Source organism: Chiloscyllium plagiosum, unplaced genomic scaffold, assembly GCF_037043375.1.
Source record: "Chiloscyllium plagiosum isolate Xiang-an unplaced genomic scaffold, Cpla_swu_hap1 HiC_scaffold_4, whole genome shotgun sequence".
NCBI lineage: Eukaryota > Metazoa > Chordata > Chondrichthyes > Orectolobiformes > Hemiscylliidae > Chiloscyllium > Chiloscyllium plagiosum.
In genome coordinates, this window is record NW_028270142.1 from 67,884,853 (window position 1) to 68,029,031 (window position 144,179).

General features: G+C 41.8%; 2 protein-coding genes across 4 annotated transcripts; one reads left to right on the forward strand and one right to left on the reverse strand.

The window, feature by feature from the left end:
- Window positions 1–9,944: 9,944 nt before the first annotated feature.
- On the reverse strand, window positions 9,945–73,016 carry fbxo15 (F-box protein 15). 3 transcript variants are annotated; one of them, XM_043688452.2, is made up of 10 exons: window positions 72,800–73,016; window positions 72,014–72,115; window positions 65,054–65,158; window positions 63,787–64,029; window positions 39,641–39,847; window positions 29,627–29,756; window positions 24,732–24,814; window positions 21,877–22,022; window positions 20,080–20,204; window positions 9,945–11,898 (listed from the first exon to the last, which is right to left on the reverse strand). In XM_043688452.2, the coding sequence occupies exons 1-10, from the start codon at window positions 72,850–72,852 to the stop codon at window positions 11,629–11,631; spliced, it is 1,464 nt and encodes a 487-aa protein (XP_043544387.1). In that variant the 5' UTR covers window positions 72,853–73,016; the 3' UTR covers window positions 9,945–11,628. The 3 variants fall into 3 exon arrangements, with proteins under 3 accessions (XP_043544387.1, XP_087842424.1, XP_087842425.1); XM_087986298.1 differs by lacking the exon at window positions 72,014–72,115; XM_087986299.1 differs by lacking the exon at window positions 65,054–65,158.
- Window positions 73,017–80,824: 7,808 nt separating this feature from the next.
- On the forward strand, window positions 80,825–125,907 carry timm21 (translocase of inner mitochondrial membrane 21). Its single transcript, XM_043688450.2, has 6 exons — window positions 80,825–81,477; window positions 86,724–86,786; window positions 107,617–107,714; window positions 123,332–123,405; window positions 124,115–124,217; window positions 125,445–125,907. The coding sequence occupies exons 1-6, from the start codon at window positions 81,081–81,083 to the stop codon at window positions 125,535–125,537; spliced, it is 828 nt and encodes a 275-aa protein (XP_043544385.2). The 5' UTR covers window positions 80,825–81,080; the 3' UTR covers window positions 125,538–125,907.
- The last annotated feature ends 18,272 nt before the right edge of the window (window positions 125,908–144,179 follow it).

The window sequence follows — 144,179 nt, forward strand, 5'->3', positions numbered from 1 at the left end:
TCACTGACGATCTTACCTAGTATGATGACGAAACATCTGAAAATGAATGTTCCAGTTCAGTGAGCAAACCTACATCCAGAGGTAACAAATGTTGGTTGTAGCCAACAATTCCCTCGTTCCATGAAAGAATTTTTTAAGAAGTGGTCTGTAAATTAATAATGTGTGTGGTTGTGAATGGGAGCATATGCATTTCTATGGGCATCTCTGCATAAGGGAACGTGTACGTGTGTGTGTGTGCGTGTGTGTGCACATATATCTGTGCATTCATGTGTGTTTTTTTTTAATTTCCAACATGGACATCACTGGTTAGGCCAGGATTTATTGCCCATATCTAATTGGCCTTGAAAAGGGAACTGGCTTCTTGAAACATCACAGTCCCCATGCTATGGATAAGCCCACAATGCCATGAAGGAGGAAATTCCAGGATTTTGATCCAACACACTGAACGAATGGTGATATATTTCCAATTCAGAGTGGTATGTGGTTTAGAGGGGTGGGATTCCCCTGTATCTGCTGTCTTTGTCCTTCTAGATGGTCATGGTCATAGGTCTTGAAGGTACTGTCTAAGGAGTGTTCTTGGGGAGGTTTTGCAGTGCATCTTGTAGATAGTACATGTTGCTGCTACTGATTGTTAGGGTTTGAGAGAGAGCAAATATTTGTGAAAGTAATGCTAATCAAGTGGGCTGTTTTGTTCTGGATGGTGTCAAGTTTCTTGAGTGTTGTCAGAACGCACTCATCAAGGCAACTGAGGACTATCCCATCACACTTTTGACTTGCACCTTGGATGGATTGGTGTGACAGATGGTGAACATTGAAATACTCTATCTACAGTACATTCTGCATCCTTGCCATCCTCAGCGCTTCTTCTACGTGGTGTTCAACACAAAGGAGTACTACTTCATCAACCATATGGGCTGGGAGGCAGTCACCATCAGATTTATTTTCCCATTCTTGACAAGGCTTGTAAACTCCCACTCAACAGTATACCCTGGTGCTGGCACGTCTGGAGGGGTTTGCCTATTAGGTATGACCCAATGTACCAAGAGAAGTTGACAGACGATGCCCAGCTATTGACTAGGTGGTACATTTCAATGAGCATGTCTAGCTCAGACTGTTGCTTAGATAGTCCGTGGGACAGAGCTCACAGTTTTGACACAACTGTCCGGATAGTAGTGAGGAAACATTTGCAGTCTTGACTGAGTAGGGAATGGAAATGCCTAGCTTAATGCTGAGTGGTTTGTGAGTTTTTAGCTCCTTTTTGACTTTTCTGCAGTGCTTAACTGGATGACTTGGTATGGAATTTCAGAGGGCAGTTCAGAGTTGCTGTGCCTCTGGAGACATAGTAAGAATGGATTGTTTCCTTCCCTGAATAACATTACTGAACCAGATAGATTTTTAATGAGTATCTGATAATTTCATCACCACCATTACTCAGACTAGTTTTTAGTTCCAGATTTATTATTAATTGCATTTAAATCCTGAAGAAGGGCCTGTGCCCGAAACGTCGAATCTCCTGTTCCCTGGATGCTGCCTGACCTGCTGTGCTGTTCCAGCAATAAAGTTTCAACTTTAAATTCTCCAGTCTATTAGTCCAGTAGCATTACAACTACAACACAGTCTCTTTGAAATCAAAATGAGGCACTTCAGATTTCTAAATTAATTCAAACAAATTCATAGCCAATCATAGCATCATAGGGATTTACAGTGCTGAAGGAGCCCATTCAGCTCATCATGTCAGTACTGGCTGACAATAAATACATTAACTACAGAAGGTGATACCGTGTGGCTTTGTTATGAAACCTATAGAGATCAAAAAACTTTTAAAAAGAGAATCACAGTGATCAACAGAAAGATTTTGCACAAGATTTCATGTTTTAAGACTTTTATTGTAAGATATAAATTAATGTCAACATAACTAAACAATGTTTGGTAGGCAACTGATGCAACAAAGTGCAGAAAAGGAACATTTCCCTGGAACCCCTGTCCATATTTGTATGTCATGCCACACTCTCAGTAGATATGTAACATTGCAGATAAAGTACCAAGCTATACTCAGCTTTTCAACAGGATACCTTTGCAACCAGAACTAGTCTTTCAGTGTTCTTTTCCATAAGACCGTTCACTTAATTTCCTGAGTATTATTGAAATTATTTCCTCTAATAACAAACCTTCTGGTGACTCCTTGGTCTTTAAGTTACACTGCCTGTATGCGTCTCATTCAAACACAAAATCCATTGTCCCCAGAATGCTGAATGGTGACTAACACAAAAGTAGTATTTCATTCTGCCTGGCATTTTAGCATCCACTATGTTCAACTTTACTTTCCAGGATTTGTATCTGAAAGTCTCTATCCAGCAAGGCCAGATCCCCCACTTTTGGATCAAGATATGAAAACTGATGTTTTGAGTTTCCACCTGTGGTCTCTATCCCCACAACATCCAAGTCAGATGCATCTGTCTCCAAGTATATCACTGTTATGTGATATTGAATCACTTTATTCTTATAGTGAATAATAGTCAATTGCAGATGGAAATGTGTTGCTGGAAAAGCGCAGCAGGTCAGGCAGCATCTAGGGAACAGGAGAATCGACGTTTCGGGCATTAGCCCTTCTTCAGGAAGAAGGGCTAATGCCCGAAACGTCGATTCTCCTGTTCCCTAGATGCTGCCTGACCTGCTGCGCTTTTCCAGCAACACATTTCCATCTCTGATCTCCAGCATCTGCAGACCTCACTTTCTCCCCAATAGTCAATTGCAGCCAGTTTTCCGAATGCTACCTATTTAATGTGGTACTGGGTTTCATCAAGCAAGCAATGTCATGAAAATTTAACAGTCTGCACATGTTGATATGAGATGAAAGTTTATTTTCTCAATAAAAGTGTGTAATTTCCTATGAGGTTCCAATAGTAATTATTTATCATTGATGGCATGCAAAATTCCATTGCTGCACAGCTGCATCATGATGTGATTATGGAGATGTGTCTGTTGGAAAAGTTGACCACCTGGAAAATTCTGGATCTGGGGAGAGTTTGTGTTTTAAAATTTTAATGGTAAGAATAAATCCCCAAACAGTAGTATTGGTATTGGAGTATGAAAGGCTGTTGTGTCATCTCCTACTTTCTCCACTCAAACCTTTTTATGGTGTTCTCAAGGACTCCTTTTGTAACGTGGTTGAAATATTTGCAAAGAGGAATAAATTCATAACGTCTGACAACTATTTCAGAATTCAGGCTTAGCAATAGTCTGGACTTCCCCATTCCAAATAGATTGCACTTCAGTCATCTGTTAGTCTGGTTTTCTGGTTAATGAGCACTGCTGATCCTCCCGTGTAGCAGTGTGGAAGCGCCAATCTTTAGGAATTCCTGTCTCAGCTCCTTACTATTTCACTGGGTTTGTGGTTGGAGGAATTTTCCACTTCTTTTAATGCCACACAGAAGCCATGACCCAAGTATAGAACCTATTGTAAAGCCTTCTGTTGACCTCTTGTTGAGTTGACTTTTCAATTCTGTTGCCTTCATTCACATTGGTAATATTCAAATAACTGAAAGTAATTTTGTTTGGTTATGTAATATGTGCATAAGTAATGATTGCATTCTCTAGGTTATTAGCGAGGTAATTATTTTACTTCATTATCATTTTTTGTATATAATTTGTTTACATGTTGAATCATGCAAGAAATCTTGTGTTTTGCTTATGCCTTGACATATGCAGAGAAAGCTGAGTAAGTTTTATATATCTATGTAACTTGAAAATCTCAGGTTTTATTTGCATATAAAACAAATAAAATATTTAAAGTAACACTGAGCTGAACTTTTGACACATTTGTGTATGCTATGTATCGTTGTCATTTCTCCTATAATCTAAATATCACTAAATTGATGTTATTTTGATTAGAATTTATTTTGGGATTACTTAATTTTAAGACCAATTTTTTGAGATTGTTATTACAAAAAATTTCATTTATATAGCAACTTAATGACATCTGAAATGCTTCATACGGTGACTTATTTTAAGGTGCAGTTCCAGTTTTTGTGTACAAAGAAAACAAATGGTCAGTTAGTGTTTTTGATGCTAGAGGAGGCATTTTGACAGAGGTCTATATGCTCTTTGGTGCAAACAGATCTTCAACAACCACCTAAACAAGTGGATAGTGCTGGTATCAAATATAGATATAGTGTTTCAGAGAACACCCCTGGGACACCCGGACCAACCAACCCAACCACCGCGTGGCTCAACACTTCAACTCCCCCTCCCACTCCACCAAGGACATGCAGGTCCTTGGACTCCTCCATCGCCAGACCATAGCAACACGACGGTTGGAGGAAGAGCGCCTCATCCTCCGCCTAGGAACCCTCCAACCACAAGGGATGAACTCAGATTTCTCCAGTTTCCTCATTTCCCCTCCCCCACCTTGTCTCAGTCAAATCCCTCAGCACCGCCTTCCTAACCTGCAATCTTCTTCCTGACCTCTCCGCCCCCACCCCCACTCCGATCGATCACCCTCACCTTAACCTCCTTCCACCTATCGCATTTCCAACGCTCCTCCCTACCTTTCATCTTAGCCTGCTGGACACACTTTCCTCATTCCTGAAGAAGTGCTCATGCCCGAAACGTCGATTCTCCTGCTCCTTGGATGCTGCCTGACCTGCTGCGCTTTTCCAGCAACACATTTTCAGCACCGGTATCAAATATGTAAGGATAATATTTTCAAAAGCATAATGCTTCCTCAGGGCTGTGCTGAAGTGAGAGATTACCTACTTGAATTGCACAATCTTCAGATTGAAGTCAAATGTGACCAACTGAACCAAATTGCCCTTGATGGCAAAATGAGTTGGCAGGGTGGGGAAGTTAGTTTTCCAACTCTTGGTATATTTCTCTGTGAACAAAATTGGTTGCTTAGCTAGCAATAGGTTCTTTATGAGCATACATTTAAAATCAATTCTCTCATTTTGGAGTCCTTTTTGTTATTCTTTCAGATTTGAGACTAATATAGTGGTCATGTGTGGCTAGGCTTGTGTGCTGGGATAATAAGTTCAAGTCCCAGCATGATAGCTAGCCAATAGAATTTGCATTCAGTTACTAAATCTGCAATTAAAAAGCTCATCTCCATAAAGGTGACAGTTTAAAAAAAAAACGTCAGTTCACCTATGCCCTTCAGGGAAAGAAATCTTGTTAGAATATAGAACATAGAAGAATACAGCGCAGTACAGGCCTTTCGGCCCTCGATGTTGCGCCGATCCAAGCCCACCTAACCTACACTAGCCCACTATCCTCCATATGCCTATCCAATGCCCGCTGAAATGCCCATAATGAGGGAGAGTCCACCACTGCTACTGGCAGGGCATTCCATGAACTCACGACTCGCTGAGTAAAGAACCTACCCCTAACATCTGTCCTATACCTACCCCCCCTTAAATTTAAAGCTATGCCCCCTTGTAATTGTTGTTACCCAGTCTGACCCATATGTGATTCAAGATCCACATAGTTGTGAGTAAATTTTTTTAAGGCTATGTTTGCTAATAATATCACATGTACAGCTTTAAATCACATGCACAGGTTTCAGGGGAGGTAGAGATTGGGACTTAGGAAGAAATGAAATGGGGGGCGGGGGGGGAAAGAGATCAGGACCTGGGACTATATTGGGATCTGGAAGAGAATTGAAGAGAGGGTGGGGAGAAGGAAACCATGGCATAGAGAGAGACCTCCCAGAACCCAGCCCCTCCTTGTGTTTACTGTAACCCCTCCCCCCACAAAGTCCTGGCCCCTCCTTGTCACCCTAGCTCTTCACTCCTTACTGGAAGATTTCTGTCTAGATTCCCCTTTCCACAGCCCTGAGCTTTATTTTAAAATTGCATGCACCTTCCTTCACATTTGCACATGATGTCACTCATAAATTCTATGTGATGACATTGTGTTTGGATTCATATTCATCTGTGTTCCCAAATGAGTACACCTATGTAGTAGCCGAGAGTTGCAAGTGTCAGCAAGTGCTGACATTTTTTTAAAAATGCCTTCTGAATGGATCTAGCAAACCATTCAGTTCAGTTAGCTTGGGCAACAAATGCCAGCACCGCCCAGCTCTCATGAAAGATTAAAGAAAAAAATGTGGTGAAAATGGGTGTAATTTTAATTGAAGCTAAATTTTGCATATGCTCGAAACTTGAAATACAAAAGGTGCTAAAATGACAACCTCCATTGCTTTCCGTGAAAGAGTTCAAATTCCACCATGGTAGCTTTAAAAAAAAGTGACATTGAAAGCTAGTGTCAGTGATGGTGACCATGAAAACAATGACTGTGGAAACCCATCTGATTTACCAAATGACTTTCAGGGAAGGAAGTTTGCTATCCTTACCTGGTCTGGCTTATATATGCCTCTCTCGATCCATAGTAATGTGGCTGACTCTTAACTATCCTCTGCAAAGGTCTTCTCGTGCCACCCACTTTCAATGAAAGAAAGGAGAAAAAAAAAACTCATGATTCCCCCATTGATATTCATAAAGTATGAAGAATAGGTTAGCTCTTACCAACTTTTCTCAGTGAGTCCTTGTTTTTAATCAGCTAGCTAATGACCTAACTTTTTGTTGCTGTTCTATTTAATTTTTCATTTTTATAGCAATAGTTTGGATGTGAGGGTCTGGAAATGGGGAATCATTTTGGAAATTACTGCTTTTGGAGGGCTGCAAGGCAACTTTTTTTCAGGTTCAAAGTAAACTGCTTTTATACATACAGTCTTGACTACAAACTCATGATACTTTTTTCTTTCAAAACTATACTTTATTCATGAAAGTATCTATAGACATAGTCACTAAAACAGTTCTGTACAGTAGCATATGATGAAACAAACATTTTCATTTGACTCTATCCAGCAAACAAATCAAATGCATTTCTTATTTTACAAGATTATATTTACATATATTTGAGGAATCAGAAGGGTCTGATAACTGAATGGAGCTCCATTTAACTTTGGTAGAAAGACCTTGGATGGTGGTCTTTCCCCACCATGCAATGGTGGCAGCTGTCCCACACTTTAGTGTGTCCCTCAGCACCTAATCCTGAACTTTGGAATGTGCGTGTCTGCATTACTGAGGTCAACTCCCCGCTCTGGAAGAGCAATAAGTTTCAGGCAGACCAAAATGTGTCCTTCACCGAGTTGATGGTCCTTCAGGGAAGTTGATGTTTGACTCAATGTGCATCCCTGGAAACAGACTGGAGGGCAGAGTCCTGCATCATGGAACAACTTGGAATGAACCTCAACAAAGATCACTGCATCTTCCCCCAGACTTCCTTTGCAAAGGTTCATTCTGGCAGGTGATGTGTGACGGTCTCAACAACAAGCCACACCCCCTCCCCCAACCAACTCTGCAGTGACATCCAGGGCAGCAAGATAGCATAGAGAGTTCAGACATGAGTGGTCTCACAGGAATTGCCCTTCTCACCACCAGCTAAGCAATGTCTTGGTGCTTGTTGGAAAGTTCTGGTGATAAGGCTTTCTGGCAAATGACTTTAACAGTTTGCTCAGGGAACCATGTAACAGGATCCACCCCGCCTTTTCCCCACAGGGTCTCAAGGATGGTACATAGAATCATTGAGATGTATAGCACAGAAACAGACTTGGTCCAACTCGTCTATGCCAACCAGATATCCTAACCAAATCTAATCCCATTTGCCAGCACTTGGCCCATATCCCTCTAACCCATTCCTATTCATATACCCTTCCAGGTGCCTTCTTCATGTTGTAATTGTACCAGCCTCCACCACTTTCTCTGACTGCTCATTCCATATATGCACCACACTCTAAATGAAACAGTTGCCCCTAGGTCTCTTTTATATCTTTCCCCTCTCACCCTAAACCTATGCCCTCCAGTTCTGGACTCCACCATCCCAGGGAAGAGACCTTGTCTGTTTATCCTACCCATGCCCTTCATGATTTTATAAACTTCTATAAGGTCACCCCTCAGCCTCTGATGCTTTAGGGAAAAAAAGCCCCAGTCTATTCAGCTTCTCCATATAGCTCAAAACATCCAACCCTGGCAACATCCTTGTAAATCTTTTCTGAATGTTTTCAGGTTGCACAACATCTTTCTGGTATGAAGGAGACCAGAATTGCACACAATATTCCAAAGATGGCCTAACCAATGTCCTGTACAGTTGCAACATGACCTCGCAAGTCCTATACTTAATGTTTTGACCAATAAAGGAAAGCATACCAAATGCTTTCTTCACTCTGTACTTGCAATTCCACTTTCAAGGAACTATGAATCTGCATTGGTCACTTTGACCAGCAACACTCCCCAGTGTTGACCAGCAACACTTAACTTACTATTAAGTGTATAAATCCTGCTCTAATTTGCTTTACCCAAAATGCAGCACCTCACATTTATCTAAATTAAACTTCAACTGCCACTCTTCAGCCCGTTAACTCATCTGATCGAGATACTGTTGTACTCCGAGGTCGCCTTCTTCGTTGTCCACCAGGTTTCATCTGCAAATTTGCTAACTATACCTCCTATGTCTATATCCAAATCATTTATATAAATGACAAAGAGCACTGGACCCAGCACTGATCCTTGCGATATACCACTGGTCACAGGCCTCCAGTCTGAAAAGCCACCACCACCCTGTCTTCTACCTTCTAGCCAGTTCTGTATCCAAATGGCTAGTTCTCCCTGTATTCCACGAGAACTAACCCTGCTAACCAGTTTCCCATGGGGAACCTTGTCGAACGCCTTACTGAAGTCCACATTGATCACGTCCACTGCTCTGCCCTCATCACTCCTCCTTGTTACTTCTTCAAAAAACTCAATCAAGTTCACGAGTACATAATTTCAAATGCACAAACTCTGCTGACTATCCCTAATCGGTCCTTGCCTTTAAAAATACATGCAAATCCTTTCACTCAGGATTCGCTCCAATAACTTGCCAGTCACTAACATCAGGCTCTCCGGTCTATAGTCTGCTGGCTTTTCCTCATCACCTTTCTTCAATAGTATCACCACGTTAGCCAACTTCCAGTCTTCCGGTACCTCACCTGTGAGTATCGATGATACAAACATCTCAGAAAGGGCCCCAGCAGTCACTTCCGTAGCTTCTCACAGAGTTCGAGGTGCACCTTATCAAGTCCTGGGGATTTATCCAGTTTTATGCATTTCAAGACATCCAGCGCTCCCCACATTCTATATCTTCCATGTCTTTCTCCACAGTAAACACTGATGCAAAATACTTGTTTAGTATCTCCTCCATCTCCTGTGGCTCCACATGTAGCATGCCTTGCTGATCTGTGAGGGCTATCCCTAGTTACCCTCTTGTCCTTAATGTATTTATAAAATTCCTTTGTATTCTCCTTAACGCTATTTTCCAAAGCTATTTCATGTCCCCATTTTGCCCTCCTGATTTCACTCTTAAGTATACTCCTACTGCCTTTATACTCTTCAAAGATTCACTTAAAATCTGCTGACATATGCTTCCCTTTTCTTAGCCAAAACTTTAATTTCTCTAGTAATTCATCATTTCCTATGCCTACTAGCCTTTTCTTTCACCCTAACAGGAATATACTTTCTCTGGACTCTGTCTCATTTTTGATGGCTTCCAACTTTCCTGCTGTCCCTTTACCTGCGAACATCTGCCCCCAGTCAAGGATATTTTTGTCCCCTCCAGGTGGTCGTTCAGGCCTTGATCGAGATGCATCAAACTGAAAAAAATTCCAGCGTGCAAATCAACCTCCATGCAGATGTTCCAAATGATGTGCCAACTCAGGAGGATGATTTGGTACCAGAAATACATAAAGTAACTCAAGGCTTTTAATAATTCTAATCTCTGATAAGCAAGAGAAATCTTTTAAGTTGTGTATAAAAATAAAGCTGTTTTAAGAGAATTTGAGAAGCTTTAACATCAAAACTGTTTTCGTCACATACTCGCTTTTTATCCAGAAATGAATGTACCAACTAAAATATATTCAAAAGATTAATTTATTGTTGCATTTGCTTAACTTAAAACTTTTTTTTTGTTAATCATTCCCAAATGTTAAACCATTAAGCTGAAGCATAATTAAACTGTCACACAAGTGACAAACTGGTCTTCATGAAAACAAAGATATAGTTTTAAATGCATTCTCATCATTCTATTCAGCACTTTTGGTGAAAACGAGATGAAGATTTCTACAGCATTACTGATGCAAAAATCTGAGACTGTCAATATCAATCTGCTTTCAGTAAAATAAAGTGAGCTTCCACATTTCTTGAAACTGACAACATCAATAAATGGCTAAAATAAGGTCACAGATTGTGGCCTGATGAACAGCTTTTGCCATCCATGTGTTATTACTGCAGTTAAAACAAACAGAACAGGAAGCTTGCTATAAAAAGATAGAACACAGCAGGACAAATAACATACTTGAATTCGAAAAAGGTTTTAATTAACATCTTACTAATTATGCTCTCTTTTCAATTATAAGTTGATAAGAACCGGCTTCTAAATATTAAACTGATTTGGACAGCGAGAACAAATAGTTCTTAAAATGGCAATTTTAGCCAGTTGATTAAATAAGTACACAATGGTCTCTGAAATATTACTGCACTTTTTCTACTTAAAACATTCCAGCTTTTAATGTCAAAATATTCTAAGAAAACCGCCACCAATTTTGAAAATTCTACAAAAATTCAAAGTGAATCCATTTGCTATAATTACCCTTTCAAAGTACGACAGAAAACAGCTGTCCAAAATGGTCTAACATTTAAAAATCAGTTGCATGATTAAGTTCCAAAAGCCTCACTTCAACTAATTGAACAGTCTCCATCAGCATCCTCAGGCTTAACTAGAAACAAACCTACTGACCAGCTTTTCAACTGCTGGAGTTGATTGAGGCCTTTTGAATTAAAGTAGAACAGAAAAAAAGTGTTCTACACTTCTTTCAAATTAAACGTGTAGAAGTTTCAGCGACTGATAGAATGCGAACATTGGTAATGCAGGTCTAACTTAAGGAATATGGTAAAGAATATGCTAAAGATTACATACCACAACATAAACCAGAAAATAAAGTTCAAATACAGATTTCCTACACTTCTAACAAAAGGCATCTGAAGTTAGTTTACAACTCACTTACTTCTCTATGCCCACTTTTTATTTATTTTCCTTTTACTTGAGTTTTTTTTTCCAGAATCTCCAAACCTCAGAAGTTATTCAAAGTTGGACGTCTTAAAAGACAAGAGTTAAGCAAAGGTGCAAGCAGGTCGCCCTTTGCAGAATGGGCCTTATGAAAGTCATGCAAATTTTGTCATACCAATTTATCCTAAACATTACAAATGCAACAGGACAGACAGCAATCTCCTGTATTAATTCTGCCTGAAAACATGATTGTTTTCTAGTGTAACCAGGAAAATATTGGAGAACTTTAGCAAACAATAAGCATCATTTTAAAATAGAAGCAACCAATATCAGAAAGAAAGGAATTTGAGATTGTAATCCAATTGTCTGGGATCCTGACTGTATGAGAAATAATTTTTAAAGATAAACTCAATTTTGAATTTTGGAAATCCTCACAGAATTCAGCCTAATTACTCACTCAGATTGGAACATTAGTTTATGTGCATGGAACAGATGATTGTTAAAGTTAGCCATAGGGCTTCATATGGACAATTAGTAATTTGTTGCAAACCAGGCATTTATTTTTTTAACAATAAAATAAAGGACAAGGTTGACAATGTAATATTGTTGTTCTTCTTCCAACCACATTAGCTCTATATGAACTTTTCCTTCTGGATCCTCGTAATCAATTGCCTGTCTCTCGCCCAGGTAGCTATATCTTATAGTAGATGTACTAACTGAGTGCAGAGCTACTGGTGAGCTTACACTCCAAAATGGTTTTTCTGCTTCATCCAGAACAGTCACATCCATTAAGCAACAGTGCTGAAATTAGAAATTCAAATAGTTTAATGCTTCAGTAATCCTTGAGGAGAAAGTGAGGTCTGCAGATGCTGGAGATCAGAGCTGGAAATGTGTTGCTGGAAAAGCGCAGCAGGTCAGGCAGCATCCAGGGAACAGGAGAATCGACGTTTCGGGCATAAGCCCTTCTTCAGGAAGAAGGGCTTATGCCCGAAACGTCGATTCTCCTGTTCCCTGGATGCTGCCTGACCTGCTTCCCTTTTCCAGCAACACATTTCCAGCTGCTTCAGTAATCCCACAAGTTTAATCTAGTAACTAACATCAAAAATTTGATAATAAAAATAAAGTACTGCAAATACTGGAAATCTGAAAATAAAAAGCTGAAATGAAGACTGCTGAATGGACCTCTAATTCCAAATCGAATGTTGATCTCGCTTTGAGCACCTCCTGTGCAGCAGTAACCTTGTATGCTTCATTCTGTCTAAGCACCCTATGATCTGTCTGTACTGCTTGCAAAACAGATCTTTTCACTGCCCTTAGGTACATGTTACAACAATAAATCAAATCAAAATTCCAATGCAGAAAAAAACTCAGCAGAGACGTAGCAGACTGTGCAATGACAGCACTACCAGATTAGCTGTCAACCTTAGCTCAGTATTGGTCCTATCACTGGGTTAGAATGTCGTGAACTTAACTTCCCTTTCAGAGTAGTGTAGAATCTTTCCATGGACACTTCAGTTCAATATTGAGATTGACACTGCAGTACTATGATGCAGTTTTTGAAGCCCTTCTTGATCTCTAAGGCAAGTGTAAAAGATTCCACTATTATTCAAGAATAATCAACTGGATTGCCCCCTTAAGTAACCTCACTAAGAAAGGTTACCTGAGCAGGTAATTTCCTATTGCGTTTCCCTATAATACAATTCAAGTTTCCCAACTAATGAAATACGTGAAAGGAAATCCATAAACAATGAAGGGAGATATATAAATGCAAGTTCCTTAGTTTAATTTCAGTTTTTAACATAATGCAACAGAAATTACTGAATGGCAGTCAGTTGTGGGAACTAGTACTGAATGTGCTGATTTATTGGGTAAGAAAGTCTATTTTTCTTTATTTGTGGAGGTGTGCATCACCAGCTAGCCAACATGTATTGCCTATTCCTAGGTGTCCTTAAGGTGATGGTGAGCTGCCTTCATGAACCAATGCAGTCCATCTTATGTAGGTAGATCCACAATGCCCTTACGGGGAGAATTCCAGGACTTTGACCCAGCAACACAGAAGGAATGGTGACATGTTTCCAAATCAGGATAGTGAGTGGCTTGGTGGGTAAGTTGCAGGTGGTGGTGTTCCCATGTATTTGCTGCACTAGGTGGAAGCGCTCATGAGTTTGAAAGGTGCTATCTAAGGACCTTTGCTGAATATCTGCTGTGAATATAGTAGACAGTAAAAACTGCTTCTAATGAATGTCGGTGGTGGAGAGAATGGATGCTTGTGGATGTCATGCTAATCAAGTAGATTGCTTTGTGCTGGATAGTATCCCTCAGCTTCTCCAGTGGTTGTTGGAACTGCACCCATCCAGGCAAGTGGGAACTCTTGATATAAGCCTTGCAGAGAGGGGACAGGTTTTCTGTCATTACTTGCCAGAATACTCCTAGCCTCTGTCCTGCTCTTGTAGCCATTATTTTTTTTCTAGCTTGTCCAGTTGAGTTTCTGGTTGATAGTAACCTCCAGGATGTTCAGAGCTGGGTAACATCATTGGAAGACAAGGGATGGTGGTTAAATAGTCTCTTCTTGGAGATTATGTTTGACCAGCATTTGTGTGTTGCAAATGATACTTGCCACTTTTCAGCCCGAGCCTGGTTACTGCCCAGATTTTGTTGCCTTTTGACCATAGTGTGTTCTAATATCGGAGGAATCACAAATGATGCTGAACATTATGCAATTATCAGCCAACATTCTGACCTTATGATGGAGGGAAGGTCATTAGCACAAACTTAATTTAGCTTCTAGGTGGCATTAAAATGAAACAGATAGGTTAAATGGTGCAATCGTTAACCTTAAGCAGGTCTGTTTTCCTCTCAAGCATTTCAGTCAAACAATAACTTAACTTAAAACCAGCTGAAACTGGATCATCACCAAGTGACTCAGACAGTGCTTACATTGGGAGTATTTATAAAGTTGCCGTCAGAGGATTGAGTCTCTTTGGAACTCCTTGTCAGAGACAGTTGTGGGGGCAGAATCCATGTGCATATTTAAAGTCCAAACAATTTTTTTTTACCAGAAGGGGAAATCAAAGGATATGGAAAAAGGGTAAGAAATTGAATGAGAGATGTCAGATCAGTCATGACCCTATTGAATGGCAGAGCAGGCTGCAGGGGCTGAACAGCCTACTCCTATTCCTATTTCCTATGGTTGAGTGCCTTCTTGCACAGCCTTGTCTCTTTGGACCAGGCTCCCCATCCATTTGTCACCATGCCTCAGGTCCTACGGCTGGGACAATAAAATGAATAAGACCAGCTCTTCAGCAAATGTTGAGTACGCTGGATTTCTCTCTCCATGGCAACCACCAACCTGTCCGTGGAGACAGCGAGACAACTGCATCAGTTGCTACACTGCTGCAGCTTCTGGACAATGCTTCCCAACATACCTATCTGCCAGTCCTTTCCTGCATGTATATTCTGAAGAAGTCCCTGATTGCTGACAACATAGGGCCCTTTCCAGAGGATATAGGAGAAGCGCTAAATAAATATTTTTTGTCAGTATTCACACTGGAAAAAGACATTTTGGTCGAGGAGAATACTGAGATACAGGCGACTGGACTAGACGGGGTGGAGGTTTACAAAGAGGAGGTGTCAGCAATTCTGGAAAATGTGAAAATATTTAAGTCCCCTGGGCTGGATGGGATTGATCCTAGGATTCTGGGAAGCCAGGGAGGAGATTGAAGAGCCTTTGGCTTTGATCTTTATATCGTCATTGTCTACAGGAATAGTTGAAACTTTATTGCTGGAACAGCACAGCAGGTTAGGCAGCATCCAGGGAACAGGAGATTCGACGTTTCGGGCACAGGCCCTTCTTCAGGAATTCCTGAAGAAAACAGGCATTCCTGAAGAAGGGCCTGTGCCCGAAACGTCGAATCTCCTGTTCCCTGGATGCTGCCTAACCTGCTGTGCTGTTCCAGCAATAAAGTTTCAACTTTGATCTCCAGCATCTGCAGACCTCACTTTCTCCTACAGGAATAGTGCCAAAAGGCTTGAGGATAGCAAATGTTGCCCCCTTGTTCAAGGGGAGTACAGACAACCCTGGAAATTATAGACCAGGAAGCTTTACTTTGTGGGTAAAGTGTTGGAAAAAGATTTTCAGAGATAGGATTTATAATCATCTAGAAAGGAATAAGTTGATTAGGGATAGTCAACGAGGTTTTGTGAAGGGTAGAGTTCTACATCACAAACCTTACTGAGTTCTTTGAGAAGGTGATCAAACAGGTGGATAAGGGTAAAGCAGGTGATGTGGTGTACATGAATTTCAATAAGGTGTTTGCTAAGGTTCCCCACGGTAGGCTATTGCACAAAATAGAGGCATGGGATTGAGGATGATTTGGCAGTTTGGATCAATAATTGGCTAGCTGAAAAAAGTCAGAGGATGGTGAGTGATGGGAGATATTCATCCTGGAGTTCAGTTACTAGTGGTGTACCACAAAGATCTGTTCTGGGGCCACTGCTGTTTGTCATTTTTATAAATGACCTGGATGAGGGCAGAGAAGGATGGGTTAGTAAATTTGCTGAAGACACTAAGGTCGGTGGAGCTAGTACCAAAGGGTGTTGTAGGTTACAGAGGGACATAGATAAACTGCAGAGCTGGGCTGAGAGGTAGCAAATGGAGTTTAATGCGGAGAAGTGTGAGGTGATTCATTTCAGAAGGAGCAACAGGAATACAGACTACTGGGCTAATGGTAAGAATCTTGGTGGTGTAGATGCACAGAGAGGTGTCCATGTGCAAAGATCCCTCAAAATTGCCACCCAGGTTGATAGGGTTGTTAAGGCAGTAAATGGTATCTTGGCTTTTATGGGTAGAGGGATTGAGATTCAGAGCCATGAGGTCATGTTACAGCTGTACAAAACATTGGTGGAGCCGCACTTGGAGTATTGCGCGCAGTTCCAGTCGCCACATTATAAGAAGGATGTGGAAGCTTTGGAAAGGGTTGAGAGAAGATTTGCTAGGATGGTGCCTGGTATGGACGGAAGGTCTTATGAGGAAATGCTGAGAGACTTGAGGCTGTTTTCATTATAGAGAAGGTTGAAAGGTGATTTAATTGAGACATACAAGATAATCAGAGGGTTAGATAGGGTGGACAGTGAGAACCTTTTTCCTCTGATGGTGATGGCCAGTACGAGGGGACGTAGCTTTAAAATGAGGGCTGATAGATATAGGACAGATGTCAGAGCTAGTTTCTTTACTCAGAGTAGTAGGGGTGTGGAATGCCCTGCATGCAACAGTAATTGACTCACCAACTTTAAGGGCATTTAAATGGTCATTGGATAAACACATGGATGAAAATGGAATAGTTTAGGTTAAATGGGCTTCAGATTGGTTTCACAGGTCGGCGCAACGTAAGGGCCAAAGGGCCTGTATTGCACTGTAATGTTCTATTGCCTGAGACTGAGAAGGTGCCTGGTCTCCTCCTGCCTGGGATTAAGCAGGTACCTGGCTCTGGCAGTCCCGAGTGTTAGCACTTAGAGACATGTCTTCCTTGACTAGCTGCAGAACTGTTACAGTGAGGTGCTCACCAGGCTGTGCTCCCAACATTCTAATATTAATGCTCCCACCAAGGTGTCAGTATCTGAGCTGTTGGTGGGTGCACAGGCAGTCTTGCCAATAGTTTCTCTCAGAAGGCAAAGTATCAGCTTTTGGCAGAGCCAGCTGTTTCTCTGCAGAGGCAGACATGCCAGTGGTATCTAGAAGTCAAAAAAGAGAGAGAAATGGTCATGGTCAGTGGTTAGAAATGATATATATAAAAATAGACTGCTTTATCAGAGAGTTACAGTAGAGTGAAGAGTGGTTCTTACTCCACTGTCAGAACATGGATGGCAGGAATGGGGCCAGTCTTCTCCTGCGAAGGCCAGGATCCTCTCTTCATTAGAGTCCTTTCTCCTCCATTGTGGGCTGTCTTCTCACAGAATGAAAGGGTGGCACAGTCAGTACTGATGCAGGTGATTGAGAGATAGTGAGATGTTCCAAGGAAGAAAGTGGGCAGCAACCAGTCCATGGTTAGAAGTGCTTCACAGGAGTGAAACAAGAACAAGTGAGGGAAGAACATGAGCCAAGAAGGGAGATGGGTACAGTAGCAGAGATAAAGTGGGCGTGAGATAGCAGAGAGGAGTACAACCCTTACCTGGCATTGTGGTAAATTGTGACACTATCTTCCCTCTCACTGTCCAGATTTCACCCTTCACTAAGGAGGACATCTTTGGAATGCTAGACCTCATAGGGGTGCACAGCAGTCTTTAAAATACGGCATGGGTACCATGAACTATGGTCTTTCGGCAGATATCCACAGTAGTGAGGCAGCATCCAGGGAACAGGAGAATCGACGTTTCGGGCATAAACCCTTCTTCAGGAATGAGGAAAATCTATCACCCTCACCTTGACCTCTTTCCACCTATCACATTTCCGACACCCCTCCCCCAAGTCCCTCCTCCCTACCTTTTATCTTAGCCTGCTGGACAAACTTTCCTCATTCCTGAAGAAGGGCTTATGCCCGAAACGTCGATTCTCCTGTTCCCTGGATGCTGCCTGACCTGCTGCACTTCTCCAGCAACACATTTTCAGCTCCGATCTCCAGCATCTGCAGACCTCACTTTATCCACAGTAGTGAGTTGGTTAAGGAGCAGTACACAGTGAGATGCGGATAGAATCAGATATGAGGGATTCCATAGCAACAGGGTATGTAGTTAGATATAATAAATGTTGCTATCATGTGCAGTATGCAGTAAGAATCCCTCCAAAAAACTTGACATAACTTACACAAAAACCACAAGTTACAGTTCAGAATTTTGATAAGAGCAGCATTTTCAGAGTGGCAACTCCTTGTAATTCGTGGCATGCCACACGAATCAATGCTGGAGCCACAATTACTTACAATGTTTATTAATTACTTAATAATGACAGAAATAAATATATGATCACCAAGGTGTGGATAACAAAAGTAGGCAGGAATTCAAGTGGTGAGGATGAGTGTATGCAGAAGGATACAGACAAGTTAAATGAGTGGGTAAAAACTTGGCACATGAAATATAATGTGGCCAGGATTGAATGCAGACATGGCTGCATTGGTGGAGCAGTGCCCAGAGTGCCAACAAGGCCAAAGATTACTAGCAGCAGTTCCCTCACATTTGTGGGAATGGCTGGGTAAACCCTGGACTCAGTTACATGTCGATTGTGCAGGACTTTATTGGTCAGATTAGAGAGTACAGGAGTTGGGAGGTCATGTTGTAGCTGTACAGGACGTTGGTTAGGCCACTGTTGGAATATTGCGTGCAATTCTGGTCTCCTTCCTAGAAAGATGTTGTGAAACTTGAAAGGGTTCAGAAAAGATTTACAAGGATGTTGCCAGGGATGGAGGATTTTAGCTTTCGGGAGAGGCTGAACAGGCTGGGGCTGTTTTTTCTGGAGCGGAGGCTGAGGGGTGACCTTATAGAGGTTTAGAAAATTATGAGGGGCATGGATTAGATAAATAGACAAAGTCTTTTCCCTGGGGTCGGGGAGTCCAGAACTAGAGGGCATAGGTTTAGGGTGAGTGGGGAAAAATATAAAAGAGATCTATGGGGCAACTTTTTCACGCAGAGGGTGGTACCTGTATGGAATGAGTTGCCATAGGAGGTGGTGGAGGCTGGTACAATTGCAACATTTAAAAGGCATTGGGATGGGTATATGAATAGGAAGAGTTGAGGGATGTGGGCCAGGTGCTGGCAGGTTGGACCGAAGGGTCTGTTCCATGCTGTACATCTCTATGACTCTAAATGTGGGAGAATGGTTGATTATGCACTTTGGAAGAATAGAGCAACTGAATATTAATTAAATAGTGAAATACTGAAGAAAGCCAGAGCACAGAAGCATTTAGGGGTCATTTATGAATCAGAGTACGCTAGCAACCAAGTTCAGTGAATAATAGGGAATGTATATGGAATATTGCCCTTTATTTCAAAAGGAATGGAGTTTAAAAATAGGGATGTCTTACCAAACTACACAAGGACTAACCAGATCACAACTGGAATACTAGTTTCAGTCCCCCATATCAAAGGAAAGATGTATTGTAGAGTCTGGCATTTTAAGAATATTCAATGCTGAGAGGTATACACATTTCATCATGAAGTGGCTTTGAGGTTTTTCAGATTAGCTATGATCTCATTGAATGGTGGACCACAGACTCTTGTGGTGCAATGGTAGTGGTATTGTTGAGCTAGTAGACTAGGTTCAAGTCCCACATGTTTGAACAGGTTGATTTTATCTCTGAGGCAAATGGCCTACTTCTGTCTCCATGTGTCATGTACTTATGGCAACAGGCATCACTTTAAAGAAAAGTGAAAGATATTTCTGCCTCAATTTGTTATGGATTACTGGAGTAGAGTGCTGGAAATCCAGCCATGATATTGCCAGAGTCATCATAGTCGATCTCATCTAAAAGTCACCCATCTGTTTCTGGTAAAAAAAAAAAAAATGGAATTTTCCATATATCTCATGTAAAAGTCAATCCTAGTTCTTCACCAATAACAGATCAACACTTATGAGTCACTGTGTCAGCCATCATGCTCAGCTCTGGCTTTCCAATCGGTCAGTCATCCCGCTCAGCTCCAGGCCTTCAGAATTACGGTAATTTGTTGTTTTATCCCTCTTTATTCACTTAGAGATCAATTGGGTTTCAGCTAATGATACGGTATGAATTTTGACAGGCATGAATTTCAGCCCCTCAAAAGCAGTATCCATGTAATAGTTGACCTCATAAATGTAACCTTAAAAGAACAGTCAAAAAATTTTGACCAATATTCCAGTATATACGGTATAAAGAAATAAATAGATAGAAGCAAATCTCTTTACATTTTAATCAGATAGGTGACCCAATGATGGATGCAGAATGGGAAAACAGCTTCAGATTGAAATATTTGCAAATCAAAAAACTATAATCAGGACAAAAGTACAAATTCTCACACCTGTATACTTCCTTTTAGGGATTCTGTATTCCAAGGTAAGTAGAGATTTCCACTGATGGTGCTGTGCTGTGATTCTTTATTTGAACTGATAACCGTTATTTGCAAAAAGCCATTCTGGATGAACTCTGAAATTGGGAGAGAGCATTGAATTCAAAATACCAGAATCAACTGATCATACAATTAGAATCAAAGCACAGATTAAGTTTCCAGAACATATCAAAGCAAAGAAAGACAAACTTTTGATACTGAAAATGGAGGTTTAAGAAGAAAACATTGGTCAGTCTCAGCAATTATGACCTGATCCTACTCACAAGACATAATTACGTTGAAGTTTTTTTTAATATTCAGGGGTTTATTTTGATACATGGCTGACTGGCTTCACTCAACGACACAGAATTTTTCCCAGACTCTCCAGTACATCTGCTGACCCAAAGGTCACACAAAAGTAGCCATGGATTCTCCCGGAGTCATGAAGACTCTGCAGCATAACAAAAAAAATGGCATTGGGAATCTGGATTTAGATGTCCTATCTTCAATTACAACCATAGGGAAACCATGTGATTCACACATGGAGGAAAATCCAAACCCAGCAGGGCTATCTGAATTCAGTGCAGAGTTCAAATAGACTCCATTTTTGCTGCAGCTAGAAAGCGATCCAACAGTTTGATTTACATTTTTTAAACAAAAAAAACACAGTAAACAGAAGAACTTGGAATGGAAGAATTAGTTGTCCTGATTCACACAGGAACCAACAATATAGGCAGGACCTGGAATGATGCTCTTCTGAGAGAGAGTCGGAGGGGTTTGACTCTAAATTACAAAGCAAACCTCACAATAGTGATTTTTTTACCTCATCCAAACACAGGTTAGAATAGGATAAACAAATTGCAGATTAACTGTATGCTTGAATGAATGATCTGGGAGACAAAGATTTGCTTCGTGGGGCACGGGTAATGGTATTGCCAAAAAGGAGACAAGCCAATGAGACAAACAAATCAAACTGAGACAAACGGTCCAGACAAAAATCAGAAATTGCTGAAAAACGTTCTGAAAGGTCACTGGACCCAAAATATTAACACTGATTTCTGTTCATAGATGCTGCCAGACCTGCTGAGGTTTCCAGCAATTTCTGATTTCCATCATCCACAGTTCTTTGTTTTGTTTTTCACTGCCTCGGCAAAGCAAAAACCTAGGAAATTTGACATGTTTTTCAACTCCTGAATGAGGGTAGGAGCATTCAGAGAAGGCTAAGAGAAACACATCGGCTGTGCAGAATTTGGCTAAAAGTTAACAAAGTGGATAGAAGAGGCAAAGAGTTCAAGGAAAATATTTTATTATTGACCAAGGTAACAGAAGAAAGATAATAGCAGACAATATATATGAACACATGGAAGCATTCTCAAAAGTAAAATTAATGGCGCAGGTGCATTTGATCCAACATCCATTAGTGAAACGTGGTTACAAAATAACAGAATTTGAGAATTAAATATTTCAGATTTATTAACTTTTAGAGGAGATATAAAAGGGGTGCAGGCAGCCCTGAAAATGAAGGCATAACATAACAGCAGCAGAAAGAAAGGGAAGATTTTAGGTTGGATAATCAAGATGTGGAATCAGTAATCCCAAGTCGAATATTTAGAAGTGCACTGTAATCAACCACACACCAGAATAAAAAAAGCAAGGGAAATTTACTTGCACTGTTAAGGGAGAAAACAAGAAGGTGCAACAACTGATACTGCAAATTTCTTTTACGCATAAAAAAAGCTGCAGTATGAACTAAAATAACAGCCTTCTCACCTTTTCTACAGATGATGTTATGGAAACTACCAGACATGAAACAACTTTTTCCATTATGTAAGGCAATGTGGCAATGGTAGCCATGCAGCCCATATTCTGGATCAATATCATCCAACACTGGCTCATGAGGTGGTGGCGAATATTGGCTTTTATTTTCAAAACATTAAACAGAGAGAAGGTAAATGAATTAGGCAAATGAAGCCTGAAGGTTGTAAAACTTTCAATTTATGATGTAACAGTATCAACATGCTGATGCCTTTTAAATATCAGTACAGTAACACTGAATAATTAGATAAGAAAATTTGATTACAATCTTTCATGTAGCAACATAGAGACTTAACATTTACAATACAGATTACTCCTTAGATAGCACCTTTCAAATCCATGACAACTTCCATTCAGAATTACAAGGGCAGCAGATCACTCACCATCCTGACTTGGATATTTATCACCTTTCCTTCACTGTCGCTGGGACAAAATTCTGGAATTCCTCTCCAACAGATTTCTAGGTCTAACTACAACACTTGCACTGCAGTGGTTTAGGAAGACAGCTCACAACCACCTTCTCAAGGGCAACTAGGGACAGTAAATAATTGCTGGCCTGGCCACTGAAGTCCTCATGTCGCCAGTGAATAAAAAAAAAGAACCGTACTCAAGTATTTACTTATCGGGATGAAGGACTCTTTCAGGCAATGACAATCAAACACCCCATCAACTCTGGGTAAAGAAATTCTACAGCACTCTTCTAACATTTCCGCTAATTATTTTAAATCAATGCCTTCTGATTATTGATCTCTCTACAAATGAAAGCAAATTCTTTATTGACATTCGATCAGGGCCCCTCAGTTTTATACACCTTAGGTCACTGCCTCTGTTCAACAAGAGATAGATAGTTTGTCTTGAATTTCTCCAGCATTTTTCATGATTGCCACATGCCTCAAAGCAATTTACAAGCAATTAAGTACTTTAGTAGTGACAATGGTTGCATAATGAGCTCTATGGCTTTCTGGGACTAGAGCAACTTTACCTTTTACCTTATAGTGGTCTTTTGGTGAGAATCTTATAATTTCTACAGTATGTAAAGAGGTCATTCAGCCCATCAAGCCCACACCGTTTGAAGACCATCCTATACAGACCCATCTACTCACCCTATCCCTGTAACTCCACAGTTATCATGACCATTCCTGAAGAAGGGCCTGTGCCCGAAACGTCGAATCTCCTGTTCCCTGGATGCTGCCTGACCTGCTGTGCTGTTCCAGCAATAAAGTTTCAACTTTGATCTCCAGCATCTGCAGACCTCACTTTCTCCTCTCATGACCAATCCACCTAACCTGGAGATAGTGAGGACTGCAGATGCTGGAATCCACCTAACCTGAATATCTTTGGACTATGGGAGGAAACACACACAGATACAGGAAGAACGTGCAAGCTCCAAACATACAGTGTGCCAAGGTTGGAATCAAACCCGGGTCCCTGGTGCTGCAACACATCAATGCTAACCACTGGGTTACTGGAAGGGCTCAGTGCACTGCAGATATGGGTTGATAAGAGATTTGATGCAGAACACAGGAACAGGGTAAGCCATTCATCCTCTTGTGTCTGTTCTGACATTCAATGAGATCATGGCTGATCAGCAGCATAATTCCACATACCTGCCTTTTCCCCAAATCCCTTAATACATTTGTTTATTAAAGTCTCAGATTTAAAATTAACAACTGATCCAGCATTCACCACCATTTGTGGAAAGATTTCCAAACACTTACTATCCTTTGTCTGTAGAAATATTTTCCAATGTCGCTCCTCAACAGTGTGGCTCTAATTTTCAGTATTTGCTCCCTGGTTCTAGCATCCCCAAGTAGAAATATTTTATCTTTATCTATTCTATCTTTTCCTGTTAATGTCTTGAAGACTTCAAGCAGATTACATCTTAAACTTCTAAATCCTCTAAATAACGTTAACCCCCAAATTCCTGCTATCATTTTTGTAAACCTCAAGGCCAATATATCCTCCCTAATGTGTGTGCCCGGAACTGCTCTCACCACTCCAAGTGGGGTGTAACCAGGGTTTTTTTTTAAATAACTGCAGCATTACTTCTGCGTCCTTATACTCCAATCCTCCAGCATTCCATTACTTTCTGCACCTATTTGTTGCATTTTAAAGATCTGTGCACCTGAATCCTCCACAAGACTCCTTCCCACAAAGTCTCTTTAGATATCTTCTGTATTTCACACTTCAAAAAAAGATTTGCATGTCATGAGTCAACATATACCACTGGCACAGAAAACAAATGCAGCCTATCCAATCATGCCTCACAGCTAGTTTACAAAGATGCAACCATTAAAATGCTGCCATTCTTGACATCTTCATAAAGTCTCCTCTGTATCAGTTTTAGTGCAATCACATCTTTACCATGATATGGTGGCTAGAACTGTTTGCAGGACTCTGATGAGGTATACCTCAGACTTTTACATAATACTATTAACCATTATTGGCCAAGAGTGGAAGTTAAGTGCTCTGTCTGTCCACATCACCATATTATTTATATATCCTGCTGTCTTCAGGCTTGGCATTCACTCCAAGGTTACTCTATTTCTCTACACTTTTCAGAAACCTACCAATTATTGTGCATTTTCTTGCCTTATCTCACCTCCTCAACTGCATTACTTTCTCTGGACCGAACTTCATTTGCCATTTTCCTGGCCATTGAACCAGATACAAGTTTTCTTTTGCAAAATGTAACTAAAATAATAAAATATTTTTTCATAAATCCAATGCAATTTAGTTGCAATTACCAAGTGATTAAAGGTTATGGTCATCATTTATTTTATATACTGTGTAAGTAGATTTCACCTTACCAAGTGACTGATCCGAAAGTACTCTTCTCAATGAGCTGATGGCAGTGAAAACTTGCGATGATAACTGCCAATTCTCCATCTTCCTAAACATTTTTTAAAAAATTGTGGGGTGTGAAAAAGAGCACAATCTTTATCTTTAAGCTCTGTTATCACAGACATCATCCTGCTACCACTGTTATCACACATGTTAATCAAATAAAATTCAGAATCATTTTGACGATCAAGCTTGTTGTTCTAAACTTTATGCTAGCTGCTGAACAGGCAAGGATTTGTAAATTCTTCTTGTTGATAAAATACTGCAATCACATTTCCAAGACTTAGGAATGTGGATAAACCTCGTTTGTGAACGACTTAATGGAAATGTAAATTATTTTGACTGAGTGGGCTAGCTTGCTTTGTCATTCACATAAACATCAAAGTGAACTGAATACACTAAAAAAAGTGAGCATCATAAATGAAAGCGTATGCATTTAAAAAGATAAGATTGTGACTTCAAATTTTTCAGATTATACAATTTAATTTAGTGTGTTAAGTACAACTGAGTTATGAGATTTAATTAAGAAAAAGTGTCTCTTACAATGAGAAGAAAACAATTATTTTTAAAAGCCCATCTGAATTCTCATCATTCTCAAAATTTTAAACAATTTGGAAGCCAAACTATTTTCTATTTTAATTTGCAAATACTCTGTTTTGTTATTTCCAGATCAAATTATCCTAAAGCTAATATGCTCACTATTCTTAGTTCACATAGTTCTTAGCCTGGATTTCTATAGAAACACATTCAAAGTAGCAACACAGCTGAATCCCACCAGAACAGAATAAAATTTGAATTTTTTAATAATCTGGAATTAAAAAGCTAATAATGACCAAGAAACCACCGTTCATTGCTGTAAAAATCCCAATGTCCTTTAGGGAAGAAAAACTGCTGTCTTTATCCATTGTGGCCTTCATGTTACTTCAAGCTGGTAACGTGGTTGACTCTACTCCTGACTCCCAGCTACCTTCCCCCCCCATCCCCACCCCTTATCTCACCACCCCCTCGGCTCTCAGCCTCATTCCTGAAAGGCTTTTGCCAGAAACATCTACTCTCCTACTCAGATGCTGCCTGACCTGCTGTGCTTTTCCAGCACCGGTCTGCAGTCCTCACTTTTGTCTACTTTTGTAATGGCCTCGCAAGCCACCCAGATCACGAGAAATGAAAAAACAAATATGGAACCAGATGGACAACCTGGCACTGAACAGGACAATGGCAAACTCAGTCCTGTCGAACTGTGGAGTCCTCTTTATTACCTGAAATCATAGAATCCTTACAGTGTGGAAACAGGCCATTTGGCCATTGAGTCCACATCAACCCTCCAAAGAGCATCCCATCCAGACCCACTCCACCACCCTATCCCTGTAACTCTGCATTTCCTAAGACTAATCCACCTAGCCTGCATACTATAGGCAATTTAGCATGGTCAATCCTGCACATCCTTGGATGTGGCCACCTGCAGGAAACTATTGCAGATGAGAGTAGAATATGCAAACTCCACACAGATAGTTGCCAGAGGGTGGAAGTGAATCCAGGTTCCTGGTGCCGTGAGGAGGCTGTGTTGATCATGGAGGCTACAGCCAGTATCAGCAGGAGACCACTGCACCAGTCCTTGTATAGTAAACCTTATTGTCACATCGAGGATACACTGTTTGGCATTATTATGATGCTAGCAACTCAAGCCTGGGTATTCATGACACACTGAGGGCCTGAACGGAGGTCCAAAACAACCTGAAAACTCTTGGCCTGGCATATCCCCTAATATACCCTAACTATGAAGACAGAGTATCAGCTCCTGTTCAATGAAGAATGCAAGAGGGCATGACAGGATCAGCACCATACATACTGCAAATGAGGTGTCAATTTGGTGAACTTGCAATACAGAGCTTTTTATATGCCAAACAGCATAAGCAGCAAGTGATAGGGGGGAATCAATTCCACTGCCCACAGAATTGATCTAAACTCTGCAGTCCTACCACATTTAGTTGTACATAATGGTTGACCATCAAATACTTCACCGGAGGTGGCATATTCCCAGCCTTACTAATAAGGCAGCCCAGACTATCAGTGCAAAAGATATGGCTGAAGGTCTTACAACAATGATCCATCTCGTCCGCCTCCAGAGGTCCCAGCATCACAGATGGCAGACTTCAACTTATTCAATTCACTCACATGATATTAAGAAACAGCTGAAGGCACCAGATACTGCAAAGGTTATAGACCTTGACAGCATTCTTGTAAGAGGCATTGAAGACTCATGCTGCAGAACTGCCGCATCCTTCGCTAAGCTGAACCAGTGGAGCTACCATTTGGCACTACATCCAGCCAAAAATGTAGAAAATCGCCCACATGTATTCTGTGCAGTAAAAGCAGGAGAGCAGGCCGCCCCAACAGGCTTTCTCAACCAGTGAAGAGATGGAAGAGATCACCAACAATACTAACAAGCAGCACTTGCTCAGCAATAATTCACTCACAACGCTCAGTTTGTATTCTGCAGGTCCACTCAGCTCCTGATCTCATTACAGACTTGCTTCAAACAAGGGAAAAACAGATGAAATCAGGAGGCAAGAAGACAGTGACCATCGTCGACACCAAGGCAGCATTTAACTAAATCTGGCATCAGGGATCCCAAATGGAATCAGAGGGAAAACTCCGATACCATGAATTGTGTTTATTGAATATCTGCATCTCAGGTCCACGACATCACTGTAGAAATTCCACAGGATAATGTCCTAAGCCCAACCATAATCAGCTGCTTCATCAATAACCTTCCTCCCTTTAAATCAGAATTTGGAATGTTCACTGATAATTGCACAATGCTCAGCACCATTCAGATCCATTCACAGTTTCTCAGATACTGAAGCACTCCATGCCCAAACACAGCAACAGCTGGACAATAAACAAGCTTGGGCCATCAAGAGGCCAGTAACATTTCCACCACGTTGCCAGGCAACAACCGTCTCCAACAAGAGAGAATCTAACCAGCATAAAGGCAATTTTGGAGAATGCTTACCTGTTTGCAATAGCACGATTTCAGTGGGGATTGGTTTGCACATTTTGTTCTGTGCATGCGCAGGTGTGCATGGAGGAATCTCTGTGCCATTCTGTGCATGCTCTGGTGTCCGCGCATACACAATGTCAGCACCGGTCTTTATGCCGTTCTGCGCATGCACCAATGTCAACTGCCTATAGGGCAGCTTTCTGTGAGGGGTACTGTATATAGAACAGCATTCTTACATTTTTTAAATGTATTGTGTTAAATCTCCTTTTGTTTGTTAATAAATATGATTTCAACCTTCATTCAGGCTGTCCTATACTTTGTGTTATACTTCTGGATGATTTTTGAGTGATCATGTGTAATTTTATTTGGTAATCTGCCCTTAACCCCATTTTTCCCATAGGCCACATTATTTCTATTAAACAATTTTCTATTAAGTGAGGATTCTCTGGAACACAACTATAGTGTGATACAGTACTACCTGTACTTTGATACTCATTGATGTTGACAGCATGCAATTCCTCCATTTTCAACATCTTGGGGATTACCATTGACCAAAAACTGAATTGGATCAACTAAAAACAATTCTGCAGTTGTAAGAGCAGATCTGAGGCAAGGAATCCTGCATGAACTAACACCTCATGACCCCCAAGTACATTCACCATTTATATGCTAGGATTGTGATGTAATATTCCCCACTTGCCTAAATGAGTGCAGCTTCAATAATATTTAAGAAGATTGACACTATCCAAGACAAAACAGCCCACTTCAATAGCACCACATCCACAAACATTCATTCTCTCTATCATCGATGCTCATTAGCATAGGTGTGTACTATCTGCAAGACGCACTGCACAAGTTCCTTAGGTATCACCAACTAAACCCACAACCAATGCAGTCTAAAAGGATTAGGGCCGCAGATACATGGGAACAGCACCAACTGAAAGTTCTCCTCTAAGCCACTCACCATCCAATCATCCATTCTTGAAAGTATATTGCCATTTCCTGAATTGTCATTGGGCCAAAATACTGAAATTCCCTTCCTAATCAAATTGCAAGTCGACCTGCAGCACATGGATTACAGTAATTTAAGCAGGCAATTCACTACCACCTTCTCAAGGACAATAGGGATGGGCAATAAAGTGCTAGCCCAAACAGCAACATCCACATCCCACAAATAAACTTTAAAAAATATAAATCAATGCAATATTTACAAATTGAGTTATTACTGTATCTTAAATAACTCAAGGTGAAAGATAGTTCTAAAAAGGTAAAATAAGATTAGTTTTGTTTATTTTTGAAAAGAATTATCCCTTACATAATGTAATATTTCAGAATCACAAAAGGTAGGTACGTTTCTCCAAAGACAAGTTGCACAATATCAAGGTGCTACTTAACTACTCTCGTTGGGATACTTCATCAAATGGCTGACACCTAAGGCATTCTAAACTGCCAGTTGGGTTTGATAGCAGAAATGTTTTAACAATTCCTCAAAACACCCCTGAAGTGGTCAAAATGTTCATTGACACATAGGAAACCTTGGCTTGTTACTTACCTGATGACTGATGGGAACCTGCAAAGGCAAATTTAAGAATGTATGCAAACCTTGAAATAAATAACTTACATTAACCTTCAAGCACCAAGTCCCTGCTTCTGGCGGGTGAATAGATCATTCTTCAGACTTACCAGTCATCTTAAAACTCAGGGAATCAGGAGGGACTGCCTAAACGCCAAATGTTTCTATCAGAGTATCGCTCTATTTCTATCATTTTAACCAATTACTCAGACACAAAGCATAACTTGGTAGTTCTTTCCTTTCGGTGAGTTAAGATCCCAAAATAAATTGAAACTGTATAAACTCACTTGCCAACATCCCAACAACATGCCAGGGTATAAGCACTGCAGCTTGATGAGCTTGTCTCCACCTACATACGTACTCAATTTTTCCAGATTTGTCAGATCATACTCCGCAAGTAGAGATCGCCGGCGAGGTCTTAAAAAGGAACATGAAATTAGTAACAAGACATGAATCAGTTTCAGCGATTGTTCAATTTTATTTATGATTTCTCTTAGAAAATAAAGATTACATTTAATTGTTTAAAAGGTCCAATGGCTAACCAACAGATTCTCGTGGTAATACCAGACTCCTTAGTTTTAAAGGGAATTCCTGGCAGAATGTTTACCACATGTTTGAAGTTGAAAGTTAATGCAAATTGGTTGGAAAAAAAAGCTCAAATTTTCAGGTTAACGAAATAGATTTTGAGGAGTGTCATCTCAGAAAGAATTAAAAAAGGAAAGCCAGAGCTGAGGACCACTTAGTGGTAGTCTTTATTACATCTTGCATTCTCAACTAGCTTTGTATATTCAACAAACTCAGATACAATCACACTCTCAATCCAAGCTTTTAAAAAAGATTGCGAAACGCAAGGTCACAACACTGATCTTTGTTACAGACTGTCACTTGGAAGTGCTCCATTTATACCTATTCTCTGCTTCCTGCCCAATAAACAACACTGTATATATTCTAATATATGATCCACAACTCTCAAGCCTTTATCTTGTGTACTAACCTTCTGTGTGAAACCTTATTAAATGCCTTTTGGAAATCCAAGTACACTTCTCCTACTGGCTTTCCTTTCCCTATCTACTAGTTACAGCATCAAAAACATTAATACATTTGTTAAACAGGACCTCTATTTCATAAAATCACAGATTTGTTTTGTTTATACAATGCTCAAAGTGCATTGTTAAGTCTTCCTCTTAATAGAATCATACGAGATGTACAGCACGGAAACAGACCCTTCAGTCCAATTGGCCATGCCAACCAGATATCCCAACCCAATCCAGTCCCAGCTGCCAGCACCTGGCCCATATCCCTCCAAACCCTTCCTATTAATATACCCATCCAGATGCCTTTTCAATGTTGCAATATACCAGCCTCCGCCACTTCCTCTGGCAGCTCATTCCATACAAGTACCAACCTCTGCGTGAAAAAGTTGCTCCTTAGGTCTCTTTTACATCTTTCCCCTCTTGCCTAAACCTATGCCCTCTAATTCTGGACTCCCCTACCCCAAGGAAAAACTTTGTCTACTTATCCTATTCATGGCCCTGATGATTTTATAAACCTCGAGAAGGTCATCCCTTCCATGCTCCATGGAAAACAGCCCCAGCCTTTTCAACGTCTCCCTATACCTCCAATTTTGGTGTCATCTGCAAACTTATTACCTGTATCTCTTATGCCCCCATAGAAATCATGTATATACATGAAGAAAAGTAGTGGACCCAGCACCAATCCTTGCAGCACTCCAGCGGTCACAGGCCTCCGGTCTGAAAAACAACCCTCCACCACCATTCTCTGTCTTCAACCTTTGAGTCAATTCTGTATCCAAATGTTGGTTCTGCCTGTATTCTGTGAGATCTAACCTTGCTAACCAGTCTCCCATGGGGAACCTTGTTGAACATCTCATTAAAATCCATATAGACCACATCTACCACTTTGCCCTCATCAATCCTCTTGGTTACTTCTTCAAAAAGCTCAATCAAGTTTGAGAGACATGATTTCCCATGCATAAAGCCATGTTGACTATCCCTCATTAGTCCTTGCCTTTCCAAATATATGTACATCCGATCCCTCAGGATTCCCTCGAACAATGTGCCCACTACCGACATCAGGGTCACTGATCTATAGCTCCAAGGCTTGTCCTTACCACCCTTCTTAAACAGTGGCACCACGTTAGTCAACCTCCAGTCTTCCGGCACCTCACCTGTGACTATTGATGACACAAATATCTCAGCAAGAGGTCCAGAAATCACTTCCCTAGTTTCCTACAGAGTTCTCAGAAACACTTGATCAGGTCCTGGGGATTTTTCCACTTTTATGCCTTTCAAGACATCCAGCACTTACTCCTCTGTAAAATGGACGTTTTTCAAAGTGTCACCATCTATTTCCCTACATTCTATACCTTCCATGTCCTTTTCCATAGTAAATACTGATGCAAAATACTCGTTTAGTATCTCCCTATCTCCTGTGGCTCCACACGAAAGTCGCCTTGCTGACCTTTGAGGGGCCCTATTATCTCCCTAGTTACCCTTTTGTCCTTAATGTATTTGTAAAATCGCTTTGGATTCTCCTTAACTCTATTTGCCAAAGCTATCTCATGTCCCCTTTTTGCCTTCCTGGTTTCTCTCTAAAGTATATTCCTACTGCCTTTAAACTCTAAGGATTCACTTGATCTATTGCTGATGACCAATATCAGGTGTCAGCAAAACTTGCCTGTCATTCCACTTTTTAACCTCACTTTTCTTTCTCGAATAGTTATATTACATTTGCTAATTTCCAATCTGCAGGGACATCCCAGAATCTAGAGAATTTTAGAAAATTATCAATGCATCCACTATCCCTGCAGCTCTACCTTTTAAAGCCTAGGATGTTGGTCATTGATACTGGGAAGTTGTTGGATTTCAAACAAGAAAATTTCTCCAAAATATTTTCTCTGTTGATACTATTTAACTTAAATTTACTCAGTGTTGTTAGCCCAGATGTTACCCTGTATTTCTGATATGCAACTTGCATTTTTTTCCCATGAAGGCAGTCACAAAATATTTGTTCAATGTCAATTGGTTTTGACCCACTGACAGTAAAGGAACAATTATGTAAGTAACAAGTCAGAATTCTTGGGACTTGGAGGGGATGATGAGGATTCAGCAAACCTAATGCTATTAAACATCCAAAGGATGTAGTGAGAGTCTTTATTGTTCAAGATGATCATCATATTTGTTTAACATGAACAGTACTTGTCACTTATCAGCACAGCCTGGGTGGTGTCCAGGTATTGCTGTATACGGACAGAAACTGCTTCAGTACCCGTGGAGTTTCAAACAGTGCTGAATATCAAGCAATCGTCAGGACACTACCCTGAGGAACTCTTGCAGTAAAGCACTGGGACTGAGATGACTGACCTTCAGCAATCATTTGTCCATGTGGGTAGATGGGTTACCACTAGGAAAGGTAGAGGTTTAAGGCACGTCATGCAGGAGTCTCCTGTGGCTATTCCAATCTCAAACAATTATGCTCTTTTGTAAAATGCAGAGGGTGATGGACTATCAAAGGAATGTAGCACTGATAGCCAAGTTTCTGGTACTGAAATTGGCTCTACTGTAACTGCACATAAGTCAGGTTCCAAGCAACTGATTGTGATAGGGGACTCTCTAGTCAGAGGCACAGGCAGACATGTGTGTGACCAGCAACAGACATCAGAATACATGTAATCCTAACTTTCATATCCTTCTCCGTAGCAAAGGCTGATACAAAACACTTTTTTGTTTTAGTATGTCCCCCATCTGCAGCTCCACACACAGATAGCCCGTTTGATAATTGAAGGAACCTATTCTCTACTTAGTTTATTTGTTGAAACCCCTTGAATTCTCATTAATCCTATTTGCCAAAGCTATCTTCTGTCCCCTTTTTGCTCTCCTCATTTCCCTCTTAAATATGCTCGTACTGCCCTTAAACTGCTGTAGGGATTCACTCGATCTCGGTTGTCTATAACTGACATACCCTCCTTTTTCTTGACCAGAACCTCAATATCTCTAGTCATTTAGCATTTCTTGCATCTACCAGCCTTGCCCTTCATCCGAACAGGGATATACTGTCTCCGCACTCTTGTTATCTAATTTTCAAAGGATTCCTATTTTCCAGCCATCGCTTAACCTGTGACTGTCCATTCTCTGTCAACATTTGAAAGTTCTTGCTTAATGGTGTCAAAATTGGCCTTCCTTCAATTTAAAACTGCAACTTTTATGTCAGGTAGGTAAAAACAATGACTGCAGATGCTGGAAACCAGAGTCTAGATTAGAGTGGTGCTGGAAAAGCACAGCAGTTCAGGCAGCATCTGAGGAGCAGTAAAATTGACGTTTCGGGCAAAAGCCCTTCATCAGGAATACAGGCGGAGAGCCTGAAGGGTGGAGAGATAAGTTCTTTTTCATAACTATTTTAAAACCAACAGAATTATGTTCACTTGTTCCAAAGTGCTCCCCCACTAACACCTCAGCCACCTGTCCTGCCTTATTTTCCAGGAGTAGGTCAAGTTCTGCTCCTGAGTAGTACATCCACATATTGAAAGGACCATTTTCTTGTACACATCTAATTCCTCTCCATCTGATCCCTTAACACTATAGCAGTCCCAGTCTATGTTTGGAAAGTTAAGATCCCCTACCGTTGCCACCTATTGATCTTACAGATAACTGTGACTTTTGTTTTTACAAATTTGCTTCTCAATTTCCCACTGCCTACTGTACAATCCCAATAAGCTAATCAACCCTTTGTTACTTCTCAGTCCTACCAAATATCTTCACTGGATGTACTCCCTGAAAGTTCCTCCCCAAGTACAGTATCTCTCAAAGATGCCGCTCCCCGTCTCCTCTTGCCCACCCACCTTTTCTAACCTTCCTATAACATCTATGCCCTGCTCCAGTAAGCTGCCAGTCCTGCCCAGCCCTGAGCCACGACTCTGTAGTAGCCGTGATATCCCAGTTCCATATTCGAAACCATGTCTTGAGTTAATCTGTCTTACCTGTCAGCCCTCTTGCATTGAATTAAATGCAGTTTAATTTATCAGTTCTGCTTCGTTCTCTTTTTTGTTCCTGCCTGCTTTAAACATTTGACTTGCTGCTTTTCCCAATTGCACAAGCCTCAGACTGATCCCTCTCCTCAGTATCTCCCTGGGTCTCTTCCGCTACCACCACCACACTGCCAGGTTTCAATCCCCTCTGGCATAGTTCTAGCAAATCTCTCCATCAGTCCCCTTCCAATTCAGGTGCAACCCATCCCTCATATTTCAGGCATGCCAGAAACCCAGATATTTCACCTTGCCCATCACATTCACAATTTCCAAGTCAGGTGGCCCAGTACAGCCCACCACCATATCCCCCCCACCCCACACCCACCATCCCCACTTAGATTGATACAGCATGAAAACTGATCCCTTAATCCAATTCGGACATGCTGACCAAGTTTCCGAACTAGTCCCGACTTGCCTGCATTTGTCCAGACCCCAATAAACGATTCCTATTCATGTACTTATGTACCTAGCCAAATGTACTCAGGTACTATTCATGTACCTGTCCAAATATCAGTTAAATGTTTGTACTGTACCTGGATCTACCACTTCCTCTAGCAGTTCATTCCACATACGAACCAAACTCAGAGAAAGTTGCCCGTCAGGTCCCTTTTAAATCTTTCTCCTCTCACTTAAAATTATGCCCCCTAGTTTTGAACCCCTCCACCCTAGGGAAAAGACCTTTGCTATTCATCTTTTCTATGCCCCTCATGATTTTATACACCTTCATAGGGTCATCCCTCAACCTCCTAGGCTCCAGCAAAAAAAGTCTCAAGTTATCCAGGCTCTCCTCATAACTCAAACCCTTCAGTTCCGGTAACATCCTTGTAACTCTTTTTTGCACCCTCTCCAATTTAGCAGTATCCTTCCCATAACTGGGCAACCAGAACTGTATACAGTACTCCAAAAGTGGCCTCATACAGCTGAAATATGACATTCCATGTCCCATATGTAGTGGTCTGAGCAATGAAGGAAAACATCATATTTACCACTCTGTCTGTGATGCAATTTTCAATGAACTAAGTACCTGAAACTCAAGATCTCCGTGTTCTAGAACAGTCCTTCAGGGTCCTACCATTAAATGTACAAGTCCTGCCCTTGTTTGTGTTATCCAAATGCAAAACCTTGCATTTATCTAATTTTAAACTCTTCGACACATTGGCACAATTGATCAAGAACCCTTTGTAAACTTAGATATAAACATATGGTGCATAGGCAACCATTTTTAATGAGTAGGCTCATGGGGGCAGAATATTTCTCTATCTCTGCATCAAGGAGCCCGAGTAAAACTAGAATCAATGGGTAACGGGGCAAACTCTCCAGTGGTTAGAGTCATACCTGATACATAGGAAGATGGTTGTGGTTGTTGAAGGTCAGTTACCTCAGCTCTAGGGCATCTATGCAGGAGTTCCTCAGGGTAGTGTCCTAGGCCCAACCATCTTCAGCTGCTTCATCAAGCCTTATCTCCATCTTAAAAGGTCAGAAGTAGATTGTTTGCCGACGATTGCACAATGTTCAGATCCATTCACGACTCCTCCGTGAAGCAGCCCTTGTCCAAATGCAACAAAATGTGGACAATATCCAGACTTGGGATTATAATTCACACTACACAAATGCCAGGCTACGACCATCACCAACAAGAGACAATCTAATCATTGCCCCTTGACATACAATGGTGTTACCATACTGAATTCCTTATTATCGATATCCTGGGAGTTATCATTGATCAGATACTTAACTGGACTCACCACATAAACATAATGGCTACAAGAGCAGGCCACAGACTAGGAATACTGCTGTGAGTAATTCACCTCCTGACTCTTGAAAACCTGTCCATCATCTACAAGGCACAAGTCAGGAGTATGATGGAATACTCCCCACTTGCCGAGATGAGTACAGCCCCAACAACACTCAGAAGCTTGAAACCATCCAAGACAAAGCAGCCCTTGACTAGCACTGCATCCACAAGCACCACTCCCTCCACAACCTATGTTCAGTTGCAGCAATGTGTGCTACCAACAACATGCACTGCATAAATTCACCAAAGTTCCTCAGGCAGCACCTTCCAAACCCCATGAGCATTTTCATCTAGAAGGACAATGGCAACAGACATATGGGAACACCATCATCTTCAAGTCCCCCACCAAGCCACTCACCATCCTGACTTGGAAATATATCGCAGTTCCTTCACTGTCACTGGGTCAAAATCCTGGAATTCCCTCACTAACAGCAATGTGGGTCAACTCACAGCAGGTGAAATGCAACGGTTCAAGAAGCAGCTCACTATCACCTGTTCAAGGCTAACTAGGGATGGGCAATAAATGCTGGCCATCCAGCAATGCTACAAAAATGAACAAATTAAAAAATACTCAACACAGCAACCATGCATTTCAAGAAGTTGGGTAGAAATCAATAAAGAAATCAAAAAAGGCTCAAAATTGCCTTGGAAATGCACTGATCATAACAACATGCAGATCTTAATGACCCAAATGTCTGAAAGAGAATTGAAGGCACAGATATCAAGGAGCAATTGTGTCAGTTTTATTCATCAGACTGGCAACTGCATAAGATTTTTGACTTGCCCAATTAAAATTGGGTCAGCTTTGTCTGAGTGTTTAATTTTGTTCATGAGACAACTGCATTTTCACCAGTCAACAAAACACAAAACATGTCCAGTGAGCTCCCAGTAGGAATGGAGTTACGTGCCTATTTTTTGGGCCAAACATAGACAAATGGGACTAGTTCTGTTAGGATATCTGTTAGGTTGTCATGGCGGAGTTTGACTGAAGGGTCAGTTTTGATGCTGTATGTCTAAGACTCATTGAACAAAAGGGTGGCTTGGAGTAAAATTAGCTTCATCCATACAGGACAGAGGTTATTCAGTAAACTGTGATAGAAAATGCAGGAACAGATTCATAATCATGATATCCTTCTCAGAGAAAATGAGGAATGACAAATCAATATTGGCATATTAATTTCTGACCTCATTGCTATGAATGAGATCAAAATTAGGTTGCAAGAGAAGTTGCACACACATAATAACTATACATTTTTTAGCAGGTTGATAGAGAAGGGTGGAGGAAGGATTACAATTAAAATATTAATCTTCAGTTAAAATTACTCTAGCTTTCTTTCAGGTGAAAACTGCTCAATATGACCCTGCTGGTTTAACTAAAAATACATGATAGTTATGTACCAACAAAGGGCAAAGCTGTTAGTGTGAACATCTCCCCTCTCATTTCCTTCAACCTAATCAATTTAACAATACATAAAATGATTAAGTGCAATATTGAAAACAGTGCATTTCTAAATGGTTTTCTGGGCAGAGTATGGCTTTCTCATGGATATTATGTTCTTACCCAATATAAAGAGACTGGATATCATCAAACAAAAAAGCACACATAACCACAAGATACAATCTTCCAGAAAAGGAAATGATTAAGTGATTATACATTTTTTTCCACAGAAGACCTGCAGTATAGCATATCCCAACTTTCCAGTGCTCGCCAGATACTGAGAACTAATTCAGAGTCAAAGTCAATACGTAAACAAAATAAAAACTTAGAAGTTTTGCCTTTATGCAGGTGTCTTGGAGCAGGTTTCTGATTAGGGAGCAAATGCAAATCTTAAAAATACACAGGACCAAGTAATGTTTCTAAAATCCCCTCGAAAATTCAATTATGAGGCAGAGAAAAGTAACTCTTAACTAGATTTGAAAGAGTCCGCCAAGAGCTATTCTACCGATCTTGGCAGGTTTCTTCTCACATTTGTTGAGGATAGATTCATAGTGAGAGAAGCTGTCTGAGATTTTAGCAGTGAAAAGTAAGTGGTGAGCAAGGCTTCTTTGGGTCAGAACTAGGTAAGATGGCGAAGCAAGGCTGGCAATCTTAGGACGGAGGTGTGCAAGGAACAATCCCGGAAGATGAATGGGTGACAGGGGAGCAACACTTATGCAGGAGTTTGTAATCAGTTTTAAAACATTCAATAAATCCTCAATTAACCGGGATCTATGAAGATTGAAAATCGTTAAGGCAATGAATGTGAAATCTCTAGTTTAAGACTGCAGAAGTTCAGGAATGAGTACAAAGGGAAGGATAGAATGGATACTGCCATATTGAACATTCGGATTAAATAACACAGAACAGTTTTACATTTTTTTTTCAAAATTACTTATACCAGTAATTGTTAAAGTAAACTAAACATTAATAGAATGAATGCATTTTCATTTTGCTTTATCCGACCTTAGATCATTTGAAAGTCTTTTTACAATGAAATTTTTTGGAAGTGTAGTCACTATTATAATGAATTAAATCTTAGAAGTTAAGTGATCGATTAATTTAAGACAGTTTATGCGGCTTATCCAAAAATTAGAACTAGATCATTATGCAGTGAAATTAGGAAACTCTTAGATACATTGCTGAATAAATGAAATTCTCTCCTGCCAACAGCAATTCATTCTAGTTCAAAATTAACATTTCATTAAATATAAAATGTGAATCGGAGATTGAAATCAAAGACTCAATAAAAGTGTCTATTTGAAATTTTCAGCATTGTGATATGCAATGAAATGGTGGCCTCAACCAGTCAAGGCAAATTTTATCAGCTATTTGTTTTTAAATATTTGTTTTGTGCTGAGGTGTCCAGGAAATTAATATTCCCCCTACATTCCTCCATCAAATTGAGAGCACAATGACAATTCAGGATATCAATAAATTCTTCCATTCTGCTTTCTGGCAAGTCTAATTATGGACTGCATTAATTGAGATCAAGAAAAGGAGCTCCTGAAAACAAAATTAAAAAGGGACCCTCCAAATACACAATCAAATTATATATATTTGACCTCTAAGAGGGGGAGAATTTATCTTATTCTTTGGTTAGGGACCAATGGTTGCTGGTTTAGAAAGACTGAAATCAACAATGGAGAATTGCCAAGTGCTATTAGCGCCCATGACCAAAAGAATTCTCACGAGTATAGAGAACACAAAATAATTTGCATGAAATTTACTCTGATGCACCCTCTTTGTGTGGCCACACTAGAAAATCTAGAGTAGTTGCAATATCACCTAGAATCAACTGGGAGTAAAGGATCGATATTCATTCCTCTTCTTCATTAAAACAATTTTATAAAATGCATCAGGAAGGAAGTGGGCTAAAAAAACTCTCTCATTAACCATCCGCACTTGCTTAAGAATGAATACAGATTGATGTCATGGGAAATTAATTTTGTTACATCACATCACATATTCTCTAGTAAACTCACCCATTTATTGCAGGAGTTTTGCTTAGATGAAACAAAGGTGTGACTCCATACACATAGAGTGCTTTCAGACTAGTAAGAGATGGCCAAACTGTACTGTTCCAGCATAAAGTAGCAGACGTGTCATTGAAGTAGGCCTTACTTTGCTCCTTCACATGTTCTATCCCATTTCTTTCTCGAAGAACTATTATCCAAGTAATTCCAAGAGCTCTGTATACAAACATTTTTAAGGCAGTTATTTGTAGGTTTACACTATGGTCAATTTGATCACAATCCTTAGAGTCAGCAAAAACCTGACAAACCGGATTACCTTAAATTTAATCTGTCAGTGCACTGCTAAAGAATACTGCATCAATTTTCAAAAGTTTGAATAACATATGTATTTTAGCACCACTAATTCATCTCTTCTTTAAATTATGAGAAATATTTATGATCATAGAAAATGTTAAAATATCTTGAATATCGAGTTGTCCAGTTGTTCAGATGAAGTAGGTTTGTAGTAGATGTCCATGTTTAGTCGGTCTCCAGAAAAATGGAGAGGTCCAGGAAGGGGAGGGAGGTGTCTGAGATGGTCCAGGTGAATTTGAGGTCAGGGTGGAAGGTTTTTGTGAAGTTGATGAACTGTTCAATCTCCTTGTGGGAGGATGAGGTAGTGCCGATACAGTCAGTCATCGATGTAGCGGAGGAACAGGTGGGGAATGATGCTGATGTAGCTGTGGACTGTTCCACATACCCGACGAAGAGGCAGGCATAGTTGGGGCCCATATGGGTGCCCATGGGTACCCTTCAGTTTGGAGGAAGTGGGAGGATTGGAAGAAGTTATTAAGGGTGAGGACCAGCTTAGCCAGGTGGATGAGGGTTTCAGTGGAAGGGTACGGGTTAGGTCAGCGAGAGAGGAAGAAACTGAGGACTTGGAGGCCTTTGTTGTAGAGGATAGATATGTAGAGGGACTGGATGTCCACAGTGAAGATAAGGCGTGGCGACCAGGGAAACAAAAGTCTTGGGGGAGGTGAAAGACATGGGTGGTGTCCTGAATGTAGCTGGACAAAGGGAGACAGGATGGTGTCAAGGTGTGCAAAGATGAGTTCAGTGGGGCAGGGCAGGCTGAGACAATGGTTCAACCAGGGCAGTCAGGTTTGGTGAATTTTAGGGAGGAGGTAGAATTGGGGGTTGCAGGGTTCTCTGATTATAAGATTGGAGGCTGTGGGTGGGAGATCCTCAGGTGATTAAGTTGTGGATGGTGTGGGAAATTATGGTTTGGTAGTGGGAGGTGAGGTAATTGTCAAGGGGGCATTAAGAGGTGGTGTCTGCGAGTTGGCGCCTGTCTTCAGCAGTGTAGAGTGCACCGAACAACCCCCCTTGCCCTTGTCTGCTGGTTTAATGGTGATGTTGGGGGTTGGAGCGGAGGGCTGAGCATTGCGAGGATGAGAAGTTGGAGTGGGTGAGGGGTGGACAGGTTGTGGTGGTCAATGTCGCAGTGGCAGTTGGAAAAGAAGAGATGAAGGACGGGTAACAGAAACTCCAGTGCCCTTCCAAGCATCTCGGGAAATTCATTAAGGAGGAAGAGCTGTCTCAAAAGCACTATTATGCTCTTGAATAAAGAAAACGAAACATGGGAAAATGAGATCAGGGAAATAGCCTTTGCATCTTGCTAGGATATAGGTTTCAATATTGAATTCCCTTCCTTGATATGAGTTGCTTCATGCGTATTAGTGATTATGCAAATGATTGTGATATTGCATGCGTCAAGATTGTCATGTAAACTGAATAAAACAAGGCAAAATATAGCAGAATAGTTAAGAAGGTATCAGATAATGGATTCAAATGTTTAGATTATGATTCGTCTGAGACATGCAATTCCATCAACATAGCAGACTTCCTCAGAAATAGTATCACTGGTATTCACTAAATTTAAGTGAGGGGAATGTGGGATCAACTTGTCTTTGTGGAATAAGAAAACCCTTGAAACACATGGACCTAAGAATTTTGAAATGACAGACAGCCCTTAGCACAAATATACAGATACGGACTATGCAATAAACAGGTAAAACCAGACATTAAGTAAAACACAGTGGCTCAGCAAAAGGAAAGCAATTTTTTCTGCTATTATGCTCAATGGTAAAGGGAAACGCCATTGCCTCTACTTGATGTAATCAAGAAATTGTCTACCACATTAAATCATGTTGAAAACTTGCCATTGTTACTATGATGCGTTTCCATTTAAGAGAGAAATGGATATGTCCATTTTGGTTCCAAGTGCTATTCTCCTTGATCTCCATAGGCAGAAGAAATGTTTAAGAGCATTGTGAATTTATCATACTGCTCAGAACCTATTTTTATTGGAAAAGCCTGCATTGTTTCACTGATCATACTGGTTTGGACTGTGGAGAATATACCAGGAACTGTGACCAGTGGAGTACCACAAGGATCGGTGCTAGGTCCTCTATTTTTTGTCATTTACATAAATGATTTCGATGCGAGCAAAAGAGGTACCGTTGGTGAGTTTGCAGATGACACCAAAATTGGAGGTGTAGTGTACAACTAAGAGGGTTACCTCAGATTACAACAGGATCCGGACCAGATGGACCAGTGGGCTGAGAAGTGGCAGATGGAGTTTAATCAGATAAATGCGAGGTGCTGCATTTTGGGAAAGCAAATCTTAGCAGGACTTATACACTTAATGGTAAGGTCCTAGGGTGTGTTGCTGAACAAAGAGACCTTGGAGTGCAGGTTCATAGCTCCTTGGAAGTAGAGTCATAGTAGATGGGATAGTGAAGGCAGCATTTGGTATGCTTTCCTTTATTGGTCAGAGTATTAAGTACAGGAGTTGGGAGGTCATGTTGCGGCTGTACAGGGCATTGGTTAGACCACTGTTGGAATATTGCGTGCAATTCTGATCTCCTTCCTATCGGAAAGATGTTGTGAAACTTGAAAGGGTTGAGAAAAGATTTACAAGGAAATTGCCAGAGTTGGAGGATTTGAGCTATAGGGAGAGGCTGAATGCGCTGGGGCTGTTTTCCCTGGAGTGCCGGAGGCTGAGGAGTGACCTTATAGAGGTTTATAAAATCATCAGGCGCATGGATAGGATAAATTGACAAAGTCTTTTCCCTGGGGTGGGGGAGTCCAGAACTAGAGGGCATAGGTTTAGGGTGAGAGGGGAAAGATGTAAAAGGGACCGAAGGGGCAACTTTTTCCACAAGAGGGTGGTATGTGTATGGAATGAGCTGCCAGAGGAAGTGGTGGAGGCTGGTACAATTGCAACATTTAAAAGGCATTTGGATTGGAATATGAATAGGAAGGGATGGAGGGATATGGGTCGGGTGCTGGCAGGTGAGACTAGATTGGGTTGGGATATCTGGTCGGCATGGACGGGTTGGACCGAAGGGTCTGTTTCCATGCTGTACATCTCTATGACTATAAGTGGATGAACAATAAATATTTGTATCTTTTTATGCTAAGAAACAAGGATGATGATAACACCAACAGACATTGGAATGGTTGAAAAATTAGAAAATACTTGAAGTAGTTCCTTAAAGGGCTGACAAACTAAGTGCAAATGTAAAATAGCTAGTCCTACAAAACTGTTTTTTCATGAAATATAGGTGTCACTGACAAGACCAGCAATTGTAAACCATCCTTAATGATCTTTGAAATATATAACTTGATAAGCTATTTCAAATGGCATTTGAGAGTCAGCTGCTTTACTGATTCTGGAATCACGTGCAGACAAAAATTAGGTAAGGATGGCAGATTTCCTTCCCTAAACGAAGTCAGTGAAGGAGACAAGGTTTTCAAACAACAATCCATGATAGTTTTTGATAAACATCACTGAGGCTGACTTTATATGCCTGATTTTAATAATTGAATTTTAAATTCCACCAACTGCCATAGTGGAATGTGAACAATTAATATCAGCAAAACTGAGCAGGTCTAGCAGCATCTATAGTGAAACAGAGTTAACGCTTTGAGTCCAATACAACTCTCCTTCAAAACTGAAGAAGAACAGTCATGTCAGACTCAAAATATTAACTCTGTTTCTCTCACTGCAAATGCTGCCAGACCTGCTGAGTTTCTCCAATTTATTTTTTGTTTTTACTCCGCTGAATTTTTGTTTGGGACTCTGGATTACTGGTCTAATGATATTACCAGTACACCCTTTGCCCCCTCCAAATCCAAAAGCATTGATGTGGGAAACTAGCCAAAAGTACATTGGGAGGTGGATTCTGAATGCAATCATATTCAGTTCCACAGGGCATTAGTGAGACAAAATTTGGAGTACTGTGTACGGTATCAGTCACCGACCTTACAGAAGCAGTTCAGAGAAGGTTTAGACAACAAGGCTATGGCAGAAGTGGAATTAGGCCATTCATCGCACTCAGTCTGCTCTTCCATTTGATCATGGCTGATCTATGTATCTCATCCCCATTCTCCTGCCTTCTCCCTGTAACCCTTGATCCCTTACCAATCAAGAACATATCTTTATCCTAAATACACTCAATGATTTGGCCTCCACATTCTTCTGTGGCAATGTATTCCACAATGTAACCACTCTCAAGCTGAAGAAATTCCTCATCTCAGTCCTAAAATGTCATCCGTTCCCGGAGGCTGTTCCCTTGGATCCTAGTCTCTCCTGTTAGTACAAGCATATTTTCCATGTCTAGTTTATTCAGGCTTCTCGGTATTCTGCAAGTTTCAATTGGATCCCCTTCCATCTTTCTAAACTCTATTGGTTACAGGATCTAAGTCCTCAACTGTTCCTCATATGACAAGCCTTTTATCCTCAGGATCATTCTTGTAAATCTCCTCTGGAGTCCCTCCAACACCAGCACATCTTGCTTAGATAAGGGACACAAAACTGCTCACAACATTCCAAATGCAATTTCACTAGAGCCTTGGACAGCCTCAACAGTTCATCTCTGGTTTTGTATTCTAGCCCTCTTGAAATGAATGCTTACACTGCATTTGCTCTCCTACCTGCCAAATGGGAGACTTAAACTAGGACTCCCAAATTCCTTTGTGCTTCAGATTGCTGAAGCCTTTCTCCATTTAGAAAATAGTCTGTACCTCTATTCTTCCCAACAAAGTACATACATTCACACATTGTATTCCATCTGTTACTTCTTTGCCCACTCTCCTAGCTTAGAACATAGGACACAGAACAATACAGCACAGAACAGGCCCTTCGGCCCTCAATGTTGCACCGACCTGTGAATTGAACTAACCACCTACACTATCCCATCATCACCCACGTGCTTACCCAAGGATTGTTTAAATACCCCTAATGTGGCTGAATTAACTACATTAGTAGGCAGGGCAGTCAACGCCCTTACCAATCTTTGAGTAAACAACCTGCCTCTGACATCTGTCTTAAATCTATCACCCCTCAATTTGTAGCTATGCCCCCTCGTACAAGCTGACGTCATCATCAGAGGAAAAAGACTCACTGTTTACCCTATCTAATCCTCTGACCATCTTGTATGTCTCTATCAAATCCCCTCTTAGCCGCCTTCTCTCCAATGAGAACAAACCCAAGTCTCTCAGCCTTTCCTCATAAGACCTACGCTCCAGATCAGGCAACATCCTGGTAAATCACCTTTTCCAGTGCTTCCATATCCTTCCCGTAATGGGGCAACCAGACTGTATGCAATATTCCACTAATGTTTTGAACAGTTGAAGCATGACATTACGGTTCCAGAACTCAATCCCTCTACCAATAAAACCTAACCACGTACGCCTTCTTAACAGTACTATCAACCTGGGTGGCAACTTTCAGGAATCTATGTACATCTACACTACCAAGAGTCTTTCCACTGACCCAGTTTTCTGCCTTCCTGTTATTCTTCCCAAAGTAAATCACCTCACATTTATCTATATTGAACTCCATTTGCCACCCCTCAGCCCAATTCTGCAGTTTATCCAAGCCCCCTTCAACCTGCAACATTGTTCCACACTGTCCACCAGTCCACCGACTTTAGTGTCATCTACAAACTTGATAACCCATCTTCCTATGCCTTCGTCCAAATCATTTATAAAAATAACAAACAGCATTGGCCCTAAAACAGATCCTTATGGCACATCACTAATAACCAGACTCCAGGCTGAATATTTTCCATCAACCACCACTCTCTGCCTTCTTACAGAAAGCCAATTTCTAACCCAAACTGCTAAATCACCCTCAATCCCATGTCTCTGCATTTTCTCCAATAGCCTACCACATGGTACCTTACCAAAGGCTTTACTGAGGTCCATACATACCACATCAACTGCCCTACCTTCATCCACATGCTTGATCACCTTCTCAAAAAACTCAATGAGGTTTCTGAGACATGACCTGCCCTTGACAAAATCATATTGACTATCTGCAATCAAATTATTGTTTGCTAGATGATTATAAATCCTCTCTCTTATAATCCTTATAATTACCTAGGTCATCTCTATTGTCCTTCTTGAACAATAGTACAACATTTGCAGTCCTCTGGTACTAAACCTGCAGACAAAGACGACTCAAAGATCAAGGCAAAAGGCTCTAACACCTCCTCCCTAGCTTCCCAGAGAATCCTCGGATAAATCCCACCCAGCCCAGGAGATTTGTCTATTTTCACTCATAGTATTGGTAACACCTCCTCCTTACTAACCTCGATCCTTTATAGTCTAATATCCCGTATCTCATTCGTCTCCTCTACAATATTCGCCTTTTCCGCAGTGAAAACAGATGAGAAATATTCGTTTAGCACCTCTCTGATCTCCACAGGGTCCATGCACAACTTCCCACTTGTCTTTGACTGGCCCTATTCCTACCCTAGTCACCCGTTTATTCCTCACATACCTATAGTAAGCTTTAGGGTTCTCCTTCATTCTACCTGCTAAGACTGTTCCTGTCCTCTCCTTGCTCTTCTTAACACTCCTTTAAAAGCTTGTCCAAGTCCTTCTGCAGTTTCTTTGCTTCCTCATCACTATCGTTCATCCACCTATCTTCGTGTCATCTGCAAGCTTAGCAACAATGCCATCAGTTCCTTCATCCAGAACATTAATGTATCAGGTGAATAGTTTTAGTCCAAACGTGGACCCCTGTGGGACTCCACTGGTCACCGGATGCCATTTGAAAAAGATTTTATTCCTACTCTCTGCCTTCTGCCGGTCAGCCAATCCTCTACCCATACCAATGCCTTGTCCCTAACACCATGGGAGCGGTTTTTTTATTTGGCTGTCTCCTGTGTGACACTTTGTCAAAGGCCTTCTGGAAATCCAAATAGATCATATCCACTGGCTCGGCTTAGGTTAACTTGCTCATTACCTCCTCAAAGAATTCTAATAGATTTATCAAGCATGACCTCTCCCTAACAAAGCTATGCTGACTCTGTCCTTTCTTACCATGTACTTCCAAGTACTCCACAATTTCATCCTTCATAATGGACTCTAAGATCTCAACAATGACCAGGGTCAAGCTAATCTGCCTATATTTTCCTGTCTTCTGCTTCCCTACTTTCTTAAACAGGAGTATTATATTAGCCAATTTCCGGTCCTCTGCTTTCCTCTGACTTTAGTGATACCTGAAAGATCACCATTTCCTCTACAACCTCCTCAGCTATTTCCTTCTGGATGTAATCTATCTGATCCAGGTTATTTATCCACCTTCAGGCATTTCAGCTTCCCAAAACATTTTCCTTAGTAATGGCCATTATACTAACCACTTCACCCTGAATTTTTTTGAAGCTCTGGTATGCTGCCTGTTACTGTCTGTCACTGTGAAAACTGATGAGAAGTACCTAATCAGTTCCTCCACCACTTTTGCTCACTATTCCTAGTTCTTCCAGCCTCATGTTCTAGTGATCTAATGTCCGCTCTTTCCTCCCTTTTACCTTTCTGATATCTAAACAATTTTTTTGCAGTCTTCTTTTATATGAATAGCTAGCTCATTCTCATGTCATCTTCTTTTCTCGTATTGCATTTTTCATTATCCTCTGCTAGTTTTTAAAAGGCTTCCCACTAATCTTCACCACATTGTATGCTTTATACTATCCCTTGCTTCCCTCGAGAGCCATGGTTGCCTCATCGTCCCATTAATATGTTGTTTCTTCTTTGGGATGAATTTCTTCTGTGCTGTAAAATTGTTGAAAGAAACTCCTGCTATTGCTGCTCTACCGTCGTCACTGCTAGGCTTCCAATCAACTCTAGCCAGCAACTCCCTAATGTCTTTAAAAGAAACTGACAGCAGTGTACCTGCACAATTACTGCCTTTGCTATTTGAATTTATGTATCGCTGGACATCGGAGAGCATCTGGGAAAATTAACATACAATGAAGTTTACAATTGATCTTGGAGGAACTGTTTGGGTGAAGTTCACAGCACAGAAACAGATAAGTGAATTGTTTTTTTAAGTGTGGCATACAGAAAGTCTGCAAAAGTGAGTAGAGTGTGTTCTTTCTTGATTATATGTTTTTTTGAGATATGTCTCTTGATTAAGCTTAAAATACAAGCCATAAAATACATACATATTTTGTGGTAAACATAAATTCTACAAGAGAGACGGCTTACACCTAAACAGGTTAGGGACCAGTATTCTGGCAGGCAGGTTTTCTACTGCAACACCGCTAGATTTAAACTAAGTAGCGGGGGGGAGGGGACAAGCTGGATGTTTAAAAAGGAAATTGAAGGGAAAGTTAGAACAAGAGAAGTCAAGAAAGACAACTGTATTAATGAGGCAGAAAACTCGGAAAGGCATCATGCTGGAAGGTTGAGTGAAATAAGGGTTGATGGGAAGGGTGAGAGCAGTAACAAATTAAAAATACTATACATGAATGCACGAAGCATTAGACAGAAGATGGATGAGCTTGAGGCTCTTTTGGAAATTGGCAGATACGATATTGTGGGGATAACTGAGACGTGGATTCAAGTGGACAGGGCCTGGGAAATGAATATTCAAGGATACACGTGTTATCGCAAGGACAGACTGACGGGCAGAGGGGGTGGGGTGGCCTTGTTAGTAAGGGATGATATTCAGTCCCTTGCGCGGGGGGACCTAGAGTCAGGAGATGTAGAGTCAGTGTGGATAGAGCTTCGAAATACCAAGGGTAAAAAGACCCTCTTGGGAGTCATCTACAGACCCCCAAACAGTAGTCTGGATGTTGGATGTAAGTTAAATCAGGAGCTGAAATTGGCCTGTCACAAAGATGTCACTACAGTTGTTATGGGGGATTTTAACATGCAGGTAGACTGGGAGAATCAGGATGGTATTGGGCCACAAGAAAGAGACTTTGTGGAGTGCCTCAGAGATGGATTCTTAGAGCAGCTGGTGCTGGAGCCGACCAGGGAGAAGGCAATTCTGGATCTGGTATTGTGTAACGAACCAGAATTGGTCAGAGACCTCGAAGTGAAGGAGCCATTGGGAAGTAGTGACCATAATACAATAAGCTTCAATCTGCAATTTGAGAGGGAGAGGGTACAGTCGGAAGTGACAGTACTTCTGTTGAATAAAGGGAATTATGGAGCTATGAGGGAGGAGCTGGCCAAAGTTCAATGGTGCAATACCTTAGCAGGGATGACCGTGGAGGAACAATGGCAGATATTTCTGTGTATAATGCAGAAGTTGCAGGATCAGTTCATTCCTAAAAGGAAGAAAGATCCCAGGAGGAGGCATGGGCGGCCGTGGCTGACGAGGGAAGTAAAGAAACATATAAAGTTAAAAGAGAAAAAGTATAACATAGCTAAGATAAGTGGGAAAACTGAGGACTGGGAAGCTTTTAAAGAGCAACAGAGGATTACTAAGAAGGAAATACGCAGAGGAAAAATGAGGTACGAAGGTAAACTGGCCAAGAATATTAAGGAGGATAGTAAAAGCTTTTTTAGGTATGTGCAAGGCAAAAAAATGGTTAGGACAAAAATTGGGCCCTTGAAGACAGAAACAGGGGAATATATTACTAGGAACAAAGAAATGGCAGAGGAATTAAATGGGTACTTCATATCTGTGTTCACTTGGGAAGACACAAGCAATCTCCCTGAGGTAACAGTGGCTGAAGGACCTGAACTTAAGGGAATTTATATTTGCCAGGATTTGGTGTTGGAGAAGCTGTTAGGTCTGAAGGTTGATAAGTCTCCGGGGCCTGATGGTCTGCATCCCAGGGTACTGAAGGAGGTGGCTCGGGAAATCGTGGATGCGTTGGTGATTATTTTCCAGAGATTAATAGATTTGGGGTCGGTTCCTGAGGATTGGAGGGTGGCAAATGTTATACCACTTTTTAAGAAAGGTGGGCGAGAGAAAGCAGGTAATTATAGACCAGTAAGTCTGACCTCAGTGGTAGGAAAGATGCTGGAGTCTATTATAAAGGATGAAATTACTGCACATCTGGATAGTAGTAACAGGATAGGACAGAGTCAGCATGGATTTATGAAGGGGAAATCATGCTTGACTAATCTTCTTGAATTTTTTGAGGATGTAACTATGAAGTTGGACGAGGGAAATCCAGTAGATGTAGTGTACCTGGACTTTCAAAAAGCTTTTGATAAAGTCCCACACAGGAGGTTAGTGAGTAAAATTAGGGTGCATGGTATTGGGGGCAAAGTACTAGATTGGATTGAAAATTGGTTGGCTAATAGGAAACAAAGGGTAGTGATAAACGGCTCCATTTCGGAATGGCAGGCAGTGACCAGTGGGGTACCGCAGGGATCCGTGCTGGAACCACAGCTTTTTACAATATATGTTAATGATATAGAAGATGGTATCAGCAATAACATTAGCAAATTTGCTGATGATACAAAGCTGGGTGGCAGGGTGAAAAGTGATGAGGATGTTAAGAGATTACAGGGTGATCTGGACAAGTTAGGTGAGTGGGCAGATGCATGGCAGATGCAGTTTAATGTGGATAAATGTATGGTTATCCACTTTGGTAGCAAAAACAGGAAGGCAGACTACTACCTCAATGGAATCAATTTATGTAAAGGGGCAGTACCGAGAGATCTGGGTGTTCTTGTACACCAGTCAATGAAGGCAAGCATGCAGGTACAGCAGGTAGTGAAGAAGGCTAACAGCATGCTGGCCTTCATAACAAGAGGAATTGAGTATAGAAGCAAAGAGGTGCTTCTGCAGCTGTACAGGGCCCTGGTGAGACCACACCTGGAGTACTGTGTGCAGTTCTGGTCTCCAAATTTGAGGAAAGACATTCTGGCTATTGAGGGAGTGCAGCGTAGGTTCACGAGGTCAATTCCTGGAATGGCAGGATTACCTTACACTGAAAGACTGAAGCGACTGGGCTTGTATACCCTTGAGTTTCGAAGATTGAGAGGGGATCTGATGGAGACGTATAAGATTATGAAAGGATTGGACACTCTGGCAGTAGGAAACATATTTCCACTGATGGGCGAGTGCCGAACCAGAGGACACAGCTTAAAAATACGGGATAGACCATTTAGGACAGAGCTCAGGAGAAACTTCTTCACCCAGAGAGTGGTGGCTGTGTGGAATACTCTGCCACAGGGGGCAGTGGAGGCCCACTCTCTGGATTCATTTGAGAAGGAGTTGGATAGAGCTCTCAAAGATAGTGGAATCAAGGGTTATGGAGATTAGGCAGGAACAGGATACTGATTAGGAATGATCAGCCATGATTATATTGAATGGCGGTGCAGGCTCGAAGGGCTGAATGGCCTACTCCTGCGTCTATTGTCTATTGTCTATAACTATTAATTTAACCTGAGGCAGTATTTTGTAGAGGAATAAGACGGTGTTAATTTCTGGGTATGTAGATTGTGAAGGAGCAAAAATGGCCTTGAGGAGAGTGATATGCGCTGCTTGTCAGATGTGGGGGTTTAAAGAGAGATTAAGGGTTAGTGCGGATTATATCTGCAATAAAAGCTGTTGGTTGTGAATCACATCGGATCGAATGGATCAGTTGGAGAGACAGTTAGGAGGCAATGAGGAATTTGCAACAGCAACAGTATGCGATGAATGGCAGTTATAGGGAAGGGGTGGGGGAAGTCTCAGATACACTCACATAGATGGGTTAATTCCAGGAAAGGTAAGAGAGGTAGGCAACTAGTGCAGGAGCCTTCTGTGGCTATCCCCATTTCAAACAAGTACGTTGTTTTGGAAAATATAGGAGTGATCAATTGCAGGGGAACGTAGCACATCCAGCCAAGTTTCTGGTATTGAGCCTAGCTCTAATGCAATGAGGGGTACGCCAGGTTCCAAGAGAACAATTGTGTTAGGGTACTCTCTAGTCCGAGGTACAGACAGACGTTTCTGTCTGTGCAGCAAAAAATCAGAATGGTGTGTTGTTTCCCTAGTGCTAGGATCAAGGATGTCTGAGGGGATGCAGAATGTTCTCACGGGGGAGAGGGGCCAGCTAGAGGTCATTGTACACATTGGAACCAACGACATAGGAAAGGAAAAGGTTGAAATTCTGAAGGGAGATTACAGAGTTATGCAGGAATTTTAAAAGGAGGTCCTCGAGTAGTAATATCTGGTTTACTCCCGGTGCTACGATCTAGTAAGGGCAGGAATAGGAGGATGGAGCAGATGAATGCATGGCTGATGAGCTGGTGTATGGGAGAAGTATTCACATTGTTGGATCATTGGAATCTCTTTTGGGGTATAAGTGACCTGTACAAGGAGGATGGATTGCACCTAAATTTGAAGGGGACTAACATACTGGCAGGGAGATTTGCTAGAGCTGCTCGGGAGGATTTAAACTAGTAAGGTGTTGGGAGGGGGGGGGGGGGGCAGGGAGATAGTGAGGAAAGACATCAATCAGACTGGTACAATAGAGAACAGAAGCGAGTCAAACAGTCAGGACAGGCAGGGACAAGGTAGGACTGATAAATTAAGCTGCATTTACTTCAATGCAAGGGGCCAAATGGGGAAGGCAGATGAACTCAGGGCATGGTTAGGAACATGGGACTGGGATATCATAGCAATTACAGAAACATGGCTCAGGGATGGGCAGGACTGGCAATTTAATATTCCAGGATGCAAATGCTACAGGAAGGATAGAAAGGGAAACGAGAGGAGGGGGAGTGGCTTTTTTGATGAGGGATAGCATTACAGCTGTACTGAGGGAGGATATTTCTGGAAATACATCCAGGAAGTTAATTGGGTGGAACTGAGAAATAAGAAAGGGATGATCACCTTATTGGGATTGTATTATAGACCCCCTAATAGCCAGAGGGAAATTGAGAAACAAATTTGTAAGGAGATCTCAGCTATCAGCAAGAATAATAGGGTGGTTATGGTAGGGGATTTTAACTTTCCAAACATAGACTGGGATTGCCATAGTGTTAAAGGTTTAGATGGAGAGGAATTTCTGATGGAGAAAACTTTCTGATTCAGTATGTGGATGTACCCACTGGAGAAGGTGCAAAGTTTGACCTACTCTTGGGAAATAAGGCAGGGCAGGTGACTGAGGTGTCAGTGGGGCAGCACTTTAGGGCCAGCGACCATAATTCTATTCGTTTTAAAATAATGATGGAAAAGGATAGACCAGATCTAAAAGCTGAAGTTCTAAACTGGGGAAAGCCAATTTTGACAGTATTAGGCAACAACTTTCAAAAGCGGATTGGGGGCAGATGTTCGCAGGTAAAGGGATGGCTGGAAAATGGGAAGCCTTCAGAATTGAGATAACGAGTGTCCAGAAAAAGTATATTCCTGTCAGGGGGAAAGGAAAGGCTGATAGTCATCCAACATTCCCTATACCTAAAGAAATTGAGGGTTTGGTTAAGAAAAAAAAAAGGAAGCATATGTCAGGTATAGACAGGATAGATTGCGTGAATCCTTAGAAGAGTATAAAGGCAGTAGGAGTACACTTCAGAGGAAAATCAGGAGGGCAAAAAGGGGACATGAGATAGCATTGTCAATTAGAATTATGGAGAATCCAAAGGGTTTTTACAAATACATTAAGGACAAAAGGGTAACTACGGAAAAAAAAAGCCCCTCAAAGACCAGCAAGGCGGCCTTTGTGTGGAGCCGCAGAAAATGGAGGAGATACTGAACAAGTATTTTGCATCAGTATTTACTGTGGAAAAGGATATGGAAGATATAGAATGTAGGGAAATAGATGGCGAAGCCTTGAAAAATGTCCAGATTACAGAGGAGGAAGTGCTGGATGTCTTGAAATGCATAAAAGTGGATAAATCCCCAGGACCTGATCAGGTGTATCTTAGAACTCTGTGGGAAGCTTAGGAAGTGACTGTTGGCCTCTTGCGGAGATATTTGTATCATCGTTAAACACAGGTGAGGTGCCAGAAGACTGGAAGTTAGTTTCACTATTTAAGAAGGGTCGTAAGGACAAGCCAGGGAACTATAGACCAGTGAGCTTGATGTCAGTGGTGGGCATGTTGTTGGAGTACATCCTGTCCCTCAGGATTTCCATGTATTTGGAAAGGCAAGGACTGATTAGGGATAGTCAACATGGCTTTGTGCGTGGGAAATCATGTCTCACAAACTTGATTGAGTTTTTTGAATAAGTAACCAAGAGGATTGATGAGGGCAGAGTGGTAGATGTGATCTATATGGACTTCAGTAAGGCGTTCGACAAGGTTCTGGAAATGTGTTGCTGGAAGAGCGCAGCAGGTCAGGCAGCATCCAGGGAACAGGAGAATCGACGTTTCGGGCATAAGCCCTTCTTCAGGAAGCCCTCCTTCCCGTTCGACAAGGTTCCCCATGGGAGACTGACTAGCAAGGTCAAATCTCATGGAATACAGGGAGAACTAGCCATTTGGATACAGAACTGGCTCAAAGGTAGAAGACAGAGGTTGGAGGTGGAGGGATGTTTTTCAGACTGGAGGCCTGTGACCAGTGGAGTGCCACGAGGATCGGTGCTGTGTCCTCTACTTTTTGTCATTTACATAAATGATTCGGATGCGAGCATAAGAGGTATAGTTAGTAAGTTTGCAGATGACACCAAAATTGGAGGTGTAGTGGACAGCAAAGAACATTACCTCAGATTACAACAGGATCTTGACCAGATGGGCTGAGCTGAGAAGTGGCAGATGGAGGTTAATTCAGATAAATGCGGGTGCACCATTTTGGGAAAGCAAATCTTAGCAGGACTTATACACTTAATGGTAAGGTCCTAGGGAGTGTTGCTGAATAAAGAGACCTTGGAGTGCAGGTTCATAGCTCCTTGAAAGTGCAGTCGCAAGTAGATAGGATATTGAAGAAGATATTTGGTTTACTTTCCTTTATTGGTCAGCGTATTGAGTACGGGAGTTGGGAGGTCATGTTGCGGCTGTACAGGACATTGATTAGGCCACTGTTGCATCCAATTCTGGTCTCCTTCCTATCAGAAGGATGTTGTGAAAGTTGAAAGGGTTCAGAAAAGATTTACAAAGATGCTGCCAGGGTTGGAGGATTTGAGCTATACGGAGAGGTTGAATAGGTTGGGGCTGTTTTCCCTGCAGCGTCGGAGGTTGAGGGGTGACCTTATAGAGATTTACAAAATTGAGGGGCATGGATAGGATAAATAGACAAAGTATTTTCCCTGGGGTTGGGGAGTTCAGAACGAGAGGGGAAAGATATAAAAGAGACCCAAGGGGAAACTTTTTCACACAGAGGGTGGTACGTGTATGGAATGAACTGCCAGAGGAAGTGGTGGAGGCTGGTATATTTGCAATATTTAAGATGCATTTGGATGGGTATATGAATAGAAAGGATTTGGAGCGATATGGGCTGGTGCTGGCAGGTGTGACTAGATTGGGTTGAGATATCTGGTCAGCATGGACGGGTTAGACCAAAGGATCTGTTTCCATGCTGTACATTTCTGACTCTATAATTGCAATCCTTTACATCTGATTATAACTCTCAAAGTGCAGGACAAATTCTATCATTTTATGGCACTGCCCCAAGGGATTTCTTCATCTTAAGCTTCCTAATCAAGTTTGCCTCATTATGTATCACCAAGCCAAAATTACCTGTTCCCTCAGTTTCTAACACAAGCTGCTCTAAAAGAAAATCTTATAGACATTCCATGAATTAGTTTTCTTGAGATCAACTACCAACCTGATTTTCCTAGTGTACCTGCATTTGAAGACCTCCATGATTATTGTAATGGTGTCTTTCTTACAAGCATGCTCTATCTTCTGATTTATATGTTCTTCACCACATCTTGATGACTGCTAGGAGACCTGTACATAACTCCCATCAGGGTCTTTTATCCTTTACAGTTCTTCGACTCTATCCACACACATTCTATGTCTTCTGACTCTACATCACTTATTGTGATTGATTTAAACTGCATTTCCTACCAACGAGGGAACCCCAACCCCCGCCACTGTGTCTGTCATATCGATAGTGTCCTTGGATATTCAGTTATAGAGTCATAGTCATAGAGATGTACAGCATGGAAAGAGACCCTTCGGTCCAACCTGTCCACGCCGACCAGATATCCCAACCCAATCTAGTCTCACCTGCCAGCACCCGGCCCATATCCAGATCCTAGCCCTTATCCCCTTGCAGCCACACCTTTGTGATACCCACAACATCATTCCTGCCAATTTACAACTAAGCTACAAACTTATTTAATTTTATTTTATTTTGTATACTGCGAACATTTAAGTACAACACCCTCAATCCTGGTTGACTGCCCCCTTCTCTTAATTATCCCCTCACCTGCCATGCCTCAAGTTAGATTTGTGACTCTTTCCTGACCCCAACTTTCTCCTTTTATTTGTTCTGGAAACTTTAATAACCTCCCCAACTTTAACTTATTCTAGAATTTTCCACATAACTGAATCAAACATCTCAGGGTCAGTTTAAAATAAAGGAGCTCCCATTCAGAAGCAATGAGGAAACATATTTTCTCCAAGGGTTGAGCGTCTTTCAAATTCCCTTCCTCAAATGACAGTGGATACAGACTCTTTAAATATGTTTAAAGCATAGAAGCATAGATTTTTGGTGATCAAGGGATATGCAGGAATGTAGAGCTGAAGTGAAAATCAGATCAGCTGTGATCTTCTTGAACTGTGAATCAAGGTCTAAATGCCAAGTAGTCTATTCTTGATCCTTCATACATAAAAGAAAGGATAAGGGTTTCTGCAGATTGCTTAAGGCAGACACTGAATAGCCGACATTACAGGCAGAAGTCGACAGATTTTATGGCAGACAATGAGGTTAGAGACTCAGCAAAACTTCAAATAGATGTAAATGTTAGAAACAATCTGGTTTAGCCAAGGGCAGCAAGGGAACAGAATCAGTTGCTGTAGAACATGTTGCAGGGACAGAAACAACATGTTTGGTATGCATAGTTTCATTGCAGGGAATCTGAGCAATTACCAACAATCAAACTAGAGAAATTGAAGTTATTAAAAGTTGACAAAACCCCAGGATCAAATGACCTTCACTCTAAAATATTAAAAGAGGGGGTTACAGATATAGTAGGTGCACTGGTGAAACACGCTTCGAAACTTCCATTAATTCTGCAAAGATGATTGCAGATTGGAAAGTTATGAATGTAAGCCCAATGTAAAGAAGGAGAAAGAAAACAGACTTGTTGATCTAATGCCAGTAGAAGAGAAAATATTAGGTCTAATATAAATAGCATGATTATTCTATACTTAGAAAATAATTTAAGAGGAAAGCATGTTTGACAAACCTGATGGGAGTTTGTTGAGGTTGTTACTACTAGAGTTAATGAGGGGAACTAGTGGATGTGGTATATTTGAATTTTCAGAAGGCTAATGTTTAAGTCCTACTCATGCATTTGGTAAACAAAGTAAAGCACATCGGGAGGGGATAATATATTAGCATGCACTGACAATTGGTCAACAGGCAGAGAACACAGTATAGGAATAAATGTGCCATTCTAAGATTGGTGAGCAGTGAGGTACAGCAAGGATCAGCGTTTGGGACCCAGCAGCTCACAAATTAAAATCAATGATTCGGATGTGGGGATCAACCATAATATTACTAAGTTTGTAGCTGATACAAAACTTGGTTGGAATGCAAGCAGTGAGGATGTAAAAGGCTCCAAGGTGGTTTAGGCAGGCCGAGTATGTGGGAAAAAGCATGGCAGATGAAAGTTAATGTGAATAAGAGTAAGGTTATCCCCTTTGGCAGGAGGTAGTGATATGCAAGAATATTTCATAAATTACTAGATATTGGAAAATGTCGATGCCAAAAGATCCATATTCATACATCTGTAGAAGTTAGCACGCTGGTGCAGCAAGCAATGTTAGACTTTATCACAACAACATTAGAATATAAGAGCAATAAGCTTCAATTATACAAGATGCTGGTGAAATGGCACCAAGTATATTGAATGTAGTCCTGGTCCCTTTGCGCAAGGAAAGATGTCAGAACTATCCTTTAGTGAGACGGTGAGCAGACTGGTGAGGGCTTGGATTATCTGTCTCTAATTCTTTTCAATTCCAAACTTGCAGAAATTTGCAAAATTCTTCGAAGAACACTCAGGGTAGATGCAGAAAGAATGTTTCCCCTCACTATGAGCTCTGGAATCAGGAAACAGAGTTACAGAATAAAATTTAGGGCTGAGATGAGGAGGAATGTCTTCACTCAAAGCGAGAATCTTTGGAATTCTGAAATTCTATATCCTGAGGGGGCTGTGAAAGCTCAGTTATCAAGTATGTTCTGTAACAAAGTCAGCCAGGTGGACTTCTTAGAATACGAGTTCTTTGATTGGACCAGATTAGCAGCTTCACTCAGGGAACCTCAGCTGACAGACAGGAACAGGAGTGTCAGACATTCTGTTCACCCTGAAAGTTAGCTCTGAGGGAGCTGGATCAGTATCAAAGACTCTCCACATGTAAAACAAAAAAGTGATAAGATACCAGAGTCTGGGGATTTATTTCAGTGGGGAAAAGAGAAAAGCACGCTTCTGAATAAATTCATTCACAACAGTCTTCTTTTAGATGGGGTAAACATTTTTGACACCATGCTGTTATTTGGGAAATACATGGAAAGAATGAATTATTTTTTCTGGGAAAATTACATCGGGGCAGATGAAAAGCAACAAATAATTCTCCAGGCAGCTTTTTTGATTGTCAGGATTCTGCTTTCTGAGGCACCAGATACTAAAACCTTTCAAGAGTTGATGGATTCAGTTAAGGAATATTATGGCCCCAAGCAAACTCTAAATCTGAGATGCTATTGGTTTCACTCGGCAATTCGAGAACCAGGGCAATCCATAATCGGGATTTTCAATTAGGGTAGGATGACAGGCAGAAGCAGGTGACTTTGATTTCACCCTTAATGAGATGCTGAGACACAGATTAGTATGTGGGATTAATGATGAAACCATTAAAAAGTGGCTTCTACCTGAAGCCTAACTGGACTTCAACAGACACTACAATGGGCTTTATTATTGGAAAAAACGGCAAGTGGAGCATTTGATTTGCAGGGCATTCCGACGGAAGTGGACACCCTTAGCAGTCTAACGGAGCTTGAGGAACACTACTTGAGTGAAAGCAATTACATAGTCACACTCAGGACATATCCTGAAATGGAGAGACTCTAGGTCAGCCCACATCAAAACTCACAAACAAAATCATAACTTAGCCAAATGGTTAAAATTTCCTTCAGAATCCAGCTGGCAAGCCAGTGTAGTTGCTGCCCGTATATGGATTCAAGACAGCAGGAAATCCCACTAGACAGAAATTAAGAGATAGGTCAGTATCCATGAGAATGCACACCCTGGAAAGTCCATCTACGTATGGTTTGAAACAGTTAAACTGTTTAGCAACATCCAAATCAGAACCGATCAAAATAAACATCTGGTTAAATGGTCACCTGGTTACAACCGTTTCAGTGATCCCATAATCAGTGCTCAACAAAATTCACTCTGCACTCCAGCCTTTAGGTTTGCACAGGACTTCGGCTAGACAAAGAACCTATACCAGGGAACCTTTACAGATTAAGAGTACAACTTTGGTTCTGTATCTTATGAGGAGCAACTGGATCAGTTACCACTGATTTAGTAAGAGGCTCAGACCCAAGCTCAGTGGGTCGAAATTGGTTGAAAGATTCAGCTCGAATAGCTCAAATCTTTTCAATTAGAAAGTGATTAAAGTTCTAATTAAATACCCATAAATTCTTCAGGAAGGTCTAGGGACTATCAAACGAGTCAAGGTCACCTTGCATGTTAAGCAGGAAGCAATTCCACGAATCTGCAAAGGCCAACCAGTGCCATTTGCCTAACAGTCAAAAGTACAGGCAGAAATCAGAAGGTTGGAGAGCAGAGGAATCGCCAAACCAGTCCAGTTTGCAGTTTGAGCAGTACCAGTCGTAACAGTTGTAAAGCCCGACGGGTCGGTTCACCTCTACTGAAAGAGGTAAGTGCCACCCACAGTAAGTGCCACAAGGCAGTCAAATTCAGCAGTGGGCTTTAGTACCAAGTGCCTATAATTACAAGTTGGAATACCATCCAGGAAACCATGCAGCAAATGCGGTTGTGTTGATCTGCCTCCGGCTGGCAGATACACCATCGATGGTACCACAACTAGAAGAGTCTGTAAGTGTTGTAAATTTTCTGGACACCTTTCCAGTCACAGCTGACAATATCTGCTTTTGAAGGCAGAAAGATCCGGTCCTGGCAAAACTGAAACAGCAGGTGGCAATGGAGAAAAACTAAAGGGCCATCACAACCAGAACTGAAACCTTCCTGGACCCGGAGAAACCAGCTAATTCCACCAGGGTCATTCAGGCATTTCCAAAATGAATATGTTGGCAAAATTGTCCGGTAGCCAGGATTGGATGCAGACATAGCTGCATTAGTGGGGCAGTGCCCAGAGAGCCAAAGACAAAAATTACTTCCTGCAGCTCCCCCACATTCGTGGCAATGACTAGTTAAACCATGGACTTGGTTGTACATTGAACTAATGAAAGGACCTGCATAGCAAATGTTCTTAGTCACTATGGACCCCCACTGCAAGTGGTTGAATGTGCATAGAGTTCACTTGTCAACCACAGGGACAATGATAGAAAAACTGCATTCATCTTTTGCAATACATGGGCTTCTGAAAATGTTGATCACAGATAACAGGTCAGCAGGGAATTTGAGTAGTTCATCAAGTCAAATGATATTCAACATACAAGGACAGCTCCCTACCATCAATCATGTAATGATCTGGCAGTCCAAACATTGAAGGCAGGTTTAACACAGCAGCCTACAGCTTTACTAGATACCAAACTGTCCCGGTTCCTATTTGATCATAGGACCACTCCTTATGCAACTACAGGATAGCTCCAACAGAATTGCTAATGGGGAAAAGACTCCACAGCAGGTTAAATCTGATGGAAATGGCAGATGTTGCCACCTCATCATCTTTGCTGCCTGAAGAGAATTAATTTCTTTTGAGGTACTCACAGCACAAGAGGTGAGCTAATGTGCGTTACACACCATGCATATCAGAAGCAGAATTTCAGCAACCTGACTGAGCTGAGGTGCCCCAGAAGAACCTCCAAAACAAAATGAACTGGCTTGTGTCCTTTCACTGTATCTCACACCTGCACACACACAACATGGGTGCGTGCTGGGGAAAAAATAAGCACTACTGCAGCTACGTGGTAGTGTGGGGGTATAAAAAAAAAAGAGTGCCAGAGGTTCTGTAAAAAAAAAGGAATGTCAAGCATCCTTTACACGCTGAGAGCTGGCTCTAAAGAAAAAGAAGAGTGTTTGATCACGCAGCATTGCCCTCTGAGAAAGGCACTGCTTGTCAGTGGCCAATTGGGTGTTTCTGTTCTCCCTGGTGGTGGAAATTGAATAAAGATTTGTACACCTGTTGTCTTTCACTGTATCTCAGACCTGCGCGCGCGCGCACGCACACACACACACGCACACGCGCACGCACGCACGCACACACACGCACACACACACACGAAAAAGAAAGAAAAAAACCGAGATTAAAAAAAAAGAACAGGAACGTCAGCCAGACTGGCTATAAACGGGTCCAGGCAGCCAGCCACGGAGGGGGTCATTTCAGCTGACTTGGCTGCCCATCCTCCGTGGCTATGTCGAGCCTGGGTGTCCTTGGAGAGGGCGCATGCAATACCCACCAACGGTCTCTATGCCTTTAGGGATTAATCAGCACCACGAGAGGTGGAGTGCTTTATTTCCCCCTCCAATTCTATTTTGCTTTGATCCCTACCTCCCCCTTTACTTAGTTTTTCACATAAGCATTGCCATTACCAAGCTTTCCTTGTTACTGGTTCCCTGGCCATGGAAATGTTGAATAAAATTGTTTTGCACAGTGTTCTTACTGAGTCCCTGCACTTACACACGTGCTTTGGGGGAAATAAGCACTACTGCTGTCTCGTGGGGCTTTAAAGAACAAAAAATAAACAGGAGAATATAAGAACAGGAGTGTCAGGGCTCCTGTTCAGTCTGAGAGCTGGCTATGATGGAGTTGAATCAGTGTCAAGGTCTCTCTTCATTTCAATAAAAGGGTGACTTGGTGACAGGAATACCAGCTTCTATGGAGTTATTTCAGTTCAAGATAGATTTGTAGATTTCTAGTCACTAATGACATCAAACAATATGGGGATAATGCCCTAGTCGCACGTTGAAGTAGATATTAAGCATCATCTAGATGAGTGGAGCAGGCTTAAGGGACCGAATGGTCTACTCCTGTTTCTATTCATAAATCAGCATCAGATAAGTTTGACAACACAGGATTTGTGAAGCTGTCGAGAAGGCCTGAATGGCTTACTCCTGTTAAGAGAGCTGATAACAAACAGCAGACAAGAAAATCTATGTTATATATTTAGATTAAACAAAAATAGAAAATAACGGAAACACTCCTCAGCAGGTCTGGCTCTGTGTTGACCGAAACAGAAGGTCTTAAAGTTCACAGACCTGAAATATAAACGTAGTTTTGCTCCACAGATGCTACCAGACCTGTTGAATATTTTATTGTTTAATATTTCTCAGACTCCGCAACATTTTTGTTAGTCTTAAATATTTTCAGATGTTGTAAGATATAGAAGCTTGTAGAATAATCACCACTTAAGCCATCAACGTTTAAACCCTATTTTGTGCATCAAGATGTAAAAAGCACATTGAATTGGCACAACAACTTACAACATTACACACTTCTACAAAAGCTTTTGTTTGAAAATAACTGTTTCTGGAAAAAGAAATGTTACAAAAACATGATCTCTTCCACAGTACCATTTAAGGAAAAAAAACTAAAATTACCTCCAAAACTTTCCTTTGCTTATATTAAAACTAAACAAAAATTCCACAAGTTGATATTTCCAGTAACAGGAAGCTTATAGTATCCTAAAAGTGCTACAAATATTTGAGGCTGGACGCCTATCACTCTTGTAATTATTACTCCAGGTCCAAATAAAATTCTGAAAAGAAAATCTAAGAAATCATCCACTGGGCGACACTAGGTTTATAATTTGCTGTAAATGTTTAAATGGTTTTCAATGGCTCTGCAAATTTGGGCACGAGTGAATGAGCCATATCGACAAGAGAAGTCGCTTAACTAATAATCTAGTGAATTTTCTCTGAATTGCTTCTAAAGCATTTACATCTTTAAATAAGGGGACAAATATTACATACAGTAGCAACCAATTGTTGTACTGCAGAGACATGGTTATTTGTCAGTAATGTTGAAAGCATGTTGCTCTGAACACCAAGGAAACACTCCTCGTACATTGCTTTATCAGTTAAAATGACTGCAATACTATATGTTTCATCATGTAATCTAACGTTACATGGTAACTTCAACAAATACCCATTGCATTCTGACAGTAACAAATCTAATGCAAAATAGTACATAGAAACATAGGAAATAGGAGCAGGAATAAGCCCTTCAAGCCTGCTCTACAATTCATGATGATTATGGCTGATCATCCAACACAATGTACAACAGTATGGATTTTGAGACTTTCTATTGCTAGAATGGCTATAAGCAATTCAAATTTGATTCTAAAATTAAACATTGTATATCTGAGTGGGAATTCACATATTAAGAAAAATGTCTTTAACGTTTGTAATACTCAAGGGATCAATACCGAATTAATTCACATCACATGCATAAAATTGCTTTTTATTCAAAAAAACATGCAAACAAAGACCATTTGAGGAAATGATAATTGCTAAACTCAACATTTTCAAGATCAAATATTAAATTCATTATCTCTCTTTTGCAGGTACTTCTAAGTTTCCTATTTCAAAATGGTACTGAAAGTGTTTTCTTACTTCACAGTTTCTTTGTACTTGGATGGCAATCCTGTATAACGGTTGATGGATTTCAACAACTGCCCCACTCTTTTTGTGCCCAGACCTGCACATTTGGATATGTACTCTTTTTTCCAGAATCCTGTTGGACAGTCCTGGATTGTAATTCTGCTTAGTTTCTCAGTAGCTATGGCTACACCCCTGGGCTTCCAGGCATTTGACTTACATGCAAAATACCTGCAGTAGATTCTGCGCCAAATTAAACTAGAAAATGATACAAACATAAAATAACATATACTTATTATTCCTCTATCACATTTTAAAAAGCAGGTTTTACACACTAATATAAATGTCAACCTAATTTTACTAATATTTGGAAATGAATATGGCAAAATAAGGCATAACGGCCTCAAAATTACACTGAGCTATTCACACACAAAAGCTTGAACAATTTTGATAAAACTCCTCTTTCTGCTGCCTCAGAGACATTGATCTATTTACATTAAGTAGCAAAGAGAATGTACAATGAAAATATCAAGCTTCTGAGTGCCCAGAGGTGCAATTTCAGGCCTCAAGTGACTATGATAAATAATGAATACAATCCAAAATGATACAAAACAAAAACACTTTGCTACTTAGCAAAGAGTAATAAAAATCAAACATACTTTATAATACAAATCACTAAATTATAAAAACAGAAGGCAGATTGCAACATTACAAAAATTCCTGCATGACAGAGGCTGAATTGTTTTTGGGCACTGCTTAATTTTAAATATTTGTAATACAATAAGTGTCCCTTCAGATATCTGTGCCAGCTAAGAAATCAAGCACTTTAACAAATAGGCCAAGTTCTTCCTTTTTAAAACAAACTCAAGTCGTCAAATTTAAAACATCAAAATTAAAGAATGAAAAGTTAAGACTGTGAAAATAATTTAATGCCTCGTCAACCAATACAATTTTTAAAATCATAATGCTTCTAGGTACTTTTCCCAAATCCCTTGTTATTCTAGATTCTTTCCTTTGCTCTAAATTTTCTGCCTCCACTTTCAGTTGTCCCTCCACCCCTCAAACCTTGTTTATCTGTGTGCAGTCAAAACCAAAGAAAATCATGCAAGTAGTGCCCTTGATTTCTCATGAACATCTAAATAGCGATAATTCCACATTACAAAGTAAACTATATTTCGGATTTCATTTAAAATAAATTGCTGAACTTCAGTACCGCAGTGTGCTTAAAATGTACGATATATGATTTTGTATTTCGATGTTTATTCACTTTTAGTTCACTTACTTGTCATTAGCTACCTGATAGAAGGACTTGCTCACACAGCCTGCACACAATAAGGATGATATATCCAAGTAGGAAAAGATTTGCTGTAGAACTTCCCATGGTAAGCTAGAAGTAATTTTCATATTGTTATGTTGTAGAATGATTTAAGACAATGCAATACAAAGCCTCATTTGGATGAAAAAGAATATGTTAAACAGTACTCAAAGGCAAAGTAAACAAAAGCCCTCAATTAGTTAGGAGAAAGTGAGGACTGCAGATGCTGGAGATCAGAGTTGAAGAGTGCGGTGTTGGAAAAGCACAGCCGGTCAGGCAGCATCCGAAGAGCAGGAGAATTAATGTTTCAAGCATAAGTCCTTCATCAGGAATGAGGCTTGTGGCCTAAGTGGGCTGAGAGATAAATGAGGTGTGTGTGTGTGTGTGGGTGGAAGAGAGAAAGAAGAGGCAGCTGGGAATGCGATAGGGAAATGAAGGTGATGGGTTGGAAAGGAGGATGGAGCGGATAGGTGGGAAGGAAGATTGACAGTTAGGACAGTTCAAGAAGCAGGTGCTGAGGGAGGAGATGTGGCTGTAGTAGTGGGTCTGCTTCAGGACGTGACAGAACTCTTGAACTGTCCTACCTGTCCATCTTCCCGCCCACCCATCCTCTCTGACCTATCACCCTTCACCCTCACCTTCAGCTACCTATCGCATTCCCAAAATACCTTCCCCCAGCCCCAACCCCCTCCCATTTATCTCTCAGCCCCCTTGGGCCACAAGATACATTCCTGATGAAGGGCTGATGCTTGAAGTGTTGGTTCTCCTGCTCCTTGGATGCTGCCTGACCCTCAATTAATTAGCATTGTAAAGAGAAATAACCAAAGTTTCTAAGGAGAATTAGGTAATAAACAAAAATATTGGAGACACAGTCATAAATTTAATTTTTTTACCATATTGGAAATAGCATTTCAAATGCTTTAACTGTTTTTTTTTTAAAAAAGATAAGACATTGTAATTCCAAATCTGCAAAATGAAAAGCTTTGACTTTGTGTCTCTTTTAGCAATATTTAAGCTTTATACAACCAAATAATCATTTGCAAGATCCTCTGAAACAAGTCTGATCTTGCTAAAATAGACAAAGCACTTGCAACACAAGCTCTGATGATTAAGAAGATTATGGCTGAAACTTTGCATCAACTCCACTTACTCACCTAATTCCATAGGCTATGATAACTTTTTGGACACTGGAGTTATCAGGTGAAAACAGATTAAGTACCCATAGCCCTCTAAGGTAGAGGAATCTAAAGATTCACAGATCTTTCAATCATAAAATTTCACCTTATCTCTGCTCTAAAAGTGATCAGACAGACAAGTTAAGGTTAAAAATAAATCAGCACAATCTGATTAAATGGCAAAGGAAGTTTGAGGGATCAGATGACCTAAACTTGCTTCTACTTTTTATGTTCTTGAACCCATTATTGTGGATGACGACTCTTCAGCCAGAGCTTTATATTTCAAAAGCAAGTAGAGAAATATTCAAGCAGGTGAACAGGTGAAGCATCACTGACATTAAGGAAAATAGGAAAATAAATCTATAAATAAAGCATAGTTGCATGTGTGAAGTATTCATAAAATAGTGTCATTTACATTACAGAAGGAGGCCATTCAGCTCATTGAATCCATGCCAGCACTATATGGAGCAAGCCAGACAGCTCCATTCCACCAACCTATCTCCAAGTCAAGCAAGTCTAATTTCTTCATGACCATCCTAGCTCCCTTTTAAAATCATTCATCATCCATGATTCCATTACTTTGTAAACAGGAGATTCCAGGCTATTATCACTCATTGCACAAGAAATGTCCTTCTCACATTTTCCCCTGAATCTCTTGCACAAAACCCTAAATCCATGTTCCCTAGTCCTTGCAACATCAGGACACCTTTTCTTCCTCTACCTTATCCAAACCTGCCATTACCTCGTACATTGCTATCAAATCTCCCTCAAACTTCTTTGTTCAAAAGAGAATGACCCTGACTACCTCAACCCAGACTTGTGGGTACGAATACTTGAGGAAGGGCCTCAACCAGGACCTTGGGATGGACACACACACTACACACATACACTTTCTCACACTCACAACCCCCCCAACCCAGACAGACACACGCACACAGACAGACAAAGACCCACGTGCACACGTATTTTGTGGGGCGAATTTGTACTAGCAGGGTTACATTGTACTTTGCTCAAAAACTTCATGAATTTATGTAAAACTCCGTTATTTCACTTTTTACATTAGAATCAACCTAAACATCATGGCACAGATAGAGAACACAGGGGGCCAACACCTTCAACATATTTGAGAGAAAGTGAGGGCTGCAGATGCTGGAGATCAGAGCTGAAAATGTGTTGCTGGAAAAGCGCAGCAAGTCAGGCAGCATCCAAGGAACAGGAGAATCGACGTTTCGGGCATAAGCCCTTCTCCTGAAGAAGGGCTTATGCCCGAAACGTCGATTCTCCTGTTCCTTGGATGCTGCCTGACCTGCTGCGCTTTTCCAGCAACACATTTTCAGCCCTTCAACATATTGTCTATCTATCACTATTGTTAACAGCTAACCAGAGAATGCAACTTTGTAAAAAAAAAATTGTGATTTACACATGAAAGAAGTGAAACTATCACTGTATTCTAACAGATGAAAGGCTTAATAGACAGACAATCAATTTTTCAATGTATAATTTCAGTGACATCACACTGTAAATTTTTGCTATAAATTCTGTGTGTTAGGATTGAGCCCTCCACTACCACCTGATGAAGGAGCACCGCTCCGAAAGCTAGAATGCTACCAATTAAACCTGTTGGACTTTACCTGGTGTTGTGTGATTTTTAACTTTGTACACCCAAGTCCAACACCGGCATCTCCAAATCATGGCTTTTCTCAAGTGTAGTCCGAAATATAAAATATTAATAGAATTGTATTGTTTTCTACATTCATACTTGTGGATTTTCTCTTCATTTGTTCTTGGGACGTAGCCATTCTAATTGCCCTGAAAAAAATGGTGATCTGCCTTCTTGAACAGCTGCAATCTTTGGACGTATGAACACCTACAGTGCATTTAAGGAGGGAGCTCCCAGAGTTTGATCCAGCAACAATGAGGGAACAGTACACGACTTGGAGAGGAACTTGCAAGTTGTGGTATTTTCACTGCACTTCACTTTTTAAGTGATAGAATTAACAGGGTTGGAAGAAGCCTTAATGAGGTGCTTGCAGTACATGGGCATAGATGGCATTCGGTTAAGAGGAGCCATAGAGAAAGGGTGTGCAGGGGCACATGTTGACATGGATGGAACATAGAATGTAGTTGTAACAGGGTGCAAGCAGGACTGAGGTCTTATGTTTTGATTTTTAAAATTTGAACACAGTCACAGAATCCCAGGTAGGTTATCTATCCAGGCTACCTTGGAAACAGGTCAGCCTCTTAAGGTTCTTCCCATGTTGCCTGACACAGCTTCTAAATCCAGCATACCTCCCCTGACCAAAAATCCAAAGTGCAAGTGGCTTGACAGGTAAGGTAGATGAACCTAGGGCATGAATTGAAACAAAAGACTGGGATATCATAGCTATTACAGAAACATGGCTGAGGGAGGGACAGGATGGGCAGCTCAATGTTCAGGGGTATAGATGCCATAGGAAGGATAGAAGGGGAGATGAGATGGAGGAGTGGCATTTTTGATTAGGGAAAATATCACGGCAATGCATAGTTAGGATGTCCCTGGGGATCATCCAATGAAGCTATTTGGGTGAAACAGAGAAATAAATGATGGAATTGTACTCTTGGCTCCTAATAGTCAGCAGGAAATTGAGCAGCAAATATGTAGGGAAATCTCAGCTACCTGTCAGAATAAAATCTGTAGTAGTACCAGATTTTAACTTTCCAAACATAGACGGGAACTGCCACAGTATTAATGGATGGGGAGGAATTTGTTAAGCAGGCTCAAGAAAACTTTCAATCAATATCAGAGAAGAAGCAAAACTCAACCTCCTCATGGGAAATAAGGCTGAGGTGTTACTGGGGGAGCACTTTGTGACTAGTGGCGGCACGGTTGCTCAGTGGTTAGCACTGCTGCCTCGCAGCACCGGGGACCTGGGTTCAATTCCCGTCTCAGGCAACTGTCTGTGTGGTGTTTGCACATTCTCTCCGTGTCTGCATGGATTTCCTCCAGGTGCTCCAGTTTCCTCCAACAGTCCAAAGATGTGCAGGTCGAGTGAATTGGCCATGCTAAATTGTCCGTAGTGTTAGGTGCATTAGTCAGGGTTAAATGTAGGTGAATGGCTCTGGGTGGGCTGCTCTTCGGAGGGTCGGTGTGGACTTGTTGGGCTGAAGGGCCTGTTTCCACACTGTAATCGAATCTAATCTAGTGACCATAATTCTATTAGTTTGAAAATAGCTATAGAAAGGAATAAGTCTGGTTCACAAGTTAAAGTTTTAAAATGGATCAAGGCCAATTTTAATGGTATTCAACAGGAACTTTCAAAAGCTGGTTGAGGGAGGCTGCTCGCAAGCAAAGGGACATGGGCAAATGAAAAGCCAGGGAACTATAGACCAGTAAGCCTGACGTCAGTGGTGGGTTAATTGTTGGGAAGCGATTGAGAGACAGGATCCTCATGCATTTAGAAAAGCAAGGACTAATTAGGGATAATCAGCATAGTTTTATACGCGGAAAATCACGTTTGATAAACCTGAATTTTTTGAAGAGACGACCAAGAAGATAATCAAGGCAGAGTGGTAGACATTGTCTACATAGACTTTAGCAAGGTCTTTGACAAGGTTCCGCATAATAGACTAGTAAGGTTAGAAGGGAGAAAGTGAGAACTGCAAATGCTGGAGATCAGAGTCGAGAGTGTGGTGCTGGAAAAGCGCAACCAGTCAGGCAACATCCGAGGAGCAGGAGAATTCCTGATGAAGAGCTTACGTTTGAAACATCAATTCTCCTGCTCCTCAAATGCTGCCTGACCGGCTGTGCTTTTCCAGCACTACATTCTCGACTCTGGTAACGTTAGATCACATGGGATCTAGAGACAGCTAGTCAATCGAATACAAAATTGGCTTGACAGTAGGAGACAGAATGGTAGTAGAGGGTTGTTGTTTAGATTGGAGGCCCATGAACAGAGGTGTGCCGCAAGGATCAGTGCTGAGTCCACTGCTTTTTTTAATTTATATAAATGATTTCGATGAGAATATAGGAGGCATAGTTAGTAAGTTTGCGGATGACACCAAAATTGGAGGCATAGCAGACAGCAAAGAAGTTTAACTAAGAATATAATGCTAGCTTGATAACTGGGCCAGTGGGCCGAGGAATAGCAAATACGAGTTTAATTTAAATAAATGTGAGGTGTTGCATTTTGGTAAACTACAGCAGGATTTCAACAGTTAATGGTAGAGTCCTGGGTAGTGTTGTTGAACAGAGACACTTAGGGATGTAGGTACATGGTTCCTTGAAAGTGCGGTCACAGGTAGATAGGGTGGTAAAGAAGGTATTTTGTATGTTTGCCTTCATCAAGTCAGAGCACTGAGTACAGGTTTTGGGGCATCTGTTATGGCTGTGCAAGACATTGGTAAGGACACATTTGAAGTACTGCATACGATTCTGGTTGCCCTACTATAGAAAGGATGTTCTTAAACTGAAAATGGCGCAAAAACGATTTACAACAATGTTACCAAGACTGGAGGCTTGGTTCTCAGGAGTGTCTGGGACTTTTTTCCCCCCAGAGAGCATAGCAGACTGAGGGATGACCTTATAGAGGTTTATAAAATCAAGAGAGGCATAGATAAGGTAAATAGCCAAAGCCATGGGCTGAAGGGTCTGTTTCCGTGCTGTATGACACTATAATTCTATTTTGAAATCTCACTGAACCATACAAATAGGCTTAACAAAATAGATGTAGGGCAAATATTTCTGCTGGCTGGTTTGAATGAAACTAGGGGTCAAAGTCCCAGAAAAAAAAGTCAGTTATTTAGGTCTGAGATGAGAACAAGCTTCTTCATTTCGATAATTGCAAAGCTTTGGAACTCGCTGCTGCAAATATTGATAGATGCTTAGTCACTGAGCATATTCAAATCATGACAGCTAGATTTTTGAATACAAAGTCATGGGATTACGCATACTGATGTAGAATAGCCACTATCTCCCTGAAAAGTGGATCAGATCTAGAACTCAAATGGCTTATTCCTGCTTCTACTTCTCATATGGTCTTGTACACAATCTAGAATTGACAGGAAGATAATACAAGGTGCAATCACAAAAACAGATCTCAATTGTAAGCAATAAATCTGCATTGACAGAAAGGAGCCATCAAGTCAACAAATGAAAGCAAGATATCTATTGTATTTTTATGAGTCCTAGAATATTTTTGCCTTAAGTTTGTAATTTCATTACAAAGTACACCTTTTCTGAATGCCAATCATTTAATAGGTTGCAATAATCTGTGGTGTCTTTAAGTTTAAACAGGTATGCTGTGTGAAAGTTTGAATATGAACAAGCAGTTAAATTCACAATTCCTACTGTGTACATAAAGGTGAGCTTGACAAAATTCTCAGGCTGCCTCTAGCTAGCAGTATCCAAGTACAAATGATAACAAGGGAGATACTTCACACATTTTGTAATTATAAATGAGACAATGCAGATACAAATGGACATCTTTACATTATCTAAATTCCTAATCAGTTAGAAAAGAAAAGCAATGTACACTAGTAAAAGCAAATATTTTTAGGCCATCTACTTGTACTGTCTTTTATTAGGCCACATATAATAAATTAGTCAGGAAGATCCTCAAAACCTCACAATCAATTGCAGGGGGGAAAAAACCTGCCAATTTCATCTAAAGTGGATGAAAGTATTATTGAAAACCAATACATTTTAGAACTCTAACATACTGGAGTGAAAAGAGAAACTTTGCAAGAGCTTATTGCTGCTATTGGTCTTACTAACCTCTCAATTGTAATTATGTTTGCAGATCTCAATTTACCACCTTTAGTTCGACCTAAATGGAACGTCCTTGAGGGCAGACTCAAATTCCAGTCATATCCAAATCTAAAACATGCAGCATTAAGTAATTGAACAAAATGTGGAATAGAATTCTTCCCTCATAAAAATATCATCCTTAACAGTTTGAACATGCAACAAGTCTTAGGTCAAGCAATTGCAATCAAGAAATACACATACTATTTTGCCTACTTTAAATACTTTACTAATACAAGAAACGTTTTAAAAACTATGAAACTGTGAATATCTTTTTCAGCAAATTAAATTACACCACGATAGTGCTTTTAAAAACACTTTAGTGAATGGTTAAGAAGCTAAGGGGCATCGAACAATTGTTCACAGCCTGAACACAACTTGTAAAGGAACCACTGCAAACGTCGAAAATCCAACGCATCAGCAAATGTTGGAGATGCACAATAACCGAGAAGTTGAAATAAAATTTCGTGGAGTCTTTAACGTAATTGTTTTTATCTGCTAATAATATATCGTAGACAATAACAGACCAGCAACATTGCAACTTATAGTGCAAAAGTCACTAATTAATACAATTGAGGCACCAGTGGGAACTCTGTTTATGTTCATGGGCTGGGTAGAACAATTGGAGTTGTGCATGAACAGCACTGTTACAGCCGGACTGTGAATCATGGGTTAGACAGTATCGCTGTACTTTTCATTGTACAATATAGCCTGGGCTATATCATTGGTGCAGTTCCCCTTCTCCGGGGACCTTACCTGATGGCCATGCGCTGCCCAGGCCGTTGGCCCCAACCACCACCTGTTGCCATGGAAACCGGCCAGACACTTGGTCAGGTACGGGGATTACAGTGGCCTTTGAACAAGACATAGAAATAAAATCAACCAATTTCGGTGCCAGTAAACAAAAAATGTTTGAAAAGGATGAGACACCCCGAAATTCCCCCAGAAATGGGACGGAGAGGAACATCAACAACCGTCTCCTCGCTACCGAGGGAGAGCGCGACCAATGATTGACGGTCACACCTACCAATGAAAGCTCGGCAGTCACCCAATAGCCAATAGGTGCCTGGGGGCGGGATTTACCACGGCGGGGCTTCCGGACGTTTGCCCAATTAAAGAGGCTGAAAATGTATTGCTGGAAAAGCGCAGCAGGTCAGGCAGCATCCAAGGAACAGGAGAATCGACGTTTCGGGCATAAGCCCTTCTTCAGGAATGAGGAAAGTGTGTCCTGCAGGCTAAGATAAAAGGTAGGGAGGAGGGGCTTGGGGGAGGGGCGTTGGAAATGCGATAGGTGGAAGGAGGTCAAGGTGAGGGTGATAGGTCAGACTGGGGTGGGGGCGGAGAGGTCAGGAAGACGATTGCAGGTTAGGAAGGTGGTGCTGAGTTCGAGGGATTTGACTGAGACAAGGTGGGGGGAGGGGAAATGAGGAAACTGGAGAAATCTGAGTTCAAGGAGATGTGGCTGTGGTAGCGAGTCTGTTTGAGAACGTGGCTGAAGAGATGACCTGGGGTGTGCAGTGAGAGAGGGACTCACTGAAATTCTTGTAGAGGGAGGAAGAGAGCTTCTTCAAGGAAGGCATCCTTGTAAAAGGATTCGCAATAGGTTAAAATCTTAAGAGAAAGGAGATGTGGCTGTGGTAGCGAGTCTGTTAAGGAGATGTGGCTGTGGTAGTGAATTAAAGGGGCACCTTCCAGAGCCCATTTAAAAGAGGTGTTTCACAAACTAAATTCTCCCCCATGTTGACCTCTCAGTGTTTTCGACTTGTGGACTGCATTCAGAGGGAGGAATATCAATAGGACCCTGAACGCGTGGAGAAAAACAAAAAGAATCTCGTGAGAAGTCAGACCTGTCCTTTCTCGACGTGGAGAGAAACTTTTGGGCATTTTGCAACAGGCGTTGAGATGAGATCCTCGCGATTGACCAACAAGGTGTCTATCCATGGAAAATGCTGCTTGTGATCACCTTCATAAATGTTCAGATTCTAATCTGCCACCCATCGCTTCGACAATTCCTGACCTGAAAACCAGAATGTTCCCGAGCAACTCCAGCTACCTGCCAGCTTAGACGTAATGTGGAGGTGCCGGTGTTAAACTGGGGTGGACAAAGTTAAAAATCACACAACACTAAGTAATAGGCCAACAGGTTTATTTGGAAGCACTAATTTTCAGAGTGCTGCCTCCTTCATCAGATAACTAGTGACCTGATGATGAAGAAGCAGCACTCTGAAAGCTAGTATCCCCAAATAAACCTAAAGTTAAAAATCACACAAGACCAGGTTATAATCCAACCAACTCATACCAAATAAACCTGTTGGACTATAACCTGTACTTGTGTGATTTTAAATCTTAGATGTACTCCTGTGCAAGTAGCTGCATGCACCCTATGTTAATGGACAGTGGGCATCCACAACCTTTCAGGACTCTGATACATGATGGTGAGCTGCGTTCTTGTGAATGCACATTTGTGGCGTCATCTACATTTCAGGCAAATAAAGTCTCCTGTTTGTTAATTCATGCTGAGAATTCCACTATATCTGTTTATTCATATTTTTGTAACTCCTACTGTAAGTGTCACTCTGTGAGGTCAGACATGAGTCCACATGCATGATGATCTATGGGACAATGCCTGTTTTAACAAGTTGCTGAACCATGGGTAGGCAATATAAATATTGGATTTGGAGGCAACCCTGCAACAAAGCACCATTTGTGCATGCACATAAATGTTGGTTTGATATCATTGGCTGCAATGGTCAGTGGTGTGTTTGCATGAAATGATCAGCAACATTTGGGCCTACAAGAGGTATAGGACACAGTGAAACAATAGAGAAGGATCACCAGGTCACCTCTGCATGTGGTTTATCCCTGGACTCACTGTCTTCTAGCATGTGATGAAGGGACGCCTTTATTGAGGTTAAGGTCCCTGGTCATCTTACCAGATTGCTGCTGAAGACCTATGGTTAGGGTGATGTGTGCAGGATTGTTCACAACTAGCAGACCCTGAGACTGCTGGACCTAGCTCTAGGTAACAGTCCTCATTCCCTGTCCATGGATGCAGCCAGATAATGGTATGTCGTAGCAGCAAACCTGCAGCCTCTGGGCTATGAGGACCAGTGCTGCTTCTGTTCCACCCTATGCAGATGCTCAAAGTTCATGATGGCTGACACCAGTGTCATGCTCTCCATGGATCTGCATAGATGCCTGGTATCCTGCAGTCCTCTGAATGCCAGCAGCTTGGGATGTTTCCTCCTTCGGCCAGCTGTGGAAACCTGATATGCTCGCACAGCACATGCTCCTAACTCTAATATACCTAACATTCACAACGAGGTCACTATCAGTACATAAGCTACTGGGGCCGCAAAAGGCAGCCTTGGCGATGTGTCCTCTAAGGCTTCTGAACTCTCGTCATCAGAAGTGCTGAAGGCTCATAGTTGGGCTGCAGACAACTTTTATGTTAATCTGCTGCTGTGAGGGTCATGGATAGGGTGCCATTAGGGAAGGAGTTCCAGGATTTTGATCCACCGACACTATGGCCATTACACTTGTACTTTTGAGACATGAAAGAAAGAAGCAATCATGACTAATGTTTATAGGATAAATGCAAAGAAAGGTGCTGACTGTGCAGTTAATGTCAGACCTGCACTGTGATAAAGATTTGTACTTATACGTGGACATCTTGGCCCCTCTGCAGAGCGGTCGCAAACTTTGTCACCAACAACTAGGATTCTTTCCTTCAGGGTGAGCAGTCTAAAATTGGATGCCCCATCCGAGCCTTTTCTACCCTATAATTGTCCATTTTCTCATGTAGTGATACAAAGGGGAATTTGAATGAGTTTAATTATACAGCACAGAAACAAATAGTGCAGTCCAATTCAGGTCCTTTTTAAATCTTTCCCACTCAAAATAAATCTATGCCTTCTCATTTTGGATTCCCCTACAGAAGGAAAAAAGATCTTGAATATTCACCCTATCCATGACCCTCACAATTCTATAAACCTCTATAAGATCACACCTCAGATTCCAAAACTGCAGGGAAAAAAGCCCCAGACTATCCAGCATCTCCCACTAGCTCAAACCCACCAATACCAACAACATCATTGTAAATCTTTTCTGAACCTTTTCAAGTTTAACAACATCCTTTCTATAGCAGGGGGACAAGAATTGAATGCAGTATTCTAAAAGTAGCGTCACAAATGTCCAGTACAGCTGCAACATAATATCCTGACTCATATTCTTGATCCACTAACCAATGAAGACAAGAGTTCCAAACATCATCTTCCGCACCCTGTTTTACCTTTAACTCCACTTTCAAGGAACTATGTACCTGCACCCCAAGGTCTCTTTGTTCAGAAACATTCCCAAGGGCCTTACCATTAACTGTATAAGTCCTACTGTGGTTTGCCTGACTGAAATACAACACCTCACATTTATCAGTTACTAGTGGTGTACCGCAAGGATATGTTTTGGGTCCAATACTGTTTGTCATTTTTATAAACGACCTGGATGAGGATGTAGAAGGATTAGTAAATTTGCGGAAGACACTAAGGTTGGTACAGTTGTGGATAGTGCCAAAGAATGTTATAGGTTAGAGAGGGACATGGATACGCTGCAGAGCTGGGCTGAGAAGTGGCAAATGGAGTTTAATGCAAAAAAGTGAGAGGTGATTCACTTTGGAAGGAGTAACGGGAATGCAGAGTACTGAGCTAATGGTAAGATTCTTGGTAGTATAGATGAGCAGAGAGACCTTGGTGTCCATGTACATAGATCCCTCAAAGTTGTCACCCAGGATGATAGGGCTGTAAAGAAGGCATACGGTGTGTTAGCTTTTACTGTTAGGGGAATTGAGTTTCAGAACCATGAGGTCATGCTGCAGCTGTACAAAAAACTCTGGTGCGACCGCACTTGGAGTATTACATATAGTTATGGTCACCGCATTATAGGAAGGATGTGAAACCTTTGGAAAGGGTTCAGAGATTTACTAGCATGTTGCCTGGTATGCAGGAAAGGTCTTACTAAGAAAGGTTGAGGGACTTGAGGCTGTTTTCATTAGTGAGAAGAAGGTTGAGAGGTGACTTAATTGAGACGTATAGGATAATCAGAGGGCTAGATTGGGTGGACAGTGATAGCCTTTTTCCTCAAATGGTGATGGCTAGCACGAGGGGACATAGCTTTAAGTTGAGGGCTGATAGATACAGGACAAATGTCATATGTAGTTTCTTCACTCAGAGACTGAAAGGAGCATGGAACGCACTGCCTGCAACAGTTGTAGATCCGCAAACTTTACGAGCATTTAAATGGTGATTGGATAGGCATATGGACAAAAATGGAATAGTGTAGGTTAGATGGGTTTCATAGAGTGGCGCAACAGCAGAGGCCAAAGGGCCTGTATTGCGCTGTAATGTTCTATGTTCTATAGATTAAACTCTATCTGCCATTCCTTAGCCCATTGGCCCATCTGATCAAGTCCATCGTACTCTGAGGTAGCCTTCTTCACTGTCCACTACATCACCAATTTTAGTGTCATCTGAACATGCACTAAGTATGCCTTCTATATTCACATCCAAAATCATTTATATAAATAACGAAAGCAATTGACCCAGCATTGATCCTTTCAGCACATCTCTCGTCCAATAAACAACCCTCTACCATCACCCTCCATCTCCTAACTTGAAACCAATTTTCTATCCAAATGTCTAGTTCCACCAGATTCCATATGATCTAACTTTGCTAGTCAGTCTATCATGCAGAACCTTGTTGAATGCCTTGCTGAAGTCCAGATAGACAACATCTACCACTCTGCCTTCATCTGTGTTCTTTGTCACCTCTTCAAGTTTGTGAGAGACAGTTTCCCATGCGCAAAACCAAACCCTAAGCAGTCTTCACCTTCCAAATGCATGTAAATCCTGTCCCTCAGAATCCCCTGCAACAACTTAGCCACCACTGATGTCAGGCTCACTCCCTGGTTTTTCCTTACCACCTTTCTTAAATAATGGCACCACATTAGCCACCCTTCAGTCTTCCAGCACTTCAGTCATGACTGTCAATGATACAAATATATAAAAGCAAGGAGCGCAGCAGTCTTTTACCTAGATTCCCACAAAGCTCTGGAAAATACCTGATCAGATCCTGGGGATTTATCTACCTTTATATGTTTTAAGACCTCTAGCAGCTCCTCTTCTGCAATATGAGCACTTTTCAAGATGTCACTATTTATTTCCCCAAGTTCCCTAGATTAAAATGGATGGCACAACATTTGGTGCTGGTGCTGGTACAGGTAGGATGAAAAGTGATGATGAGCTCCGGTGCTCCGGTTTCCTCCCACAGTCACAAAGATGTGCAGGGTCAGGTGAATTGGCCATACTAAATTGCCCGTAGTGTTAGGTATGGGGTAAATGTAGGGGTATGGGTGGGTTTCGCTTCGGCGGGTCGGTGTGGACTTGTTGGGCCGAAGGGCCTGTTTCCACACTGTAATCTAATCTAATCTAAAAAAAAAAGCTCCAATCAAAGGAGTAGGCAGTGCAGAGACCATGCAAGCTTCATGTGTGTTCAGGTGGCTGAGAGAAAATGAGGGTAAGTGCTGCATTCAGTTATGAGAGTGGTAGAGCATGAGCCTTGCAGGGAGGTGTCGCAGTAACAGGGGTAGAATGAGTGTGAACTATCATATAGAAGATGATGGGCATTTACCCTCGTGGAGCAGAGAAGGTCATTGACCTTATTTCTGAATTTGTCTTCCCCATTGTAGGGATCACACTACTATTAATTGAGTCTTTGGCACTAACTGGAAGGGTCTGGTGTTGTGGCCTCCTCCACTGGTTCTGGGAAGGAGGATATCCCGCTCCCCACCCCGCTTGCACCACCTTGTCTGCCAGAATGTCCAGATCCCTTTCCTCAAGATAGGGTGTCACAAGTAGTCAGATGAGGTAAGGATGGCTGATTTCCTTCTTTTTGAACATTGTTTGTCTTCTGAATTAACGTTTGCAATCCCTTTGCTATTTGAAGGGGCTACTTCCCAATTTCTGGCTGCACTTCTTTGCCATGCTTCTAACCTTTGGCTGCCTAGTGTGGAGGGAGAAGGGCAAATCAAATGATCATCTGAGATCCGGTCATCAAAAGTCCAAGCAGCACACTGACAAGAGAGTTATTAGCACAAATACATATTTCCATCTGGAGACAAATATCTTCCATGGTGAAATGACAGCAAGAGGTCATATACTCTATTCCTGTTTCTATTAACTTTTTTTAAACTGCCACCAAGTCCACACCAGATGTATCAACCAGTACATCTGATGTTTTTCACACCCACTGGAGGGTAACAATATATGGTCAACACTCGAAATTTCACAATGATGCTACCTTCTATTTCTGTGCTCCTCTTAATGGGAGCATTTTTGCGAATTTGGTTTTGGATAGTGATATGTGAGTAGGAGAAAGTGAGGACTGCAGATGCTGGAGATCAGAGACGAGTGTGTGGTGCTGGAAAAGCACAGGTCAGGCAGCCTCTGAGGAGCAGGAGAATCGACGTTTCGGGCATAAGCCCTTCATCAGGAATGAGGTTAGTGGGATGAGAGGGGTAGAGAGTTCAGTGGGGGTGGTTGGGGGGAAGGCAGTTGAGTGTGTGATAGGTAGATGAAGGTAGTTGGAGAGGAGGGTCGAGTGGATAGGTGGGAAGGAAGATGGGACAGGTCATGAGGGCAGTGCCGAATTAGAAGGTTGGATCTGGGATAAGGTAAAGGGAGGGGAAATGAGGAAACTGGTGATTCCACATTAATCCCGTGTGGTTGGAGTGTCCCAAGGTGGAAGATGAGGCGTTCCTCTTCCGGGCGTCAGGCGGTTGGAGTTTGGCGATGGAGGAGGCCCAGCACTAGCATGTCCTTGGTGGAGTGGGAGGGGGAGTTAAAATGTTTGGCCACCAGGCGGTGGGGTTGCTTTGTGCGTGTCCCGGAGTTGTTCTCTGAAGCGTTCTGCAAGTAGGCGTCCTGTCTCCCCAAAGTAGAGGAGACCGCATCAGGAGCAATGGGTACAATAAATGACGTGTGTAAGTGCAGGCAAATCCATGATGGGTGTGGAAGGCTCCTTAGGGGCCTTGGGCGGAGGTAAGGGGGGAGGTATGGACACAGGCTTTGCAATTCTTGCGGTTGCAGAGGAAGGTGTCGGGAGGGGAGGTTGGGTTGGTGGGGGGTGAGGGGGGGTCATGGACCTAACAAGACAGTCATGGATGGAATGGTTTGATTAGATTAGATTACAGTGTGGAAACAGGCCCTTTGGCCCAACAAGTCCACACCGACCCGCCGAAGCGAAACCCACCCATACCCCTACATTTACCCCTTACCTAACACTATGGGCAATTCAGTATGGCCAATTCACCTGACCCTGCACATCTTTTGGACTGTGGGAGGAAACCGGAGCACCCGGAGGAAACCCACGCAGACACGGGGAGAACGTGCAAACTCCACACAGTCAGTCGCCTGGTCTTTATGGAATGCAGATAGGAGCAGGGAGGGAAATACATTTCTAGTAGTGGGGTCTGTTTGTAGCTAGTGGGAATGGCAGAGGATGTTACGATGTAATTAGAGGTTGGTGGGGTGGAAGGTGAGGATGGTTGGGGAGGGTTCTGACTTTGTTGAGGTTGGAGGGGAGGGGCTTGAGAGCAGAGGTGCATGAAGTGGATGAGAGACGCTGGAGGGTATCATTGGAACTGGAAGCGGAATTTGCAGTCTTTGAAGAAAGAGGCCATCTGGTGTTTTCTGTGGTGGAACTGGTCCTCCTAGGAGCAGATGCGGCGGAGACGGAGGAACTGGGAATTTTGACGTGTATTATAATGAGTTGAGATTGCACTGTGTTTAAGAAATTGGTCTGTGCCTTTAAACGGTTGAGGACTTGAAACAGACGTCCTAACACAATTTTAATAGGAGATCCGTGTACTGCTGCAGCGAGCTCTAACAACCAATGAAGAAGGTAGGCGGAAATTGGGGAAAAGCAACATGGACTTTGTAGTCTTTGTCTAATCGTATTCTTACAACCGATAAGCAGGCGGAACTACATGTCCCACCGATCTACTCAAACGCTGATTCAGTGGAAGAATGACAGCGAGGAAAATATAGTTTCTACAATTGCAAAAAACGAACAAATGGCCAATGTTTACTTTTTGCGAGCGATGTGCACGCACAGAGGAAGGCTGGCGTCCCAATACAAAACCCAACTCCGGTTGCCTTGTTCCGCACTACCCCAACTCTGTAACTCTCTTCGTGTCAGGCCCGGAATTGCAGGAGTCACCACTTCCCTGCTGCAAAAGCTGCGCTCATTTTACTTTGTTAGCACAGTTCCCAGTCGGTGCATTTTCACAGAGACGAAATTGAGAAATCCAGCTCCAGAGAAGAAGCAAGACAACAAAGTATCATTGAGAAGCAGTACTCCGCCCGCATCAACAACTCAGAAAGGTAATTGTTCCAAAGGAATCCCTTCGAACTAACAACCTTCAATCTGAGTATTTAACACTGCTGTCCAAGATCAAGGTCAGTACAAAACTTTTAAGTTATTCCACTTCCTTCCCTCAGCTTTCACGTTAGCTCAGCATTCAAAGTTAAAGCATAATAGAAGCGGAGAGCGAATATTGGTCATGAGTGATCCCAGAAAATAAAGTCTGATATACATGTACGAAAACTCAAAGAACTTGAATTTATTTAGCACCTTTTTATTGTCAACCATCCCAAAATGTTTCATATGTTACGTTGGAATTTATCTGACAAAGTAAGAAGTTGGAAATGTGTTGCTGGAAAAGCGCAGCAGGTCAGGCAGCATCTAGGGAACAGGAGAATCGACGTTTCGGGCATTAGCCCTTCTCCTGAAGAAGGGCTAATGCCCGAAACGTCGATTCTCCTGTTCCCTAGATGCTGCCTGACCTGCTGCGCTTTTCCAGCAACACATTTCCATCTCTGATCTCCAGCATCTGCAGACCTCACTTTCTCCTCAAAGTAAGAAGTTGCCCAGTTATATCATGCTTGTAGAAACAGCCAAACAAATCCAACCTGATCAATTATCTTTCTCATCAGCCTCCTCTCAGCCATCAGGTTAATGTGTGATCTTGTCAATGGTGTTGTTAAGTGGTACTTATACAGCATAACATACTCGTTTTGAGTTCCATCAGGGCCGGATTTCATTTGCAGCCTCGGTCCAAACGTGGACAAAAGAGCTGAATTCCAGGGTTGATGGTCGAAGTGGCTATTTTTGACATGGGTACAGCTGAAGGTGTGACACTGAGAAGCTATAGTAAAAATGATGTCAGTGGTGGATCAGGGAGAAAATTCCCTGTTATAGAGGTAGGAGCTCTTCAGGTCAGTGAACAAGGTCCAACTATCTTCAGCTCTTCCATCCATTGTAAGGTCAGAATATTTGACGATTATGTAGTTTTCTGGTCCTCTTGCAGTTATTCAGATAATTAAGCCATCAGTGCTTTCATGCGTCTACAGTCAGATAACAACCAATGTTGGACTGAAATGCCAGGAAATGACCATCTGCAAAAAGTGAATCTAATCACATCCACTTCGCATTCATTGGTATTTCCATCATATCCCTCATGATCAGCATCATGGTAGGAGGATTACCACTGAAAATATAATTACACCATCATAGTAAGTTTCCTAATAATGATACTAATTGAAGGTATCATTAGTGATTTACACGTTTTCTAATTTGTCAAAGTCTGTCCACCATCTACAAGATCCAAGTCAGAATCTGATACAACGCAATCACTTTACTGTGTTAATATGGTTCCCAGTTGGTACATTTTTACAGTGACTAAATTGAGAAATCCAGCTCCAAAAAAGGACCAAGACAACAAAGTATCATTAAGAAGGTGTGCCCTTCTGCATCATGCTCGAGTGCAATTCCAACTACACTCGAGACTCAACACTATCCAGGACAAGGAAGTTCAATTGATCGATTGCCCAGCCATCACTTTAAATGGCAGTCATACCTGCATGGCTGCAGTAAGTAGCATCCACAAGGTGATATTCAGAAACACACTAACATGTCTTCAACAACACTTTCAAAGTCTACAACCTCTACCACCTAGCAGAACAAAAGCAACTGGCAGACAAGAACACCACCAACTTGCAAATTCCCCTTCTACGTCATACAGTACCCTGACCTATAAGTCTATCCATCATTGTCACTGGGTTAAAAAATTTGAACTCCTTACCTACCAATGTTTGAGCATACCAGTGCCACGTGACCTGCAGCAACTCACCACCAGCAAGGATGGTTAGGGAATGGACAATAAATGCTGGCCTTGCTAGTGATGTCAACAACCTGTGAATTTTTATTTGAAGTGTGCATGAAAGATTTTCAAGAACGGCAGTAGTGGATCAATGTGAGAACCTAGTTTTAAACAGCAAAGTGCTATTTACTACAATGCGCTTATTAACTAGTTATTCTGGGTGAATCTACCTAACCCATGAACAACATGGGCCATCGTGAGAAAGTTGGAAAGATCGTGAAAGATGGCCCACGAGGAGAGGACGAAGTTCCATTTTCCAACTAAGTGTTGAATGATGAGACAAGAATCTTGCACGTGAATGATGAGAGGCATATCTGCATGTACGATCATGTGTTTCATCTTGCTAATAATTAATCTATCCACAGTATTGTGAAATTAGCCATTCTCCCACCCAATGGATAGAAGCTGGATGGTGACAAGATTCCTAATGTAGAAGTAAAAGTTGTTCCATGGTGAATCCAGCTTGTCGCTTGCTGTTCTGAACATTCATCTTGGGGCACCCTCCATAGGCAATGGCCAGACTCTCACCCTGACTACAGATATCAAGATCTGACATTTACCAGTATCAGCATATCATCTGATCCACAGCATATTTCTGCACTTCAAGGCTGCATTTTTGGAGTGCACTGCAGAAAGGCCTGTTGGCCTTAAAATTACAATCAGGCAACCCTGGAGCATTTGTGACGAGGATCCACGCTTGCTGAGAGTTTCCTGCACAGAGGTAGATTACAGAATTATAGAATTGTACTATATAGAAGAGGTACTTAGGCACATCAAATCTGTACTACCAAGATGGCGGTGATCTAGGTGGATCATTTTGCTGGGCCCTGCACCACAACATAGGCAAGGCGGAGCTGTAACCCACCCTAGTCAAGTTATTTTTACTTATTAAGACTGAAAGAATTGTAAAATTCCAGAAGTTTTCTTGCCTTTGTTTTCATTGTGAGGAAATGCTGAAAAAAGGAGCGAGCTACCCCAATGTCGGGGCCGCAGCCGAACCCAGCGATGTAATAGACCAGATTACACACCAAGCCTTGGTCACAGCTGAGGTCTCGTGAGGTGCTGGAAAAGCAGATTGAGGAAAAGCTGCCTCCAATCTCTCCTGTGCTTCAGAAGCATGAGCAGCAGCTGGGAGACTTCGGGAAAAGGTTGGACGAGGTTGAACGCCGAGTCACAGTGGTGGAAGCTGAGATCAACTCATCTAAGGATTGCATCCGAGCCCTGCAAAAGCAGGTCCATAGTTTACTTGATCAGGCTGACGATCTTGAGAACAGGGGCAGGAGGAAAAATCTTGGTATTGTCGGTCTGCCAGAGGGGAAAGAAGGTGAGCAGCCAGTAGAATTTTTTGAGAAATAGCTGCTGGAATTCCTTAGCTTGGAGGCTGAAATGGGAAGAATGAAGATTGAAAGAGCTCACCGGGTCATGGTGCAAGGTCAGGTCTGCACTAATGCTTTCACCGTATCCTAGTGCAGTTCCACAATTATAGAGACAAACAAAGAATCATGGGAGCTTCCAGGAGGAGTTAAGAAGGTAGTTGAGATGGTTAGATGCCTAGCTACAGGCAGTTTAAGCCTGGTTTTGGTATTTAACTACCCTGGTTGCCATATTGGCAACAGGACAGGAAACAGGGTCTTGAGATGTAGGTACCCCTCTGAGTCAAAAAGTGTGATCTGGGATAAGGTGGGGGGAGGGAAGATGAGGAAACTGGTGAAATCACCATAAATCCTGTGTGTTTGGACAGTCCCAAGGCAGAAGATGGGGTGTTTTTGTTCCAGGATTCGGTTGTCTAGAATCTGGCAGTGAAGGAGGCCCAGGACTTGTATGTCCTTGGTGGAGTGGGAGGGGGAGTTGAAGTCTTCGGCCTGAGGTTTATGGGGTTGTTTCATGCTAGATGTTAGATCCCACCCTCCAACCCGGCATCACCCTCTTGAACTGTCCTACCTGTCCATCTTCTTTCCTACCTGTCTGCTCCACCCTCCACTCTGACCTATCGCCATCACCCCCCCCCCACCTTCATCTACCTATCACATTCCCAACTACCTTCCCCCAGCACCATCCCCTCTCATTTATCTCTCAGCCTCCTCGGGCCTCTCCCACATTCCTGATGATGAAATGACAAAACATCAACCCTCCTCATTGGATGCTGCCTGACCGGCTGTGCTTTTCCAGCACCACACTTTTTGGCTCCTATATTTCACCGTAAAGGGAACATGTTTGGCCCATTTAAACATCTCCCACTGTTCTGCTGTATATTTACCTTCATGTAGCTGTTTGTAGTCTACTTTAGCCAGATCCTAGTTTATTTTAATAAAATCTGTCTTACCCCAGTGCAAAATCCTTTTGCTTTCCAGACTATCTTTCTGCTTTTCCATTACAAACTTACAATGTTTGGTGCTGTTATCACTATCATTAGAATATGATTAAGTTTTATTGTCACATATACTCAAGTAAAGGAGTACAAGGATACAGTGAAAATTCACCATTGCTGGCACAAGCTTGGGTACAAATTAGTGCTCTTCCACTGTCATCTCAAGCCTGTATGGCTTCATTTGCCAGAATAAGTCCACAACTGCATCTTCTCTTGTAGAACAATCTAAATTTTGACATTAAAGCTTTTTCAAGAAGCTTGCCTCCTCCACCCATTTTAAAGTATGATTATCTTAATAATTTTAAATTCTCTCATAATTTGACCCATATTCCTTTTAGATGTTTGAGTGAATTGACTATATATCTGCATCTTAATTGCTTGCAGGCTATTTGCAGCCTATAATACTCCTAACAGTGTGGCTACCCAATGTTTATTCCTAAGTTCTACCTACAATGCCTCATTTGACAATTCTCATTCCAATATATCATTCTTCCTTACTGCAATAACTGCCTCCCAAACTAATAATGCAAACACTATTTCCACTTCTGCGTCTTCCTATCTCCTACCTAAAGATCCTATACTCTGGATTGTTCAGTTACCAGTCTTGTCACTCTGTCAACTACATCTCTATGATGTTAACAACATTACAGTTCAATCCATGTGTCAATCCATACCCTTAACTAGTTGGTCTTACTTCTAATACTCCTGGTAGTAAAATAGAGGCCATCCATCCTTGCCTTACTCCCTTGATACACCACATGGCCGAACTACATAAATATAAGTTATTTCTTTCATACAAAAAAAGCATTTCATTAAATGTAGTGTAATTACTTTTTAAAATTCATATTTTTTTCCAATAACCAAACGATCATTTGTAAGGACATTTATCCTTGAATGTTTTAATAATTGGTGGACAGCTTTTAAGAATATATGAATTATAGTCGGCTAATCAATAAAATCATGCAAATACTGGTAATTTGTAGCCTTTCAAATTGCATGTATGCTGTTAAATAACTATTTCAAATTCTTGTGGCCTTCAGTAAAAGAAGCTGGAAAAGATTTTACCTATCTTCTCGTTGTCTTGGTTGGGATTGGCATAACAGGTAAGAGACCCTTATATATGTGTGTATAATTTCTGATCATTGCAGCTTTTGTTTGCATTAGATTGAAAGGATTAATGAGGTAGTAAAGAGTTCTTAGGAATCAATATTGATGTACAAATATATGAATAAGTGTAACTTCTCATACATAGCAAACCTTTTATTAACCGGCACTGATGGGACCAGGAGTTTGCCGGTTGATCAAGTATTCCAAATAGTCAAGTGGTCCACATAAAAGGTCATGGAATTCCCTCCCTAATGTCATTGTGGGTCAACCCACAGCAGGTAGACTGTAGCGGTTCAAGAATGCAGCTCACTACCACTTCTGAAGGGCAACTAGGGATGGGCAATAAATGTTGGCCAGCCAGTGGTGCCTACATGCCACTAAAAAATGAATGTATAAAAAGTAAAAACACACACTAAGTAGTAGAAATGTAATGCAGAGGGTATACACATCATTGTTATACTTTATTTACAGCACTTGAATACTATTGCAACTTTGCCTTACATAAAACGTACTGGCAGAGAGCCTCCTTGCTCACACGTCCAATGACTACTTGGACATCATGGAGATTGCAATAATGCAATAAACTGGTATTCCAAGCAAATCATTTTTGCTGGTTTATCGAGAATGCTGGTTCATAAGGTGCCACTTTAAAGTTTGCTGTATAAAGCATAACAAGTTAGTGCGCAGATTAGATTAGATTAGATTACATTAGATTACATTACAGTGTGGAAACAGGCCCTTCGGCCCAACAAGTCCACACCGACCCGCCGAAGCGCAACCCACCCATACCCCTACATTTACCCCTTACCTAACGCTACGGGCAATTTAGCATGGCCAATTCACCTGATCTGCACATCTTTGGACTGTGGGAGGAAACCGGAGCACCTGGAGGAAACCCACGCAGACACGGGGAGAATGTGCAAACTCCACACAGTCAGTCGCCTGAGTCGGGAATTGAACCCGGGTCTCCTGGCGCTGTGAGGCAGCAGTGCTAATCACTGTGCCACCGTGCAGCAGATGATTAAAAATGCAAGTGCCATAAAGACAGAAATTGCTATTAAAACTCAGCAAGCCTAGCAGCATCTGTTAAAAGAAAGCAGAGTCAATGTTTTATGTCTGGTAACTGTTCATCAGAACCATTAACAGCTAAGAAAATATGGTATTTATGAAGGTGAGGTTGGGACAGGTGGTGGGGGGGTGGGGGGAGATGAGAGATCAGGGGTACATAGGGATGGAGCCCAGAGAGAAACAGATAAAAGGGGTAGGAAAACAAGGGGATTATGGATATCAGGCCAAGATGCAAGATAGGTAAACAGGCAGGAGACTGGAAGAACACAGCAGGGCAGGCAGCATCAGAGGTGGAGAAGTCAATGTTTTGGGTGTAAACCTTCTTCAGAACTGGGGGGTTGGGTGTAAGGGGAGTTGCAGATAAAGGAGGTTGGGGAGAGGCAGGGTGGTGTGGTGAGGTGGGGATCGGTGAACATAGGTAGGTTGGTCAATGGGAAGAATGAATCCGGTTGGTGGCGAGAAGGAAGGGTCGATGAGAGGAATGGAATGGAAGGGGGGAGGAGGAGGGATGAGAAAGGGAGTCAGGTGATGGGAAGGGAGGTTCTTTGAATGTTGAATCCTCTGGACTGTAGGCTGCCCAGGTGGAAGATGAGGTGTGGTTCCTCCATTTTGTCGTCCGATTCGTCATGGCAGTTGAGGAGGCCAAGGATGGTCATGTCGGAAAGGGAGTGGGAAGGGAAATAAAATTGGAGGTCAGATCGTCCCCTGCGGGCCTGACTGAGATGCTCGGCGAAACATTCCCTTAGTTTATGTTTGGTTTCCCCAATGTAGAGAACCCCACATCGGGAGCACTGGTTAAAGTGAACTACGTTAGAGGAGAGGCAAGTGAACCTCTCCAGGAAGGACTGTTTGAGGCCCTGAATGGATGTTAGGGGTGTGCCAGCAGATTTTGCATCTCTTCCAGCTGCAGGGGAAGGTACCTGGGGATTCGGAGGGGTTGATTGGGAGGGGTTGGTTGGTGGGGAGAGTGGTGCAAGCCAAGGATTGGCAAAGGGAATAGTCCTTGTGGAAGGCAGGGAGGAGTGGAGAGAGGAAAATGTTCTTGGTGGTGAGGTCTAGTTGGGTTTGGAGGGATATGGGCCGGGTGCTGGCAAATGGGACTAGATTGGGTTGGGATATCTGGTCGGCATGGACAGGTTGGACCGAAGGGTCTGTTTCCATGCTATACATCTCTATGACTCTGTAAGTGTCTAAGGGTGATGCGTTCGATTTAGAGACTGGTGGGGTGGTAGGTGAGGACACGGGAGACCCTGTCTTCATTTGTGTTTGAGGGGAGGGTGGTTTAGAGCAGTGGAACGGGGAGTGAAGATGGTGCAGTGAAGGATTGTCTGGATGACGGGGGTGGGGGGGTTGGTGTGGGGAAGAATTATGTTGTTCAAGATAGGTGGACATCTGGGATGTTTGGGAGTAGAATGTCTCCTCATCCAAGCAGATGTGGCAGCGGCAGAGGAAGTAGGAGAATGGGATGGAGTTCTTGCAGGATACTGGGTGGGAGGAGGTGTAGTCCAGGTAGTTGTGAGAGTCTATGGGTTTATAGTAAACGTCCATCTCGCGCTCTCTCTCTCTCTCTCTCACTCTCTCTCTCTCGCGCGCGCTCTCCTGCTCTCTCGCTCTCGCTCTCTCTCTCCGCTCCTCTGGAATCCATTTCCATTTATCCACCCACTGCTCCCCTTTGCCTCCCTCTACTCATCTGTACCATAGATACCACTTCTAGCTTATCTCTCCACGCTTCATGCTCACTGCCTTTATTCCTGATGAAGGGCTTTTGCCCGAAACGTCAATTTCGCTGCTCCTTGGATGCTGCCTGAACTGCTGTGCTCTTCTAGCACCACTAATCCAGAATTCGATAACAGAGCCTTTAGCCTTTATTTTTGAGTCATCATTGTCTACAGGTTTAGAACCAGAGGAAGTAGTAAGATTCTGGGTAATCCAAGACGGAGGATGGGAAAAACTTCTGGCTGTAAGAGCTGCTCCTTTTTTTTTTGAGGTATTTTAGGTGTTGGAGGTGATTTCCTCGAATTCCAGGAGCAGCAATGACTGTTTTATATGCTGTTGCATTGTTTTGGAACTTTGGGAAAAAAAGTCAAAACAACAGCAGTTTATAAGGGAGAAGAGCAGACAAAGGAAGCACATGGTGAGGACAGTGCAGGAGAGAGAGAGAGAGAGAGAGAGAAAACCTGCACAGTTACTGCCTTTGCTGTTTGAATTCGTGTATCGCTGGACATCGGAGTGCATCTGAGAACACTAACAAACAGTGAAATTCACAACTAATCTTGGAGGAACTGTTGAGCGAAGTTCATAGCACAGAATCAGAAATCAGATAAGTTTAATTGTTGTTTTAAGTCTGTCCAATAGAAAGGCTGCAGTAGTGGATACAATGGATTCTTTCTTGATTATATGTTTTTGAAGATAAGTCTCTTGATTAAACGTAAAATATAAGCCATTACTATTAATTTAACCTGGGGCAGTGTTTGCAGAGGAATAAGACGGTGTTATTTTCTGGGTCTGTAGATTGTGAAGGAGCAGAAATGGCCTTTGCAGTGATATGTACTTCTTGTCAGATGGGGGAGTTTAAAGAGAGTTTAAGGGTTACTGCGGATTATATCTGCCACAAATGCTGTTGGATGCAAATCTTCTCAGATCAAGTGAATCAGTTGGAGAGACAAATAGAAGCGATAAGGAATTTGCAACAGCTGCAGTATGTGATGGATGGCAGTTATAGAAAGGGGGAAAGTCTCGGATACAGTCACACAGATGGGTTAACTCCAGGAAGGATGAGAGAGGTAGGCAGCTAGAGCAAGAGTCTTTTGTGGATATACCCATTTCAAACAGGTATGCTGTTTTGGAAAATGTAGGGGGTGATGGATTCTCAGGGGAACGTAGCACAAACAGCCAAGTTTCTGGTATTGAGACTGGCTCTAATGCAACGAGGGATACGTCGACTTCCAAGAGATCAACTGTGTTAGGGGATTCTCTAGTTCGAGGTACAGACAGACGTTTCTGTGGCCAGCAGAGAAAAAGCAGAATGGTGTGTTGTTTCCCTGGTGCCAGGATCAAGGATGTCTCAGAGAGGGTGCAGAATGTTCTCACGGGGGAAAGGGACCAGCAGGAGGTCGTTTTCCACATTGGAACCAATGACATTGGAAGGGAAAAGGTTGAGACTCTGAAGGGAGATTACAGAGAGTTAGGTAGAATTTTAAAAAGGAGGTCCTCAAGGGTAATAATATCTGGATTACTCCCAGTGCTACAAGCTAGTGAGGGCAGGAATAGGAGGATAGAGCAGATGAATGCATGGCTGAGGAGCTGATGTATGGGTGAAGGATTCACAGTTTTGAATCATTGGAATCTCATTTGGGGTAGAAGTGACCTATACAAGGAGGACAGATCGCACCTAATTTGGAAGGGGACTAATATACTGGCAGGGAAATTTGTTAGAACTGCTTGGGAGGATGCAGGGAGATAGTGAGGAAAGAGATCGATCTGAGACGGGTACAGCTGAGAACAGAAGTGATTCAAACAGTCAGGGCAGGCAGGGACAAGGTAGGACTAATAAATTAAACTGCATTTATTTCAATGCAAGGGGCCTAACGGGGAAGGCAGATGAACTTAGGGCATGGTTCGGAACATGGGACTGGGCTATCATAGCAATTACAAAAACATGGCTCAGGGATGGGCAGCTGAATGTTCCAGGATACAAATGCTACAGAAAAGATAGAAAGGGAGGCAAAAGAGGAGGGAGAGTGGCATTTTTGATAAGGGATAGCATTACAGCTGTGCTGAGGGAGGATATTCCTGGAAATACATCCGGGAAGTTATTTGGGTGGAACTGAGAAATAAGAAAGGGATGATCACCTTATTGGGATTGTATTATAAACCCCCAATAGTCAGAGGGAAATTGAGAAACAAACTTGTAAGGAGATCTCAGCTATCTGTAAGAATAATATAGTGGTTATGGTAGGGGATTTTAACTTTCCAAACATCGACTGGGACTGCCATAGTGTTAAAGGTTTAGATGGAGAGGAATTTCTTAAGTGTGTACAAGACAATTTTCTGATTCAGTATGTGGATGTACGTACTAGAGAAGGTGCAAAACTTGACCTCCTCTTGGGATATAAGGCAGGGCAGATGACTGGGGTGTCAGTGGGCGAGCACTTTGGGGCCAGTGACCATAATTCTATTCATTTTAAAATAGTGATGGAAAAGGATAGACCAGATCTGAAAGTTGAAGTTCTAAATTGGAGAAAGGCCAATTTTGACGGTATTAGGCAAGAACTTTCAAAAGGTGATTGGAGGCAGATATTTGCAGGTAAAGGGACTGCTGGAAAATGGGAAGCCTTCAGAAACGAGATAACAAGAATCCAGAGAAAGTATATTCCTGTCAGGGTGAAAGGGAAGGCTGGTAACTATAGGGGATGCTGGATGACTAAAGAAATTGAGGATTTGGTTATGAAAAAGAAGGAAGCATGTCAGGTATAGATAGGATAGATCGACTGAATCCTTAGAAGAGTAGAAAGAAAGTAGGAGTATACTTAAGAGAGAAATCAGGAGGGCAAAACGGCGACATGAGATAGCTTTGGCAAATAGAATTAAAGGGAATCCAAAGGGGTTTTACAAATATATTAGGGACAAAAGGGTAACTAGGGAGAGAATACGGCCCCTCAAAGATCAGCAAGGCGGCCTTTGTGTGGAGCCACAGAAAATGGGGGAGATACTAAATAGATATTTTGCATCAGTATTTACTGTGGAAAAGGATATGGAAGATATAGACTGTAGGGAAATAAATGGTGACATCTTGCAAAATGTCCAGGTTGCAGAGGAGGAAGTGCTGGATGTCTTGAAACGGTTAAAGGTGGATAAATCCCCAGGACCTGATCAGGTGTACTGGAGAACTCTGTGGGAAACTCAAGAAGTGATTGCTGGGCCTCTTGCTGAGATATTTGTATCATCGATAGTCACAGGTGAGGTGCCGGAAGACTGGAGGTTGGCAAACGTGGTGCTACTGTTTAAGAAGGGTGGTAAGGACAAGCCAGGGAACTATAGACCAGTGAGCCTGACCTCGGTGGTGGGCAAGTTGATGGAGGGAATCCTGAGGGATGTACATGTATTTGGAAAGACAAGGACTGATTCGGGATAGTCATCATGGCTTTGTGCTTGGGAAATCATGTCTCACAAACTTGATTGAGTTTTTTGAAGAAGTAACAAAGAAGATTGATGAGGGCAGAGCAGTAGATGTGATCTATTTGGACTTCAGTAAGGCGTTCGACAAGGTTCCCCATGGGAGACTGATTAGCAAGGTTAGATCTCATGGAATACAGGGAGAACTAGCCATTTGGATACAGAACTGGCTCAAAGGTAGAAGACATAGGGTGGTGGTGGAGGGTTGTTTTTCAGACTGGAGGTCTGTGATCAGTGAAGTGCCACAAGGATCGGTGCTGGGCCCTCTACTTTTTGTCATTTACATAAATGATTTGGATGCGAGCATAAGAGGTATAGTTAGTAAGTTTGCTGATGACACCAAAATTGGAGGTGTAGTGGAGAGCGAAGAGGGTTACCTCAGATTACAACAGGATCTGAACCAGATGGGCCAATGGGCTGAGAAGTGGCAGATTTAATTCAGATAAATGCAAGGTGCTGCATTTTGGGAAAGCAAATCTTAGTAGGACTTATACACTGAATGGTAAGGTCCTAGGGAGTGTTGCTGAACAAAGAGACCTTGGAGTGCAGGTTCATAGCTCCTTGAAAATGGAGTCGCAGGTAGATAGGATAGTGAAGAAGGCGTTTGGTATGCTTTCCTTTATTGGTCAGAGTATTGAGTACAAGAGTTGGGAGGTCATGTTGCGGCTGTACAGGACATTGGTTAGGCCACTGTTGGAATATTGCGTGCAATTATGGTCTCTTTCCTATCGGAAAGATGTTGTGAAACTTGAAAGGGTTCAGAAAAGATTTACAAGGATGTTGCCAGGGTTGGAGGATTTGAACTTTAGGGAGAGGCTGAACAGACTGGGGCTGTTTTCCCTGGAGCCTGGCTGAGGGGTGACCTTATAGAGGTTTACAAAATTATGAGGGACGTGGTTAGGATAAATAGACAAAGTCTTTTCCCTGGTGTCAGGGAGTCCAGAACTAGAGGGCATAGGTTTAGGGTGAGAGGGGAAAGATATAAAAGAGACCCAAGGGGCAACTTTTTCTCGCAGAGGATGGTATGCATGTGGAATGAGCTGCCAGAGGATGTGGTGGAGGCTGGTACAATTGCAACATTTAAGAGGCATTTGGATGGGTATATGAAGAGCAAGGATCTGTAGGGATATGGGCTGGGTGCTGGCAGGTGGGACTAGATTGGGTTGGGATATCTGGTCAGCATGGACAGCTTTGACCGAAGGGTCTGTTTCCATGCTGTACATCTCTATAACTCTATGACCTGCTATATCTCTAAGAGACATGGATGGGTAAGGTTCAGGTCTGCCACTTAGACAGGCCCAAGGCAGCACCAGAAAAATGTGGGCACCAAGGCCGGAAGTTTAGAAAGCCAACTATGGTTTTCTGGGATATCAACCTATCTCTCCCCATTGTTCTTAAACCCCTTCACTTTCACTCCTTCTCAACAATGTATCATCTACAGCCATTCACCCAGTATCCATCATAGACAGACCTTGGGAGCCATGTAAAGTAATAGCAAATCTTTGAAATGAATGTTAAAAAAATGAATATTTCAATAGAACTGGCGCTTGGGCATACCATCATTCATACTACACAGAAAACACAAATTCCCAACCCATTGCAAAAAATGTTAAATCCCAAGTGATCATTAAGTTGTTAAAACAAAGAACCACATTAAAAGCCACCACAAAGACAACTAATCCTTTAAACTGTTCGTCAAACTGTGTATATAATTATCTGCTCAGCTAAGTGCTTCTGTTGGTTTTGAAACTCACCCAAGCATTCAATATGTGCTCAGCTGTCAGAATAAACCATTATGGCCCCAGAAAACAGAGATTTTAAAACTGAAAGAACAGATGGCTAGATCATTATTGAAGATTATCTATCGCAGATGGTCTATCCCTCACAATATTTCAACAGTAGGTGACTGCTCTTTTAACTCAAGTGTTATAATTCCATCTGCTTGTAATAATGGACAAGCAACAGGCTAATTCTTTTTAAAGTTAAAGCTGTGGACTTTAAAATCACTTCAGATCATAGCACAAAAGTTCCAAAGCACTGTTTTCTTCAGTTTTGACTGCATAACACCACCTTATCCAATGTAAGAAGTATGGAAGAGTACATGATTATTTAAGTGAAGAATGATTGCTGAATTCTGTTGTTCAGAGTGATTTTGATTATCGATATATGAATTGCAAAACATTAGAATGCAAATACAGCATATAATCATGAAGCCTAATGGGATCCTATCCTTTTTGTTACAAGAGGAATAGACCATAAAAATAAGGATGTTGTGCTTCAGTTATACAAGACATTGGTGAGACCACATGTCTCATACTGTAGCAGTTTTGGTCTCTTTATATATAAGGAAGGATGTAAATGCATTGGAGGCAGTTCAGAAGAGACTTACTACATTGATTTTTGGAATGTGAGCTGGTTGTCTTAAGGGGAAACATTGAACAGGCTGAACTTCTTTCTACTAGAGTTTAGAAGAGTGGGGGTTCACTTGCTTGAAATGCATAAGATTCTATATGGTAGTCATAGAAAAGATTATTCCTCTTGTGGGTAAGAAACTAAGTGGCGGGGGGGGGAGCAGACAGTTTTAAAATAAGCCTTTTTGGAATGCTTTTTCTCCTAGAACTAACCTTCAAACTATCTTCCTCATGAAGTAGCAGAAGTAGGATCATTGAATATTTTTAAAGCAAAGATCATTGCATGTTAGGCAAGGTGTTATAATTCCAGTTGATTGTAATACTGGGTAAGTCAGATTACATAGCAATACCTGGTTTGATAGATCATATTAATTTTTTAAGTTGATTAATGTGGTAGTTAATCACCAAAAAATATTCACAAGAGACTGCAGATGTTCTTTGACAAGAGAGCATAACAGGTACAATAAAGGTAAAAGAAAACAAGGGAAAGAGTTGGGCCACAATAGTTGTTTGTGTATGGAACTAGAGAATGTAGGTAGGGTTCTAAATGAATATTTTGTGTTAGTATTCATTAGAGAGAGAGAGACAATATGAGTATAGAAATCAAGGAGAAGGTCTGTGATACAGTTAAAGAAATTAACATACAAAAGGAGGAAGTTTGAGTGCTCTGGCAGGTTTGAAAGTGAAGAATTAATCCAGGGCCAGATGAAATACATTCCAGATTGTTGATTGAGAGAAGGCAGGAAATAGCAGATGGCAAAAATTTTCAATATTTTCCAGCCACAGACAATTTGGTGGCATTATTCTGGAACGGACCAAGGGATAAACCAAGAAACAATAGGCCAGTCAGTCTGACCTCAGTGGTAGGGAAACTGTTGGTAACAATTCTGAGAATAGAGTTAATCTACATTTAGAGAGGCAAGGATCATATAAGAACTGTCAGAATACTTTTGCTAAGGGATCTCATGTCTGACTAAATTGATTGAACTTTTCAAAGAGGTGACCAGGTATGTAGAGAAGGGCAATGCATTGATGTAGTCTACTCAGATTTCAGCAAGGCTTTTTATAAGGTCCCAAATGGAAGACTGACAAAGGTAAGAGCCCATGGGAACCGTGGAAATTTAGCAAATTAGATCCACAATTGACAGAGTGGCAGAGGGTGAGTGTTGAGCGATATTTTTCCAGCTGGAAGTTTTGATAAGTGGGGTCCACAGGGGCCAGTATTGGCCTACTTGCTTTTTGGGGTTTATATAAATTAGTTTGATATGAATTTAAGAAGGTTGATTAGTAAGTTAGGAGATGATGCAAAAATTGGTGGAATAGTAAATAGTGAGGAGGATAGTCTTAGGTTACAGGAGGATGTAGACAGACTGGTTAGATGGGCTGATCAGTAGCAAGTGGATTTTAATACAGATGAGTGATGCATTTGGACAGAATAAACAAGATAAGGAATACATATTGGTTGGCAGAACCCCGGGTAGGACCAAGGGGACCTCAGTTTGCATTGTACACAGATCCTTTAAGGTATCATGACAAGTGAATAAAATGGTTAAGATGTCATATTGGGATACTTGCCTTTATTGGCCGAAGCATAGAGTTTAAAAACACGGAGGCTGTGCTGGAACTGTATGAAATGATGTTTTGGCCACAGCTGGAGTATTGTGTGCTGCTCAGGAATCCATGTTACATGATCGCACTTGGTAGGGTGCAATGGAGATTAACCAGGATGTTGTCTCAACTGGAGAGTTTCAGTTATGAAGAAAGATTGGACAGACCAGGGTTGTTTTCCTTCGATCAGAGGAGATGAACAGGCGACATGATTGAGATGTATAAGATTATGAGGGGCAGGAATAGGGTAGACAGGAAGAAACATTTCCTGTTGATGGAATGATCAGTGACCAAGAGGCATAAGTTTAAGGTAAGGAGCAGAAGATTTAGAAGAAATTAGGAAAACTTTTCACCCAGAGTTGTGGGAATCTAGAACTCATTGCCTGTAAGGGTGGGAGAGCCATAAACGCTTATTTTGAGGTAATTAGAAGTGCACTTGCAATGCCAAGGCACACAAGGCTGTGTGTGAAGTGTTGAAAAATGAGACTAGAATAATTATATAATAAAACATAGAACTGTAGATGCTGAAGATCTGAAACAAAAATAGAAATTGCTGGAGAAACTCAGCAGGATTGGCAGTAATTGTGCAGAAGACACAAATGGTAAAACAATGTTTCATCCTAATTCCGAATACTACCCTATTGCAGATACTTAATTCACTGGACATGTTGCAGTATCTCAACTGTTTAATTTCTTAGTTCACTGATGCCTCCAATTTCTGTTTGAACTGATGAGGCAGTTCTTTAATTCCTTTTTGAGTCTGCTGGTGTGAACCCTTGTTTTAAATTTTGCTAGCCTAAGCATCAGTTCTAACAACTTCAATACATGTTCTCCGAGCTTGGAAACTCCATAAACTAACAACATTTTGGCTAGGGTGACTGGTTCCCCAGCACTAAAACTTGATTTTCCACTGTCCTCTCTTCTAAATTGGACTTCTGATTCTGCTTAGAAAAAATTATTCTCCCTTCTGAACTGAACTACTGATTTGCCTGAGCTGATGCGAGGTTAGTAGCTAAATTAACACCATCTAGTCTGTTTGTAAACTGAGTAGTGTAAACATTCCATTCATTAACACCCTGCCAGGGACATGATTGAAGTCACATGGTTTTCTTGCAAGTGATGTATTTAGGTCACTGTTTCAAATGACTTTCTGACTTTTATAAACATATCTTCACAGAACATGACCAAAATTTTTTGTCTCTTTACAAAGTCCCAATCAAAGTTTATTGGGAGTAGATGGAAATGTAGAATTCAAAATGTAAACTGATAAGTCATGCTCTTTCTTAAAGATGGAGATGGCTCATTGCACCTCTTTGCTTCTTTTATTGTGACACAAAACTGTAGCCCTTAACATCCCCAGGGAGCTTGACAGGATACATTCTGAAAGGATGTTTCACCTGGTGGTGGAGGGGGGTCACAGTTTCTGAATAAGGGACCTCCCAATTAAACGAGATTAAGAGAAATGTTTGTTACTTTTTAGAATTCTCCACTGGAGCAATGGAGGCTGGATCATTGAACATCTTAAGGATGGGTTAGATTTTTGATCTCAAGGGGATCAAGGGTATAGCGGGAGGCAAGAAAATGGAGTTAATGCCATGACCAGATTAGCATGTTCCAAAATCATTTTTAGGAGTTAATGAAGACACAAGTTCAAAGAGACATTCATCATACTGTAGGTTAATTGGCATTAATGTGTACACTTAGTTTTGTTATACCCGCATTATAAATAAAGAGTAGGCTGGAAAAAGCACAGCAGATCAAGCTGCATCAGAGGAGGAGGGCAGTTGATGTTTCGGGTCAGAACCTTTCATCAGAACTGGAGGAGGTGAAGGGGGCTGTGAACAAAAAAAGAGGGAGGGAGGTGGGGCTGGAAGAAAGGTGGGTGGGATGGCAATATGTGGATCCAGGTAGGAGGTGGTTGCGATTGGACAATTGGAAGGGTGGAATGGATAGATAGGAAGGAAGTTGGACAAGTTTGGTCAGAGGAAGGAGACGGGCTGGAGAGGGAGGGCTTGGCCTGAGATGAGACGAGGGATGGGAAGATTTTAGAAGCTGGTGAATTCGATATTAAGGCTGTATGGTGTAAGTTCCCGAGGCAGAAGATGAGCTGTTCTTCTTCCAGTTTACGTGTAGCCTTATGTTGATGGTGGAGGAGGCCCAGAATAGGCATGTTGTCAAGAGAATGGAAGGGGAAGGGATAGTTGAAATGGATAGCAACTGGAAGGTGGGGTTAATTGGAGCATATGGACCATAAATGTTCCCTGAACTGATCCTGAGTTTGCGCTGGGTCTGTCTGATGTAGAGGAGACCACATCGAGAGCAATGATTGCAATAAATCAGGTTAAAGGAAATGCATGTGAATCTCTTCTAGACTTGGAATGATTCTTTGGGGCTTGCATGGTGGTGAGGGGGGAGGTGTGGGGACACGTTTTGCACCACCTGTGGCTGCAGAGGAAGGATCCAGCTGTGGAGGAGGGGTTGGTGGGGGGTGTGGGCCTAATGAGGGAGTTGCGGAGGGAACAGTCCCTGTGAAAAGCGGTTGGGGTGGGGAGGGAAGTATCATTTTGGTGGTGGGGTCAGACTACATGTGGCAGAAGTGGTGGAGGATAATGTGTTGAAGTGGGTTGGAATGTGAGGACCAGGGGAACTGTACTGTTGTTTGCGGAGGGGGGGGGGGGCGGGGGGAGGTTTGTTTCAGGGCAGAGGTACAGGAAATGGAGGAGATACGGTTGAGAGGATTGTTGAACACAGGAGGGGAAATTGCGGTTCTTGAAGTAGGAGGTTAAAAATCACACAACACCAGGTTAAAGTCCAACAGGTTTAATTGGAAGCACTAGCTTTCAGAGCATAGCTGCCCTCCAAAAGCTAGTGTTTCCAATTAAACCTGTCGGACTATAACCTGGTGTTGTGTGATTTTTAACTTTGTACACCCCAGTCCAACACCGGCATCTCCAAATCATGAAGTAGGTGGACATCTGGGATATCATGGAGTAGAATTGCTCATCTTGGGAGCAGATCCAGCAGGGGCAGAGGAATTGGGAGTATGAGATCATGTTTTTGCAGGAGAGTGGGGTAGGAGGAGGTGTAATCAAGGTAGCTGTGGCAGCCGGTGGATTTGTAATAGATGTAGGTGCTGAGTTGGTTGCCAGAGATGGAGACACAGAGGCCGAAGAAGGGGAGGGAGGTGTCCGAGGTGGTCCAGGTGAATTTGATGCTGAGGTGGAAGGTATCTGTGAAGTGGATGAACTGTTCGAGTTCCTGATGGGACATGAGGCAGTGCCAATACAGTTCTTGATGCAGCAGAGGAAAAGATGAGGGATGGCAGCATCCGAGGAGCAGGAGAATCGATATCTCGGGCATAAGCCCTTCATCAGGATGTTCCTTATGAAAGGCTTGTGCCCAAAAAATCGATTCTCCTGCTCCTCTGATACTGCCTGACCTGCTGTGCTTTTCCAGCACCGCACTCTCGACTCTGATCTCCAGCACCTGCAGTCCTCACTTTCTCCTCGGTGAGGAGGTGAGGTTTGATTTAATAACAATTAACCATTTCAGAAAAGCAATTTGTTGAATACTGAACATTATTTTAATTTTTGATCGTTGTTGTTCATTACTTGCAAAAGAAAGATAACATTTGCAAATTTTGAATGCAGTGTATCTGCTGATTAGACACTAATCTTAAAATTATAAGACATAGCACATTTCTGAGACAGGATCTATGACAAAGCACTTCAGAAATAAAATCTCCTAGCAAGTTCCACATTTGGGCAACAGCTGTATGTGAGCCCATTAGCATTTGCACTCTGTTTAACCAGTCTCTATATAAGTTAAGAGGTTAAAGCAAGGTTAATGTTTTCTCAGGAGCCACTCATACAAGCACTGTGGATTTGAGTTACCGTATTTAGTTGAGCTTTGAGAGAAGACAGACTCTGCCCCTGGACAGGAACATAAGCAATGGAAACAGTGACAAAGTATTCTCTTGTTAAAGTGGAAAAGCATATTTAAAAATATGGTAACTAGTATTTATATAAACGATTTGGATTTAGGAATTTAGGTAGCGTGGTTAGTGTGTTTGTGGATGACACCACAATTGGTGGTATAGCAGACAGTGAAGAAGGTTACCTAAGATTAAAGAGATCTTGATCAATGGGCCGAGGAATGGCAGGTGGAGTTTAGTTTGGATAAATGCGAGATATTACACCTCGGTAAGCCAACCAAGTGCAGGACTTGTTCATTTAATGGTCAGGCCTTACTTAGTGTTATTGAACAGAGAGACCTATGGTTTGAAGTACATTGTTCTTTGAAAGTTGCATCACTGGGAGACAGGATGGTAAACTATGTATTTGGCATGGAGAAAGTGAGGACTGCAGATGCTGGAGACCAGAGTTGAAAAGGGTGGTACTGGAAAAACACAAGAGGCCAGGCAGCTTCCGAGGAGCAAGAGAATCGACGTTTCGGGCATAAGAAGGGCTTATGCCCGAAACGTCGATTCTCCTGTTCCTCGGGTGCTGCCTGGCCTGCTGTGTTTTTCCAGCACCACACTTTTCAATTCTATGTATTTGGCATGCTTGTTTTCATTGCTCAGAACATTGAGTGTTGGAGTTGGGACATCATGTTGCAGTTGGACAAGATGTTGGTGAGTCTGCACTTGGGGTACTATATACAGTTCTGGTCCCCCTGCTATAGGAAGAATTATATTAAATTGAAGGGGGTGCAGAAAAGATTTAAAATGATGTTACTGGGACTTGGAGGGTTTACATTATAAGGAGTGGCTGGATAGGTTGGACCTATTTTCCTAGGAGCATCGAGGCTGAGGGATGACTTTATAGGAGTTTATAAAATCATAGGAGCATGGATAGGGTGAATAGCCAAGTTATTTTTCCCAGAGTTGGGGAATCCAAAGAGAGAGATAATGGGTTTTAGGTAAGAGAGAGAAAATGTAAAAGGGACCTAAGGAGCATCTTTTTTACGCAGAGGGTAGTGTGTGTATGGAATGAGCATCCTGAAGAAATGAGGGAGGCTGGTACAATTACAACCTTTAAAAGACAACTGGATGGGCATATGAATAGGAAGGGTTTAGAGGGTTATGGGCCAAATGCTGGCAAATAGGACTAGACTAATTTAGGATATCTGGTCAGCATGGACGAGTTGGAATGAAGGGTCCACTTCTGTGCTATACAACCATGTGACTATGAATCTAGAGGACACATTTGTAAGGTGAGAAGGGAAAGATTTAAAAAAGATTTGAGGGGCAACTTTTTCACACAGAGGATAGTTTGTGCGTGGAATGAATCATAGAATCCCTACAGTGTGGAAACAGGCCATTCAGCCCATCAAGTCCACACTGACCCTCTGAAAGCATCCCATCAAGACCTACCCCCCTACCCTATCCCTATAACTCTGCATTTCCCATGGCCAATCCACCTAATCTGCACATCTTTGGACTGTGGGAGGAAACCAGAGCACCCAGAGGAAATCCATGCAGACATGGGGAGAATGTGCAAAGTCCACACAGACAGACCCCCAAGGCTGGAATCAAACTCTGGCCCCTGGCACTCTAAGACAGCAGCGCTAACCACTGAGCTACTGTCTGAACTGCCAGAGGAGGTGGTCAAAGCAGGTACAGTTACAGCATTTAAGAGATATTTAGACAGGTACACGAATAGGAAATATTTAGAGGGATACAGACCAAAGACAGACAAGTGGGACTAGCTTTGTTTGGGAAAGTGGGTCGACTTGGACTGAAGGATCTGTTTCCATGTTGCATGAATTGATGATTCTATGGCTCTATTTCACTTCACTGTTGTGTGCCAGTGGCAAAGCACTTAGTGATATACTTTTGAATGGCAGAGCAGTCTAAAAGAGCTGATTGGCTTACTCCAATTGGTATTTGTAATCCTTACAAATAACTGACTTTCGGATATAACTTGTGGAAGTATTTTAATTACATTGCTTAGTGTTATCATCTCTCCCTCTTCCTCTAACTGAAAAAAAAGGAGAGAAAGATTGAGAGAGGCTATTAGAAAATTGTTGTAGCCTGGAAGGTACTTAGTCTGTTGTAAAGATTGCATTGTAGTTTCAGTAACCAGTTAATTAGAAATTACCAGCAAAATATTTTGAGATGGACTGCTGCGGTAGAGAGACTGCTATAGTAGAAGTGCTGCTGGCTGGAATAAGTGCAGGCTTAGGTGAATACCAGGCTTCGATAAGAAAGGCAAGCATGCAAAAGGCAAAGTAAAAGAGAAGAGATGGCAGTCAGGTGTAATCGTCCTGCCAGATGTGGGAGATCAGGGACCAATCCAGTCTCCCTGACGAGTATGTCTATGGGAGAGGTAACCAGCTGCAACTCCACATGTAGTTTGGTTCACGTGATGGTTGCATGCACTGAGGAGCATACAGGGTGTATAGAGTGTGATAGACACTAGTAATGGGGAGGTAGACACACCGCAGGTTCAGTCAGATAGATGGGTGACTCAGGAGAGGCAGGCAGATAATACAGGAGTCTCCTGTGGCTATTCCCCTCTCTAATAGGTTTTAGATTCTACCGAAGGGAGGGTGGGGAGTAGCTTCTCAGGAGAATAACAACAGGAGTATAACAACAGCAGACAAACCTGTGGAACAGCAGCTGGCTTTGCTGTAGAGAAGGGCTGGGCAAAGTGCAAGCAAGTGATAGTGGTAGGAGACTAGCTACTTATGGGCACAGACAGGCATTTCAGTGGCCACATTCAGGACTCCAGGATAGAGTGTTGTTTCTTTGGTGCCAGGGTCAAAAGCATCTCTGAATGGTGGCATGAAATTCTTAAGGGAGAAAGTGAGCAGCGAGAGGTTGTTATGCACATGGTACCAACGACATGGTTAGAAAGAGGGATGAGGTTCTGCGGAGTGAGTGTAGTGAGAAAAGAGGTTGAAACACTGGAGCTCAAGAGTAGTTATCTCTGAATTACTACCAGTGCCTTGTGCTGGTGAGGCAAGGAATAGAAAGATAGGATAGGTGAATGTGTGGCTAAGGAGCTGGTGTGTAGAGCAGAGTTCCGGGTTCTTGCATCATTGGGACCTCCTATGGGATAGGGGTGACCTCTACAAGAGAGAAAGGATGCATCTAAACCGAAGGGAACCAATATCCTCACAGGGAGGTTTGCTAGTGCTACTCGGGAGAGTTTAAACTAGAGTTTAAGGGAACCAGAGCAGCAGGTCAGCAAGTGGAGGGATTAAGGGAAAGGTAGATGTTAGGACCAGTAAGTCTGATAGGAATGACAGGTAGAGACAGATAAATGAACAGTGGGACTGATAGACTGAAGGGTGTTTATTTCAAGGATAAATCATTCCCCTCTCACCTTAAAGCTATGCCCTCTCGTTTTGGACTCCTCTACCCTGGGAAAAATACCTTGGCTATTCACCATATCCATGTCTCTCATGATTTTATAAACCTTTGTAAGGTCACCCCTCAGCCTCCGAAATTCCAGCTTACTGAATTTTTCATACTTATCATAAGTGCCGTAGACAGCAGTGAGATACCATTTGGGATCAATGCCTGCTAAACACCTTTTTAATAACACCACTCACATCGTTAATATTCAATCTCTCATATTACCTAATTTACAAACAAGGTCGACATAGGGAAGTTTCAATGGGAAACCAGAGTAGATACCAGGCAAATTTAGTTTGCAGCTTGCTCTGAACAACTTTTATGGTGTCTCTGGTCAAACTTCAGTCAATGGCATGATCAGAGGGCAACTGGCTCATGCACACCTCTATTGGTATTGCCATCATGTCCAACTGGGATATCAACAATTCACTGGCAGTACGGTATGGAAGAAAAGGTTTGCATTTCATGACACACTAGCAATTAACATTGGAAAAATGCAACAAGGGCAATTTTCGCAGAGTCAGACTCTCCGCTCACAGACTAGACTAGACAGCATCTAAGGGATGCTTAATTCCTTTCTGAGAGTTTGTTCATTTAGCAGCTACCTGCATGCTCACAGCAGCCTTGTCTTGTTTTGCCATGTCAATTAGTGCAGTCCCCAAATCGAGCAGCTTGCCTTACTGCCAAACAGTCCTCTATCTCAGGGATACACATCTTGCTGTCCAGCATTGTGGTACGTCAGTTCCGTAATCTGTGTGCCAGCTCCATATGTGGCAAACATATGGCATGTACAGCAAACAGACAGCCATTTATCCATCCTTAAGAGGAATAGTTTAAATAGAGGCACCTGCCAACCATGGTGTCCCGGTACAATAAGTCAAGGGTATCTCCCATACTAGTGCAGGGTTATTTGCAAAGTAAAGCTCCCTCTATTCTTTTAAATTGCAAATGAAGCTTTCTCTGTACTGTCCCCATCAGACATTCCCAGGACAAATGCTGTATACAAAGTGAAGCTTTCTCTACTCTTAAACTAAGAGTGAATCTCTGTCTACTCTTTCAAACTGAAAATAAAGCTAAACTGACCCTTTGTCAAAGCTTTGACAAAGGGTCAGTTAGACTCGAAACGTCAGCTCTTTTCTCTCCTTACAGATGCTGCCAGACCTGCTGAGATTTTCCAGCATTTTCTCTTTTGGTTTCAGATTCCAGCATCCGTAGTAATTTGCCTTTTGAAAATAAAGCTTCCTGTATTCTCTTAAACAGAAAGGAAAGCTCCGTCTACTCTTTCAAACAGAAAGTAAAGCGCTCTCTACAATGTACCTGTCAAACACTCCCAGACCAGTTACAGTGGAGGATTAGATACAAAGTAAAGCTTTCTGTACTCTTCTAAACTGAGAATAAATTGCCATCTCAGCTTTAAACTGAAATTAAAGTCCCTCTGCTCTCTCAAATATAGAATAAAGCTCTCTGTGCTCTTTTGAAGAGAAGGTAAAGCATCCTAAACACTGTCCCAATGAAACTCTCCCAGAGCAATTGTAGCATGGGTTTAGGTACAGTTAAACTACCTCTGCTCTTTTAAACTGTGAGTAAACCTCTATCTAGTCTTTTAAATGAAACCATGCAAACTGTGCACTTTTAAACTGAATGAAATTAAAACTTCCTCTGTACTGTCCTCTTCATCCACACTTTCTATTCTTATGGTTACCTCTGAGCTGATGGAAGTGACCTTAATGTTGCTTCCTCTGAGGCCTTGGTCATCTTGTCTTCAGAGCTCCAGCGGGACACTTTTGAAGGAGCTGGGTGTTTCTTCAACAGCTAATGGAACCTGCAAGACAAAAGAGGAAGAAGCCATCACAGCCTGAGTTTAGCAGTCAAATGTAATGATTGAGAGTGACAGTAGGGGTAATTAAAGAGCACCATTGGCATGCAGATTGGTACTTACTTGTTTCTCCGCATAAACTGTTCCCGTCTTCTCTTGCACGGGCCAAGTGATTCCCTCAAATAAGATAAAACAGTTCTTTCTCATTTCAGTCCACGAATTTTAAAAGCACATTTTTTTTTTAAATGTTGGCTTTCTCTACCGTTATGGTTGTCATCACATGTAATGAGAAAAACTAGGGAATGAATGAAATTTCCTTAGGTGGCACAGCTGTTGTGCGTGTGGAAAAAAGAAATGAGATGTTTCAAAGGACTGAGGCAGGATAGAGGGCATGCAGGTTAGAGGTGTGAGAGGTTGATGGGGGATGATGTTTCATGCGATATTGGGAGTGATAGGGCATAGTGTGGCTCTATCCCTGGTGGATTGGAGAAGGTTTTTGCTTTGCACTGTGAACGTGCCACTGATTTGGGTGGCAACCTCCGGCCAGGCTGGCAGAGTCTGGTGGCATAGCTTCCTCTATTGGACCTCTTCAGAAGAGGAAACCCCCTCCTCTAGACCACTCCTCCCCACCCTGTGGTGTAAAATTCCAAGCAGTGGAATGTGGTGAAACGGTTAAAAAATTATGTCCCAATACATGTGTGAATCTAACCGGAATGGAGGTGTTGCTTAGTCCCGTGTGAATCTTCTTATCTGTATGTAACCAGAATGGAATGTGTTTTTTAGCCTTGCTCTGCTGTTCACATGAATGTTTATATCTGGAAAAGAGTATATCAGCTGGAAAAGTCTCCAGTTCGGTGAGTCTGCTCCGGGGTTACGTTTAACCGCCGAGCGTGGGTTGTTGGCAACCGCTCTACGAGAACTGACGGCTCCCAGTTTTGGTAACATGTAGAGTGAGTATAAGCCAGACCCGTTCTGGCGACGCTGCGGGGAATAAAATGCCCATATTCTAGCAGACTCGCCTCTTGGTCGTTTGTTCTGTGTCAGACTACTCTCCTACGAACCTGACCTTGAGAATTTTTTAAAACACACCCCCCGCCCAATCCAGTAGGACCTCAATGTCCCGTAACTGTGTTTATTAAGAAACTGATTGATAGATCTTGTTCTTTGAAACCCAACAATAGACAGTATATTAAATTGGCCACCTTGGTAACTTTTATTTTATATTGTGACCCATGAAGTGGTGAGACTAAAGTGACATTGCCCCCCTCCAGTCTTGGTTGTAACAATTTGAGCATATCTTTTTTGGGAAAACATTTAATTTATTTCATAGTGAAATGTTACATTCTCGTTTTTCCTTATTCTATTAAAATATAATATCTTTTCAGGAGGTTTATTCTACGTAATATTTCAAGAGTTGTTTTCCTCCTCAAGTCCCAATAAATTATATGGAGATGCCCTGAAGAAGTGTAGAGCACACCCTGAGGTAATCACCATTTTTTAAAGAAATCTCAATATGTGTAAATGTGTACATGTATGTGAATGGCTTCAGTTACATGTAGAGAATTTTAAAATGTGATTGTTTTCCTGGACTGGAGTTGAATGCAGGGAAATGTAAGCAGTGTTCAAAATAGTGAATGGTTTTGATAGTGTAAATAGGAAGAAATTGTTTCCGGTACAACCTGGGTCAGTAATTGGATGCTACCAGTTGACAGTATATGGCAAAAGAAACTTAAGGGACAGGACTTTTCTACATCACGTTTGAATGATATGGAACAAATTGCCTGAAAGAGATATGGAGGCAAACTCAGTAAGAATGTTTTAAAAAAAATTTGAACATACACTTAGAAAATATTATAGGCTTCTGGGGAAAGACCTGAGGCGTGGGACTGATTAGACTAGTCTTTCACTTGCAAGGGCAGACATGGTGGCCTCAATGTCCTCCTTCCTTGCTGTGCTAGTCTAAAACTTTAGGCAGAACAGCTGTTGTGGGATTTTAATTCCGTCAAATCATCTTTGCTCTCAGGAAAATATTATTAAAACTAGTGTTCATTTTACTCGATGTATTTTAGTTTCTTGAAAATAAATCTCACTTAGCGTTTGTTTCGATCATCATGTGCAACATAGGCCAAGTTGATGTCGGGAAAATTGGATCAGGAAGGTTGAAGGTGAACAGATGGGGAGCAAAGATTGGGAGCAATGTTACAATACAAGCAACGAAAAAACAACATTTTGTCTCACTCAATTGTAATGCCTTGAGTATTGTAACCTACACCTGGTCACCCCACCTGAAATGGTGTGATGTTCTGAGAAAAATTAGAAGTGCTGGACCATTTGTGAAATTTAGGAAACTGCTCTTCAATCGTCACTGACCCATCCCCAACAACTTAGAACTAGTCAAAAAGATCAGTTTGATAATTATATGAAGTACTTTATTTTGTTTGGAGAGGTGTTCTCTGCTTTAGTTTGAAACAAATCCAGCTATTGTGAAGGAATTCATCGCACCAACTGGCAGAAAATATACTACTTCCTAATACCTAACCTAATTCTGGATTTGGAGATCGTAAAACTTTAATTCCTACTCTTCTCCCACCTCCAACCTACATCTTTATAACAAACTGTCCCTCTGTTTAAACTTGATTTATTCCTTATATGTTAACCTCAAAATCTATTCCTTTCTTTATTTTGTAAATCTCAACCAAATCATGCCTTAGGATCCATTGCCCTAAAAGTTAGTCAAATCTGCATGTGCTTACCTTGATAACTAAAGTGCTTCAAGTCGAGAATTGACTTGGTGACATAAAAGATTTCCAGTGCATTTTCAATCACATGCATCATCTGAGGAGTCTAAAACTGGACATAGTATCATAACTGAGGCCTGACCAAGGTCTTGTATGAGGACAAAATATTATGCCTTGGTTTGTTCAGCCCAATACACTGTTTGACCAAGCTATCAATTCATGGCAATGCTTATGAACTTGCACAGATTATGCCCTAAAACATCCAAGTTTTTTTTCTCACCATCTGTTTTAGTGCTTTTCCTAAAACAGTGATTCAACCTTTTTCCTATTGTAAGCATATCAAGGCTTAAATTGTCGTAATTCCTCAGTGAAACTTGTGTGAGCAAGAGCCTGTTATAGCAGGAGCACAGCTGTTGTAACTTGGTATAAACTCTATTATAGCTTTTACTGCTTTGAATTTCATGACTCCAAACTTTTAGCTTACCTTGTTCAATTTTCTGTAATATCTAAAAGTTTGCAGATCGCCCCCAACACCTGCATCAGTAATACATATCATAAAGAACTGCAGTTCCAGCAGCAATCCCTATAGGACATCAATAACAACTGTCCCCTAACAGATCCACGTCTGCCTATAATCAGTTTCTGCCTTTTGTCTTCCAGCCAAAATGAAGGTCTTAATGAAGCTCAATAAATTACGAATTTGGTATCACTAATGGCTTTCATCTTGTAGATTAAGATTTAAGCTTTCTCTAAGTTACCTCTCTGAAGATTGCAATTTTCTTTTCCTCATCTTGGGAAATGATGGTGACCTCTCCAACAAATGTCCTCAACTTTATAAAACAGCACCATCCTTCTCAAAGGTATATTTAGTATCCCTCATAGGTCCCTTATTGTTCAATTGTAAATTGCAACTCTAATGATAAGTTAATAAAATTAAGCATTTTTCTATTTACTGACTTCAAAATAGGCCTGTAGTTACATCAGCGAATCTTGCTTCCTCGTTCAAAGATGGCGTCCATATTTGTCCCTTTATATGTCCCAGAGTGCAGTGAGCTATGGAAGATACACAAATACATATCCCATCTTGCTAAGGACTCTGGGATAGATATCACTTGGACCAGCTTATCTGCCTATTTGCAGGTTTATGTTTCTATCTAAAGCCATATTAGATTAGATTAGATTACATTACATTACATTACAGTGTGGAAACAGGCCCTTCGGCCCAACAAGTCCACACCGACCCGCCGAAGCGCAACCCACCCATACCCCTACATTTACCCCTTACCTAACACTACGGGCAATTTAGCATGGCCGATTCACCTTACCTGCACATCTTTGGACTGTGGGAGGAAACCGGAGCACCCGGAGGAAACCCACGCAGACACGGGGAGAACGTGCAAACTCCACACAGTCAGTCGCCTGAGGCGGGAATATATATTCATCAATAATTATACCAACAGTTTAGCTATTAATATTGCATTATAACAATTGAGCATTGTCTTCACAAAGGAAGACTGATACATAGTGCTTGTTTAATATATCTGCCATTCCTCATGAGTTCTTCACAACCTGTACTTGAATGTCTACCAATGACCCATTATAGTATGATGTTCTTATTTCTTAACGTTATCTTCATTATCATGTCTGTGATCCTCTTTTCTATTACACTAGCTAGCTAATTGTGAAAGGGAGAGGAGGAGAAAAAACATAGGAAGAGATGGAATGTATAGGAGAGCAGAAATGAAACTCAACTACCATCAGTTAAACTTATAAATCAGAAAAAGAAGCATTTGACTGCTTGTTTATCTTACCTTGACACAAAATGGTGTTGATTTTGGTATCTTCAGGTAGGGAGGACTTCACATGGTCCAATTCTGATCTGGGGTCACCGTCAGGAGCATGGGCAGTTCCACGATACAGCCAGATATGAGTTGCCAATGTTGTGGTCAGTCTGGGACTGTGTCTTCTGAGAAAGATCAGAAGACGTGAAAAAGACTATCAAAGCAAATGAGTCATAGTGTACCCAGTCAGTGAAAATATTAAGGCTCCCCATGAAAAGATATTCAAGAGTGAATATAGCTTTGTTTTATCTGGTGATTTAAACTGTGAAATTGCCATATAAAATGTTTTCAGAGCACCACCTTCAAACATGTTGGGGGAGTTTATTTTTAGATTCCCTGCAGTGTGGAAACAGGCCCTTCGGCCCAACCAGTCCACAGCGACCCTCCAAAGAGTAACCCACACAGACCCGTTTCCCTCTGACTAATGCATCTAGCACTATGGGTAATTTTAGCATAGCCAGTTCACCTGACTTGCACATCTTTGGACTGTGAGAGGAAACCGGAGCACCCGGAGGAAATCCATGCAGACACTGGGAGAACGTGCAAACTCCACACGGATAGTCGACCGAGGCTGGAATCGAACCTGGGACCCTGGTGCTGTGAGGCAGCAGTGCGAACCACTGAGCCACTGTGGGCTATCAATTTTAATATGTAACATACATTCTGAAAAAGAACATTGTCAAATGTTCTTGATTAACAACTGCTAGATGTGAAGCATTTTCCATTTCTGGTGAATGCTTTTAGATCAGCATACCTTCGTCTGTTCTGTCTGCTGTATATGCCCCAGGCTGAAACTCTCAGTGCGGTCTGCTCTGCATAAAATAAATAAAGTACAGATTAGATGACTATTTCTATACAATCTTCAGTATGACACTGGGTTCCTGTAACAAGTTGCTTTAACATCCCCCTCACCAATTTCCCAATTTATCCTCCATATCACTGTTCATGTACCTCATTCCAAAAATATTCAAAAACAGTTTATTGTCATTTTCCTTGGGTTGCTGCTATTTTCTAGTTTGGCTGTTGACATTATGAACTTCAGACTAGAGGCATGACCTTATTTTCAAACGTAATCCAATGTCAACAAAGTTTGTTCATGTTTCCTAACTCCCGCCAGATTCTCCTAGGGCCTTTACTTCTTTAAACAAAAAGAAACACACAAGGTGCAAATATTAGAAATCTGAAATTAAAACCAGATAAAGTCAACACCTCAGCAAATCATTATGCCTCTGTGACTAGTTAATGTCTGTGATTTAGAATATGCACTCGGTCTCTTTAATGGGCTAATGCTTCTTGAACTATCAACATTATTTTGCTCCTGATTCTTCTCTAAGTTTCCCTTTTAAAATTGTATTAATGTACCTGTACATCTCTTCTGTTCCAGTCCTGAAGAAAACTACACAATGTGTTCTCTCCTCAGGTGCTGTGTGACTACTTGAATGTTTCCAGCATTTCCTGTTTACTTTAATTATCTACTTTCTAGTTTTACTTTAAAAAAACTTAAAGAAATAAAGAACAGAAGTATTGATATCTAGCCTTTTTGAATGAGAAGCTTCTGAACAGATGGCTATGGCACCAAGCTAAGCAAAATGCCAAGTCTATCAGATGGAGTGAATTACACCACCACAGGGCCCTTGTTCATCATGGTGTATCTCAGAGGTGAAATTTATCACTTTTTTTCTCACTTAGCAGTGTCCCTGCCAAATGGAGAAATGAATTATGCAATGAAAGAATACATACGGACCATGCCACGTACTTTACATGGAATAATCCATATCAAATACCCATTACCACTTTTGATCAGATCTTGTTAGCCTTTTGCTGCCAGAATCAGTGGGAATTCAGCAGCTGCCAAGATATAAGGATAAGATTTATAGTGCAGGAAACCGTGAACAGAAATAGTACTTTGGTAATGCAAAATGGATGACAACAGATCAGCAATCTAATGCTTTTCAAAAGAAAATCGGAATTGTGTGAATTAAATGCTCTGCTTTACAGCAATGACTGTAATTTACAAGCACTTTGATCAGTACAAAAAACTTTAGGATTTCCTATAGTTTAAACTAAACATATAATTTCTTTTCTTTGAGATAAATGTGCAAAATATGTTATCATTTTAGGAATTTGAACTCTTGTATGTTGCTTTGTTCTTCTTCTTTTGAGTAATAAACTTATTTTCTATTGCTAAAGAACACCTGCAGCCTCATGTGAAAAATTTTCAATGACCTATCAAGCCAGGTTTCATTCTGGGTTTTGACTTCTCCAGTATTACCATTGGCTGGGATAGTAATACTTCACTGAATCACTTGGATTGTAACCAAAAACCAGTTTCACTGCCCCAAGACTTATTTCATTCTTTGCTGAAAATGTGTTGCTGGAAAAGCGCAGCAGGTCAGGCAGCATCCAAGGAGCAGGAGAATCAACGTTTCGGGCATGAGCCCTTCTTCAGGAATGAGGAAAGTGTGCCAAGCAGGCTAAGATAAAAGGTAGTGAGGAGGGACTTGGGGGAGGGGTGTTGGAAATGCGATAGGTGGAAGGAGGTTAAGGTGAGGGTGATAGGCTGGAGTGGGGGTGGGGGCGGAGAGGTCAGGAAGAAGATTGCAGGTTAGGAAGGTGGTGCTGAGTTCGAGGGTTGGGACTGAGACAAGGTGGGGGGAGGGGAAATGTGGAAACTGGAGAAGTCTGAGTTCATCCCTTGTGGTTAGAGGGTTCCTAGGCAGAAGATGAGGCGCTCTTCCTCCAGGTGTCTTGTTGCTATGGTCTGGCGGTGGAGGAGTCCAAGGACCTGCATGTCCTTGGTGGAGTGGGAGGGGGAGTTGAAGTGTTGAGCCACGGGGTGGTTGGGTTGGTTGGTCCAGGTGTCCCAGAGGTGTTTAGGCCGCCTACTTGCAGAACGTTTCAAAGAACACCTCTGGGACAACCGGACCAACCAACCCAACCACTCCGTGGCTCAACACTTCAACTCCCCCTCCCACTCCACCAAGGACATGCAGGTCCTTGGACTCCTCCATCGCCAGACCATAGCAACAAGACACCTGGAGGAAGAGCGCCTCATCTTCTGCCTAGGAACCCTCCAACCACAAGGGATGAACTCAGACTTCTCCAGTTTCCTCATTTCCCCACCCCTCACCTTGTCTCAGTCCCAACCCTCGAATTCAGCACCACCTTCCTAACCTGCAATCTTCTTCCTGACCTCTCTCCCCTCACCCCCACTCCAGCCTATCACCCTCACCTTAACCTCCTTCCACCTATCGCATTTCCAACACCCCTCCCCCAAGTCCCTCCTCACTACCTTTTATCTTAGCCCGCTTGGCACACTTTCCTCATTCCTGAAGAAGGGCTCATGCCCGAAACGTCGCTTCTCCTGCTCCTTGGATGCTGCGTGACCTGCGCTTTTCCAACAACACATTTTCAGCTCTGATCTCCAACATCTGCAGTCCTCACTTTCTCCTAGATGATTTCATTCTTTGGCCTTACTATTAATAATGACATGGAAATAATTTGTTACTAATAAAACATGCTTTCTTTTCGTATCATTGCTTTAAACTAGGAAAGGTGAGTAGTACTGGAATATGATAATGAGTGGGATAATTAAAACTTTTAACTTTTTCTATTCCAGAGTTAAAATAATGATTTTGTTTCAAAATTTTGCAAACCTTTAATTAAAATATTGGAAACTTTGCCCTAACACACAACTGCATAAACATAGTTAAGGTTTTAACTTCCCATCTCTTTAACTACAAGCCTCTATTCTGCTGTTGACTAGGTTCCAAATTTTAAAGCATTTCATCTGCTTTTCATGTGGCCCTGTTGGGAAGGGCAAAATAAACCAGATGGAGCTGTAAATGAGCTTGCATTTTCCCTGTAAGTGGCACCCTTGCCTGTCCAAACGAGTAATGGGTGGTTGTTTGATTATAAAACATGCATCCAGTCATTATAAGTCTCACTTTTTAAATTGTTCCACAAATATTCGAACTGGGATAGTAGTAATATTGTTTTAAAGTTCAATGCAGCATTTTAACAACATAGTTTTGAAGTTCCTGTTAGCATAAGTAAAATTATTAGTCTATAAAGCAATTTATATTCTGCTCTAAATTAGCAGAAATAGCCATCTCCCAGCAGAGAATATTCTGATACTGTGATACCAGGTTAATATCTCAAACGAAGGAATGTGTGCAACAGGTATCATACTGATTTTTATATACTATTTGTTTTAAATCAACTGAATGTTCCAACAGTATTTTTGATAGCTCTTCAATTTTGCAACTTTCAAATTCTGGATTTTATCCATCTTAGCTTTACTGTTTTCCAGTGATACACGTACCCTGAGTTCTAAGAACAATTTTAAACTTTCATCCTCTTCACAATATCCTCAATATAGAGTCATAAAGACATACAGCACAGGAATAGACCCTTTAGTCCAACTCATCCAAGTTGACCAGATATTCCAATCTCTATTCCTGATGAAGGGCTTTTGTCCGAAACGTCAATTTTCCTGCTCCTCGAATGCTGCCTGACCTGCTGTGCTTTTCCAGCACCACTCTAATCTAGACTCTGATTTCCAGCATCTGCAGTCCTTATTTTTACCTAGATATTCCAATCTGACTGGTCCCATTTACCAGTATTTGGTCCTGATTCCTCTAAACCCTTTTTATTCATATACCCGTCCAGGTGCCTTTAAAATATTGTATTGTACCCACCTTCACCACTTCCTCTGGCAGCTCGTTATGCCCCTCTCACCTTAAACATATATGCTATCTACAGGTCATTCTGCTATAGCGATACAGTTGCAAGCTCACGCTATAGAAAATCACGCTATGGAAAACTACTGTAGAAAATTGCGCCATAGAAGATTGCTAATAGAAAATCAATATACCAGTTCAGCCGAGAGGTCGCATTAGCCAAACAACATCAATCGTGTTATGGCTGATTTGCGTTGACGAAATGCGTATTATTGAAGAACGACCTGTAGTTTTGGACTGCCCTACCCTGGGAAAAGGGCCTTGGTTATTCACCCTATCCATACCCCTCATGTTTTTATAAACCTCGATTGCATTATTCCTCACTCTCTGGTGCAGTAGGCAAAAAAACCCCAGCCTATTCAGCCTCGTCCACAAGACAAACTCTCCAGTCCTGGCAACATTCTTGTGCAGGGGAACCTCGATTATCCGAACTTGATGGGCAGGCACTAATTTGTTTGGATAATCAATTATTTGGTTAATTGATCAAATGTCTTTCCTCTGGGGCGTAGAGCTTTTAAAGACTGCTCCCCATTCAGGAGACTGCAGCAGCACACAACGCGCAAGGCCCTGCCCCCAAAACGCCCCCAACCCCGTCCAACACTGCCCCCCAACCCCATCCAACACCACCCCACGCCCCCAACCCTGTCCAACACCTACCCCTGGCCCCAACACCACCACTCGGCCCCCCAACACCCTGTCCCCTAACCCCGTCCAACACCGCTCTCGAACCCCGTCCAGCACTGCCCCCCCCGTTCCCAATCCCATCCAACACAACACCACCACACCCCCCCAACCCCATCCAACACCACCCCACGCCCCCAATCCCATCCAACACCACCCCATGCCCCCAACCCCGTCCAACACCTCCCCCTGCCCCCAACACCATCGCTCGACCCCCAACACCCCGTTTCCTAACCCTGTCCAACACCACCCCCAACCCCATCCAGCACTGCCCCCCATCCCTAATCCCATCCAACACCACACCTACCCCCCCAACCCCATCCAATACCGCCCCCCCACTCCATATAACACTGCCCCCAACCCTGTTCAACACTGACCCCGCCCCTCCCACACCGCCCCCCATCCAACAATGCCTCCTGCCCCCAACCCCATCCAACACAGCCCACCACCCACAACCCTGTCCAACACAGCCCTCCACCCCCAACCCTATCCAACACCGCACACCGCCCCCTGCCCCCAACCACATCCAACACCGCCCCTGCCCCCAACCCCGTCCAACACCGCCCCTGCCTCTAACACCGCGCCCCCGCCCCCAATCCTGTCCAACACTGCCCCCTGCCCCCAACCTCACCCCCCCCGCTCCTAACCCCACCCCCGCCTCCAACACCGACTCCCCACCCCCAACCCCGTCCAACACCGCCCCCGTCCCGAACCCCATCCGCCCCAACCCCATCCAACACCTCCCCGTCCCCAACCCCTTTCAACACCACTCCCCGCTTCCAACCCCACCCTCAACCCCATGCAACACCGCCCCTGCCCCTAACACTGCCCCCCAATCCTGTCCAACCCTCCCCGCCCTTCCCCAACACCCCTGCCTCCTAACCCCGTCCAATACCGCCCCCAACCCCATCCAGCAGAGACCCCCATCCAGCAGAGACCCCCATCCAGCAGAGACCCCCATCTCCAACACCACCCCGCCCCCAACCCCGTCCAATACTGCCCCCCAACCCCGTATAACACTGCCCCTGCCTCCAACCCCGCCCAACACCACCCCAGCCCTGTCAACACCGCCCCCCCCGCCCCACAACTCAGGCCAACACCGCCCCCCACTCCTAACCCCGTCCAACACCACCCCCCCCACTCCCAAGACCGAATCCAACCACCCCACTCCTGTGCAATACCCCTCTGCCCTCAACCCTATCCAACACCACCCCCCCCCCCTGTCCCCAACGCTGTAGACACTCGCCCCTTCTTTGGGGCAGCTGGACTGGTCACCAGCAACCATACTGTTGCAATTGCCTTTGTGGAGTAAGTCTGTGAATAACACACACACACACACACACTTTGTTGGAGAGCTGATCTGTGGTGCGGCTAGGGTACACCCCTGTGTAGAACTCCAGGGAAAGTGTGGGGGGAGAAAGAGGGGGCAGGAGGTCAGTCATGTGGAGATGATGCCTGTTTAATCACTGTAAACAAAAGACGCGATCATTGTTGGAAACACGTCTTTGATGTAATATTTCCATCGGGACCTCGAGATCTCCTTCGGATAATCCAATTTTCGGATAATTGGTATTCGGATAATCAAGTTTCCTCTGTAAATCTTTTCTGCACCCTCTGAAATTTAACATCATTCCTATAAAAGAGCAACCAAAATTGTACACAGTATCCTAAAGTGGCCTCACCAATATCCTGTACAGCTGTAACATGACATCCTATATTCAGTGTTCTGATCAATGAAGTTAAAAATCACATAATACCTGGTGCCTTCTTCACCACCTTGTCTACCCGCAGCTCCACTTTCAAAAAACTATGCGCCTGTACCGCTAGGTCTTTTTGGTCATTTAATATGTTATTAAGAATATCATATTTCTGATTAAGTTCAATCTTTTCAGAACTTCAATACAGGGTAAAGGACAGCAGAAGAATATAAAATGAAACATTTTAATTATTAACCAATCTCCCAATGGAATACTGAAATGAACCAAATCAAACTAATTAAAATAGCCTTATTGAATACAATATCACATCTTCCCATGGGTTTTAAACTCTAGTCTTTGAGATTTGAGCCCAGTATCATAGCTACTAGACCACTTTAATTAAAGTTGTGTTTAGCCTTATTTTTAATAACAAAAGCTTGTGCCACAATACATCAGAGACGTTTCACCTCAAGTACAATGTGCATAGCGAAACCCTGAAATTGCTTCCCTGCACTTCTGAAGTAGAATCATGTCATACATTTATTTGAAATTCATTTGTTATTTTAGCAGAAATGCTAACCTATTTAAAATAACTGGATTGATGCCTCCACTACCTAGCTGAGATAATTTCCAGGGAATGCATTGTGTTCTTTATCTTTTTAATCCTTTTATGGGATGTGGTTGTTTCTGAAAAGTCCAGTATTTGTAGCCCATCCTTAACGGCCTTTAATTGAAGTGGTTTACTGGGTGACATTATACGGCAGTAAAGTGTTGACCACATGACTTCAAGTCCAAATTATGGGGCGACGATGGCTGAATGGTCTTATCGCTAGATTGTTGATAACAATGAAAACATTATCTGTTACCATTGCCCTTCAGGGAAGGAAATCTACCATACACCCACCTACATGTAACTCCAGGTCCAAAGCAATGTAGTTGACTCTGAAATAACCTAGCAAAGCATTCAGTTGTATCAATCATGGTCTCAGCAAAGAAATGAAATTAGCAGATCGCCTAGAATTGATCTAGGCACCGAAAAATACAACTGCAAATATAAACCCTCTTTACCCTGCAGAGTCCTCCTCACAAACATCTGGGTGTTAATGTCAAAATGGGAGAGCTGTCTCATAGTTACAAAATCCCTACAATGCAGAAACAGGCCATTCGGCCAAACAAGTCCACACCAACTCTCCAAAGAGCATCCCACCCAGACTTAACCCCCCCTACCTTATACCTGTAACTCCACATTTCTCATGGTTTATCCACCTAATCTACACATCCCTGGACACTAGGAACAATTTAGCATTGCCAGTGCACCTAACTTGCACAGTTTTGGACTGTCAGGACTAAACCGGGGCACGCCCATGCAGACATGGGGAGAAAGTGCAAACTCCACACAGACAGCTGCCTGAGGCTGGCATTGAACCCAAGTCCCTGGCACTGTGAAGCAGCAGTACTAACCACCGAGCCACACTGACGTCCTTAATGTCTAGTCTAGTCAAGCAACAGCTTGGTATAGTCTTTCTTACAGAATGGTACCTTATATTCAATGTCCAAGATATCACCATCCCTGGATATATCCTGTTCCAGTAACAGGACAGATCTCTGAGAGGTGGTGATGCAGTTGTATACAGGCAGAAGGAAGTTGCCATGGGATTCCTCAACAATGACACTGGACCTGATGAAATCCTTTGGACATATTTAACATCAAACCAATGTCCCATGAGTTCAAACCAGTTTCTCTTGTACCAATCTTTGAGCCATGTGTTCACCTGTTTACTCGTGTTGACCCTGTGCCAATTTGCTCATGGCTGAGATAGCAATCTGGAGATTATTACCTTTTTTGTTTTTGGTCTTCCATTAATCTCTAGCTGCTCATATTCCCCCTGCAGAATTTCTTTCCCCTGTCTACCTATACCATTGATACCTATTTGAACCACAATAACTGGATCTTTCCCCTCCTGCTTCAATTTTCCCTGCAGCACAGATGAGATATCCTGTACCTGGGCAGCAGGCAGGCAACACTTTTGGACCTCGATCCTGTCCACAGAGAACAGTGTCTAGTCACCTGACTATACTATCCACAATTATAACCATTTTTCTCTTTTCTCCACTCTCTTGAATGGCTCCCTATACCATGACGGTGTAGTTGGTTTGTTCAGCCTCCTTAGTGTCCCCACTGTCATCAGTACAGGAGTCAAGAATCTCAAATTTGATAGACAAGTTGGTGAGAGAACCAAGAAGACCAAACAACATCATCGTCTTTACCAATGTGCCAGCCACAGATGCATTTGCCGATGACAATTTCAATAAGAGTGACCACTGTACGGTCCTTGTGCAGATGAAGTCCTATCATTACATTGACACTATCACTGACAGTGAACAAATCTAGCATCTCAAGACTAAACATCCGTGAGACGCTGTGGACAATCAGCAGCAGCAGAATTAGGCTCCTGCACAATCTTCAACCTCATGGCCTGGCATATCCCCCACTCAAACATTACTAAGCCAGAGGATCAACCCTAGTTCAATGGAGAGTGCAGGAGGCATGCCAAAAATGAGTCAATTTGATGAAACTTCCAAATAGGACAATTTCTGTGCCAAACATCATAAGCAGCAAGTGATAGACAGAGGTAGGCGATCTCACTAGCATTAGATCAGATCTAAGTTCTACAGACCTGCCAGATTTAGTCGTCATATTAGTGAACAATTAAACAACTCACTGGCAGAGGATGCTGCACAAAAATCCCTGTCCTCAAAGATGGAAGAGCCTGAAACATCAGTGCAAAAGATAAGGCTGAAGTACTCACAGCAATCTTCAACCAGAAGTGCCAAGTGACTCATCCATCTCAGCCTTCTCCAGTGGTCCCAGTGTTGCAGATACCAATGTTCAGCAAATGCAATTCACTCCACATGATATTAAGAAATAGTTGGAGATTATGGCTCCTGACAACATTCTGGCAATAGTACTGAAGATTTGTTCTCCAGAACTTGCCACTCCGCTAGCCAAGCTCTTCCAGTACATTACAACATAATGGGGAAAATTGGTCAGGTATGCTATGTACATAAAAAAACCCACAAATCTGACTTTGCCAATTCTGCTTCACATCAGTCAATTCTTGATCAGTAGGGTGATGGAAAGTGGTTTTAACAGTTCTATCAAGCAGCATTACCCTGTTTGCATTCCATTAGGGCTACCCAAATCCTAACTTTAGATTAGATTAGATTAGATTACTTTACAGTGTGGAAACAGGCCCTTCGGCCCAACAAGTCCACACCGACCCGCCGAAGCGCAACCCACCCATACCCCTACATTTACCCCTTACCTAACACTACGGACAATTTAACATGGCCAATTCACCTGACCTGCACATCTTCGGACTGTGGGAGGAAACCGGAGCACCCGGAGGAAACCCACGCAGACACGGGGAGAATGTGCAAACTCCACACCGTCAGTCGCCTGAGGCGGGAATTGAACCCGGGTCTCTGGCGCTGCGAGGCAGCAGTGCTAACCACTGTGCCACCTTGCCGCCCACAACTTCATTGTAAAGGAATTAAGGGTTACAGTGAGAGCACGGGTAAGTGGAGCTTGGTCCCCGAAAAGATCAGCCATGATCTTGTTGAATGGCAGAACAGGCTCAAGGGCCACATGTCCTACACCTGCTTCTATTTCTTATGTTCTAATGGACAAAAGCTTTTCATTCCAGTGGTGAGATGAGAGTGATGGCACTTAATGTCAAGGCCACATTCAACCAAGTGTGGTATTAAGGAACCCTAGCGAAACTGGAATCAGTAGGTATCAGGGGTTAAATTCTCTCCTGATTGAAGTCATATCTGCAACATAAGAAGATGGTTGTGCTTATTGGAGGTCAATCACCTCAGTTCCAGGACATCTTTGCAGGAGTTCCTCAGGATAGTGTCCTAGCCTAACCGTCTTCAGCTGCTTCATCAATGACCTTCCCTCATTAATCAGAATTGAAGATGCTCAAGGATGATTGCTCAATATTCAGCACCATTCACAACTCAGATACTGAAGCAATCCATGTTCAAATGCAGTAAGATCTGGACAATACCGGGAACTGACAAGTGACAAGTAATATTTGCATCCAACAAATATCAGGCAATGACCATCTCCAATAAGAAATAACCTGACCGCCACCTCTTGACCTTCAATGTTATTACCATCACTAAATTCCCCCTCTGTCAATATACTGACATTACATTGACCAGAACATAATTGGATTCACCACATTAACACACTGGCTACAAGGACAGGACAGAGGCTTGGAATACTGCAGCAAATAACTCACCTTCTGACTCTCCAAACCCTCTCTAATTTACAAGGCACAAGTCAGGAGTGTAATAGAATGCACTGTGCCCTAGATGGGCACAGCTCCAACAACAGTCAAAGCTTGGCACCATCCCGGACAAAGCAGCCTGCTTGATTGACACCAGATCCACAAGTGTTCATACCTTCCACTACTGACTGCTCAATAGTATCTGTATTTATTATCTACAGGATGTAATGCAGAAATTCACCAACATTCTTTAGCCAACCCCTTCCAAATCCATGACCATTTCCTTCCAGAAGGGCAGAAGATACATGGGAATACCACCACCTGTAAGTTCTCCTCCAAGCCACTCATCATCAGATGCTTGAAAATATATCACCATTCCTTCATTGTCACTAGATCAAAATCCTGGAAGAAAACAGCACAATACTACTTCTCAAGAGCAACCTGGGATGGGCAATAAATGCTGGTCCAACCAGCAAGGCCCATCTCCCATGAGTGAATTTTAAATGTATTTTTCCTAAGGTGTGGTGTCCAAATCTGCTCGCAGCATTGTGCCCAGAGCATTAATCAAGGTCTTTGGCTTGTTGATTCAGTTTTGGTATTGTACTCGTACCTCCCCGTAAATATGTGCAATTAGATGTATGACTTTATACTTGTCCAATTTCAGGACCTGGATAAATCTTCACTGTATTCCAATTTAATTTAACTGAAATTGTTAGTTCACGATTGCTGGAGAGCTAATATTTAAGATGAAGAGAGGCCGGATTGCTGGTCAAGGTGTTTGTATTTATTTCTCTCTCTGTCTCTGATAAAATAATTGCAGAGCTGTTCTGGAGTGTGTATGCATCCTAGTGTGTGTCTCCCTGCCTATACAATACATCTGTTTCAATGTGTACAATAAGCAATTCTAATAGAAGCAAATTCCTAATAAGTCGATGTTGCTGTTGTTTCCTGTTTTGTTCTTTTCCTACTAAAGGATGAATTATTATATAAACATCGGGTATGCACTGTCTATGGAAGAGAGTTTGTAATCAACGTTACAAGACTTTTATGGTGGTATGGACATAGTTTTAATATTTAGATTTAAATACAATTTGTGTTAACAGATAATTGGAGCATTGGGAGAACCTATAAAAGGTTATGGAGAGATGACTCGGCGAGGTCGAAGACGGCATGTCAGGTATATCACAGAGTAATAATAAAGTTCTTATGTGCCTAATGTTGAGCATATTAAAGAGTGTCAAAAAAGACAATCATTTCAAAAATGCTTCCTTTGGTCAAGGGGGTCAGTTAGTCAAGTTGGTGAGATGGCTGGTTTGCAGTGCAGAGTGACACCAACAGCATGGGTTCAATTCATGTCCTGGCTGAGGTTGCCATGCGTGTCTTAACTTCTCAACCTCTGCTATTGGTGCTACATTTTTTGAATAGTTCACAAACTGTCTCGATCCTGCAATGATGTTTGGTGTGAGCAAATGTCAGCAAAATTAAGGGGTCTTAACCTCAAAATAAAGGACCTTTTTGGAAAGGCATCATCACCTTAATTTATATAACACCTCTAATTTAGTAAAACACCCAAGGCACATCATTGGAGCATCATGAAATAACATTTGACAGTGTAAGGGAGTCTCCTGCCATTCTGGCCAACATTTATCCCTCCCTAGCAATACCACCAAAGCTACAATGTAATCTTCTGCCCTGTTGCTTTTTATGAGTATTTTACTGTGCTTATTTCATTTTTACCAAGACAATGCTGACTAGACTGGAAGTTCACTGGTTGTAAAACATTTTGAAACATCTGGAGGATTTGATGATTTCTATCTAAGTATACTTACTTATATCTTTCTCTTCTCTCCCCTTTCTCATTTGCAATATTTCTTTTTGTCTTTCAGTCATGTGGAATATGTGAAGGATGGTGTGAAACATATACAACTCAAATTTTACATTGAGGGCACAGAACCTATTAAGGGAACAGTTCACCTGGATGCAAAAGAGGTTAATCTTTTGTTTTACTCTATTGTTATGTATTTTGTAGGGGTGAAGCTTTGTATAGTAACTGTCTTTTGCTCCCACTACTCCAATAGAAGATATAACTTTTAAAAAATGTGTTAAGTGTTGAAGTAGCAGAATAATCACCTGCTATGTGAATTGTGTATTTTCTGAACTGAGGTGCCAAAACCAAGATAGAAAGTAAGTGTGGTGCCAACGGGAGATTGTAGTATCAGCTCAACAGGTAAGAGAGAATATTGGGTGGAGCTGTTCAGGATTTGGTGATAACTCAACAACCAGTCATCTGCAGTGCTGTGGGAGAAAATTGTCAACAGAAACCTGAATCGATATAGACTAAAGAAGCATGATGGAGAAAGTACACTGTGTTTCTCTCTCCATAGATGCTGCCAGATCTGCTGAGTTCTCCAGCATATTCTGTTTGCTTTAGATTTCCAACATCTGCAATGGTTCACTTTTTTTTATTTAGAATAGCATTTGGACAATGAATCATAAAGGTCTACAGCTGACAAAAAGACCCTTCAACCCATCAAATTGCACCTGTCAAAAACTAGCACCTAACTGTTCAAATCTCATTTTTCAGCACTAGCCCCTTTTTAGTTCACAGACTCTGTTTCTTTGACCATTGATGCTGCCAAATCTACTGAGTTTCTCCTTTCTGCTCATTGTTGATTTAGAACTTCTTTCTAAATATTACTACCTGGTTAAACTTAAGCAAATACATTTTTAAAATGCGTTTCTTGTTTCCATCTGCCAGATCAGTATCCAGCTGCAAACTGGAAGCAGATGGTAAAATTTTATTTTACTCAAGAAAAGAATAACGACTGTGGAACTTTGATTTTTTTTTCCTTTAAAAGCATATACCTGTAAAAAAAAATCTCTGCTTGAGATTACAGTGGTGCTCAAATATAAGTTGTGGTTGAAACACAATAAGCAATTTGTTCATTTCTCTGTGACTTTACCTGCCTGCAGCTTACTAGAACAGGCTAGCAAACATGTTTCAGTTCATTGATTTTCTGATTCAACAGTGAGTTGAGGTTTGGGAGGAAATTTTCAGAATTTGTAGTCTTAATTTCCAAATCAATGCAAAAACATCAACGCAGTTTCAAAACCACAACAAACCATTTATTTTCTGCCTGACATCACAGTAGATGAGAGAAGCCAAAATACGTGCCGATTATACAACAAAAAAGCTACCTTTTTTTTGTATTGCAGAACCCTGAAAGTGGACGGTTTGACTTTCGTTACATATTTGTGGACTTTGACACTTATCCCAAAAGGACCATTATTGTTGAAGACAATCGCTAAGGGAGCTGATTGCTTTTGTTTCCATGAGCGAATACGAAAACAGAGATTTCTTTAGGTTTTTGTAGATGGAATAAATCATGTGAATGAGAAATGAATCAGGCAATTAATCATCCTTTTTAAGTACTGTCAGCCCAATTTACTTTTGTAGAGGATCAGAGTCACGTCTGAGATACGTTTTTTTGTAAATTATACTTTTTTGTATTGATTGATTAATATGCTCCCCTATTTTAAAATCATTGCATTTAACATGCTGTGTTGAAAGATTACAGGTAATATCAAGTTTAAGGGCTTTATTGTCCTTTGAAGAAGCAACATTCAATTATAGAATGAAAAAATAATTATAAATAAAACAGTGATCTATTACTGTAAATTATTTTCTCTATTTTCTCTATTTTGATAAACCTGAATTAGATGTGCATCGTAGATTGAATAGATATGTTTTTATGCCTCTACCAGTTATAGGAACTTATTGCTTCCTCTATTGATCTCTCCTTTCTGATATACTGTCCTTCCTAGACATGTTTAAAATAAAAAGATTGGGAAGCTACAGGTAAAGTGCTATTTCCTATTGTTTAGTTACATGACTGGCACATTGATGCTGTGATGATCATACTGGTTTAAACATGTTTTTAAGCAAGGGTTCAAGAAGGCTGTGGAAAATCTGAAATCTTGAAGGGTTTAAAAGTCTTGCCTTTTTATTTCCACCTGAGCTTCAGCGTTTGAACTAGTGAGCATGGATTAGGTTATAGGCATTGAGGCCTGGTGGGTTAGGTCTTTTAGTAGTTGCAAACATTTTTGAAAGGTGACTAACCTTAAGCTAAGGTAGCTAGCTAGCCTAATGCATTCTTGTTGATGCCAGTAGTTTGTCCCAGCTACACAAGTTAACCACTCCTCATACGTAGGATAGCAGTCTGTGATCTGGATCTTTTCCATTATAGTCTGGAGAAAAGGAAGTTTTAAGTCACAATATTGGCAATGAAAATTTAGTGGTCAAGGGTGAAGTCCTGATGGTTGCGAATAGCTCAGACATGGTCAAGGTCAAAAGAGAAAAGGTCAGAGATGATGAATGACAGGTTAAAGATCACAATGCTCAGTGTAACTACATCGGAAGGTAGTGGATGCTGAGTCTTGAATAAATTTAAAGGCTAAGTTAGATAGATTTTTGATAGATGACAGACAGGAAAGTGGAGCTGATCAGCTATGGGTGTATTGAACAGACAAAGAGACTCATAAAGCCAGATGTCTCCCTTCTGTTCCTACACTCTATGCTCTTATATCTTCTGTAAATGGAAATGTGATTATTCAGTATTGTCTGCGTTATGTATGTAGTTGGGGGTACTGTCCCTTTAAGAGGGAAAGAGCTTGGGTCCAGTCTAGAATCAGCTGTGGAGGTGTGAGGATGAATAATAGTGTTCCTGTTCAGATTTACCATTTGTATATAATTACTGGTTCCAAAGGAAGCATCAACATAACAGTCTCTGTCTCAGAGAATCTAATTTATGGTTTTGGTTGCTGATTGGAGAAGGTAAAATTGTGGAAGGAGTGTAGAAGGTGACAACACCTTCAAGAAAATTAGAGCTTGGCTGATGGGGCAACTGCTTGTGCTGATCATTTTCAGGAGTGTGTAATGGTATGTTTCAATATGGGACTACTTAGGTTAAAGTTGAAAATGTGTTGCTGGAAAAGCGCAGCAGGTCAGGCAGCATCCAGGGAACAGGAGAATCGACGTTTCGGGCATAAGCCCTTCTTCAGCCTACTTAGGTTAAAGGTACCATTGACAACCTGAGGGCAGTTGGGTGCAAGGAAGATAGGATTAGATGTACAATTTATTGAAAATAGGCCAGGAATGTAGGAAATGGAATTCATGGATGAAATGGGCTTAAGAACAGCACAGGGTAGATTAGAATAAAAGCTAAAATTGACAGATGGTTGTGGCCTAGGGTAGAGCCATAGCTCAATCCCTGCCTCCCTGAAGCTTCGCCAGCAAATGCAGGGCACAGTTCAGGAGAGTGAGTGAATATCTCCATTAGCTGTGTTGTTGCTGTTGAATAACACACAAGTAGTTCAACAGCAACCAGAGGTTCACTGAATTCTAACCAATCTGCCAGTGGCTTTACTGTGTACTTCCCACAGGAATCATTGCAGCCACACACCAAATTCTTTTCAGCAGCATCTCACAAACCAGTGACCTTCAACACCTAAATAGCCATAGGTTCATGTTCTTGGCTATGGTACCATTTGCAAACTCTTGTTGAAGTCACAGACCATTCTGATTTGGAAATATAGTATCATTTAATGATTGCTTTTGGTTCAAAATCCTGTAACTCTTTACCTAATTGCATTAAGACAGTACCTTCACCACGCAAACTGCAGTGATTCAACTGCTATCATCATCACTTCAAGGTCAAATAGAGATAGGCAATAAATGTGAGCTGTGGCAGTCATAGGAGAAAGTGAGGTCTGCAGATGCTGGAGATCAAAGTTGAAACTTTATTGCTGGAACAGCACAGCAGGTCAGGCAGCATCCAGGGAACAGGAGATTCGACGTTTCGGGCACAGGCCCTTCTTCAGGAATGAGCAGAGAGTGTTCAGCAGGAGAAGATAAAAGGTAGGGAGGAGGGACTTGGAGGAGGGGCATTGGAAATGTGATAGGTGGAAAGAGGTCAAGGTGAGGGTGATAGGTCGGAGTAGGATGGAGGCGGAGAGGTCAAGAAGAAGACTGCAGGTCAGGAAGGCGGTGCCGGGCTGGAGGGATCCGGCTGAGACAAGGTGGGGGGAGGGGGGATGAAGAAACTGGTGAAGTCCAAGTTCATCCCCTGCGGTTGGAGGGTTCCCAGTCGGAAGATAAGACACTCCTCCTCCGACCGTCGGGTTGTTGTGGTTTGGCAGTGGATGAGTCCAATGACCTGCATATCCTCGGTGGAGTGGGAGGGGGAGTTGAAATGCTGTGCTACAGGTTGGTTGGGTTGGTTCGTCCGGGTGGCCCAGAGGTGCTCTCTGAATCGCTCCGCAAGTAGGCGGCCTGTCTCCCCAATATAGAGGAGGCCACACCGGCTGCAGCGGATGCAGTAGATGATGTGGGTGGAGGCGCAGGTGAATCTGTGGCGGATATGGAAGTTTCCTTTGGGGCCTTGGAGAGAAGTGAGGGGGGAGGTGTGGGCGCAAGTGTTGCACCTCCTGCGGTTGCAAGGGAAGGTGCCGGGAGTGGAGGTTGGGTCGGTGGGGGGTGTGGATCTGACCAGGGAGTCGCGGAGGGAGTGGTCTCTACGGAAAGCTGATAGGGGAGGGGAGGGAAATATATCCTTGGTGCTGGGGTCTGTTTGGAGGTGGCGGAAGTGACGGCGGATGATGCGCTGTACATGGAGATTGGTGGGGTGGTAGGTGAGGACCAGTGGGGTTCTGTCCTGGTGGCGGTTGGAGGGGCGGGGCTCAAGGGCGGAGGAGCGGGAAGTGGAGGAGATGCGGTGGAGGGCACCGTCGACCACGGGGGGGGAATTGCGGTCCTTGAAGAAGGAGGCCATCTATGTTGTACATATTTTGAACTGGTCCTCCTGGGAGCAGATGCGGCGGAGACGAAGGAATTGGGAGAATGGGATGGCGTTTTTACAGGAGGCAGGATGGGAGGAGGTGTAGTCCAGGTAGCTGTGGGAGTCGGTTGGTTTGTAGTAGATGTAGTAGATACCCCAATATTCAGTTTTATTAAAATCTTAAGCAAGCCATTAACCAAGCTTAGCTATTGCCCAGCTTTCAGAGCTGCAAGAAGCAGTGGTACATGTTGTATTTCATAGCAGTGACAATGTAACTAGGAGGTATTTTTGCCTGAGCCTGTTGAAAATTAAATTGAAATGTACTGGTAAGGGCATTATTAAGAATTAACAATTATGGTACATTTTCCCTAGTCTTGATGAAGGGCTTTTGCCGGAAACGTCGATTTTCCTGCTCCTCCTGACCTGCTGTGCTTTTCCAGCACCACTCTGATCTAAACTCTGGTTTCCAGCATCTGCAGTCCTCACTTTTGCCTATTTTCCCTAGTCCTCCAGCTGTTTCCTAGCTTAGTGATGAAGATTTACAAGGGCAAATTCTCAGTGATCTAGGTGTTAGGTAGGATCTTTGCACAGAATGAGGAAATATGTTGCTATTGTTATCTACTTCTGCCTCATTGCTTTGACCACAATTTCCCTCACCTGCCTCAGTCATTAATACTGCTACTGTAACTGTTTCTTCCCTGTCAGAATTGTGTAACTGATTTTGAATATGTGTTATGGGGATTGGTGTCAGGTTTTGCCCTTCTATCCATCATACGTGTCGCTTTGTTCTGTGACTCCTTTGGTGCCAATACCTTGCAGCAACAGAAGAACGATTCCACATTTTGAATGAGGCTGCTAAACTTGCTGGTTGCGGCAGGTAAGCACTTGGACTCAATGCTGAATGGCGTCAAGGCAGAAGTCCCACAGTGCTCTCCAGGTCGGCCTTTGTAACTGAAGCATGAAATTGGCTGGAACTTTGGAGGTACAGTGTAAGCAACTGTTTCAAACTTTTAATCCTGTCTGACTGGGGGATTCTTCAATTGTCTGCCTTAACTGCCGGAAAAGATGCAAAAATGTATGTGGAAATCCCAATGGTGAGTCATCTGCTTTTGAGGGTATTAGAATTTAAATTGAAGACTTTGCTGATATTTGAGCATCTAAATCATCAGGGCAGGTTTGACAGAGGCATCACAGTAATAGGACTTGAAGCTGGGACTTCTGAGACCGAGGACCCTTCTGTTGACTGAAGTATGGTTTTTGTTGGATCAAAGTCCTTTGAATTGTCAGTGGAGCTGTAATATGGTTAATAATTCACTAGTGTGATGCTTTACAGTTTGGTACTTCGATCTACTTCAGGCTATTATTTTAGTGAGTACCTTCAATGAGGTTAGGTGATGCAAATTGTAATTCTGTATATATTCTTCTTAACTTCACCCTTTCCATTCTGAAGCCATTCTGATCTCAAATAAATGCCTTCCCTTGCCAGAGAGAGGTGAATCCAATTCTAGCTTCCCATGCTAGTGGGAAGTACAGAACAAACTTGATTATCTGCACGAGACAGGCAGAGAGTATTTTGTTCGGAAAACTGATTATTCAGGTAACATACTGAACATAATTATGTAAAAAACACATGTTTACGGAGTTTTTACTTCAATCAATAAAATGTGTCCAAACACTGGATATTGCTTAAACATTTGTGACATTTTACAAATAAAATCACTTTGTGGCTAAAATTTGACTGAAGCCAATGAAATGTTTCGCTGACATTTTCCTTTGTTTTATCCCTGTCCACCATCTACAAGGCAGGTTGTGATGGAAGAATTCCCATTTACCTGAATGAGCGCAGATTCAACAGCACTCAATAAACTTTGGCACCATCAAGGAAAAGGCAGCCTATTTGACTGGCAGCTTATCCATCATATTCAACAATCACTCCTTCCGCTACTGATGCTCATCATACAGAAAAAGCACTTGAGAAACTCACCTTTCTTCTTAGGCAGCACCTTCCAAACCCACAACAATGTCTATCTAGGACAAGACCAACAGACATGTGGGAACACCTGCAAGTTGCCCTCATATGTACCACCATCCTGACTTGGAAATATATCGCTGTTCCTTCCGTATCGTCGTGTCAAACTCCTGGAACTGTCTCTTGAATGGCATTGTGGGTCTATCTACACCGAATGGGCTGCAGCGATTCAAGATGGCAATTTACCACCTTCTCAAGGGCATGTAGGCAATAAATGATGGCCTTACTGGGAACACCCATATTTCATGAATAATTTTTTAAAATTAGCATATCAAAGGGTAGAGTCAGGCAGGAAAATAAAATAGTAATATGGAAAATAAAAATTGGAGAATGGTAAAAAGGGATAGAGAGAATCGATCAAAGAATACATCAACAATCAAGTCTGTAACAAATATAACAAAAAAACAAATCTAAAGGGTCTATATCTCTATGTACATAGCATTTACCTGTATAACAAAGCAAATTAATTGATTGTTCAGGGTGAAGTAAATAAATTGATCTATTAGCCATGATGGAGACGTGATAACAGCTTCTAGAAATGAAAGCAAATATATCAGCATATCATTTGGTATGCACAAAACCTCCCAGTGGTTGTATGGAACATTGGCTGCAGGATGACAAGGATTGGGTGCTACATATTGAGCTGCAACAATCAGAAGAACAGAAAGCTAGGTAAAGGTGGAGGGGTAATAATTAATGAAGATCTTGGTTCAGGAAATCAAGATATAGTATTAGTTTGGGTGAGAAATTGTCAATGAAAGAAATCACTAATGGGTGGGGTCTACAATAATCACAGTGGAGGATAAAGTATATAAGAAAAAATATTGGATGCTTGAGATAAGGGGATGGCAATAATCACAAGTGATATTTGAACGTAAAATGTAAAAAAATCAGATTGACAAAGTACCTTGAATGCAGAGATCATAGAGCTGATTTCATAGAGCAACAGATTCTGGAACTGGCCAGAAAGCAGATTATAATAGATCTGATATTTCATCATGAGACAGGATTAATTAATGAGTTCAGAGTAAATATAGTTCTAGATGGCAGTGACCATAATATTATTGAATTGTGCGCAGTTAAAAGGGAGAACTATGGGTCTAACACTAGAATTTAAAACTTAAATAAGGGCAACTATGTGGATGCTGAAACCTAAGGTGGTTAAAGTGAACTTGGATACTAGGTTAGGAGTCAGATCCATGGGAGGGTCTGTGGCAGACATTTAAGGGTTTTTTTTTTTCAGAATAATTAAAAGAATGTTAGAAAACAACAGTCAAGTCAAACCATTAGATGTGATCGAGAAGGAACTTGTCTCTGGATTTTGAGTACTGTAAAGTTACAATGTTGGGATAGATAGAATATTGTATTTAAACTATCTTCTGAAATGTTTCAAATTACATTTATTTGCATAATAAACATATGTTTCACTGTTAAAACCAAAACAATTGGTTTTGTGTGCCTGTGTTTTAGGAAAAGACCACCTCGTTAAATAAACAAAAACAAAATCTGGGATCTGACTTGTCCTGGAATAGGGACATGAAAAAGCACTGGCAAGCAAAATTAGGGAGAATCCCAGTATAGTTTTTCAATTAAGGGGAAGAGGAAAAGACTAGTGCCCAGTGGGACTAGGGGACCAACCTGTGCATGAAGCTAGACAACATTGGTAGAGCGTTAAATGAGTGCTTCACTCCTGACTTCACTTGGAGGATGCAGGATGTTGATACAGAATTAGGATAGAGGGACTGTGAGTTTCTTGAACAGTTCTCATCACCCCGTTTATGGAAGCATATGATTACATTGGAGGGGGTACAGAGGAAAATCACCATGATGTTGCCTGGTTTGGAAAACATTATGATGAGAGGCTGGACAGGCTCAGACGGGTTTTTTTTTAAGCAGAGAAGATGGAGAAGGGATCGTCTTGAGGTCTATAAACTTAGAAGGGACATGAACAGGGTGGATATGAAGCAGCTGTTCCCCTTAGTTGAAGGGTCAATAAGAAGGGGTCATAATTTTAAGGTGAAAGGCAGGGGATTTGGGAGAAAGCTTTTTTCACCCAGAGGGTAGTAGAAATTTGGAATCCACTATCTGGTAGTAGAGGCGGGAAACCTCACAACCATTAAAATGTATGTAGATGAGCATTTGAAATGTAATAATATTCAAGGCTATGGGCCAAGTGTTAGAAAGTGTGATTAGGACTTAATGGGCCAAAGTATGACTTTAATAACATCATATGAAATCATGACATTTGGTATTGTGCATATCATCTGCCTACTTGACTCTGAAAACAGACTATGGATGACACTGTGGATGCAGGGACCATCCTTGCTGTTGTAATCCACATGTTTGCAATGAAAACAGGCAGAGCACTGAAGTCATGAAACCCACAGTACCAACAATATTATTGCCATTTGTAATGTTGGCACCTTAAAAGGACAGTTCAGATTTTGCAGACATCAGAGGCTGTCTCAACACAGATCCCTGGCATGTCCAAGATTCCTGATGTAAGTTCCATTCTTATAATACTTAAAGGGCTAACCATGGAAGATGACTTAAGTAGCTGTTGAAACACTAGAGCAGGTTGGAAGACGCATAAGTCAAACATTGGTGATAAATGGAGTTTGAGTTGTCCTTTGAATGACTCCTACTGGCCATGCATAACAGGAAGCTGCTGCCATGACAGCATTTGTCTGAATGCTCTCAGCATTTATTCTACATGACCAATGCTCAATTTTTGTTATTCACTTTTTTTGTTTATTCCTTCATTGCATCACTAGATTAGATTAGATTACTTTACAGTGTGGAAACAGGCCCTTCGGCCCAACAAGTCCACACCGACCCGCCGAAGCGCAAACCACCCATACCCCTACATTTACCCCTTACCTAACACTACGGACAATTTAACATGGCCAATTCACCTAACCTGCACATCTTTGTGACTGTGGGAGGAAACCGGAGCACCCGGAGGAAACCCACGCAGACACAGGGAGAATGTGCAAACTCCACACAGTCGCCTGAGGCGGGAATTGAACCCGGGTCTCTGGCGCTGCGAGGCAGCAGTGCTAACCACTGGGCCACCGTGCCGCCCACTAGTAAGGCCAGCATTTGTCACTCATGTCTAATGGCTCCTTGAACTGAATGGCTTCTTCTGGCCATTTCTGAAACCAGATAAGAATCAACTATATTACTGTGGAAATTGGTGCGCATGTAGGTCAGTCCAACAGATCTCACTTTCTAGGATGAATATGTGAATCTTTTTTTTGGTAAAAGCAATCAACAGCAGTGTCATAGTACCATGACTAAGACCAGCTTCATATTCGTAATATTATATTAATTATTAATCAAATTTCAATTCAACCAACTGCTAGAATGGGATTTTAACTCACATTCCCTCAATGTTAGGCTGGACCTTTTTTTTGGACCAATGACATTACAGGTACACTAATGTTACACAAAGAACATTGACGAAGATGAGCATAGACTAGTCATAATTCTACAAAATCACAGTACTACCAAAGAGCTACATTTGGACAAAATAGTAAAATCATGGTGAATTGTTTGCAATTTACTGATACTTATAACTAGTGCATTAATCTCCTGTCAGTAGCCTCAGGTGAATAATATTAAATTAATAAATGTAGTTTATAACTTTTTTTATCTCGGAGCGTTATGAGTCTTTGAAATTTCCTTCCTCAAAAGGCAGTGGATGTAGAATCTTTAAACATTTTTAAGGTAGAGGTAAATAGACCTTTGACTACGAAGAGGATGAAAGATTAATGGAGATTTGCAAGGATGTAGAGTTGAGGTTAAAATCAAATCAGCCACCCTCTCATTGAATGGCAGAGCAGGCTCAAAGGGCTGAGTGACCTACTCTTGTTCAATGTTTGAATATTGTAAGATCGCCTTGAGTATTTTGCAATGAAGCTAGCTGTCAGTGCTCCTGTTTTGTTGTGGGTATCTGTTTTCACATGAATTTTAACTAGAGGTGGTTTGTGTTTAGCAGAAGTCCACCTGCAGCCTGGTTTACATCACAGAGACCCAAGACTTTGCTGGACTGCTTATTTCTCTGGGTTTCACTGATATCCGCTACAGTACACCATTGGTTAGAGGTTACACAATCTGTGTTGGAAACAAAAGATCCCACAATTCATAGAAACACAGAAGATCGGAGCAGAAGGTGGCCATTCGGCTGATCGTCCAACTAAATAGCCTAAACCTGTTTTCTTCGCTTAACCTTTGATCCCATCTTCCCAAAGTGCCAAATTGCGCTGCATCTTAAATACATTCAATGTTTTGGCATCAACTACTTCCTGTGGTAATGAATTCTGCAGGTTCACCACTCTTTGGGTGAAGAAATGTCTCCTCATCTCTATCCTAAATGATCCACCCCGAATCCTCAGACTGTGACCCCTGGTTCTGGATGTACCTACCATTGGGAACACTCTCCCTGCAGCTACCCTGTCCAGTCCTGTTAAAATTTTATAAGTCTCTATGAGATTTCCCCCCTCACTGTCTGAACTCCAGCAAAAATAATCCAAACCTAGTCAATCTCTCCTCATATGTCAGTCCCACCATCCCCAGAAAATCAGCCTGGTAAACCTTCGCTGCACTCCACTGAGAGCAAGAGCATCTTTCCTCAGGAAAGGAGACCAAAACTACACACAATATTCCTTTGTCTACAAAAAAATGGAGTGGGTAAAGTGGTAAGACCTATTTCTCTCTGAATCTTTTGCTCACTCGTAAATTGCTCCAAATTTGTACATGTACAGAGATTTCCACAACATTTAATTCAAGATTAGATTCCCTACAATATGGAAACAGGCCCTTTGGCCCAACAAACCCACACCAACCCTCCAAAGAGTAACCCATTCCCCTACATTTACCCCTGACTAATGCACCTAACACTATGGGCAATTTACCTGACCTGCACATCTTTGGATTATGGTAGGAAACCCATGCACACAGGGAGAATGTGCAAACTCCACACAGTCACCCAAGTGGGAATCAGACCTGGGTCCTTGGTAGTACCACTGATGTAATTGTTATTGACATGACGTGAATGGCAGATTGTAGCTATTATATCATTAGCAATGGAGTCTTGACTGTGACTATAAGGTACTGATACATGATATGAATTGTAAAGATATGTGTTGGGCTCTAAGTTTAAATATCGATCCAAATAATTGCTATTTATGCTGTTGCAAATACATACAAGACATAGATAGGAAACATAGAAAATAGTTGCAGGAGTAGGCCATTTGGCCCTACAAATCTGCACGAATATTCAATATGATCGTGGCTGATCATTCAGTCTCAGTATCCATTCCTGCTCTCTCCACACCTCTTAATCCCTTTACCCACAAGGGCCACATCCAGCTCCCTCTTGAACATGTACAATGAGCTGGCCCCAACAGCTTTATGTGTGACAGAATTCCACAGGTTCACAATTCTCTAAATGAAGAAATTCTTCCTCATCACTTATTCTTAGCCTGTGACATTTATCTAAATTAAACTCCATCTGCCACTCCTCACCCCTTTCACCCATATGATCAAGATCTCATTGTACTCTGAGCTAACCTTTTTTGCTGTCCACTACACCTCCAATTTTGATGTCATCTGCGAACTTACTACCTATACCTCCTATATTCACATCCAAATCATTCATATAAATGAAAAGGAAGTGGACCCAGCACCGATCCTTATGGCCACATGCCTCCAGTCTGAAAAGCAACTGTCCTTCACCACCCTCTGTCTTCTACCTTCAAGCCAGTTCTGTATCCAAATGGCTAATTCTCCCTGTATTCCATATGATCTAACCTTGCTAACCAGTCTACTATGTGGAACTTTGTCGAATGCCTTACTGAAGTCCGCATAGATCACATCCACTGCTCTGCCCTCATAAGTCCTCTTTGTTACTTCTTCCTTCCCACTTTTCTAAAATAATGGCACCACACTAGCAAACCTCCAGTCTCTCAACTATCAATGAGGCAAATAGCTCAGCCAGGGGCCAAGCAATCACTTCCCTAGCTTTCCACAGACTTCTAGGGTACACCTGATCAGGTCCTGAGGATTTGTCCACTTTTATGTGTTTTAAGAAATCCAGCACTTCTTCCTCTGTAATATGGACATTGTTCAAGATGTTACCAACTATATCCCCACATTCTATATCTTCCATGTCCTTCTTTACATTAAATACTGATGCAAAATACTCATTTAGTATCTTCCCCCATCTCCTGTGGCTCCATACATAGGTTGCCTTTCTGATCTTTGAGGGGTCCTATTCTCTCCCTAGTTACCCTTTTGTCCTTAATGTATTCGTAACATCCTTTTGGAATATCTTTAACCTTATTTGCCAAAGCTATCTCATGTCCCCTTTTTGCCCGCCTGATTTCTCTCTTAAGTTTACTCCTACTGACTTTATACTCTTCAAGGATTCACTTGATCTCTGCTGTCTATACCTGACATATGCTTCTTTCTTTTTCTTGACCAAAACCTCAATTTCTGTTGTCATCCAGCATTCCCTACACCTACCAGCCTCACCTTTCACCCTAACAGGAACATACTGTCTCTGGACTCTTGTTATGTCATTCCTGAAGGCTTCCCATTTTTCAGCCGTCCCTTTACCTGCGAATATCTGCCCCCAATCAACTTTTTAACTTTTAGATCCATTTTCCTTTTCCATTACTATTTTAAAACTAATAGAATTATAGTCGCTGGCCTCAAAGTGTTTCCCCACTGACACCTCAGTCACCTGCCCTACCTTATTTCCCAAGAATAGGTCAAGTTTTGCACCTTCTCTAGTAGGTACATCGACATACTGAATCAGAAAATTTTCTTGTATACACCCAACAAATTTGTCTCCATCTAAACTCTTTGCACTATGGCAGTCTCAGTCTATGTTTGGAAAGTTAAAATCCCCTATCATAACCAAATTTTCATTCTTACAGACAACTGAGATCTCCTTACAAATTTGTTTCTCAATTTCCCACTGACAATTGGGAGGTCTATAGTACAATCCTAACAAGATGATCACCCCTTACTTATTTCTCAGTTCCACCCAAATAACTTTGCTGGACGTATTCCCGGGGATATGCTCACCAAATCCATCTGTAATGCTATCCTTTATCAAAACTGCCACTCCCCCTCATCTCTTGCCGTCCACCCCTTTCTATCCTTCCTATATCATTTGTATCCTGGAACATTAAGCTGCTAGTCCTATCCATTCCTGAGCCACATTTCTGTAATTGCTATGATATCCCAGTCCTCTGTTCCGAACCATGCCCTGAGTTCATCTGCCTTCCCTGTTAGGCCTCTTGCACTGAAATAAATGCAGTTTAATTTATCAGTCCTACCTTGTTCTCTGCTTTGTTCTTGCCTGCCCTGATGGTTTGACTTGCTTCTTGCCTAATTGTACCAGTCTCAGATTGATCTCTTTCATCACTATCTCCATGAGTCCCACCCCACCTGCACCACCCTCCCACCCCATCTTACTAGTTCAAATCCTCCTGAGCAGCTCTAGCAAATCTTCCTGCTAGTATATTAGTCCCCTTCCAACTCAGGCGCAATCCATCCTTCTTATACAGGTCACTTCTACCCAAGAAGAGATTTCAATGATCCAAAAATGTGAACCCTTCTTTCCTGCACAAGCTCCTCAGTACTTATCCACTCTATCCTTCTATTCCTACCCTCACTAGCTTTTAGCACCTGGAGTAATTCTGATGTTTAGTACCCTCAAGGACCCCCTTTTTAAATTCCTATCTTCCTATATTCTCAGAATCGCATCCTTTTCTCTTAATTCCTATGTGTACAATGACCTCCTACTGAGCCCTCTCCCCCTTGAGAATATTCTGCACTCTGTCCAGGCATCCTTTATCCTGGCACCAGGAAGGCAAAACACCATTCTGATTTTTCACTGCTGGCCGCAGAAACATCAGTGTGTGCCTCTGACCAGAGAGTCCCCTGTCACAATTGATTTCCTGGAACCTGACATATCCCTTGTTACATTAGAGACACTCACGGTACCAGAAACTTGGCTATTCGCACTACATTCTGCTGAGAGTCCATCACCCTCTACATTTTCCAAAAAGCATGCTTGTTTGAGATGGGGATAGCCACTGGAGACTCCGCATTACCTGCCTCCCTCACCTGCCCTTCCTGGAGGTAACCCATCTACCTGACTATATCTGTTTTTTCTCCCTTCCTATAATTGCTATCCATCATACTCCCTAGCTCCTGTAAATTCCTCATTGCCTTGAACTGCCACTCCAACAGATCCATGCGATCTGATAGGATTCGCAATCAAAGACCCTTCCTGCAAACATAATCATCAGTAACATGGAAACTCTCCCTAATCTCCTACATCTGATAGGAAATGTACATCACTCTACTAATGGCCATCTTTGCTCCTTAACAATTCACAGACCCAGCAAATAACACCAACTTACTGCTCTAAAAAAAACAATCCAGGCTAACCTAGAACCTATGTTTTATATTTTTAAAATTTAATCAAGAGACAGATCTCAATAAAATATATAATCAAAAACAAACCCTCTTTATTCACTATTGTAGATTTTCCGCAAGGTTACACTTAAAAATTAAGCACTTAGCTTCTCCCATGCTGTGAGCTCTCCCACACAGGTTTATCCAAGGTCAGCTGTGAATTCTGCTGTTTGTTAATTTTTCTTAGACCCACTCTAATGTCCAAATATACTTGAACTCATCAGCAAAGGCAATAGTTGTGCAGATTCACTGCTATATCAGTCAGCAGTGTAGATTTCTTTCTCTGACCATGAGGTCTCTGCCTTTGTCTCTCTTACTTTTAAAGTGCTGTTATTTTGATACTTTTTCCCCCAAAGTTCCAAAACAATGCGACAGCTTATAAAACAGTAATTACTGCTCCTGGAATTCGAGGAAATCATCTCCAATACCTAAAATGCCTCAAAAACGGAGCAGCTCTAACAACCACAATTTTTCCCATCCTCCATCTTGGATTATCCAGTGGCATTCCACCAATCTGGTCCTTCCTCATATCAGTCCTGCCATTCCAGAAATAAGTCTGGTGAACTTACATTAGACTTCCACAATAGCAAAGATGTCCTTCGTCAGACTAGGAGACCAAAACTGCACCAATGCCCTATATAACTGCAGCAAGACATCCTTACTCCAATATGCAAATCCTCTTACTATGAAGGCCAGCACGCCACTAGCTTTCCTCCCTACCTGCTGCAAACCTTCAGCAACTGTTCCACCATGACACCCAGGTCTCATTGCACCTCATCTTTTCCTAATCTGTCTTCCTATTTTTGTGACCACACTGGATAACCTCACATTTATCTACATTATACTGCATTTGCCAAGTATTTGCCCATTCAGCCAGTCTGTCTAGCTACCCTGCAGCTTTTTAGCATCCTCCTCACAGCACACACTGCTACCTAGCTTTGTATCATCTGCAAATTTGTAAATATGGCATTCAATTCCTTTATCCAAATCGTTAATATTTCTCGTGAAAGGCTGGGGTCCCAGTAGTTGTCACTGCCCACCACTCTGAAAAGGTGCTGTTTATTCCAACTCTCTGCTTCCTGTCTGCCAACCAATTCTCTATCCATGTCAATACATTACCTCCGATACTCTGACCTTTGATTTTCCTTGCTAATCTGTTGTGTGAAAACGTTATTAAAATCTTTTTGAAAGTCCAGATACATAACATCTACTGATTCACCATTGTGTGCTCAGAAGATTTGTCAAGAATGATTTCCCATTAGTGAATCCATGCTGTCCCCGCTTTCCAAATGCTCAGTTATTACAGCCTTAATGATTGACTTCAGCATTTTCCCCACCACAACTATGAGGCTAACTGGCCTGTAATTCCCATTTTCTCTCTTCCGCCTTTTTCAATAGTGGAGTTATATTAGCCACCTTTCAGTCCATTGGAAGTATTCCAGTGTCTACAGAATGCTGGAAAATGATCACTAATGCATCTGTTATTTCTAAGGCCAATTCCTCTGAAATGCACAGCACCAGGCCCTGGGAAATAATCAGGTTTCAATCTCTTCAAAGCTATTTCCTGACTGATAAGGATTTCCTTCAGTTCTGTCCTCTAGCATATCCAGAAGTGAAGACAGATCCAAAGTATTTCTTCAACTAGTCTGCTATCTCTTTCTTGTCCATTATGAATTCCCCTGATTCTAACTGCAACGGACCAACATTTGTCTTCACCAGTCTTTTTCTCTTCACATATCTCCTGTCATCTTGGTGCAAACCCTTAATTTGAATTCTCTCCAAATGATTTGTCTTTTTGGGGATAGCTTTCCTCTGGCTTCATTTCAGAGATCAGAGACTTTCCTGAATTTGAAACATCAACTAATGCCATAATCATAGAAGATTTCATCAGTACACCACACAATCTGCTTCTTTCATATTTGACTGAATTTTTCCAACTGAACAGTAGGTTGGAAACATTTCACAGTGAAACAGGTTTTAAACTAGTCTGGATCAACACATAACAAATATGTGCACTGAAATGTAAAGTATCATTGGCCAGGCCAACTCTCAGGAATACCCAATGTCATTTATTCATTAAACGTACCAGAATTTAAAGAAGAGAAATTCAATATAAAATATATTTTAATGTTCTGTATTAGGGGATAAACCTTTTTCTGGTCATCCCTTTCCTAACTCATGATAAATTTGGTAATTTCCTCATTATTTCAATGATTATTTGATTGTTATGTTGCAGCAACTATTGCAGAACTATTATCTCATTGAATAAGAAGTATCTTAATTTTCTTCCTGGGAACATAAACAGCAATTTCAAGAGTGAACTGAACTGAATTGTTTCAATGTAAATTCCTCACCTAGTCTAGTCAAAATAAATGCAAAAACATTTACTGGAGATATTTTAAAATAATGTTAAAAATCACACAACACCAGGTTATAGTCCAACAGGTTTAATTGGAAGCACACTAGCTTTCGGAGCGATGCTCCTTCATCAGGTGATCACCTGATGAAGGAGCATCGCTCCGAAAGCTAGTGTGCTTCCAATTAAACCTGTTGGACTATAACCTGGTGTTGTGTGATTTTTAACTTTGTACACCCCAGTCCAACACCGGCATCTCCGAATCATAAAATAATGTTGGTTTGTTATTGCTATCATTTCAATTCTCTACACAAAACAATTTAAACTATAAGTCCCCATTCACAGTTCACAGTCCTGAGGAAGAGTCAAACTGGACTCCTGATTCTCTCTCCAAAGATGCTGTGCAACCTGCATACCTTCTCCAGTATTTTATTTTTGTTTTATGGTTCAGTATGTGCCCAATAATTTCAGAATCATTACTGTGCAGGAAAAGGCCATTTAGCCCATTGTGTCTGCACTGTTTCTGTTACCTAGGCCTGTCTCCTGCCTTTCTTCCATATCTCTGCCCACCATTTCTTTCCAACTAACCATCAATGCTCTCTGAATGCCTCAGTTGAACCTGCTTCCACTACATTTTTAGGTAATGCATTTCATACCCATGATGACGTGCATCTGAAGAAATTTCTGATATGGATTGCACAAATTCCTAACTCTGTCCCAAAAATACCTCTGAACGTTCAACTCAAATAAACATTTCTGGTTTACAAAGATCAACTTCTCTTATGAGTGATAGCTGGCTATGTGCCTTACTTATAGATAATGTCAATTTAGTCCCAGTTTCTGTATGTTCAGCAGCTTCATGCTGAGGAATACAAAATAGGTTAGAATTGCCTTCACTCCTTTGTACAATTAGCAGAGAAAGGCTGCTTTCATCCCACCACTTGGGCCACGACAAAATCAGATGTAAAAGATCAAAGTACTAACCAGCATGCTATAATCTCATAAATTATCCATCTTATCTCAGGAGAACTCTATCAGCTGAATTCAAATAACGCCTTCATGTTATTCATTTCAGGAAGGAATATGATGAGATGGTCATTTCTAAGCCCCTGACTGACTGTAAGGGATAAGTTCACACTTCAAAGCCATGTGGATATTTTCATTCTCGTCAAGGCTTCAACTCTGGCATCCATGGTAGAAAGAGGAAATGCATTATTCTTTTTACTTTCCTCACCAGAAAAGCTAAGCTAAGATAGTGTTACCAACATATAGCACATTCTTAATTGCAAATGGTCCAGTACAAGTATAATTTTTCAATCTATCCAACTATCTGAGGCATTGCTCAGACCAGACCTGGTTGCTTTGTGCAGTTTTGTAACTCATTAACCCTTATTGTCTTAGAGGTGGCACAATTAGATTTTAACAGATGGGATGGTAAGGCTATCTGGCGAGTCTAATGGGATTATGTTTTCTTGAGTTCAGTAGCACAACTAGAGATTTCACAGAAACCTATAAAATTCATAGGGTGAGTAATGAAAGACTGTTTTCCATGGGTGAACTCAAACGTAGAAGACAGAGGGTGGTGGTGGAGGGTAGTTTTTCTGACTGGAGGCCTGTGACCAGTGGAGTGCCACAAGAATTGGTGCTAGGTCCTTTACTTTTCATCATTTATATAAATTATTTGGATATGAGCATAAGAGGTACAGTTAGTGAGTTTACTGATGACACCAAAATTGGCAGTGTAGTGGACAGCGAAGAAGGTTAACTCAGATTACAATGGGATCTTGATTATATGGGCCAATGGGCTGAGAAGTGGCAGATGAAGTTTAATTTAGATAAATGTGAGGTGCTGCATTTTGGGAACGCAAATCTTAGCAGGACTTATACACTTAATGGTAAAATCCTAGGGAGTGTTGCTGAACAAAGAGACCTTGGAGTGCAGGTTCATAGCTCCTTGAAAGTGGAGTTGCAGGTAGATAGGATAGTGAAGAAGGCATTTGAAATGCTTTCCTTTATTGGTCAGAGTATTGAGTACAGGAATTGGGAGGCCATGTTGCAGCTGTACAGGACATTGGTTAGGCCACTGTTGGAATATTTTGTGCAATTCTGGTCTCCTTCCTATTGGAAGCATGTTGTGAAACTTGAAAGGGTTCAGAGAAGACTTACAAGGATGTTGCCAGGATTGGAGGATTTGAACTATAGGGAGAGATTGAATAGGCTGGGGCTGTTTTCCC

Coding starts and splice junctions, on each gene's coding strand:
- fbxo15 (XM_043688452.2), bottom strand. CDS start 72,852: ATGGCAACAGGTGGTGGTTGGGGCCAACGGCCTGGGCAGCGCATGGCC. Junction 64,030..65,053: donor TATCAGGTAGCTAATGACAA/GTAAGTGAACTA, acceptor ATCATTTTCTAG/TTTAATTTGGCGCAGAATCT. Junction 39,848..63,786: donor AAGTACAAAGAAACTGTGAA/GTAAGAAAACAC, acceptor GTTTGTATACAG/AGCTCTTGGAATTACTTGGA.
- timm21 (XM_043688450.2), top strand. CDS start 81,081: ATGTCCCACCGATCTACTCAAACGCTGATTCAGTGGAAGAATGACAGC. Junction 86,787..107,616: donor GGTTGGGATTGGCATAACAG/GTAAGAGACCCT, acceptor ATATCTTTTCAG/GAGGTTTATTCTACGTAATA. Junction 123,406..124,114: donor GGTCGAAGACGGCATGTCAG/GTATATCACAGA, acceptor TTTGTCTTTCAG/TCATGTGGAATATGTGAAGG.